Below are 144,179 nucleotides of genomic sequence, written 5' to 3' on the forward strand. Positions count from 1 at the left end.
TTCCTAGTCGGATTTCGTTAACCACTGCACCATGACGGGAACTCCTTTTGCGGTTCTTTAGTTAAAAAAAATACCTTATAGGAGTTCCCATTGTGGCTCAGTGGTTAATGAACCTGACTAGTAACCATGAGGATGCAGGTTCAATTCTGGCCTTGTTTTGTGGTTTAAGGATCTGGCGTTGCCGTGAGCTATGGTGTAGGTTGCAAACTCGGCTCGGATCCCACGTTGCTGTGGCTGTGGTGTACGAAAGCAGCTACAGCTCTGATTCGCTCCCTAGCCTGGGAACCTCCATATGCCACAGGTGCGGCCCTAAAAAGACCAAAAATAAAATAAAATAGAATAAAATAAAATAAAAGCTGCAGAGAATTCACGAGTCAAAAAAAAAAAAAAAATACCTTAGCTGCCAACGCACAGTTATCTAAGACCTTATACTACTTCAGTAACATTCACTGATTAGTCCCCCCAAGGAAGATAGTCATAAGGCAGAGCCCAACCCTGGAGTTGCTCTTTAGCGTCCCGTTGAGCCCCCTTAACCTTTCTGTGTTCTGTTCTTTCAGGGCATTCAGTGATCTCACGGGGCCCCAGGCAGCCAGAAGCAAGGATCTTATAACCTAACTACTGCTCCTAGGGGTTTTTCCGTTTTAAAAGATGCCTACAAGAAAGCCAAGTCTAATGAAACGGAATTACCATTGACAGTATAATCTTGAGCCCTGTAGCAGCTGGCTGCTATAAGTGTTAGAATAAAAACTTCTCAATTCACTCAGCAGAAATGATAACCCACTCCTCTAATGATGCAAGTATTATTACCATTGGTGATTACACCCGTGTAACATAAAATGACTATGTATTTAAGAATGTTTAATATAGGAAAGTGGAAGGTGTAACAGGGGAAGGGGTAATATTTACAGCAATAGATATAATAAGTGCAGTGGTTCTCAAACTTGAGTTGACAAAGAATCACTGGGGGTAACAGTGAAAAACTGGAGATTTTCTAACTCTAACCTCGAAGATTCCCATTCACCAGAAGTTCCAGTTAAACAAGCTCCCCAGGAACTTCTGACGGAGGTGGCTCAAGGATTACAAATTAAGGAACAGATCTACTCTATTCTCCAAGCCCTAAATGAAAAGGTTCTGCCATGTCCTGGAATTTTCACGATTAACTGTTATCAATTAATATCAATTAACTGATTGACATCAATCAACTGATACCTGCTGAATTCATCTGGTGCTATTTAGCTCTATATAATCTTCAATAATTAGGCCTAAGAGGAGGAAATGAAAAATAATTTATAACAAACTCTGACACAAAAACCCCAAAAACCTCCACTTAGATAGCTGCAGGAGTTCAGTGTACGAAAATTCTGATAGCTGATGATCCTTGTCAGTGCGATTACACACAGGTTTTCAGAGCAAGGGTCTAACTGCTCTGAACGCACACGTGCTTAGGAAATCCTAGAGGACCAGGAAGGTAGAACTTAGGTGTTAGGATCCATCAGGCCAACGCCCATGCAGTGTTTATCTCTTCACCAGAGCTACTCTCCTCTGGGAGGCTCCGCCGACCTAAAACTGGGTTAAAGGCCAGGACACGGGCTTTCTCCTATCTACTGACACAGGGACCAACCCTGGGCGTGTTTCTCTCTGCACACAGCCCACACAGGTTCAATTCTTTAAGCACGGCAGAATTAGTGCTTCAGGGCCTTTGCATGTGCAATTAGTAGGGAGGCAGCAAAGAGCTCTCTGCGGGAGGCCCTCTGTCTTTGACACTAACCCTCAATCAGCCCCTCTGCCCCCACTCCAGTCCAAGCACACCTCTCAGATCTTTTGATCATACAATACCTTGCCTCATCTGCTGGTTCTTTCTGTAGATCAAAGAAGCAGAAATGAAGAGTAAGTAGTTAACAGATGACCAGATCTCTCCCCTAATCTCCCTTCAGTAATCTCGCCAACAAACTGTGTGACCAGGCCACGTGAACAAGAGGCTCTCCAAGCCTGCACACCGTGGGGAATGGTGATGACTGACCCCCTCTGTCGATGATTAACTGAGACTGCCTCACTTTTTCCTTTTAAGATCTTTCATGGCCAAGGTGGTTTTGGGGGGACACTGAGTCCACCAGCTCCCCAGGTTGCTGACATTCTAATTAAAAGGCAGTTTCTCATTTCCACCACCATCTGCCTCTCCTGAGTATCAATGTTTGAGCAGCAAGCAGCCAGACCCGATTTGGAACAAGTCATTTTCCAAATGGCTAGCTTCTCTGTCCCTTCTTTAGGTTTCAGTTTAATTTTTTTTATTTTTATTTTTTGTTTTTTGTCTTTTTTTGTTGCCATTTCTTGGGCCGCTCCCATGGCATATGGAGGTTCCCAGGCTAGGGGTCTAATTGGAGCTGTGGCAGCCGGCCTACACCACAGTCACAGCAACTCAGGATCTGAACTGCGTCTGCAACCTACACCACAGCTCATAGCAACACCGGATCGTTAACCCACTGAGCAAGGGCAGGGACCGAACCCGAAACCTCATGGTTCCTAGTCGGATTCGTTTAACCACTGCACCACAATGGGAACTCCCAGGTTTCAGTTTAAATAATAATCCTTCAGAGAGACTTTTCTTATCACCTTAACTTGAGTAGGATTCTCATTCCCAACTACCTGTTGTAGTGTTCCATTACCCGGTTTTCTTTATAAAACCAACCACAATTTGTGACTTTTCCCCCTTTTATTAAGAAGTAATTGACATACACCACTGTATGAGTTTATGGTGTACAGCATGATGGTTTGATTTACATATATTATGAAATGATACAACTGCTTCAGCCAACATCCATTTTTTCATATAGATACGATAAAAAGAAAAAAAAAAAGATCTTGTGATGAAAACCCTTAGGATTTACTCTTGAGCTCCCCGTATGTCACAGGGCAGTGTTAGTGAGAGTCATCATGTTGCACACTTACTTGATCTTTTTTACCGAGATCTTCTGCTCTCCCACGTACCACGAGGCAGGGACTCTGCGTGACTTACCTGTGAGCACTCTGTAGTGACTAGCACAGAACCTCCTCTCATGGACGAGGGCTACGAAAGCCTGGTTCACCACTGTGTTCTTAGACCTAGGACACACCCGGGCATTTAATAAATGTTTACTGAATGAACAAACATTATTTCCTCAAGAAATACTTATTACAGGGAAGTGATCTGAAACTGTAAGGACCCTCTTTCCTTGATCCTCTATGTCCAGAGTCCTATCATTAAAGGCGTAGCTTCCTCAACTGTGATAGAAAAAAATAAAAACCTAAAAAAAATGCTTAGCTTCTGAACTGCTAAGTATCACTTTTGGGCACTGTCCCAGTTAAGGAAAAGGCAAATCCTGAGGCCTGTCTCCCTAACAGTTCAGTTTTGAACTCTGATCCTATATAACACAACGTTAGGACTTAAAAAAAAAAAGGTTAATTTCCCTCTGTAATTATAAAAGAACGCATGCTTTCTGAAAGAATTTGAGAAGTAGAAATGGCAACCCTCCCCCCCAAAAAAAAGCCCCAAACCCTAAACAATAAACCATAAAACCTCATAATCAAACAATCCGGAAAAAACCCACCAAATGTCACACAACCTTATGATATGCAGAACAATGGCATCTTGGTTACAAACCCAGTGCCAGCCCCTCTTGTGCCAGGGTGCTCTTAAGAGCATTTCCAGTTTGTCCTGTGTTTCTAAATAAATAGTTAATATTTGTAGTTTTATTGGGATAACGAAAATCTGGCAAGAGAGTTGGAGTGAAAGACTCCCCCCTCCAAGAGCCCACAATGATCTGCTTGGTCAGAATACATCTTCATAGGATGTTCGCTTTACAAATACTGCCTGCTTCAGTTAAGCTAATAATATTACACAAATAAAACAAAAATAAAAGACCACAACTTCTCAGATATAGATGCAACTTTATTCATACATAAAAAAATTACACCTCAGGAATTCCTTTTTTCTAAAAAGTCTTTCAATCGTAAAGTTCAAAACGAAAAGACTGAAAGGGGCAGTGTATAGCTTTTAAATTTGGTACACACTATAGTCACAGTTAATATTTAAGCTGCAAAAAAATAGACCTCTCCCATAATAGGAAATGCATGACCTTTCATAACTGCACACTAAAAATCACATGATGGCATCAAAAGCCAAAGTAAAAAAATTAACATTCTAAAGTAGAAGATTTGGCATTGATATTACACAGGTACTACTATCTCTAGTTACTTCCTTCCAAGTTAATTCTTCTTCTCAGGTGTATAACTCAACAGAGAAATTTTTCCCTAACAATATCTATCATTGCCATGGAAAAAGTGAAGAGTAGTGATAAGGACTCCTGTAATTAGCCTAAAAACTATCTCCCATGATCATACATTTCTGAGTAATAATGTTAACATTATCCACCCGATACAAGAAACAAAAAGTGCCAAGATGTGTCAGGATCAAATGATTTATATAATCACTGTTAACCTATTCTGGAGCATGTAGATACCATGTAAATACCAACCTTACTTCTAAAAAAGTCATTAATCCAAAGAACTATTAAATTTCAAGTGATAAATGTCAAAAGCTGCTACCTCTGAACAAGTCAGAGAACTCAGTAAAACTGCAGCTTTTCTCTTTCTTTCTTTTTAGAATAGGGATTAATTTATGATGTTTTTCCAATACAAAAAAATTTATCTGATGATACAGCCTTATTATGGGTGTAGCTACTATCGCTCACCTTTTGTTTACCTCCCAATTCTCCCACTTGCTAAAGTCATTTATTTACCAGTAATGTGGTTGTTATCTGAAGCATCAACACCTGAGACAATAATTTAGAGAGCTGAACAGGTACAATGAACCTAAACCTCACCTTCACCAAACAGTAAAGAATGTTAGGGAGTTCCGGTCGTGGCTCAGTGGAAACTAATCTGACTAGCATCCATGAGGACACAGGTGCGATCCCTGGCCTTGCTCAGTGGGTTAAGGATCTGGTGTTGCTGTGAGCTGTGCTGTAGGCCGCTGCTACAGCTCCGACTGGACCCCTAGTCTGGGAACCTCCATATGCCCATGGAGTGGCCCTAAAAAAAAAAAAAAGAAAAAGAGAGACACCCCCCCCCCACCCAAAACTAAAGAATGTTAAAGTGTCTGCTCTATTTGTTATCTTCATTTTTTTTTTTTTCCTCTCTTTTGGCCACACCTATGGCACGCAGAAGACCCCAGGCCAGGAATAGAACCTGCACCACAACAGTGACCTGAGCTGCTGCAAAGACAATGCCAGATCCTTAACCCGCTGTACTACAAGTGAATTCCTCCTCCTCATTTTTAACTTTCAAAAGAGGTCACAGTTCTGCAAAGTTTGGCCAAGAATTATAGGAAAGCAAAGAGTTATTAGTAGAAAATGTCAACGATACCAATTTTCTACCAGATGGAGAGGAGACTTGATTTAATCAGGCCTTTGGAAGCTTCAGAAGAGGGGAGGGGATGTGCAAATAGCTATGTTGTTCTTTTATTGTCCATGTGGTTATATTGAGTTTAGTCTCTGCAAGGGGCAAAAAACTTCTGGCCTCGTGTTTTGCTAAAACTGTCCTCAGGGTAGCATAAAAGAGGGCCAGACCAGAGGTACCAGCAAGGTGGTCACTTAATGTAAAGGATTAGGCAGAAGAGAGGGCTTTTCTCCCTTTTGCTAAGGTCACAGACCTGGCAAGGGTGAGGGAAGAAGTAGTCGAGACGTACTATAGAAGTAGCCCTACCTACCCTTAGGGTGAGGAAAGCAATGCAAAAATAAGTATCCCAAGGTGACATTTTTACCTTAAAAAAATACCAACATTTCTCAAAAATATGTGTTAGGAAATTACATAAGGATCAAGAGCTAGAAAACATTTCTTCCTTCCACCAGGGGAAAAATTATAACAAAATTAATGAAAGTCATAGATGCTCTTGTACAAAGTTTTATGTTCAGAAAATATCATCTGCTAAAAATGACTTCTTTAGTCAAAGGTAGCTCTGTTCAATTCTGCTTAGATTAGACGCCCTTTCAACTTGCTTAGGAGAATAATTCATCTTTTAAATAGTAACAGTCCTTGAGTAGGTTATTGTTATGGAAAATACCATTGTACTTCTAAGATTAGAAGGAGAAAAATTTGTCCCATAATTTGCCTGAACAGTTTACTCAATTTTCATAAAGCCTAAATGCACTAGGATTCAGAATCTTTTTCCATTAAAACCGTATGCTTCATTAAAACCAGAACACACAACTACCAGAATCGGGATTAATCTTAAGAAAATATAGCTTACAAAATTTGAGTTTAGGCTTGAACTATTGAGAATTTTCTTCTCTTTTTTTCCTTTTTACGGCCGCAGCATATGGAAGTTCTGGGACAGGGGTCAAACTGAAGCTGCAGCTGCGGCCTAGGATAGAGCCACAACACGGGACCTGAGCTGCATCTGTGACCTATGCTGCCAGATCCTTAACCCACTGAGTAAGACCAGGGATGGGACACGCATCCTCACAGAGACAACAGCGGGTCCTTAACCCCATGAGCCACGACAGGAACTCCCATCTATCAAGAATTTTTTATTAACATCTTAGAGGCAGTGCTTAAAGCATCAGAAACTTAACTCGATCAGGGTAGTTTTGATGACAGTTTTCACTTTTGTGTTCAGGGATTGAATTTGACTTTTTAACAAAGCTATTTATGACTGATGTAAAAGATCCCTCCCCACTAAATTCACTAAAATTTGTCAAATACAAATGGTCAAAGTCAGATCACCCCAAAGCAGTTTAAAAACGTAGACAGCTTTGGTTGAGAGACAGAATCTCAGACTCCACACCACCAAGGGCATATCTTGTCCCTCAGGCTGCCTCCTCTAGAAATACTTACTAAAGTTGGAAAAATAAAAATAGTTTTTTCTCAGCACATAAAATAATGCAGAGGAAACCCTTTTGGGGTTTTTTTTGGCCACAGCTGCGGCACGTGGAAGTTCCGGGGCCAGGGATCGAAGGTGCGCCACAGCAGCGACCCGAGCCCCTGCAATGACAACACTGAATCCTTAACCTGCTGTGCCACAAAGGAACTCTAGGGGTCCCCCTTTCTGACTTAAAAACAAACAAACAAAAAAATCCAAATCATAAATAAAAAGCCCTGAGTGCCCAAGCAAGACACTGATAACAAAATGGACAAAACCTCCAGACTCTGTATTTTCAAGTAAATGCTGTGTGTTCACTGGTTGCAGTTTAGAGGGAAACCAAACCATTTCAAATTCATGGATTTATTGCGAGGACCAGACACACTCACTCCCGCGAGGTCAGTAATATCTGACGAGGGGGTCCAAGCTGTGGAAGAGACTTGATAGACGGTCTAGACCTTACACGGTATTTGTGAGACAGCACAAAAATTAGGCAGTGTGAGGGGGGGAACCTCAAAACAATTATTTGAATAAAAGTCCACACTTCCTCAGAACACAAGACTTAAAATTGTACCCTGCATAAGACACACTGATTTTATGTTTCCACATGACTTTAAAAGATGCGCAGAGTAAGGGAAGTCTGTATGCTTTTTTAAGACTAAAGGAATCCTCTAATCTTAAGAAACTCGAAACAAAGGGAAAAAAGTGAACAGACTGGAAAAAAAGAGTACTCTTCAACGCTTCTTCATTGCACAGGGAAATCCCCCTGAAGTAAGAATAAGAAAATTCAGTAAGTTGGAGAATTACTTTTCACTGTAATTGTATTTCCCTTAAAGCCACATGTTAATATTGATGTAGGTTTCATACAATTAAAAATCACAAAGATTTTAAGAAGTCACCTTAGCTTTTATAGAATCACCATTATGAACCCTTGTCAGTTTGGGCCATGTAAGAGTGATGCAGCGGTTTTGAACCTTAGCTTAAAGCAATGAACCTTCCAGAAGCAATGAACATCTTTTCATTGAGATCCTGTTTAACATAAAACAGACTGCTGGCAAACCTCCTTCTTTATAAAGCATGCACATTTACCCAAGCTGCAAACCACATTTTCCTTTGCCATGTCTCATAAATGAAAAGATTTTATTTTAGCGCTTTGAACAGTAATGTCCTGTTGAGTTATTATGAGGACAAGGCTACTTTTCCAGTATATGACATTTTTTATTACAAAAGGCTGAATTTTCAAATATCACAGTTCACTTAGAAAAAAAAAGCTCTGCAGGTTTATAATCTATTGTAAAATAATATCAATTGCCACAATTATTTATAGATAAGAGTATTTTGAAAAGTTCAAATTTATCAGTATGGAAATATATCTAACTAAATATACTTACTTATAAAAACATATTGCCTTTGCCATGTGAAAACCTGGTGTTTAGTTCTCGAGACTTCTTTATCAGGGCTTTTTTCTGAGCTTCATCAAATCGATGAACTTTAAGATCCTTATCGCGATCGAATGGTATTCTTTCTTGGGGCTTATTTTTATCTTCAGCAGCCTTATTCTTTAATTTTTTATGATGAATGTCCATAAGAGATTCTGATCTTTTTGATTCCTGGGGAGAGCAAAAGAGTAGAAATAAAAATCTCAGTTTATAAAGATCCTTGACAAAATATAATCATGAAACAAAATAATGACGGCATAATGGTGAACATTCAGGAGCGCTATTTACAAACCCTAAAAGGTTTTTCTAAATCCAAGACAGATGCTTTGAAGAAAATACGCATCAGACAGAAATTCAATTCCACTAACTACATGTTACACAATAAAAGAAGGAGCAAGAGGGAGAGGAAACAAATGTTTAAATAACCATCATAAAAAAGCATTGCGAGATGAGTCAAAATTAGAGTCTGAACCAAGGACAAGGGTGAGAAAGAAGAGCAATTACTTTCTCACTTGGGAGCCCCATTAAAGCTTCACAGGTGCGCTGGTCCATGAAGCCAGAACGGGAGGAATGGAAGAGACGGCACTGTCAGGCTGAAGTGAGAGTAAAGGCAAGGCAGAAAAATAACGGCACGGAGCTGACAAAACCCAAAGCAAATGAAGGAAATGCTGCACTGTCTATATGCCAAGAGAAGTTCTTGTCCTTTCTATTTGCTGTATCTCTCTCATTTTCTTTCTTTTAAGCTACAGTAGTTAATCACATTTTATTTTATTATTATTTTAAAAAGCAAAGAATAGCTGATTCACAATATTTTATTAGTTTCCATCTTCATATCAACTGGTAGGATGAAATCTGAGCAAAGGCAACTGGTTTCATAAATTACATCTATTACAGATATTTCATTTTTTTTTGGGAGGGGGGGCTCTGCACCCATGGCATATGAAAGTTCCTGCACCAGGGATCAAACCCATGCCACAGCAGTGACAACTCCAGATCCTTCACCTGCTGAGCCACGAGGAAACTCCCAGACCTTTCAGTACGGATTAAAGTAAAACAGAATGGATTGGAGAAGCAGAGAGTGAGATGCAAGGGTCCATGCGGCCTTTGAACTGCGGTATGTGGTATCCCTGGGGGCCACACTGAGTGGATTCCATGGGGTATGAAGGCAAATTCTAAGCTTATTACCCAGAACTCTAAATTTCTTCATGTAGCCTCATTTGAAACAGACTCGCTTGATAATGCACCTCGGGAGGACGTCTCCCCTTTCATTACATCCTTTTCCCATTTAACAGAGGAGAGGCCTTTCAGAATCTTATTACAGAATATTACTGCCTTGGAGAACAAGTCTCCACAGTGTCAAATAAAAAACCTGAAATACCAGTATGACTGAAACTTCTAATCAAGGAGCTGCAAACTCAGGAGGCTTTGTATCCTTCCGTGTCATAAACGTATTTCTGTTAAGAGTTCCAATGCCTTTTGGAATGGGCATTTTAGTTCTCGTTGCAATGTCCTGAATTTGGATGTACTTCAGAATGGGGCAGTGAAAGAAAGGGCAATTTTTGCTTAACCACTACATTTCTTCCAGGGCCTGCCCCTTGTCAAACAATATACTTGAGAGTAAAGATGTGAAGAGAGCTCAGTGAAAGCAAAATACTTGGTAAGAAATGCTGAAGGTGGCAGCATCTCATTTCATACAGAAGACAAACTTATGGCACCTGCCCATCTATTTTACAATTCAGAAGTGTCATATAAATGAGCATAGTCACATCTATCTGAACGGAAGAATGAAGTCAGGCTTTCTTAAAGTCAGTCCGACTTGCCTGATTTAACAATGACATCTGACTTTGTCAGCTAGGTTATGTGATACTTACTTCCTATAAACTGAACTCAATCTGGATGCTGTATTAGCAAATATTTATTTAAATTAGCACTATTTCCATTTTCTCAACCCTCTCATTTCATAAATTGGTCATTTCAATTGGTCACTTTACTTTCATTGGTAAAGTCTTGAGGAAACAAATTGGTTTGCAAGTCGAGTGCTTTCCAATTCTTTATTGTTAATGAAATTGGAGGTTATAAAAACCAAATATTGCTAAGAAAAATAGCCTATCTATACTTATAGCATGGAGAAACAGTTAAGAACTTAAGTTCTAAATTCAGAAAAATCTGGAAAGCAATGATACCTGCTATTTTCAACACTGGTAACCTTGGCAAGTAATTTAAGCCTCAATTTCTCAGCTGCAAAATAATAAATCATAATAGTAATAATGTCCAAATATTTGGGTGAGATAGGGGTTTATAAGCTAATGAATACAAAGCATTTAGTATAGTGTTGGGATATATAAGAATCAGTCAATGAATGTTAAGTGTTCAAAGTTATTGAGCATTTACTATATTGTAATCCTCACAACACAACATCTCTAAAATTGTTATTAATCTCATTATACAGATTTGGAAAGTGAGAATGAGAAAATAAGCCCGGCCTGGTGGGCTGGAGAGTGAGGGTACTACAGCCCTTCCTCACTCTGTTCACCCTGCCCCCCAGTATTCAGTGGGGAGGCAATGCTGCCAGCTTGAGTCCCCTGGAAAAAGATGGAAAATGGTCTTCAGCTGAGAAGTTACTAAACGTCCATTAAAGCTCTAACCATTCTGAATGCAAAGAAACAAAACAAAACAAAAACCCAAAGAAGAAAAGGGACCAATGTGAAAAAAAAAATCAAAGGTGAGAGACAGTTGAGAGATCATTAATAATTTTTATCAGTAGATCATTGTGAGGTTGAATAACACAGAAATTCTTAAAAGAACTGAATGACATCACTTTAACAAGTTGTGTTCCCTTCTCATCCACTTCTTTTTTTTTTGTCTTTTTGTCTTTTTAGGGCTGCACCCCTGGCATACGAAGGTTCCCAGGCTAGGGGTCTAATCGGAGCTGTAGCTGCTGGCCTACACCACAGCCACAGCAATGCGGGATCTAAGCCATGTCTTTGACCTACACCACAGCTCATGGCAACACCAGATCCTTAACCCGCTGAGCGAGGCCAGGGATTGAACCCACAACCTCATGGTTACTAGATGGGTTCGTTAACCACCGAGCCACGACAGGAACTCCCTCACCCACTTCTTATGTGAACGTGGTTTCTTAACTCTTAATTATAAAACTCATACCATAAAAGCAAATAAAACAGGAGTTCCTATTGTGGCTCAGCAGTTAATGAACCCACCTAGTATCCATGAGGATGTGGGTTAGATCCTTGGCCTCCCTCAGGGGGTTAAGAATCCAGCGTTGCTGTGAGCTGTGGTGCAGGTCGCAGATGCGTCTCCCATGTTGCTATGGCTGTGGTATAGGTCTCAGCTGCAGCTCCGACTGAACCCCTTAGCCTGGGAACTTCCATATGCAGCAGGCGTGGCCCTGAAAAGAAAAAAAAAAAAAAAAGGGAAAGGAAGAAAGAAAAAAACCCCAGAAGAACACATTTGATGTTGAAACCTGTCTTATTCTAGCATTAAGTAACTAACATTCATCCAAAGGCCAGGAACTAACTGGAAAGAAAGTCTTTCATTAAAAGAGTAAAATAAATTTATATTTTACTTTTAATGTTTAATAATTATTTATCAAGTAAGATATTTGTATTGTTTTGATCAACTGAAATTACAACTTAATACAAAAGGAAAGAAAATGTCACACTTAAAACCTTAGATGCAGGAAATTAAAAAAAATGTTTTTTCAATTTCAATTTATGTGCATAAATTTGTCAAAGTGAAACATGACTTATCAAATATAATCATAAAAGACCTTCAAGCATAAAAGTGAATTCCATTAAGGTAAAATTCTGTGCCAGAGAGAAATGAAATTATGTATTCAAAGAGAAAAATGAATGAAATAAAATTTCCAACAGTTAAGGAAGTACTTGTTCATATATATATTTTTAATGAATAATAATAGATACTGAATTACTATGGCATATAGATTCCATTTGAAACATTTAAGAATAATACAATGTGCTATAAATTATATCTTTCGTAACTACTGAAACTCACAATGAACATTTTTAGATGTCAGGGAAAAAAGTTTCTTTGAGGGAATACTGAGCAAAAATACTTGAAGGCCATGGTCTCCATGCTTTTTTTTGGTTTGTTTTAGGGCCGCACCCATGGCATATGGAGGTTCCCAGGCTAGGGGTCTAATCGGAACTGCAGCTGCCGGCCTACACACCATGGCCACAGCAACGCAGGATCTGAGGCGTGTCTGCAACCTACACCACAGCTCGCAGCAATGCCAGATCCTTAACCCGCTGAGTGAGGCCAGGGATCGAACCTACAACCTCATGGTTCCTAGTCGGATTCGTTAACCACTGAGCCATGATGGGAATTCCTGGTCTCCATCTTTGAGTGGTTCAAAATTAAAACAGATTCTTGAGCCCCACAATAGATTTACTGAATCAAAATGGTCAATCCTGGGTCTCAGGAACCTGTGTGGTTTTTTTTTTTTGGCCACCCCAAGGCATATGGAGCTCCCAGGTTAGGGATCAGATAGGAGCCACAGCCTCAAACTAAACCAGAGCTTTGGCAACATCAGATCCTCAACCCATTGTGCTGGGCCAGGGATTGGGCCCGCATCCCAACACTCCCAAGACGCTATTGATCCCATTGCACCACAGTGGGAACTCCAGGAACCTGGGCTTTAAAAAAACCACCCAGGGATGCAAGTAGAGATTCTCATACTAAGCGAAGTATGTCAGAAAAAGAAAGACAAATACCATATGATATTTAAAAAATGGTATTATAGAATCTATAATATCACTTAGATGTGGAATCTGAAATACAGCACAAATGACCCTATCTACAAAACAGAAAGAGACTCAAAGACATAGAGAACAGACCTGTGGTTGCCAAGGGGTCGAGGGGAGAGACTGGGATGGACTGGAAGTTTGCGGTCAGTAGATGCAAACTGCTACGTTTGGAACGGATAAGCAATGAGATCCTACTGTACAGCACAGGGAACTATAACCAGTCTCTTGCGATAGACCATGACGGAAGGTACTGTAAGAAAGGGAACGTTAAAACAACAACAACAATACCCCACTGTGTTGGGGTTCCCACTGTGGCTCAGCAGGTTAAGGACCTAATGTCTGTGAGGGTGCGGGTTCGACGCCTGGCTTTGCTCAGGGGGTTAAGCATTTGGCGTTAGTGCAAGGTCACAGGTGTGACTTGGATCCATTGTTGCTGTGGCTGTGGTGCAGGCCTCAACTGCAGCTCCAATTTGACCCCTGGCCTGGGAACTTGCACATGCCACAAGTGCAGCTGTAAAAAGGAAAAAAAAAAAAAAAGAAAGAAAGAAAACAAACAGACAGATAACAACAAAAACAAAAATCCCCACCCATGTTGCTGTACAGGTGACCTGAAGAGATAAGGAAGAGCTGGAGGAGACAGAGAGCAAAGTTTGGAGGGGCTGTGTGGAGACGTGAGAAAGAAGAAAGTTGCAGAGGCCCTATTTTGTTTGCCTAGAGCCACTGCTGAGGAAAATGGTCTAGAATAATGGGCAAAACTGTGCAGAAGTAACAAAAAGCAAACACAAATGGAGAAATAAAGATTGTAGGTTTCAACTGATTGATCCTCTATATTAATAAGTAAAATATCAATAAAGACAGGAATACATTAAAACACTGGACTGCTCTGGTCAATTCAAACAATTCAAGCACTCAAATTAGTTATGATAAAAAAAATAAACTGTTATACCAGTTTGTTTTGGGTGTACTGCCTGGTTTAACACAATTTGCACACTGTGACAGGACCAAACTAGTGCCAGGCAGATAAATCAGTAATAAAAACACCTAGAAGCAATCACCACACCAAAAGCCAATTCAAGTAGAAACCAACTTGCTGAATGACCAATTTGCTGATTTACCAAGTTTAATCATTCAACAAAAATGCGTGTTAGATCCATTTATAAAAGCCAGAGCAATTTATTTCTAAAGGGATGATTTTTCAGCAGCTTTTGAAAATTCATGCTAAGATTCTAGTTGTTTGGTAATATTCTAAATAATGATTTATCAAAACTAAGGCTTATAGGTTGGTTTAGTCTTAAGACTATATTAATATTTTGAAAAGCATTATCTCATAAGTAACCAAAATTTCAGCATAAGATTATAATTCTAATATTTTGAGTGCACAGTAAATTGCAGACATCATAACACGTACTGTAATACTTCCGTATGCATTTCAAAAGAGTTCAACATTTGTTTACAAATAAGTAAATTTACATACAATGAAATGTACAAATCTTAGTATTACATTCACCCAGTTTTATCATTCAAACTCCCATCAGTTTCTTTCTTTATTATTATTATTTTTTTTTGCTTTTTAAGGCCACATCTGTGGAATATGGAAGTTCCCAGGCTAGGGGTCAAATTGGAGCTACAGCTACCGGCCTACGCCACAGCACAGCAACTTGGGATCTGAGCCGAGTCTGCAACCTACACCACAGCTCACAGCAATGCTGGATCCTTAACCCACTGAGCAAGGCCAGGGACTGAACCCTCATCCTCACGGATCCTAGTTGGGTTCGTTAACTGCTGAGCCATGAAGGGAACACCAGGTTTTGAAATCTTTGAGTCTGATTTTGTTTTGTGAACAAGTTCTCTGTTACCATTCTTTATTAGATTCCACATATTAGTGATCTCATATGATATTTATCTTTCTCAGTCTGACTTACTTCACTTAGTATGGTAATTTCTAGGTCCGCCCATGTTGCTGAAAATGGCATTATTTCATTCTTTTTTTTTTCATGGCTCAGTAATTTTCAATAGTATATATGTACCACATCTTTATCCATTCCTCTGTTGATGAATATTTAAGTTGCATCCATGTCTTGGCTGTTGTAAATAGTGCTGCAATGAACACTGGGGTGTAAGTGTCTTTTTGAATTATGGTTTTCTCCAGACATATGTCCAGGAGTGAAACTGATGGATCACATGGTAGTTCTGGAATATTTAGGTTTTTTTTTTTTGGTTTTTTTTTTAGGGCCACATTTGAAGCATATGGAAGTTTTGGGGCCAGGGGTCAAATTGGAGCTGCAGCTCCAGGACTATGCCACAGCCACAGCCAAGCTAGATGCGAGCTGCATCTTTGACCTATGCTGCAGCTTGCAGCAATGCTGCATCCTTAACCCACTAAGCGAGGCCATGAACTGAACCCACATCCTCATGAATTCTAGTTGAGTTCCTAACCCGCTGACACACAACAGAAACTCCTACATTTAGTTTTTTTAAGGAGTCTCCGTACTGTTCTCCACAGTGGCTGCACCGATTTACATTTCCACCAAATGGGAATGCCAGTTTGTTTAATGAATACGAGAATATAACAAAATAATATGCCAAACAAATAGTGACTATTTAGCTTATAAATTTAGATTGAACCCTATTTTAAACTTTTATATTTTAATGTTTTTATATATTTTTATATTTTTCTCCCATGTTTATATCATCACATCTCCCATATTTAAATCATGATACCAAGCACTCCAAATCGACTTATAATTTAAAAATGTAGGCGTTCCCGTCGTGGCGCAGTGGTTAACGAATCCGACTAGGAACCATGAGGTTGCGGGTTCGGTCCCTGCCCTTGCTCAGTGGGTTAACGATCCGGCGTTGCCATGAGCTGTGGTGTAGGTTGCAGACGCGGCTCGGATCCCTCGTTGCTGTGGCTCTGGCATAGGCCGGTGGCTACAGCTCCGATTGGACCCCTAGCCTGGGAACCTCCATATGCCGCGGGAGCGGCCCAAGAAATAACTAAAAAGACAAAAAAATAAAATAAAATAAAATAAAAATGTATGAATTGAGGCTCTCTAGGAGTTAGTGGGGCTCTTACTTTCTGATCATGTGCTACCCATCTCTAGGAACTAAATTTCTGATATATGATCTAAGTTAAAAACGAACTGAAAATATTACATGAGATGCACTGAAAAACCCTACACAGGACTATATATATATATATATATATATTCATACACAGACACACAACAGAGTTGAGTATTTTTCAGAACAGATGTATAGAAAAAAGACTGAGAAGGAAGAGGAAGACATATAAAAGAAAGAGAAACCTTTTCTTCATTATCGTTTTTCCTATAGTACAAACTAAAAAATTATGTACCAAATCTATGCATAATGTTTTATATTGCATAGAATAAAAATTTGTGTTTCCTAAAAAAAAAAAAGAAAGAAAGAGAAACAAGAAAAAGATAAAAAATGGGAAGAGCATTAAAAGACAGAAAAATAGAAAAAAGAAAGGTTGTACATTTAATTCTCTGACTTACATTGTAGGAGGATACCTGCTCGGCCAACCTCTTCTCCCTTCCTGACAATGTGTGTTCTTCATCCTTCTTACTGAATGACTTTCTTGCTTCTTGTGTCTCCTGAGGAACAAACACAGATAATGCATTACTGAACCGTATAGTTAAGAGAGAATAAAAAAGAAATACTATTATTTTTACTCAGATTGAGTAATGAGACTAAACTAAGCCAGGCCTGTTGAATTGCTTCCCACTAGAAATGTTAATATACTTGATGAGGGATTTGTTAGTGTCCTAAGATTTTTCCATAAGTAAGAAAAACAAAAACACTCTCTCCAGTCAACTAACTGGATGTTATGAAACTCAGAGATGAGTCTGAGTCTGACAAACAACGATGACATGTAGAAGAGAAATTAAGGGTTAATAATAAATCTTATATTATCTTTTTTTAATTCTAGGAAAAGCACTATTGAGGGAAAAAAGAGAAATAAAAGGGGTATGAAAAATAAAAAATAAAAATAAAACTATCTGTGTTCACAGATGACACACCGTCTTTGTAGAAGACTCCAGAGTCTATTAAGAAACTCTTGGCAGTTGTAAGCAATTATAACAAAGCTACAGGATACCAGGTCAATATGCAAAATATACCAACTGCGAACAACTGGAATTAGAAATTTTTTTTTTTTTTTTTGGCTGTGCCTGTGGCATGCAGAAGTTTCCAGGCTAGGGACTGAACCTACTCCATGGTAGTTATAATACTGGATCCTTAACCCAATGAGCCAACAGCGAACTCATGGAATTTGAAATTTAAAAAGAAATAAAAAAAAGAAATACCAGGAGCTCCTACTGTGGCTTGGTAGATTAAGAACCCGACATAGTGTCTGAGGATGTGGTTTTGAATCCTGGCCTTGCTCAGTGGGTTAAAGATCTGGTGTTGCCATAAGCTGCAGTGTAGGGTGCAGATGCGGCTTGGATACTGTGTTGCTGTGGCCATGGCCACCAGCTGCAGCGCCAATTTGACCCCTAGCCCAAGAACTTCCATATGCTGCAGGTGTGGCCCTAAAAAGAGAAAAGAAAAGAGAGAAAAATGATGTTCTAGATTGACAGAACACTGTAAATCAATTATAATGGAAAAAATAAAAATCATAAAAAAATGATGTTCTGATAAGATGGAGGTGAAAACCTGACCATTTAAGAGTTGGTAAGTAAATCCAATCAAGACTGGAAGGTGAGAAAATAACTGATCTTATTCCATTAATTTACGCCTAACAGTTTCATTTCTCTCTAGGGAGCAACCTTGCTTCACTTAGGCCATGTTGGCTAAGTGAATGTGAGAACACTGAGTAGTATGAGATGAATGTGGGAAATCAAATACAAAAAAGTAAGACGAAGAGTTCCCTGGTGGCCCAGCAGGTTATGGACCCAGTTCTGTCACTGCTTTGGTTTGGATTCAAGCCCTGGCCCATGAATTTCTGCCTGCCACAGGAAAGCCACCAGAAAAAAAAAAGTAAGATAAAGTGGTGGAAAAAGCCTACAAAAAGGAAATTTGGAGACAGAAAATAAAACTCGACTAAGATCTGTTCCAAAAATCAAAAATTAGTCATGAACTTTATACAGGATATCATACAACTTGTACTACAAATCTATGTCTATGGTACATATGCTGTAATAAAATGTAAGGGTTATTAATAATTCCTCTGTGAGTCTGCTTTAAATACAGAACAAAACACTTTAGGCCCTGAAAAGAATGACCAGTCTAAAGAATTTAGTTGTAGGGCCCCAAATCACTTAAGCTCAAATTGTACTGGCTAGCTTCTGTTTATCCTACCTATTTTTCTGTGATATTTTCCTTTGAAAAAGACTCCCTGCATATCTGGCTGTAGGCTAGACGTCTATTCACCTACAATGAAGAACACAAGGACTGAAAAAAGCACAAATAAATGTAGGCATAGGTGTTCCCATCATGGCTCAGCAGAAATGAATCTAAGCAGCGTCCAGGAGGATACGGATTCAATCCCTGGCCTTGCTCAGTGGGTTAAGGATCTGGCATTGCCGTGAGCTGTGGTGTAGGTCGAAGACGTGGCTTGGATTTGGCATTGCTGTGTCTGTGGCGTAGGCTGGCGGCTACAACTCTGATTTGACCCCTAGTCTGGGAACCTACATATGCTGTGGGATTGGTCCTAAAAAGACAAAAAAAAAATGGAGGCACAAACAAAAAGTCCGTGGAAGCAAGGGAAATCAATTGTCTTTTTCTTTTTTCAATTGTCTTTTTGGAGACAATCTTACTGGCTAAATCCTAAAAAAGCCAATGTTATTTTATAAAAGTCGAGTTAAGAAGCAGACAGGCATTCACTAGTCAGTCAAGGCGTGCAGCTCACTTCTATGCCACATCTTTTGTTGCCTCTTCCACCCTCAAGCATGTTGGTTCACTTCAACTTTCTATCACAACTCCTGGATTTCCTTGAATCCTCAAGACAAAAGAGAACTTATGATTGTGCCACGTAGTCAAGGGAGAGTGCTAAAATGTGGAGTTTCCACAAACCATCATTTTAAGAATAACACCAAGTATTTCACAACCAATTCTTCACAAAAATGGAAGTGCCTTAAGGAGCTTTTACCTGTGAACAAACAGAATGCCTGGCAGAGGAGATATTCAATTTTCAGTTATAGAATGACAATGGAAATCCTCATAATTCTAGGTACCGATGAACAAGATAAACAGAGTTAGGGGAATGAGTTAAGTGTGGAACTGTTTAAGTTAGAACTGGTACAGCTATAATCACAAAATGCAAACTGGTCAAGCATTTATGATTTGACTGAAAAGAAGGATACAAACGAACTTTTTTGCAGAACAGAAACAGACTCAGGGACTTTGAAAAACTTACGGTTACCAAAGGGGACATGTTGGGGAAGGGGTGGACTGGGGGTCTGGGATGGAAATGTTCTAAAATTAGATTGTGATGATGGTTGTACAACCTTAAATATAGTAAAATTCATTGGGGAAGAAAAGATTTGAATGGGACATATTAAGGAAACTGAAACCTTCAGATGGAGTGAATTTAAGTAGTGCTGAGGACACTGGCTGGGTTCCTAACTTACAGTGGAATATTTCATAATAAATGGAAGGACCCAAGAAAAGAAAACCTAAAAATGATAATGTATTTTATGTATACTTCTGGGTGTATTATTGGGGTAAACTAGTCAATATATTAATGAAAGTGTTTTTTACCTATCTTGACAGTAACATGAAGCTTAATGCATTTGAGCTACTATTATTTTGAGAGACAGTCTCTATGTATCACTTAGCTTGCTAGGTTCATCTGTGGCTTTGGTTTTTTTGAAGGTATTTTAAAGGATAAACTTTTATGGAAATGGTATGATGTATAAGGACTGGGCGGGGGAGTCAGAAAGGTCTGGAATGGAATTACTGTTACTCACTTACCAGTATTTAATTCCAGAAAAGTTGACCTCATAGAGGACATGCCAATAAACATGTCTCTAGGTTCTCTTGAAATTTAGATAAGACAATTTATTGGGAAATAGTAAGCAAATACACAGAAGCAACTGTTGTCATGTTCTCATAACTCCCCTTCAGGGGAAACCTGTGACCCTTGAAATCATAATTTAAAAAAACAGTACCCCTGGGGCTTCCCTTTATGGCTCAGTGGTAACGAATCTGACTAGTATCCACAGGGACTTGGGTTCGATCCCTGGCCTCGATCAGTGGGTTAAGGATCCAGTGTTGCTGTGAGCTGTGGTGTAGGTTGCAGACTTGCCGGATCTGGCGTTGCTGTGGCTGTGGCTAGCCGCTGTAGCTCCGAATTGACTCCCAGCCTGGGAATTCCATATGCCGAGGGTACAGCCCTGAAAAAAAAAAAAAAAAAACAACAACCAAAAACAGTACCCTTAAATAATCCTGCCTTATATTTTTTTCCAAAATAGAGCCAACTCTATTTGTATGGATAGAAATACAGGGATAAACAAACTCTCTCACCTTAGCTTTCCTTTCTCTGTCGGCTGGAGTATCTGTCCAGACTGATCGATCTCCAGATTTGTCATCTGCTTTTCTCTTGAAAGTTCTGGGCCCAAGACCAAAGTCTTTCATTTCTGGAGGAAGCTCAGTCATCCAAGACTCTCTTGTAATAGGTTTAGATGAGTCCTTTAAGAGAAATAAAAAGTTAAAAAAAAAAAAAGTAGCTTGGAAAGTGTGTATATGTGTATGTGCGCACGTGTGTGTGTGTGTGTGTGTGTGTGTAGAATACTGTATAAGTGACTCTGCTTCTCAATCGAGGCTTGAAAGTTAGTTAACACACTTAAAGAGAAAGAATTTAAGAAACAACTTTTTGTCATACATGTTATAAATACTTTCATCTACTTTACTGTTCCCTTGACTTTGTTGTCTTTTGCCATACAGAATTTAAGTAGGCAAAATTGCCCATCTTTTCCTTTTATTATTTCTGGATTACTTAGATCTTAATTTTTTTTTTTTTGTCTTTTTAGGGCTGCACTTGTGGCATATGGAAGTTCCCAGGCTAGGGGTCGAACGAGAGCTGTAGCCACCAGCCTACGCCAGAGCCACAGCAACATGGGATCAGAGCCATGTCTGTGACCTACACCACAGCTCACGGCAACGCCGGATCCTTAACCCACTGAGTGAGGCCAGGTATCGAACCTGCATCCTCATGGATGCTAGGCGGGTTTGTTAACCGCTGAGCCATGACGGGGAACTCCAGATCTTAAGTTTTTATGTGTGTACTTATGTACCCACACATTTTTTATGTCTGTTTTTAAAATTGAGATTTTTAATCTAGTTGGTCGATTTCTCAAAGTGTCTTGTATATTTAAAACTTACGTTGTCTCCTTTCGTCAGTTTCTCTTTCATTCTCTGAGCCCTTTTTTCAAACTCTGTCGCCACACTCGAGTTCACTGGTCCTTTGGCAGGCAACGGTCCAATAATGTCCTCTTCTTCACTGCTCTCTGTTTCCTTCTGAAACAAGACATTACCTTTAACCCAACCCTGGAGCTACAGGTTATTGAAAATGATTCTAAGTTATTAAAATTTAACTGAAACTGATAACCTAGAAACAGAACAAAACAGCAAACACTGTGTTGCGGCTAATCACTAAGCATGTTTTCTTTTTTTTTTTTTCTGTCTTTTGTCTTTTCAGGGCCGCACCCACGGCATATGGAGGTTCCCAGGCTAGGGGTCTAATCGGGGCTGTTGCTGCTGACCTACGCCACAGCCACAACAATACCAGATCTGAGCCTCACCTGAGATCTACAGCTCATGGCCACGCCGGATCCTCAACCCGCTAAGCGAGGCCAGGGATCGAACCCTCAGCCTCATGGTTCCTAGTCGGATTTGTTTCTGCTGTGCCATGATGGGAACTCCACTAAGCATGTTTTCTATATGCCTTCCTCAAGTGCACTGCACAGAGATGACAGATCCAGGGCATGTCAGCTGCCCCACCTCTTCTATGTCCACGGCAGAGCTTGTGAACTCCCTAAAGCCCTCTTCCAGATGGACACACATGTGGCCTCACGATTCCTCTCAACATAATATTCCAGGGAATTATTAACGATTGGTGAGAGATGACACAAGTTGAAACTATTTTCAATTCTGGTACAGAAAAAGCCCTTCAGAATAAGATACACACCAATAAGACATTCTTGAATGCCATGGGCACGGTGAAAAAACAGAGACATTCTTGGAAGCTGTATCAGCCTTCACGATTTAGTATGGCCTATTGAATCAGAAATGCTAGGCAGTACCTCACAAAATGCTGGATGAATGAGCTAACTTGGTTCCCAAAGTATTTCTCTTGTTACCCCAAAGATGTAATAGTATGGCACTAGTTGAATTCAAGTAGTTCTCGGTAATTCATTTTAATAAAGGAGTTTCACGTTAACACTGTTAGATGCCATATAAATTAGGGTTTAAAACAGTCCTTGTCCTCAAAGAGGACAGATGAACAACAAGATGAACAACAATAAGACGTTTGTCCTCCGGCTCTGACAGGCAGCTTCTTCCCCCTAATTTTTTCAAACTACTAAGATGAGGTGCTCATCTATCGTGTTTATATAACATTTTCCCTGTTAACCACTCAGTGGTAACTTTCTACCTGTGGTTTCTTCTCTGAATCTTTATGAGCAGTTGCTCTTAGTACAAATAACCAGATAATTACATATTGTCTTGTGGCTTATTCTAAGTCACACACACACATACTCTCTCAATAACTACAGACTTTGCCTCATCTGAACCTCATAATAAAACTGTGAAATAGCATTATTATTACTGCTTTTTTCCCTCTTTTTAATTTTTTTTCTTTTCTTTTTTGGCTGCACCTATAGCATGTGGAAGTTCCTGGACCAGGGACTGAATCTGAGCCACATCTGCAACCTTTGCCACAGCTGTGGCAACACGGGATCCTTAACCCACTGCAGCACAGTGGGAACTCCCATATTGCTGTTTTCTTTTTGAGGAAACCTAGGTTTAGAGAAGTATTTTGAAAGGGTAAACAACTTGTCTGACGTTATAAGACTAAAATCTAAGACTCAAATATTCTAAGATCAAGGCCAGTATTTTTTCTACTCATGCTACAGCAGCCCCTCTATTATTTTATTTCAACTGCTAATGGTTTAACTTTAAATGTTTATAACTGATCTCTATAACAGTTAGATCTTTGATAGCAAAGACATTACCTTAAACATATTTATAGCCCCCTACAAACAACTATAATACTTAGTGACATAAAATAAACAGAAAAAAAAGATAAAACCAACTTTGAATACTATCAGAGCCATGATATCAATGTAGTGTTGAAGCGGAGGATGATGCGCTAAGCTAATAATATTTTCACTTCCATCTAAGGAGAGATGGTTTTATAAAAGTAGGTACCTGAAATTTTTAGAAATAAAAATCACTGAGGAGGTTGGGAGACATAAACTAAATGGGTGGATGGAGGAACAAACAAAATCAAGACTAACAGACTAAACTGAACATGAGAACCCGGAATCATAATCCCAAATCCGATCTTGGCAGTAAATCATTTTGCTGTCCTGGGGGACTTATTTCTTTTTTAAAAAGGTAAGTTATTTTAGGAGTTCCCGTCATGGCTCAGTGGTTAACCAATCCGACTAGGAACCATGAGGTTGCAAGTTCAATCCCTGGCCTCGCTCAGTGGGTTAAGGATCCGGCATTGCCGTGAGCTGTGGTATAGGTCGCAGATGCAGCTCGGATCCCGAGTTGCTATGGCCATGGTGTAGGCCAGTAGCTGCAGCTCCAACTAGACCCTTAGCCTGGGAACCTCCATATGCCGTGGGTGCAGCCCCAGAAAAGACAAAAAAAAAAAAAGGTTAGTTATTTTCTCCAGAAATACAATAGAAATTATGTATCCTAATGGTTCATAGTTTGGGCTGCAGTGTTAGACCTAGTTTCAATGCCTCAATTTGCTGTTATAACAGTCCTGTAACCTCAATCATGTTATTTAACCTTTCCAGGCCTCGCTCTTGTCTTTCAGATGGGAGTTATAACAGCTCCAAGCAAAAACTATTTTACTGCTAAGAGAACTCTGTGTTATTTCATTCTCTTTGGAACCATGCTTTTCTCAGCAAACTGTGACCTGACCTCCCCTAATTTGGGGGAGGGGGGAATGCTGATAACTCTAAGCCAATCACTTTGTCTTTTTGGGGGGGTGGAGGGGTACAAACCCACAGCATATCGAAGTTCCCAGGCTATGGGTCAAACCAGAGCTACAGCTGCCAGCCTACACCACGACCACAGCAATGTCAGATCCGAGCCACATCTGTGACCTACACCACAGCTCATGGCAATGCCAGATCTTTAACCCATTGAGCAAGGCCAGAGATTAGACCTGTGTGTTCATGGATATTAGTCAGATTTGTTTCCACTATGCCACAACAGGAACTCCTAAGCCAATCAGAGTGGACTCATTCCTTCTGCTGAACCGATTGGCTTGGGCATAGGCATATGGTTCAATTTTGGCCAACGAGAGGTAGGAGAGGCCCAGAGGAAACCCGAAAAGGTTTTTCCCCCTTTGAAAAGGGTACACAGGATAGGGACCATTCCCTTCTATGTCTGGACACTGCCATCTGAGTGTGAATCTCAGACCTTTGGCAGGCTTCCCGGTATAATGAAGGGGTAGCCTAAGAGGAATCAACATACCATAAAGGACAGAGACGTCATTGAAGACTGGGGCCCTGGGTGATCTCATCAGGAGGCTGAAGTAACCAACTCTGGAACAACCCTCTGTATAGGCCTCTTCTTATGCATGAAACACATTTCCCTTATTTGGAGACTACATATTATAGACCACCCAGAAAATTACATAAGCCCATTTACTAACCAAGAAGCTTAGGACTAAGTTTCATTGTGAGTTGGATTTTTCTATTATTAGCAGCTAGAAGCACTCTCGCTCGTGGCAAACAAGCCACATAAATATCTAGGGGGAGGCCACTCTGGAGAGACTTGGACAGCAGGTATCAAAGCTCAGGGGTAGGAGCCTGGCTGGCATATTTAAGGAGCAAGGAGCCTGGTGTGGTCAGATCAAAATAAGAGAGAAAATCAGGGAACTAATGGAGGCCAGACTGTAGAGGGCCCTGGAAGGATCCTGGCTTTTATGCAGAGAGAGGCAGAGCAAATCAATAGTTGTGAGTGTGAATGACATGATGTGACTTCATTTTACCTGGGCCACTCTAGCCGCTGTTCTGAGAAGAGAGTGTAGACAGAGGAACATGGGCTAAAACACAAAGACTGATAAAACAGATGAAATGTGATGTTGACTTGCATCAGGGAGGCAGCAGAAGTGGCTGGATTCTGGATGATTTTGAAGGTGGGAACAAGACAATTTGCTGACAGACTGACTTCTGCGACTAAGTGTCTGACACGCTGTGTGCCGTATAAACCTCTGTTGAAAGAATGAGTGAATGACTCTGGAATTCATGAGCTTATGAACCATTGCATGTTACTTCCTTCAGTAACCACTTCAGAGGATTTGCTGATTTTTGGTGGAGAGGCACAGAAGTATCTGAATTCATACACAGAAAGGCACTGCTGAAGAGCAGACTGAACACGTGATTTAAAGTCCTAAGTGCTGGGTTTGAGCCTAGACTTTTGATGAGTAGAAATCATGCAATTTGGGGTAATTTACCCAATTTATCAGGCTTTTAGCATCTCTAAGATGCAAGATGCAGACCATAACTGTTTCCTAAAGCCTTGGAGAAGCTGAAAATAATATCCATATAGGGGAAAATGCATTACAAATTACAAAGTATTTGGCAGCAAAATCATTTGATCTTTTTTTTTTTTTTTGCTTGGAGGTTCCCAGGCTAGGGGTCTAATTGGAGCTATAGCTGCCGGCCTACACCACAGCCACAGCAATGCAGGATCTGAGCCACATCTGCAACCTACACCATAGCTTAGAGCAACACCAGATCATTAACCCACTGAGAGAGGCCAGGGATTGAACCTGCAACCTCGTGGTTCCTAGTCGGATTTGTTTCCGCTGTGCCACGACAGGAACTCCTTTTTGATCTTTCTTTTTTAAAAAAACATGTATCCACCAGTGCCCTTGTTATATAAAGGTACCAGAGCTGGGTAAGAGAAAGTCAATTTCAGTATTTCATAATAATTATTTCACCAACCCAACTTTCTTCTGGGTCAAATCGAAATGATTCCTTAAATTTTGCCATCATGTTCTATTTTCTAGCTCTTTAAAGCTGCCCTTCAACAATAAGAAGCATGAATAGGTAACACCCTGTCAATACATAACTACCCTGTTATTTTTCTAACAGTATCTCAGGCCTATGACATCTACTTATGCTATGATCCTAAATTAACCCAAATGTGATGTATCTTTTACTATGTTTGAGTCAAGTGACTGTAGTCCTTACTGTATTTTTTGGCAGTTTTGAGTTTGTTGCATGTCATTCTTAAATAGGAAAATTTTCAAACCTCGGAGTTGAAATACGATGATATTTGTCCTGGATCATCTCTGCTTCTGTCACTTTTCTGTGTTGATTTAATAAAACCAGGTGGTAATGCAGGACCTATCATAGGCCTGAAAAATAAAATTTACTTTCATCATTCTCCCTTACTTTAAAAAGTCAGCTTTCAGAAGAAAAGTTTGCACAAATAATAAAAAGCTGGATAATAACAAATGCTGAAAATACGAGGAGTTCCCTAGTGGCTTAGCAGGTTAAGGATCTGATGTTGTTACTGCAGTGGCTCCGGTTACTGCTATGGTGTGGGGTTCAACCCCTGCCCAGGAGCTTTTGTATGCTGTGGGCGTGGCCAAAAAAAATGAGCATTTTATTTGACATAATATTTTTACTCTATAACCTAGTAATTTTTCACTGAGTAGCATAAGAAAATTTAATTTTTGCATTTTAACTTTCTATTTGTCAATGATTAGTTACTAAACCAGCAATTCTCAATCTTTGTGGAAGTGGTGTATACCCACTTCCTAAAAGAACTATCTTAAATAAAAATATATTTTTTTAAAGTAAAGTCTTCATTATGGACTAAAGCCTGTGAAGACCTTTTTTTGTGTTGTGGCTTGGCTTTCAGTTTTTCTTTTTTTTTTTCTTTTTAGGGCCACACCTGCAGCATATGGAAGTTCCTGGGCTAGGGGTTGAATCAGGGCTGCAGCTGCCAGCCTACACCACAGCCACAGTAACATGGATCCAAGCTGCATCTGTGACCTACCCCACAGCTTGTGGCAACTCCGGATCCTTAACCCACTGATCGAGGCCAGGGATCGGACCTGTATCTTCATGAATACTAGTTGGGTTCTTAACCGGCTCAACCACAATGGGAACTTCTTGGCTTTTAGTTTTGACATTCGCTGTCCACTGAAAATTACCTTAGGGGTATTACAATTATCATCAGAACTACTTGAGTACAAATTGAGTTGAGGGACATACACGGCACACCTACACAACAGATGTTAGCAATCTATGGTTACATTTGCCAAGGCAGTATAAAAATCTACACACGGTCCTCACTAACAATCCAATAATGACGTGGAAGTGTTCAAGAATGAAAACTATTAATTTGAGATCCATAGAAAAAGGAAAAGGTGGTCTGCTAACCACATTTCAACTAGTGCACTTTGCTGTTTCCTTAAAAACAACCCCCCCCCCAACTCTGGTTAGTATAAGTCACTCCATTTTCTACCTGAGCAAAACACCAACCAAGGGCAACCAGCCAACCAGTAAGTGGCGGTGCTGGAGGTTGAACCCTGGTCATTTTCTTTCAAGCTGCCTTCTGTGCTACATTCCTAGGGAACTGACATCCACTGAAAAGGGAGAATTGCCTAAATTCTGGGTCTTCAAAAGAGAGTCTTACTTTACATACAGAAAAAACAAAAGAAAATGATACTTTCCACTCTCTTTTATATGCTTAAGTTTCTCCACTCTTTCTTCCTTTTTTTTCCCAGCAATGTCCCTGTGCCAGTATTACCAACCAAGATGGCACTGAAATCCTAAGCTGAATTTCCAGATGGAACTATGTTCAATTATAGTCTTACAACAGGCTTTCTGGCAGGGCAAAGATAATATTAAGACTCACAAGGTCTGATCCTGGCCATTTAATTTCCTCTCATCTTTGTTCATAAAACTGCTTTGAACCCAAACAGTTTTGCATATGAAAAATACAGAAGTGTAGCACTGTTGAAAAGATCAAACTAGCTATTATTTATAAGTAAGTGCTATATGGGTCTTTTCTGAGTATAATTTTTAGCAAATCTACAAATGAAATTACAGATCAACTCTTTGGCCTCAGGGAATTTGTGAGGATAAAATAACTAACACATAAAATCTTAAAATACAGTAGAGGAACCATGGCATGCTATGGGTGTATGTACGTTTTGCCTCCAACATATGCTACCACCTGTTTATTTCACAATACATTTTTCTTTCTTTTTTTTTTGTCTTTTTGCCTTTTCTAGGGCTGCTCCCGTGACATATGGAGGGTCCCAGGCTAGGGGTCAAATCAGAGATGTAGACGCCAGCCTACACCAGAGCCACAGCAAAGCAGGATCTGAGCTGTGTCTGCGACCTACACCACAGCTCAGGGCAACGCCAGATCCTTAACCCACTGAGCAAAGCCAGGGATCGGACCCACAACCTATGGTTCCTAGTCAGATTCGTTAACCACTGCGCCACGATGGGAACTCCTATTTCACAATACATTTTTCTTATTGACAAAATATAATTCTCAAAAAAGAAAATGCTATGAGCCTAATGATGTATTTTCTTGAGAGGCATGTTATATCCCAGTGGTCGGCAAATTTCCTGTCAAAAGCCAGATAGGAAATTTCAGGCTCTGAGGTCTGAAGGCTTCATTTGGGTCTCTGTTGCAGTCATCTTTGATTGTTTTTGGCCACATCCACAGCATGTGGTGGTCCCAGGGACTAAACTCATGCCACAGCTATAACCAGAGCCTCAGCTGTGACAATGTTGGACCCTTAACCCACTGAGCCACAAGGGAACTCGTCTTTGTTTACTTATTTTTCTTTTTTCTTCTTATTATTAAAGTATAGTTGATTTATAACGTTTCAACAAGTTCTGCTGCACACAAAGTGACCCAATCAGACACATTTCCCTGTGCTGTAGCGTAGGATCCCACTGCCCATCCATTCCAAATATAACCGTTTGCATCCAAAAAACCCCCAAAATGCCCTCCCCTTTCTCCCTTGGGAACCCAAAGTCTGCTCTTCTTGTCTATGATCTGTTTCCGTTTTTTGTTTGTTTGTTATTTTCAGATAGGATCATCTATTCCATATCTTAGATTCCATAGATGAATGGTATCATATGGTATTTGTCTTTTTCCTTCTAGCTTACTTCACCTAATATGAGTCTCTAGAGACATCCATGTTGCTGCAAATGGCATTAGTTTGTCTTTTTTATGGCTGAGTAATATTCCATTGTATGTATGTTTCCTTATTTCTATTATTTTTATTTTTTATTTTTCCTTTTTATGGCTGTACCTGCAGCATATGCAGGTTCCCAGGTCTAGGGGCTGAATCAGAGCTGCAGGTACCAGCCTACACCACAGCCATGGCCATGTCAGATCTGAGCCCCATCTGAGGAATGGCAACACCGGATCCTTAACCCACTGAGGGAGGTCAGGGATTGACCCCTATGAACGCTACATCAGTTTCTCAACTTGCTGAGCCACAATGTGAACTCCTCAAATGTTATAAAATATGTATGTAAAAACAATTTCAGACAACTCTTTAATGAATTAACAACACTAGAGAAGACTGGCCTGAAATTTTACACATTATCACCTTGGAGGAGAATCATCCTGCTTTTTAAATCCAGGAGGAAGGGCTGGTCCAAAAAACCCTTCATCATCGTCATCATCATCATCTTCATGTCTTCTCTGTTTTCTGAAAGCAACAGTAGTGTAATTTTATGCATGTATGCCAACATTTTTCTCATAAATAAACTTTCTTTCTTTTTTTTTTTGTCTTTTTGCCTTTTCTATGGCCCCTCTCACGGCATATGAAAGTTCCTGTCGGCCCGCACCAGAGCCACAACAACGAGGGTTCTGAGCCGAGTCTGCAACCTACACCACAGCTCACGGCAATGCCAGATCCTTAACCCACTGAACAAGGCCAGGGACCGAACCCTCCATCTCATGGTTTCTAGTCAGATTTGTTAACCACTGTTCCATGACAGGAACTCCTAAACTTTCATTTTTAAAAGAACACTAACTTCAACTACTTGTATAAGCACTGAAACAATACCTTAATTTTGCCAAGCAAGAACAAAATCTATCATAGATCTTAAACTCATCTTTTCCTGGGATTTATTTGTGGTCTAAGCGAGATATTGGTTACTTCTTTACAGTAGTAATTCAATTTCCTATAATTACTGTGTTGTCAAAGATTCCACTCCATGAAGTTTCAAATACTCGCTAGATATTTTGAGCAAAAAGTTTATGACACTGGCTTTTAAATGCACTTAAGGAGGATTGTAAGTTGTTATTTCTGTTTCATAATCATTAAGATGCATCAAAAAACCATAATACCCAATTATAAATTATATGGTTTAGTTAGAATATTTAATCATTTCAATAATATCTTAGGAAAAAACCTTCATGTAACACTTTTACTGAAGTTCTCAGTATCTCTGGAGTTATATATTAGTAGAATACATTTCTTTGTGAAAGGTATAGTTCATGAAGAAAAGCTACATGAAGCAATGTCTTTCTGTGCTGTATAAATGCAGATGTGATACCCTCTTGGTAGCTATCTGTTTCAAGTAACAAATATCAGGTTTGAAGCTTGGTTTACTACTTAACGTAGTAAGTGACTGACCTTGCAGTTGCACCAGTGTCATCTTCTTCAGACTCTTGATTTCCTTCTTCGTACAAAGAACTACTGTCCTCATCACTGTCTGATGACTCTGAACTACAGCTTTTATAATTAGGGGGTAGAGCTGGTCCTGCAACTGAAAGAGATGTCTCATAAGGTCTTAACTAGCCACAAGTGTTTCAATGAACCGCCTGACATTTCACATTTTCTTTTCTGGAATTCATAGCATTAGCAGGCTACCATTTAGGGACTTTAATTTCATTTGCTCCTGTTTTGTGTACGGTGGTTTTGTCTCTCCAACTCCAGGAAGGCAGAAATCATATCTTGCACAGTCTTTTATTTTCTTGTCTTTTTAGGGCCACACCCATGACATATGGAGGCTCCCAGGCTAGGGTCCAATGGGAGCTACACCTGCCGGCCGATGCCACACCCGTTCCAGATCCGAGCCATGTCTGTGACCTACATCACAGCTCACGGGAACGCCGGATCCTTAACCCACTGAGCGAGGCCAGAGCTCAAACCTGCATTCTCATAGAGACTATTCAGACTCATTTTCGCTGAGCCATGACGGAAACTCCCCTTACACAGTCTTAACTAGGAGATTCACAAAAACTTAAATACCCAAACTTTTAAATAGAGCAATAGCATGTAATTTCCCTGACATCTTGCAATTTTTGCATTGGTTACAATTTTGGTTGATGCAACCACCAAGTGTTTTCATAATTTTTTTCTTCTCTTTACAGAGAGCATGCAGTGGACAATATTTACACCAAGGAGCTAACCAAACAAACAAATGCGCCATTCCAGAAGTTCCCCTTTCGGCTCAGCAGTAATTAACCCAACTAGTATCCATGAGGTTGCAGGTTCAATCCCTGGCCTTGCTCAGTGTTGGTGTTGCTGTGAGCTGTGGTGTAGGTTGCAGACGCAGCTCGTATCTGGCGTTGCTGTGGGCTGTGGTGCAGGCTGGCAGCAGTAGCTCTGATTCAACCTCTAGCCTGGGAACTTCCATATGCTGCAGGTGTGGCCCTGAGAAGAAAAAACAAAAACAAAAAACTGCCACTCCATAGTCTAATACACTAAAAATCAAAATCATCAATTCTGGTTTCTAAGAATCACCACTTTAAAAAATATCTTTACTGACATCATACTTGCCAGGTTTCTGTTTGAGATGGTTCTCCAAGCAGAAACAAAAGTAAAGGCTAAGTTTTGCTGTTTACTAGGACCTAGAGAGCAAGAAGGGAAGGAAGCAGTTTCCATAAATATCCCTTTCTTCAAAATTCTAGGGGGTCATAGATTAACATGAAAGAGACTTGGGGATTACATTTCACTTTCATGACTGGCTCTTCCTATCTTTCTCTTGCTTCCAAATATTAAAGAGAGAAGGGTTCCCCTCCCCCTTTTGCCCCTTTCTTTATGTGGGTGTTATTTGCCAACTTGACACTATCAGCTAATTTTGGGTTGGTTCAGATCAAGAAGAGATTTTATTATTCCTTCGTATAGTCCAAATGATTAAAAGGCTAAGTGGGCTAAATATGTGCTGTCCTTGGTATTGACAGATAAAATTTGTCTTGAATTTTTAAAGAAACAAGTGAGATATAAGTTTAATGATGGGAATAAACAGATGAAGTTAAAACTCATCTGAGAAGAACATATGGTCTTATTTTTTTGAAAATGATCACAGAGGAGTTCCCGTTGTGGCACAGCAGAAATGAATCTGCCTAGTAACCATCAGGTTGCAGGTTCGATCCCTGGCCTCACTCAGTGGGTTAAGGATCCAGCGTTGCCATGAGCTGTGGTGTAGGTTGCAGACGTGGCCCAGATCTGGCATTGCTGTGGCTGCGGCTGGTGGTTGTATCTCCGATTGGACCCTTAGCCTAGGAACCTCCATATGCCATGGGTGCAGCCCTAAAAAGAAAAAAAAAAAAAATCACGGTAAAAATAATGTAAACAGTAACATTTAGAATATAGAATTATTTATTTTTCATTTGGGTTGTGTCAAAAGAAATGAGCCTAAGTAAATATAAGCAACACTGCAGACTTTTTTTTTTAACATTATTTTTTCTTTTGAGGGCCGCACCGCGGCATATGGAAGTTCCCAGACTAGGGGTCTAATCGGAGCTGCAGCCGCCAGCCTACACTACAGACACAGCAACGCCAGATCCGAGCCACGTCGGCGACCTACACCACAGCTCATAGCAATGCCGGATCCTTTAACCCACTGAGTGAGGCCAGGGACCTAATCCGCAACCTCATGGTTCCTAGTCGGATTCATTTCCACTGCGCCGCAAGGGGGATTCCCCCAGACTTTCTAATAAAGTTGAGGATATGCCTGGCTTCACTTTTTCATAGGTATCATTCTTCAGAACCATATAAAATGTCTCAAAAAATTATTTTGGGCATTCTCCCACTGTAATAGTAATTTTACAAATAGGTTATAACTTCCATGAGAATAGAGATTATGCCTTATATATTCCATCATATTTCCTGTATAACATCTGTCACACAGAATCATGCATACAAAGAGATGTACTCAGTATAGAGAACATCAAATCTCATTAAAGACCAGCAATTGATTATAAGAGAAAACGCTAACTCTGAGCCCAGTTCAACAAAATGTTACTTCCCTAAAAGTAATTCCAGTATCCTCCTTAGCAGAGGTATAGTATAAAAAAGTTGTACTCTATTATATTATGTTTTGAAATTCAACAATAAAAATTTGTAGAAATTTTTCTCTCTTGCATATGTACTTTCATAATGAACTTGGTTGGGCCTGTTGACTGACAGAGTCTAAAATATTTACTCTCTGGTCCAGGAAAAGCTTGCTGATCTTGTTAAATGGAAATATAAATAGAAAGGAGCATCCCACTGTCTTCTGATGGGAGTAGGCAGGGATGTTGGAGAAAGTTTCCTAGAAAAAGTGAAGGTTGGGCTGGGGCTGAAAGATGAGACTGAGTCAGCTGGGCACAGGCGGTGTGTGGAGGAGGAAGAGTGGTTCAGGCGGAGGGAAAAACATCTCCAAAGAACTGAAAGCCCAAGGGCGCAGCACATCTAGAAATGTGTTCAGAAGTGGCTGGAACCAAGAGAGGACAGAAGGCGGGATCTCCAGGGGGAAATGTTACTGCGAGGTCGAGCAGGGTCAGGACTGAAAAGGGTGCCTTGTATTTAGCCAAAAGGTGCTGGGGGACAACTGGTCTTTGTTTATTTCTACAGCGAAATTGGTGAGAGCAGGCTCAGAGGCTTGGCAAGAACAGAAGCCAGAATGCAGTTTAAGGAAAAAATGGGGAGGATCCAGGGCTGATCTGAGAGAAAAGAGGAGAGCTGCGGGGGGATGGCAGCAGTCTTCCTGAAGATGAGAACAATTTGGATGTTCTGGTTAAATGCTAAGGACAAGGAGCCCCGGGGGCAAGTAAGGGAAGGGCTTCTGAGTGAAAATGGAAGGATTAGCCATGGAAGGAGGTTCTTCCCTTATAGTCAAAGAGCTGGGCGGAGATTCAGGAAGGTTTTCTGGCACAGGGCTAGAGAAGTGAGCAAGTTCTCTTAAGGTGGCAAGTAGACAGAGAGTCTACGGAAGAAAGAAAAGGTTTTAATAAGCCATGGTTGATCATGGGGGTGGAGAGCTGTGTGGGGAAGTGTCCAAGGATGGCTGGGCAGAGCTGGGAGGAGACTGTAGTTTTAGCAGCGTTAGCCTGTGGAGGTGTGAGCTTGCTTCCGGCAGCAGCTAGAAGCTTGGATGTGGGCTCAGCAGGGGTGGATGTCCGGGTAGATCCAGGGATGGACTTTTGCTGGATGGGTTCAACCAAAAACCCAATGTGAGGAGACAGCTGGAAACACTGGCAAGAGAAACAATGAATGGATGGACCATGGAGCCTATGTTGAGCAGGGACAGAAGTAATGAAAGAAAGGAGGCCAAAACAGACAGAGGTAGAGACCTCATGGCTTGAGGAAGCTCAAAACAAAAAGAAAAATTTTTAAAAAATGAGAGTAACTGAGGAAGAAAGATGGATGAATAAGGGATTCTGGCTGAGGAGGAGGAGATGAATTCAAGTTTTTAGAGACAGAGAGGGGTCCAGTGTGAGACAGCAAATGTGGCCGAGATGAATGGCGTGAAGGTCGCTGCACATAAGAAGGGAGTCAGAGTCAAAAGAGTCACTGCTCCACTCAGCTTCCACAGAGCAACATCTGCAGCCCAGCGTTTTTATTATGATCTCAGGGGACATTTCCCAGGAGTCTACTTTCCAGAGTATTTGAATAAAGTCATTGGCCCATCTTGGACTTGTGTGCTGACAGATCTCAGACTTGTCACCGCAGACTCTCCTCTGAACTCGGGTCATGTGTGTTAGTGATCTCTTTCCTGGGTAGTGGAGTCTGAGGATCACAGGGCAGTTATCAGATGAGATTCAAGAAACCCGACCTGAGGAAATTCAGACACAGGTCACAATGCAGACAAACCTGAGGACATTATGCTAAGCGAAATAAGCCAGTCACAAAAAAGACAAATACTTTACGATCCCACAGAAGTGACGAGATCTATAACACACATATCTGGAAAATGACTTCTATATAGACTACATAAAGAATTTTACCAACCAGAAAGAAAAGACAGGCAACTCAATGGAAAAAGGAGCAAAAGACTTGGATATGACACACATCCAAATGGCCAAAAACATATGAAAAGATAGTCAACTGCCTTCATCACCAGGGAAATGCACGTTAAAACTACTACTGGATACGGCTACAAACCACCGAATCAAAAAGACAGAAAAAAAACCCTTACGTATTTCTGAGTGAGAGCATGGAAAAACAGGAATTCTCATACATGCTGGTGGAAGTGTGAACTGGTGGTACTACGGGAAATGTTTGGCATGTGTCTACGAAAGCTGATTATGTGCATATCCAATGACCCAACGATTCTAAAAGAAATGCAACATGTGCTCACCAAAAGTCATGTCCTGGAATACACAGCAACACTTTAACTGCCAAAAAAGGGTAAAGTACTCAGACGTTCCTCAGCAGCAAAATGGACAAATAAACTGCAGGACATTCATACAACAGACTACCAGATGGTACTAGTAAACAGTCTATAATAACACCAACAATAATTCATCAACATGATGACTCTCCAAGTGCTGAAATAGGAAGCCAGTTACAAAAGAGTTCATACTTTATTTTTCCATCTACATAAAGCACAAAAGTCTGCAAAACTCATCTATGATGGTTTAAGTCAGGACAGTGGTTATCCTTTGGTTGAAAGAGGAATGGGGAGACAGGTAGAATGGAAGATGCACCAGGGGAACTTCTATGACGTGACATAGTGAATTTCAAGGATAATGGTACTAATAAACTTCTCAAAAGTCCAGATAGAAGAATAATGAGGAGTTCCCGTCATGGCGCAGTGGTTAACGAATCCGACTAGGAACCATGAGGTTGCGGGTTCGGTCCCTGCCCTTGCTCGGTGGGTTAACGATCCAGCGTTGCCGTGAGCTGTGGTGTAGGTCGCAGACGTGGCTCGGATCCTGCGTTGCTGTGGCTCTGGCCTGGGCCAGTGGCTACAGCTCCGATTGGACCCCTAGCCTGGGAACCTCCATATGCCTCGGGCAAGAAATGGCAAAAAGAAAAAAAAAAAAAAAAGAAGAAGAAGAAGAATGAGATTGAAAAATGGTATTTCAAGATTTTTTGGCAACTCTTTTAGGATCAGCCATCTAGGAAGTTCTGAAGGGAATGGTTTCTGGTTTGGGGAATTATATGCTAACAATGACATGGTGGAGTTCCCTAGTGGCCTAGCAGTTAAGGAGTCAGCATTGTCACTGCTGTAGTGTGGGTTTGATCTCATGCTCAGGAACTTCCACATTCCATGAGTGCGGCCAAAAAAAAAAAAAAAGGGCATGCTATGTGCTTGATGAAGAACCGAGGTCACCTGGCAAATATCTACCAAGGTCCATTTGTGTGCCAAGCAGGTTGGAGAGTCAAGGTAGCGGGGAATAGAGACACAATGTTAACTGCTGACAGTAAGGGTGAGAATGACCACACAAAAGAAACAAATGGGAAGGAGTAGACAGAAAAGAGTACCTGAAGTAAAGGCTGGTAGAATGATAGAAGGAAATCATAACAGAAGTAGCTATCTGGCACATGGTGGTTGCTTACCTGCAAATCCTGCCTTAGTTTAAAAATCAGGGAATACGGAGTTCCCGTCGTGGCGCAGTGGTTAATGAATCTGACTAGGAACCATGAGGTTGCGGATTTGATTCCTGGCCTCACTCAGTGGGTTAAGGATCCGGCATTGCCAGGAGCTGTGGTGTAGGTCGCAGACGCGGCTCGGATCTGGCATTGCTGTGGCTCTGGCCTAGGCCGGTGGCAACAGCTAGCCTGGGAACCTTCATATGCCTTGGGAGCTGCCCTAGAAAAGGCAAAAAGACCAAAAAAATAAATAAATAATAAAATAAAATCAGGGAATACAGTGAACCAAAACCAACATAAGTGTAGGAACCTGACTAAAACATTGGGTTAACCTCACTTTCCTTCAACCTTAGTTGAATGGAACCTTCCTTGCTAAAATAAAGGCTTGACTTTTTAATGGCTATAGCAGAAATGAGACCTGGAAAGAAACCTCTAGGTGGAAACATGGTTTCTAGGTAGTCAAAGAATGCAAATAGATTCAGGAATGGGAAGGTTATTCTTTCAGCTTTACTTTTTTCCAACTTTAGCTAGTCCCAGCCTACCAATTAGAACATGAAAGGACAGATACTCATCATGGAGGAGTCAGAAGCATTTATTTGACAAATATGGGGGTGCCTATTAGTCCTTAAGGCTAGAAAACCGAGTACAACGGTGGAGACAGATATGTCGGCAAGTTATGAAAAAACAGTATGTTAAATATGTGATGTAATTAAGCAGGAATAAACCCCCTGGGTAAAGAGGGGGTGACAATGCGAGAAGAGTTTGGAAACACTTCACTGAGGTGATACTGAAGTTAGACCTTGAAGGATGGGGTAGGAGTTTGTCAGGTATGTCAAGAAGTGCAGGGCAAGGCTCCAGGGAGCCAAGAGAATTGAAGAACTGCGCAGAAACTCGCGTTGGTTTGAGCGCTGGCCTCTGTGTGTTAGATGCAATGACAGGATGAAAGGCTAGGAAAGCAGGTCCGGGTTTAGAGAGCAAAGCATCTTCTGCAAGAGCCAAAGGCATTAGTTGTACGTCAGGAGGCAAGATGAGAGGTCAGAAGCATGGGCTTCATTCTAATCCGGGCTCCACTACTTACTAGTTGTGAGGTCTGGGCAACAGCCTGGGCCTTAGTGTCCTCAATTGCATCGTGTAATAATAATCTTTACCTTATACAGTAACCAAGAGGACTAAATGACTTAATATGTATCGACCCTTCAGTACAGTGTCCAGCCCTTTAAGCGCTAAATTAGGACACATCATCACCATGATGATAACCGGACCAAAGCTCGTTTCTGCGGCCCCACGGCCGCCTCGCCACCGCCACAGCCTGGGAAGGAAAGTTAGCTCGGGTCGGGCCTCGCCCACTCGCCACTTCTCCCTCAGGCTCCCAGGCCTCGGACTTGTACTCCCAGAGCCGGGGTCGGGCCTGGCGGGCAGGGGACACGCCGCCGCTTACCCGGGCTGAGGTCCCGCTCCTCGTCCTCCGCTGAACCGCTGGCCTTGAAGCCGGGCGGTAGCGCCGGCCCAATCAGATCTCTCGCCATCCGCGGTGGCGGCCCCGGTCCCTCACACTAAGAGTGTCTATGTCAAGTCAATCTCACACCCGGAGCCTGCGATTCGCCGTAAAGGAGAGAAGCTTTTTCCGGCGCCGACCAATGACGCTTCAGCCTGTGATTGGCTGAGCCTTATCTAACGGAAGTGGTGCCTAAGGCTTTACTCCACGCTGGGTTCCCTACCTGGCGGGTGGCATGGCTGAACCGGCAAGTGGTTTTGTGACTCCCACCGGGTGGTTTCCAGCTCCAGAGCTGACTCCCACGTTGGGGCCTCTGAGCGACCAAGCCTCGGCCTCGGAAAACTGGATGTACTGGGCGATGCTGCCGCCTCCCCCACCCCCTTCCTCGCTTCCCGCAGCAGAATCCAAGCCTTCCTCGGAGGCGCAGCCCCCGGCGGAGGCCCAGGCTCTTCCTGAGGCGCCTACCCCTTTCGACGCTCAGATTCTTCCTGGGGCGCAGCCCCCCTTCCACGCCCAGTCCGCCCTTGAGTCTCAGCCTCAATTCGATGGCCAGCCCTACTGGAATTACCAGGCTTCGACTTCATGGTACTGGACGCAGTCTCCTGGTATTTTTCCTCAGTATCAGAACTCCCACAACACTCCAGGTACGTTTCTCCTCTCCGTACCCCTTACCTTTATCCTCCCTGTCTTCTCTCTCCTATCTGACCCTCGTTCCTCTCTCCCCTTTTGGTACTGCCTTGCACTCTTGGAGTCTGGTCATTAATGTCTCACGATTTGTTCCACAGTTGTCTTTTCCCCGCCTGTTCCTTCAGTTTAGCAACTATTTATCGAGTTCCAACTATGAACCAGGAAGCGGTACTATAGCAGTGAACAAAACATACCAAAATCCTTTAAGGAGTTTAACATCTGTTGTAGGAAGACAGACAATAAACAAAACAAACAGTGTGTTAGAAGGTGGTGAGTGCTATGGAGAGAGAAAACAAAAAAGAGCGACAGGCAATGCAGTTTTAAATGTCAGTGTCAGTCGGTGTCAGGGAAGTGAGGGATTGGAGGAATGCATATGTCTGGCGGATAGGGGTACAGGCAGAGGGACCCGCAAATGCAAAGACCTTCAGGCAGGAGCCTATCAGTCAGAATGGTAGCCAGTGTGGCTAGAGAGGACTGAGCCTGGGGTAGAGCTGTGTGGGGGAAGAGAGCCTTGTAGATCATGGTACTTTGACTTTTACTGTTGTGATATACTGAGTGTAGGGGAATGGTGTGATTTGAGTTATGTTTTAAAAGGATTTATATGGCTACCTGTTGGAATCGACTGAAAAGAAGTTGAGTTAGAGTTACTGCAGTTAACCAGGTGAGAGACACTGGGGACTTGGACCACGGCAGAGCTCGAGAGATGATGAGAAGTAGTGTGTGTGTGTGTGTGTGTGTGTGTGTGTGTGTGTGTGTATTTTTTTTTTTTTTCTTTGACTATGCTGGTGGCATATGGAAGTTCTAGGCCGGGGATTATACCCCTGCTACAGTAGTGATAATGCCTGATCCTTAACCTGCTGAGCCACCAGGGAATCCCTAGCTGTATTTTGAAGGTAGCAAGGGCCAACTTGATTTGCCGAAGCAATGGATGTGGGATGTGACTGATGTAAAGAGGAGACAAGAATAACTTAAAGGTTTTTGCCAAACAGGTGGAAGGATGTGGATGGAGTAGATTTGAAAAGGAAACAGGGCTTGACTTTGGAATATGATTTGTGTCAAGAAGAGATACTGAACTGACTGTTAGCTATTTGTACTTTCAGGGGAGGGTCAAGTCTAGAGCTGTAAATTGGGGTGACATCAACATGTAGATCATACTTAAAGCCATGAGATTGTTCACATAGATCCATTCACTTCACATTAAATTGAATCCAAATCAGTGTTTACTGTGTGCCAAATGCTGGAGATATGAATGTGCCTAAGACTCCCAAGTGAAGTGAGATGGGTTAATAAATGTAAATCACAACTCAGTGTGGCTGGTGATAGAAGCAAATAAAAGGAGATTTCAGAGTATGGAGGAAGTTGGGGAAAACTTTTGGAAGATGTGTAATGGGAGATGTTTAATATTCAGGAGGGAAGAGTAGGGTGAGCAAGTAAAGTGGAGTCTCATCGAGGGACTCTGAAGCCGTTTGCTCCCAGGATTTTTTTTGTCTTTTCAGGGCTGCACCTGCAGCATATGGAGGTTCCCAGGCTAAGAATCGAATGTAGCTGCAGCTGCTGGTCTACACCACAGCCACAACAATGCAGGATCCGAGCTGCATCTGCACCCTATCCCACAGCTCACAGCAACACCGGTTCCTTAACACACTGAGCAAGGCCAGGGATGGAACCTGTGTCCTCATGGATGCTAGTTAGATTTGTTAACCACAGAGCCGCGACAGGAACGCCTTACTTCCGGAATTTTGAGCAAGGTTGTGATGATTTGAGGATTATTTTTGTGGTGTCAATGTGTAGAGCCCGTTGGAAGGGAAGGTTAAGACCAGAAGGACAGTGTGGGAAGCTGTCACAGTGATCTGAGTGAAAGGTCAAGGTTTCAAAGTTGGATCATGGCAATAAAAAAGGAACAAAAACTGCGAGGAAATGTATTTCACAAGATTCCATTTTCCTGGTGTAAAATTGATGCTGAAAGATCTATATTAGGGATTTTATGGTTTAAATTTATAATGTTTGAAATAGCTAAAAGGGATTTTACCAGGTTAGACTTGTCTATTCCTTTACTTAGACTCCTAAAGCGTCTGTGGATGTGTAATCCTACCAATATGTTTTAATTTGAAAAATATTGGGAGTTCCTGTCATGGCGCAGTGGTTAACGAACCCAGCTAACCATGAGGTTTCGGGTTCAATCCCTGGCCTTGCTCAGTGGGTTAAGGATCTGGCGTTGTCATGAGCTTTGGCGTAGGCTGGCGGCTATAGCTCCAGTGCGACCCCTAGCCTGGGAACCTCCATGTGCCGCTGGTGCGGCCCTCAAAAAGAAGAAAAGATGAAAAGACAAACAAACAAAAAATAAATAAAAATATTTATTTGATAAACTACTCTTAATCTTTGTTGATTTATTTAAAGTTCTTTGTGAAGGGGTAGTTTACCACTTTTTACTCAAGTATCTACGACATCCTATAGCAGACTTTTAAATAATTGTGTAGTTGCAAACATTTATGAATCTCTCTTTGTTTTTCAGTTAAACCTTCTTATTTTCCACGAAAACACGATGCAAAAGTCAATGACTCCAACTTCTCTCCCAGGAGAAAACAGAAAAAAAGGGTATTTTTAAGATGTTTCTGAATGTGACACTTAAGTCCCTATTTGGTTTTCATATCTTGTGTTTCTTACATAACTCTCTCAGTGTTTTGCATCTGCTATTGACAACAGAACCTTGCTGTAAAAGCATCTTTAAGGATCTTATCGATAAGTAAAGCAAAACCTTTTCTCAGAAATAAATGGAGAAATCGTAGAAAAAGAAAACATTGAATTCATTTCAATGTAGTATCAGGAGTAAATATAATTGGGAATTGTGATTGTAGATAAATGTAAAAGTTATTAAAGTTTATGTTAAAAATATATAAATCATACATAGTATTTTGTATATATACTACTATTGGATTAAGTTTTGTTTTGTTTTGTTTTAAATGAGAAATAACTCTTGGTTATGTTCGTCAACCAAGTCTTAAAATAGGCTTCCTTTATTCTGATGTATCTTACAATCTGGTCAACTTTAAAAGTGTATAAATAATGTCATTAGTTTATAATAAGTTGAGTAAGGTCTACAATGTGAAATTAGTGCCCTTCACTTTGGCATGAAAACTACGTAGCTCATATCGTGAAAGTGTAATATATTTATTAACATAATCTCAACATTAAACAATTGGAGACCATTTCCTATATGGTTTCTTGTGATATATTTTTGTAATATATTACAAAAATATTTTGTTTTATATTTCAATATAAAAAGAGCAAATTAGGAATAAAAAATAATTAATATTTACCTAAATGATTCTTTTCCCCTTCTGTACTTATTTTTTTTTTAGTGTTTTTTTTTTTTGTCTTTTTGCCATATCTAGGGCCGCTCCCTCGGCATATGGAGGTTCCCAGGCCAGGGGTTGAATCGGAGCTGTAGCCACCGGCCTACGCCAGAGCCACAGCAACGCGGGATCCGAGCCGCGTCTGCAACCTACACCACAGCTCACGGCAACGCCGGATCGTTAACCCACTGAGCAAGGGCAGGGACTGAACCCGCAACCTCATGGTTCCTAGTCGGATTCGTTAACCACTGTGCCACGACGGGAACTCCCCCTTCTGTACTTATTTTAAAAATATGTGATATACTTGTTCTTTCTCAAAGAAGAAATGCTGTTTTCTGAATATTCTTTTTTAAATCATTTTGACATATACCTACTAAGTCTTAATTAGATTACCAATTTGAAATCTACTCACTGTTGATATTATTTGCTCCACTCAGATTTTAAAATTTTTATCATGCCTGGATTTTCCTAATGTATTTGTTAAAAATAAAAGAAACAATCATCCCATCATTATAAGTATATTCAGGAGCTTTTCCCACTTGTAAGGGTTATGTGAAAAATCACTATGTACTACTAGTAGGATAGTTAATTGTTGATTAAAGATTTCTCACCAAAAAACTAATGCCTCTTCGTTTTTGTTTGCAGAAAAGGAAGGAACCAGTTTTTCACTATTTTTGTGATACCTGTGATCGTGGTTTTAAAAATCAAGAAAAGTATGATAAACATATGTCTGAACATACAAAAGTAGGTTTTCCTGGTTGTCCTGAAATTTATTTAGCAAAATGGGTATACTTGGTAGAAATTCTAGGCTTTTTTTCCTTTAAAGTTTATAGTTTTCATAGAATTGTTTACTGACTTGACAAATTGGTATGGTGACCTTGGGATTTGCAATTTTAGGGTTGGGGGGCCCACTGCTTCAGGAAGAGGTAAGATGGCACCAAAGGAGAAAGGAGGTCTGGCAGCTCTTTGTATGTTGTGCCTCCTCTGCTTTGTAAGAGGGCTGGGCTTCCTCTGCAGTTGCTTTATACACCTTATGGGTTCTTTCACTTTTAAGGCTGCCCTTGACCATTTAACCACACTGTGTAATTTTGCCATGGCTTTGCACTCCCTAAGGATGGGTCTTAACAAGTACTTATACTTTTTTTTCTTAAACCAGAATATTTGAGAAGTAAAAAAGTTAAAAAGCGAATTTTTAGTTTGGAAGGGTCCTCTTTCAGTTTATGAGTGTCCCTCAACTTTAGGAATTAAGAACTTTTTTATGATATTGCTGATGCCATGTGTTCATTAAGTGGAGGAGCAAATGATATGTATTACTGTACTGTAGACTTTGAGAATATCGTTCCTTTTTAAATGCAACTCTGTTTTGAAGTGAGTTTTGTTTTGCTGTTGACATAAGTATGCAATGATAACACCACATAGATAGTTTACTATGTAATATGACAAGAATATGTTTGTACCTGTAGTAGTATGGTAAATTTAATGTGGAGATATTGAATAGTCTTTTTAAAATTCTTACAGTGCCCTGAAGTAGATTGCTCTTTTAGTGCACATGAGAAGATTGTTCAGTTCCACTGGAGAAATGTAAGTTCTTATGTGGTTTTGATTTTTGGTTTTTGATACATGCTGTTCTTATTGCATGGATCTGTTATCTCCATGGTCGAAAATAAGTGATATTCACAGAGTACTTTGTATTTTGTAAGGCATTTCTAGATATGTTATTCACTTTTAACCTCAGAAACTACTGTGTAAAGTAGATAAATCTTGGCCCTGTTTAGCAGATTTATAAAATGATTTGCCTAGGGCTTCACAACTGATTCTTGCACTTGGGCTTCTTGACTCCAGATTTGGTGCTTGTTTTACTACACCATGCTGCTTCAAATTGTTTTGTGTATTCCCTGTTTCTGTAGCTAACTCCCTCAACTTTGGTTGGTAGGTCATTCATTTGGGTATTTAATATCAATTGAGAAATGAGTGACTTATTTTCTTTGTGACCAGAATTATGTTACTTCTTTTTTTCTTATCAATAGACTGACCTAAATACATGTGAAATTATTCTTTTTCCTTTTAAAGGAAAAGTCATAGTAAGGGTAGATAAAACCTGCTTGCTTTGTTTTAAAATTGTCTGCAGGAGTTCCCTGGTAGCACAGTAGGTTAAGGATTTGGCATTGTTACTGCTGTAGCTTGGGTTACTGCTGTGGCTCGGGTTTGATCCCTGGCCTGGGAACTTCCACATGCTGTGGGCATAGCCAAAACAATTGTCTCTGCTAGTAAATTTAATGCCAAGTGTCTGTTATCCCCCATAATACTTGAGATTTAGTCAAAATTGTACAATATGCTTCTTGATATTCAGCAGGCATTTTCCCCTTAGATGCATGCTCCTGGTGTGAAGAAAATCAAATTAGACACTCCAGAGGAGATTGCACGATGGAGGGAAGAAAGAAGGAAGTGAGTAAGGAGTTCAGAACTAGTGCAACAACTTTCTTTTTCTCTGGCAAGGCTGAGTACTTCAAAATAATGACCGTTCTCACCCTAATGAATAATTTGAAAAAAGAAATTTGGTCTTTTATAACATTGCAAATATTCACTTGAAAACGAGCAGTCTCATCAATTTTGTTGTTCTTCAGAATTGGTATATAATGACTTTTTTTTGTATTTTTTTTAGGGCTGCACTTGTGGCATATGGAAGTTCCCAGGCTAGGGGTAGAATCAGAGCTGTAGCCACCAGCCTGCACCACAGCCACAGCAATATCGGATCTGAGCCGCAGCTGCAACCTATACCACAGCTCACGGCAATGCCGGATCCTTAACCAACTAAGCAGGGCCAGGTATTGAACCTGTGTCTTCATGGTACTAGTTGGGTTCATTTCCACTGAGCCACAACGGGAACTCCCTGGTATATATAGTGACTTTGGGAATACTGTGGACTTGATGTATGATAAACACACAATTTTTACTATTTCAATTTTGACTCCATTGCCTTATAATGTTGGTACTAGGGAATAGGACTGTAAACTGTAGACCTAATAGAAACTCTCTGTAAATAACTGCTGTGATGGAGCTACTACGTGCCACCTCTGTGAGATGTTGAATGCTGAGCTGGGTGCTGTCTTAAAGAACATATATATATATATATATATATATATATATATTTTACATATATATTTATAAGTGTTATAATTATGTAATACTTTGCTATGCTTACTGTTTTGATTACTTTAAAAAAGTTGTTGAATGATTGCAATATGCTATGTTGAGGGAGTACGTTAGTGACAAGATACACGCGTGCCTGTCCTTAACCGTAAAAAGACCAGAAATGTTTTCTTGTAGTTAAAGGTGAAGAAATAATGAGCCTAACCATGTGACCTGTAGCCTTATACTTACTATGGGAGAAAGCTTAGTAGGTAACTAGCTAAAATCTATCAATGAAAAATCCCACAAGAACACTAATTTATTGCCTTCTCAGAAGGGACCGGGATACTCACCCGGAAGCAGAAGACCAAGTCACACTATTAGGATGGTCAGCTGCACTTTTAAGTCAGTAGCTCTTTTTCTGGAATTAAAAAATGAGGCAAGCCTGAGATAAAAAGAGTTATTCTCAAAGGTCAAGAAAGATGCTTAATACTTTTGACCAGCAGATTAAACTTGTACTTCATTCAGCGTAGTTACAGTTTTCCATTTAAATCCACTCCTTGTTTGTATATGCAGTGCTCTGCCAAATAGTATAGTGTTACGTGAAATAGTTTTTGCCCTTTAAAGCATTAGAGGTAATTCTGAGGAAAACCAGCATAAACATAAAGATTTAAAACCAACTGAGAACAAATAGAATTCTGTACATGTGTATATAAATATCAGTTATTAGTACTCTGTGCAGAGTTAGATGAGGGTGAAGGACAATCAGAGGAATTTAATTCTTAAGCACGTAAACCTGGGTCCAGCCAGTCAGCATGGACTAGGGATTTAACAGAATTTCAAGAGCTTCTCTGACTAACAACTGTAAGAATCTAAGCCACCAGGAGTAGGGTATACTGGAATGCCTTTTCCTCTTTATCTCCTGGCAGAATCTTATTATCTTGTAAGACCTGTCTTAAATGTCACCTTAGTCTTCATTTCCTCTGTCTCAGTGCCAGAGTGCCAGTCTGTGACAAGATAAGGAACTTGTACCGTAATGCAAATCTGTGCCTTACTTCCTTCATTGAGAAAGTCTTGATAAGAAGATGTCAGCTGAACGAAGTATTTTGGGAACATGGTTGACTTATACCCGGGCATAAGTATATGTGGTGGCTGCTAACCTATGGACCAGCCTACCTTAAAACGTTTTTGGCTACTTCCTTTGAGAATGTATAGCTTATTAATACAAACACAATAACATTTGTTGCCTTGTATTATAGGGGGCCCAAGTCTTAGACCTCTTTGATTCTGCTGCACTTTGCACAATGCCTGGGATTTAGTATGTGGAGAATAAACATTTGTTGACTGAATTACCATTAAATGGTGCAGTATGGGAAAAACCAGTCTTGGCGTTACAGATAGATAAGGTGGATAAGGAGCCTTAGCCAATTGCATGGTCAGACTTAGAAGTCAAAAGAGTTGGGGAGTTCCTGTCGTGGCGCAGTGGTTAACGAATCCGACTAGGAACCATGAGGTTGCGGGTTCGGTCCCTGCCCTTGCTCAGTGGGTTAAAGATCCGGCGTTGCCGTGAGCTGTGGTGTAGGTTGCAGACGCGGATCGGATCTCGCGTTGCTGTGGCTCTGGTGTAAGCTGTGGCTACGGCTCTGATTAGACCCCTAGCCTGGGAATCTCCATGTGCCGCGGAAGCGGCCCAAGAAATAAGGAAAAAAAAAAAAAGAGTTGGGATGATGACATGATTTGACGTAGGTGAAGAATTCAAAGCACTGCATATAAAGCTCCTTGCCTCCTCTATGTGGCTGCTTTACAGGTATAGTTTTTTTTCCTTATGACTTCCCCTCACTCTGGCTTTTTTGTTTTCTCTTTGTTGTGCTTATTTGTTTTTTTATCTGTTGGTTGTGTCTTTTTCTTATTATTTTGCACGGAGGAATAATCAAATAAGAGTTAGCTTGACTTCTTGCTGCTTATGTTTTTGAAGAGCTGATCGTGATGGTATTAAAGATTATATCCTGCTAGATGGGATGGAAGTGGCCTGACTGACTGCTAAGGCTTCCCTGACTTTGGGTCAGTTGGAAGTTGTTGCGGCTCAGTGGTGCTGGTCCCTGTTGTGTGTGTTTAATTCTCTTGAGAATGACAGTGGTTACTAGTCAGCAATGATTATAAAGGAAGTTAACTAAGTGTTGACTCTCCCAAGTTTTGAGTTCACTTAAGGCAGTAGCAAAGGTCTGAAATGAATTCCTGATTTGCCAGTTGGGTTCTTTTATCTCTAGGGGTTGGTCTAAATTAAATCATTATATAAAGCTCTGGGAAAATTGGAGCCACTATTAAATTAATGGTAGCCAACTTCCATGATTCTTTTCTGTGTCTGTAGCTGTTTTATTCTCCTGCAGTCTTCCACTCTAGCCTCCTTTCTCTGCATATAAGAGGAAGGGTCTCATCTAATCTGGAGGAGTGGGGTGTTCTTGGCAAAGGATGATTGAGCTGAACTTAGACCTAATTAGGAAGAAATAAGGGCAGACAGCCATTGTGCTCAGACAGATTGGCGTGAGTGTAGGAACTTGAGTAGAGGTAAGGGGTGATAGAAGCCTTTGAAAGATGTCAGCTGTGAGGCAGAGAGAGCTAGGTGGATATAGAACTTTTTGGGAGATAAAATTAGGCACTGTTGGGTGATTGGATAATCGTTAGGCTGAGGAGAAAAGAGGTTTTGAGGCTACGTCTAAGCTCTTGGTATGAGCTCCCCTGTGAAAGGCAGCCCTGGAAGGGACTGGGTTTGGAGGTGTTGATTTGGGCCATCGTTGGGTCCGAGAGATTCTGAGACATCTAATCGAAGATGTCATGTAGCAGTGAGACTCAGACCAGACTGGCTGGAGATAGATACTAAAATCATGAAGCCATGAATATAGTAGACATTCCCCATGGAGAGAGGGTAGAGTGGGAAGAGAAGAAAGCCTAACAAGGAGCAAACCAACAGGCCCACTGAGCAAGAGCCGGAGAAGTAGAAAGTCGCTAAGAATGTGACCTGTCGTGGGAGCCAGCAGAGGGAAGGGCTTCAAGAAGGAAGATGTGGTTATCAGTGCAAGTTGCCGTTGAGAGGTCAGATAAAACAAGAACAAAAAGTGACTGATTTTACCTGTATGACCCCTTGATGCAGATCCCAGATGACTGCTCCTTTGCCCTTCTCCTTTGAGTGTCCTGCCATCTGTCTCCATAGCTCTCTGCAGCTTTGACACCCTCCTCCATGGTTCTTAACAAGATGGATTGTGGTTGTGTTTGCCACCCCAGCCTTGGCATATCAGATGGTCCAACAAAAGTGTGTATGCTTTGAATTCTGCAGAATTTCTGAGACTCGACAGCTTATAATAAAGAGTTTATACAGGAGTTCCCACTGTCGCTCAGTGGGTTAAGTACCTGACTAGGATCCATGAGAATGTGGGTTCAGTCCCTTGCCTTGCTCAGTGGGTTCAGGATCTGACATTGCAGCGAGCTACATGTTGCTGTGGCTGTGCCTTAGGCTGGCACCTGCAGCTCTGATTCAACTCCTAGCCTAGGAACTTCCATATGCCACAAGTGTGGCCTTAAAAAAAAAAGTTCATCCAGCACCTTTTTATTTTCCAATTTCTAGTGTCCTTTACCTCCACGCGGTTTTATCCATTTATTTTCACAGCTGGACTAGTGGCGGCCTCTCACCCCTTGGCCCCTTTATCTTCTTTTTCTCTCATCCCGCTTCTGTCTTTGCTTCCCTGACAAGTTTAAATCAGTCCCACCACTCTCAGCATCTCGGCTCGCTCATTTCTTCACCCTTCATTGCACCTACCTGGTAAGACCTCAGCTCTGGCTCAGTTGCTGGGTGGTGATCAAGAAAATCACGCAGTTGAAGTGTGTGCCCTGCACGTGAATACTCAGCAGTGTTCACACACTTAAGGAATTGACTTGACCAGTGAGGTTAGGCAGTTCTTTCTCTTTGTGTTTGTTCTTTGTGTGTGTGTTTGTGTGTGCGCGCGTGCAAAATTAGATGTCACAGTGCATTCATTTCTTGTTACATAGGTGACTGTGTAAAATAAGCTTTAAAAATAAATTTGGGGAGTTCCTGTCGTGGCGCAGTGGTTAACGAATCTGACTAGGAACCATGAGGTTGCGGGTTCGGTCCCTGCCCTTGCTCAGTGGGTTGACGATCCGGCGTTGCCGTGAGCTGTGGTGTAGGTTGCAGACGCGGCTCGGATCCCGCGTTGCTATGGCTCTGGCGTAGGCCGGTGGCTGCAGCTCCGATTCAACCCTAGCCTGGGAACCTCCATATGCCGCGGGAGCGGCCCAAGAAATAGCAACAACAACAACAAAAAGACAAAAAAATAAAAAATAAATAAAATAAAAATAAAAAATAAATTTGGAAGTTCCCCGCAGCAATGCTGTAAGGTTAAGGATCCAGCATTGCCGCAGCCGTGGTGCAGGTTGAAAGTGCGTTGCAGGTTCAGTCCATGGCCCAGGAACTTCTACATGCCAAGGGTACAGTCAAAAAGAAAAAAAAAAAATTGTTTTAAATACAGAAAAATAAATTTGTTAAACCTATTTTATTTTAGCCAGCTAAAATGCCAGTGAAAAGAGAGTGCCTTAGAACTGGCAGTCAGGGTACTGTCATGTGGGCTTAACATATCTTTTCTGATTATTCCCACATTACTTACTCATAGGAGCTCTTTGTCCTAGCCAGAATTTTTTTTTTTTTTTTAATATTCCAGCAGGTTTTCTGAACTTTGAGCCTCAGTTTTGATCTTGTTACTGCTTCTAGAAAATCTTAACTTCTCTATCCTTGAAGTTCTGCTCACTGCTTTAGTCCAGGTGACATCTTGCCAGACTAAAGTTTTGGGAACATTTTCCCGTATCTGCCTAGAGGAATATCTTGTCCTTCTTTGAGTATGGTATCCCCTCTGCCTCTTTAGCATAGATGCCCCTTAATATGGTCCTATTGATGAGCATTTTTGCTCATGTGTCTTTTTTATAAAATAATTTACAAGCTTTAGAAATGCGCGAACCAGAGTTCCCATTGTGGTGCAGCAGAAACGAATCCAACAAGGAACCGTGAAGTTGCAGGTTCGATCCCTGGCCTCGCTCAGTGGGTTAAGGATCTGGTGTTGCCGTGAGCTGTGGTATAGGTCGCAGATGCAGCTCAGATCTGGCATTGCTATGGCTCTGGCGTAGGCCGGCATCTGTAGCTCCAATTAGACCCCCCAGCCTGGGAACCTCCATATGCCATGAGTGCAGCCCTCAAAAAGTCAAAAGACAAAAAAGAAAAAAAGAAATACGTGAACCATGGGTTATGTGACTGTTTATGTCCCATGATGCCATAAAAATAGGGGATGCTTACAAATGCAGATATGTAAATAGAGCTAGAAATATTTTTATTATAAATGTACTTCTGTTTTGTTACACACAAGTAAGTGGGTAAAGAAATCTTGCTGAGATTCATATTTGTATTTGTTTTAAATTATACCTTTGTCATTTTTCAAGAAATTGGGCAGAAATGTGCTAATCTGATGAGTGACCATAATTGGAATTTGGTTAATATAACTAATATACTCAAACTGCTGTGGTTTTGAACAATAAATTCTTACCACATAGGACACATCATCACCAAAACAAACCAAACTGATCTGTATTTGAATGCATTACTTTCTACAATAGGTATCTTCATATGAAGGTGAACTATGCCACCTTGTGGTTTTGTGCAACAAGTGCTTTTAAAGGAAAAAAAGTTCAACTGGCAAGAGAAAACTTGAGGAATATTAACATTTGAAGATACCAAGTAGCTTAGTAGCATGTGTTTCTATAAAGTCCGGGGTAGAAGACTAGTTTTGGTTTTCTGATGTTATGGAGAAATCTCAGCCACCTTTAAATTTATGTTGATGTATCTTTGAATAACTTCCTGACAAGAGTTTAGCTTGAAATTCCAGGTAAGCATTCAGTATTTGAAAAGGCAAAGATTATATTATTTGTGGCCAGGGTCACTGAAAACAGACAGGAGTAGACTCTTGCCTTTGAGACCTTCACTGTAATGGGAGATGTAGAGAAAATAGCTGTGAGGTGGCCATGAGACCACAGGCAGCTGAAGTGTTAATTTTCGCAGTGTCTGGTCAGGGGATAAGGGGTATCTTTGGAAGCAGAGCAGTCAGTTCATTTTGTAAGACTTCTTGTAAGAGGGCTAGTACCAGCCCTACCCACCCCACCCACAATTTATTTTAAGGGTTAAATTATACATACAGTAAAATGTATTTTTTAATGAGTAGTTCTGATAAATATACATAATTGTGTTTAATTTAAAAATTTAAGACTTTCCACTGATAACCTGCAAAAACAAAAACCAAAGCCAGAAAAGCCACTCCCCCTCAAAAAATCAAAAACCCAGCCGAAAAACTCAAAAGTGATTCTTTTTTTTTTAATGGCTGTGCCCGTGGCGTGTGGAAGTTCCCTGGCCAGGGACTGAATCCAAGCTGCAACTGCAGGCCTATACCACAGCCACATCAATACCAGGTCCAAGCCACATCTGCGACCTAACCCACTGAGCAAGGCCAGGGATCAAAACTGCATCCTCATGGACACTATGTCCAACTCTTAACCCACTGAGCCACATCGGGAACTCCCAAAAGTGACTCCCTCCCCCCAAAGTGATTCTTAATTCCTGTCTTATTAGGTATAAATGCTGTATGATTTGGCCTGAGGGAAAGTGGGTGGGAGAGGTTTGTTTCCAAAACCTCAGTTTTAGAGATATTGAAACATACTTCACAGCAGATAGGGAGTCCACTAGGTGGAGTAGTTTTGTGAACTTACTTCAGTAGTTACTGTGGCTCTGAGGAAACCCTGTATAAGTGTGTCCCTGTTTCTTTCAGAATTCCAACAGAGGGGTATACTCCTAAAGAATGCTACATGTTTTTGAGGTTCAAAAAGACTTTGAAATAAAAACGCAGTGCTATAGCCTGTGTTGAAACAGTTGTGGTTCGGTGAGAGTAAAGAAGGTTTGGGTTTTTCTAGAGAATAGACTTAGGGGAAAAGCCAATGAATGGGTGGTGATTTGAGGATAAGGAAAGAGGAAGACGTAGCCAGGAAGGAAATGTGCTAAGATAGTGGTTGGTTCCGTGTGGCCTGGTTATTGACTCTGGGACTTAAGGCTTGTCCCTGGAGGCTTAAAGCCTAGGCAAGGGGACGGCAAAGAGGATATGAGAAATGAAAGAGAAGAGAGAAAGAAAAATAGCATATGGTTTCAGGGCCAATCTCTTTTGGGGTGCTGGAGAAAGATGGAAGTAGAGAGAAAAGCAATTTTAGGAGGTAAAAATAGAGAAACCAACTGTGAAAGTACCACTTTATAGCTTCCTAACCTCCGTTCTCTATCAGGAGATAGTGAGCTAAGTTTTACTGGTGTGTAGTTGTGCAGTATAAGACAATTGGTGATTTTTTTTCAACAGTTTGCTTTGGATTTATCTACTTTAGAAACCTGACCTGGGCCCTTTATCAAAGATCCAGACTTTTCCTTATTCTTGAAGGGGCTTCCTGGTTATTGTTGTATGTGTGTCTAAGTTGGGTTTCCCTTTGGGGGGGAGTAATTTGCTTTCTAGCAGCCTTGTGTACTCTGGTTTTTGTCTCTAGGTTCTGTATAAATAAGAATGGTATGTATGCCTTTTGGAAGATTTTATTAATTTAAGCACTGAAAAATAGAATCTTTTTTTTTTTCTTTTTATGGCCTTACCCACAGCATATGGAAGTTTCTGGGCTAGGAGTCAAATCAGAGCTGCAGCCTCCCGCCTACACCACAGCCACAGCAATGTGGGATCCTAGCTGCATCTGCGACCAGTGCTGCAGCTTAGAGCAATGCTGGATCCTTAACCCATTGAGTGAGGCCAGGGATTGAACCTGCCTCCTTATGGATAGATACAATGTCAGGTTCTTAATCCATTGAGTCACAATGGGAACTCTGTAAAATAGAATCTTATAACTTTGGCAGGGATATAAAGATCCCTTAGCTTTAGGAAAGTGATACCTATAATCAGCCAGAAGGAAAAAGTGAGCTGCTTTGGAGACTTCCATCAAAGGAGTTCTCACAATATCCTGATGTCTCGTTTAAGGAATTCTTTCTCACATCTCACCTAAAATCCACTTGCTATGACAGACGTTTCTATTCCTTACCATTGAGAAGCAGTTACAGAGCGTGTGCTTGTTTATAGATGAGACAGTGAAGGACCAAGTGTTTCATGTTTAGCATATGGCCCAACATATTAAGGGCTGGCCTGCAATACTCAGAAGAAAAAATGTTCAAGAAACACAAGTAGTAAGAATAAGTGAATTTCAGAGAGGTGAAGGGTGTTGAGTAGCTGTGAGTTACACGTCTAGACACTGTGGGGCCTGTGAAAGTCATCACCTTTTTTCTCATCATTTCCACTTCTGTCTTCAGATTGCCAACAGCTGGCTGCCATCTTCTCCATCAGATCGTTTATTGTCACTTCTCTTCCTCTTTTAAAGGTTGCAAATAGTTCCAGATCCTTTCATCTTTCCTCAGAGGTTTTATTTTTCATCCTGTTAATCATCTTTGAGTCTCTTCTGAACCCCTTCCAAGTTTTATTTTCCCTCAACATTCTTTTTCAGTTTAGCAGTACAAAACTGGACGTGGTGCCCTGAGAGTTTCTGATCACTTTTGAGTATCATGAGGGGATGATTTCACACTCATACCTGTGCCAGACTCCATCTCATATAACCTAGATTATGTTTCCTTTCCAAAAGCGTAGTCATGTGGTGCTGACTGGCTGTCAGATTTTTATCTCCTGTGACCTTGATCTTTTCGTCTTATGTTTATTTATAGCTTGTACATTAATCATCTTTTATTTATGGAGTTTATTTTTCTTGGCTGGATAAATGGCTTTGCACTGTTCTCATTGAAATTCATTGCCTTTTTTTCTGATTACTTCACCTCTTACTCAATGTCATTTCCATTCTTATCTTCCAGTATGTCCATGGGCTTCATGTTGTCTGTGCTATCCAAATCAGTGAGGCAGATGTTAAAAAAAAGACGAGGGTGGAAACAGTGTCCTCGAAACAATGGCAGGACATGATTTGTTGATGTTTCTCAAACTTTCCTCTGGTGAGCAGCCAGGCTGAGTGGTAGAGAGCTGTGTTCCCCCCGCCCCCATGCCTTTTATGCTTGTAGGATCTGATGCTCTCACCACCGAAGTTTGGTGTCTCCATCTCCACACACCTGTGCGAAGGAACAAAGAAAGCTTTGTCAGAGCAATTCATCTTGCACATTGCTGTCAGATTTAATCTTACCCACTGCCTCGTTCATATCTCTCCCTGTTGATAACTTTCAGTGGCTCCCCATTGCCGCCGAATTATATATAAGCTTTCTGGTTTGGCATTCAAGGCACATTTTGGCCCCAGCCTCCCTTGCTGATCTGATTGCCTATAACTATATGTCTCTTACAAAACGAACCATTTGCCATTCCTTGGATATCTCACGCTTTCTGAGGCCTTGGTTTGTCTACATGCTGTTTGCTTTGCCTGGAACACCCTGAAACTTTTCCATCTTATTTCTGTCTGTTAAGACCATTTAAGGCCAGCGCTTTTCATGTTCCTTTGTGGCTATATCCATCTAGATAGGATCTTTCCTTCCCACCCTCCCATCTTTCTACTCCTTGGGTTGCTTATTATATTTTGCCCTTTATTACAGCTGTTCTTCAGAAATAACTGTCCTTCTTTTTATGCTTCTTGCTAGACTGTACCGTTTTTGAGGACTGTTTCTTCCTTAGTAACTCTGGATGTACCTACTAGTATGTATTTGCATAAGTAAATGTATAAAAATACATTTTCTTATAATATTTATGGGTATGTGCCAAATAAATGAACTACACCACTTGATATGACATTTGATTTGAATTCTGCTGTAAGCTCCTTACCTGGTAACAGACTGGTAGCAAAGTTAGTGGACTGGCAGCTGCTCTATGCTTTGAGTAGCATCATTGTAGCCTGCTTTTTCACCCTTAAAAAGGGATGAATTAAAAGTTCATAGAAAGAATTAAAAGTTTTTATCAATTTATTGTATTAGTCATCAGGTAAACAAAAATGGTTAAAGCAGTAACTGCTTGATTGCATAATTACAGCTGGCCTCTAAAAGCCCTTTTAAAATGCACTTCTTTTTGTTGTTTAGAAACTACCCAACTCTGGCTAATATCGAAAGGAAGAAAAAGTTAAAACTTGAAAAGGAAAAGAGTGGAGCAGTGTTGACAACAACACAGTATGGGTAAGTTCCTTAAAATTGCTTGCGGCCTTCATGCTTGCTTTATTTTATTTATTTATTTATTTATTTTCATCTTTTGAGGGCTGTGCCTGCGGCATATGGAGGTTCCCAGGCTAGGGGTCTAATCGGAGCTGCAGCAGTCAGCCTACACCACAGCCACAGCAACACTGGATCCTTAACCCACTGAGCAAGGCCAGGGATCGAACCTGCAACCTCATGGTTCCTAATCAGATTCATTTCCACTACGCCACGACAGGAACTCTCTTCATACTTATTTTAAATGAATATATGTACTCAAAAATAGTAATAAAGAGCATATACCAAAATCATAAAACCTCTATACTTCCAATTCTAGAATATTTGCTTTTCTAAGTTTCTTACTTAAATTTTTTGAAAATTGTATTTTAAATTTTAAAATAAGCAATTCCCTGTATTCATGGGTTTTCAAAAAGATTTAGAGTAACAAATCTTTTCTGTCTTTATCTCCTAGCTAAATAGTTCTTCTCCCCAGAGGCAACCCATTTTACTCTTCTAGAGATATTTCATTTGTATACAGCATATAAATAATAGTGTATTTTTTCACCAATCTTTTATTAATAAAAAGTTATCATTGTTGCTCTGTATATCCTTTTTTTTTTTTAAGGCAAGAAGTAGATTTATTAAGATAGGACGCTTGTGAGAGGTGCAAGTGGGCAGGCATGGATGCTCTGCCTGTATATACATTTTACACATGTGCAGTTATTTCTGAGGATGGAGTCCTAGGATTGGATTTGCTGAGTCAAAGACATATGTGTATTTGTAATACCAATAGCTAATTGCTAAATACCTATTATAGGAGCTATCCTAGTTTACTCTCCCACCAGAATATATGAGACACCCCATTTTCCCTCATCCCTCACCTTCAAAGAAATTTTTCCATTGTATTTTTTTTTGTTTTTTTGTTTTTGTTCTGTTTTGTTTTGTTTTTTTTGCCATTTCTTGGGCCGCTCCTGTGGTATATGGAGGTTCCCGGGCTAGGGGTCGAATCGGAGCTGTAGCTGCCAGCCTACGCCAGAGCCACAGCAACGTGGGATCCAAGCCGCGTCTGCGACCTACACCACAGCTCATGGCAACGCCGGAACCTTGACCCACTGAGCAAGGGCAGGGATCGAACCTGCAACCTCATGGTTCCTAGTCGGATTCGTTAACCACTGCGCCACGACGGGAACTCCTCCATTGTATTTTGTATTGAAGTGTACAACTCGATGAATTTATACACACTCACATAACTACATACCCAGGTAATCTAGCTAATCTCACTTCCACGTAGATTAATCACATCTTCACATCTCAACACTTTCTCTCTTAGGCCTCCCTAGTTCAGTGCCTCCCCGTAAAGATAAACTCTTTTCTTAGTTCCATCATCATAGATTTATTTTAACATTCTTAGAACCTTGTATAAGTGTCTTCTTTGGTTTATAATTTCTGTGGCTCAAAATTATAAGATTCATCCATATTGTTGCTATATAGAACTCAGTTGTGAAAATATATTCATGTTACTATTGGACATTTGGGTTGTTCCCAGTTTGGGCTATTACGAATAAAACTGCTGTGAACATTCTTTTAAGTGCCTTTTGTGGACATAGGTACTTGTTTACACACACACCAGGTCATACTATATGTTTAGGTACAATAGATACAGCCAAACGGTTTTCTAAAATGGTTGTACTAATTTATACTCCTTTTGACTCCATCTAATTGCTTTGTGTCCTGGTCAGTGCATGCTATTTTATACCTTTCCTCATGTTATATACCATATTGGTCATGACTAATGATATTGAACATCTTTTTTTTTTTTGGCCATGCCCATAGCATGAGGAAGTTCCCAGGCCAGGGATTGAACCTGAGCCATAGCCGTGACAACTCCTTAACCACTAGGACACCAGGGAACTCCAGTGTTGGACATCTTTTTATATGCTTGTCATTTTGATATTCACTTATGAAGTGCCAGTTCAAGTCTTTGACCAGTTTTTAATTGGGTTTCTTTTCTTGATTTGTAGCACTTATTTACATAGATACAAATCCTTTTTTGCATAAAGTATAGGTAGTACAGATATAGTCTTGCAATTTGTGACTTACATTTTTACTCTTTTTTTCCCATACAATAGTGTTAATTGCTCAGATATCTGGGGTCAGTTGGGGGTTATATGCTGATCTTGACAAGGCTTAGTCACATTTGAGGGTTGGTTAGCTGGTGGTTGGTGTGCCTCTATAGTTAACCTTTCTGGTATTCTTCATCGCTCTTTCCATCTGGTACCATTTTCCTTTTGCCTAAAAGACTTCCTTTAACGTTTCTTGTAGTGAGGGTCTGTCTGAGATGACTTCTTTCAGCTTTGTGTCTGAAAAGGTCTAGATATTTTACCTTCCTTTTGAAAGACAATTCTGCTAGATACTCAATTCTAGGTTCACAGTTCTAAAAAAATTTATAGTACTTTAAAGATACTGCCCCATTGTCTTCTCATTTGCATTGTTTCCACTGAGAAATCTGCTGTCATTGTTACCTCATTCCTCTATACAAAATGCCTTTTATGTCTGGTTGCTTTTAAGATTTTATCATTGGCTTAGAGCAATTTGATTATTATGTGCTTTAGTATTTTTTACCTTTTATTATTGTCCATTGAGAACCTTTTTTAAATTGTCTTTTTTTTTTCCTGACACTTAGTTTACATCAGTATATGTTTACATAACTATTTGTTTTCCTCCTAAGAGTATTTACTGCAGTGGTTGTGAAGGCACTTAATTTGAGCTAGCTATGAAATTATGCTTGGTCTGTATATAATCTTGACATTTATCCTCCTATAACTTGAAGAGAATAGTACCTGTCTACTTTATTTCAAGGATTTGTCATGAAGATCTAACAAGAAGCAAGGTAACATATTTGTAAACACTTCAGTAACTTTAAGTCTCCTTAAAACTAAGTAAACAAGAGTTAACACTCTTTGTAAAGTCTAAGGAACACTTTAATAAATAATAGGAATGAAGGAATGCTGCCAACTAAATTCACCTGTTATTCCTTGTACAACATCACCCAATTTCAGAGGGATTAAAACATAGGAGGAAATATGAGTCTTGGAATTGATAAAGTATGATATCTTGTGGTGTGATATCCTTTTAAAATTCTTCCATAAAGTTTTTTGTCTTTGGAAGCCATTGAATTTCTTTTATTCTGGTCTCTTTAATGTACTAGGCTGTAAATGATTGATTTGATAGCCAAGTTTCTTTTGCATTGAGTAGTCTTTTTCAGATTTTTCTTGAAACGTCAGTACTTTCTATATTAAGAATTGCATTTTTCTTATTACTCTAGCAAGATGAAGGGTATGGCCAGACATTCACAGATGGCAAAGATCAGAAGTCCTGGCAAACATCACAGATGGAAAAATGGCCATCCTGACCAGAGAGCAGCCATTGGGTCAGGCAATCACTTGTGTGATTCAAAGCCCGAAGGTCCACCTGAGGCAAATTCAGACCCTCTCGGTGTTTTGGTAAACAGTGATTCTGGTAAGCTAAACAGGAAAACAGTATGTATTAAGTGTATAGACAGTGATGCTGAAGTTTGTTCTTCACATCCTTGTTTGTGGAAGGTTTAATGGCAAATATGTAAAAAGATAGAATGATGCTTTTGTTTTTTAATCAGAATGTCTTCTCAAAAACCTTATTTTAAGAATTTTGTTTTCAGAGTTCCAGTTGTGGCTCAGCAGGTTAAGAACCCAATTAGTATCCATGAAGATGCAGGTTCGATCCCTGGCCTTGCTCAGTGGGTTAAGAATCCAGCATTGCTGTGAGCTGTGGTGTAGATCACAAATGCAGCTTGGATCCTGCATTGCTTTGGCTGTGTGTAGGCTGGTCGCTGCGGCTCCAGTTCAGCCTCTAGCCTGGGAACTTCCCTATGCCCCAGGTGGAGGCCTAAAAAGTAAACATTTTTTTAAGAAAAGAATTTTTTTTTTTCTGGAGTTCCCACTGTGGTGCAATGGGTTAATGATTCAGTGTTGCTGCAGTGGCTCGGGTTGCTGCTGAGGCCTGGGTTTAGTTTCTGGCCTGGTAAAATGGGTTAAGGATCTGGCATTGCCGCAGCTGTGGCTCGGATTCTATCCCTAGTCCAGGAACTTCCATATGCTGCAGGTGTGGCAAAAAAAAAAAATTTTCTGAATCTTGAATGAATGCATTGAGGCAGGCAGAATATGGGAGAATGATTATATTTATTGGATAATTTCCATAATATCATATAATCCTGGAAATTTTCTTAAGATTGCTTTGAGTATATTGATGCTGTGGATTCAAATTTACACAATTATGTGAATTTTCCCCACATGTGGAAAGCAGAAACGCCAGTGTAAGCCACTATTTATACTGCTCAGCATGAACATGGTCCTTTGGGTAAATAATATTAATCCAATATATTTAAATAATACTGTTCTTCCTTAGAGCATAGAATGTATTTATGTGTGCTTATAGTTTTTTTTTAAATTCCCTCTAGAACTTCGGAGATAAGTTTATTATTGCTTATAAGTTGAAAAATTAAGGGACCGCAATGTTGCTATTATCCAGCCTCCAAGGCTTCATCTCTCTTGTGAAAAGTGAAAATGTTTATGTAAATATTTTACCACCTTTCCCTCTCTTAACAATGTGAGGCTTTATCCAATTGCTTGTGCTTCCTCTTCTGCAGAGTGGTGTTATTAGTGAGTGGACTTAGGTTTAGTTATAGGTTTGCTAGTAGTCTCTGCTCAGCTTGGGAGATAGTGGCTTCTGTGCTAATCACATGGCAAGTTACTGAACTTACGGGCAGAAAGAGATGGGGGATAACTACTTCACTGACTGTATCTGGATGGGGAAAGATCTTGGCAAAAGGGAATGTTGGGTTAAGAATGATAAGATACAATGTTGTAGGAATAATAATAATAAATTATTTTAACACCAGCTAAGACTTTACATCTGTGTGGTTGCTACTTCCATTTTAGAAATGAGGAACTTGGAGTAATTTACTTTCGTCATGCTGCTAGTTAGTGGCAGAGCCATAATTTGAACTTAGGAATCTTACTCCAGGTACACTGTGCTACCTGTAAATGTGAAATCTGAATTTGGCCAAAACAGTATTGGCCAAGTCTAAAATAGCTGAGATGTGGGAGAGAGTTTTACAAAGGCATCTTCTTATCCTTGCTGATAGTCAGGAAAAGGCAGAAAACATTTGGGGCCAGGGCTGAATTTACTCTTGGGCTTAATTTTTTTTTCCTTCAAAAAATGTTGGAGAAAGTCCACATTCTTGAGACTAACCATCTGTGACCTTGATGATGAAATACAGCCTGTACCTACATATAAACTTTCATGTCATTAAAATACTTGAAACACAAATATGAAGACTACTGTTATATCATTAAGTTACTGTTTTGAAAATTATGTAATTCTTCACTTTATTCAGTTTTCTAAATGAACGTTTGAAGGACTTTGTAAATTTTTTTTTTCTTTTGCGGCTGCATCCATGTCTTGTGGAAGTTCCCAGGCTAGGGGTCAAATCGGAGCTATAGCTGAGGCCTGTGCCACAGCCACAGCAATGTGGAATCTGAGCCGTATCTGCAACCTACACCACAGCTCTTGGCAACACCAGATCCCTAACCCACTGAGCAAGGCCAGGGATCAAACCTGTGTCCTCATAAATACTAGTCAGATTCGTTTCTGCTGCACCACAGTGGGACCTTCAGGACTTTGTAATGTTGAATAGTCTGTTTTTATATCATCAGCTTTGGCTGGGTAATTCTGTGTTCTCGTTTTTAAAGGAGTGTTTTGGTATGTGTCAGTATAGTAAAACGCCAACAAAAAGATGATTATATCTTACTTCTATTTAAGCCTGTATCTAGGTCTCCAAGAGACATTTCAGACCTGAGAAACAGTAGTTAAATACATTTCATACTCATGGTAGAAAACATTCAGTCTTTTCTAGGAGCAGTCAAAAGGAGAGATATCAAGTAATTTTGTTTTGCTTAATATTGAAACCCTTACCTGTTCTGAAGGTCAAAGATGAAAATATAAGTCTTGAACATAAAAATCTTAAAAGTGGGATTCCTGGTGGCACACCAGGTTAAGGATCCAGTGTTGTCACGGCTGTGGCTCGGATCATCTCTGTGGCCTAGGTTCAATCTCTGGCCTAGAAACTTCTGCATGCAGCCAAAAAAAAATGAAGAGCTCCCCATTTAAAAAATTTTGACCTTAAAATTTAGTACCTTATCCAGATATCAGCATTCACATTTAGACAAGGCAGTAGTTCTTAAGGATCTCTGTAGACCTTGTATCAGGCTTAGAAAAATCGTTTTCAAAGTGTCATTACATGTGATGGCTCCGCAAAACATAACTGAGGGGGAATGAAATAGGAAAAGAGGGGTGTACTTTGTGTGATCTAGCTCTCACACCTGGGAAGGCAGTAAGTTTCATCAGCTTTGTGACACCCCTAGTAATGAGTACACCAACCACCCAGATTGTGGTTTTAACATATGTCTAAAAATCTTTGATATTCCTTACTCGAAGAGGTGGAGCTTAATTCACCTCCCCTTAAATGTGGGCTGGATTTAGTGACTCGTTTCTAGAAATAGAATAACGAAAGAGAAAAATAGTAATTTTATGGTGGAAAAAAACACAAGGCAGGCTCAAAGTTAATGTGACTAGTAATAAGTCAGGTTGATATGGACCCCTGATATGATATGATAAGAAGGGCACTTTCTAAAATCCACAGCCTCAGTCTGATCATCAGAAAGCATCAGACAAACTCAAGATGAGGGGTAGTCTATAACAACTGACTGATAGTCTTTAAAAGAGTCAGGTTTGTGAAAAGCAAGGAAATACTGAGAAATTGTCACAGATTTGGAGAAGACACATTAAGGAATCATGGTGCCTGAACATGATGTGGTATAGTGGATTGGATCCTGGAACAGAAAAAGAACATTAGTGGAGAAACTGGTGAGATTACAGTACAGCCTGTAGTTTAGGTAACAGTATTATACCTGTGATAGTTTGTTAGATGTGGTAAATGTGTCATGGTTATGTAAGATGTTAATACTATGGGGAGCTGGGTGAAGGGTATATGGAAATTCTTGGTACTGTCTTTGCAACACTTGCGTAAATCTAAAATTATTTCAAAACATAAAGATTAGGGGAAAAAAGGGAGGCAGGAAAAGGATATGTAAGGCCGATATGTAAGGCCAATTAAAGCCTTGTCCTCCATTTCTTGAATTGTGTGGAAAAACTTTCCTCTAGATTTTATTTTGCTATGTTTTCTTCTATTTTCTGATTACAAAAGTAATACAGAAAAATGCCAGGAAGAAACCAAAAAGCATAAAATACAATCTACTTTCTTAACTTTTAGAGATAGTCACCATTCACATTTTGTTGTATATACTTCCAATATTTTCTTACACACAGTGTAAATGATTGTTAAAAATAAAAATGGGACCATGTTATTAAAAGATGAACGAATGTGCTTTGAACCCAGACAAAACCATCTTTCTGTTGTGGTGCCACACATTCTTTCTCTCTATCATTTTGTACCAGTTAACCTTTTTGAACTTGGCCTTAATTCATTCCTGCTGCAGTTTATTCTTCAAATATTTGTTGAGCACTTATGTACTGTTCTAGGCTCTGAGGATACAGTACAGAACAAAGCCAAACCCTTTCTCCCCTGTACGTCATGTTCTGTTTGAGGGAGCTACAGTAAATAAACATGAGTTGATATCCATCACGAAGATGAGTAGAGCTAAGGAAGAGAATAGAGAATGGCCACTGCAGAAAGGGGTGTGCTATTTTATGTAACCAGTAGAGGCATCTCTGATAAGGTGACATTAAGAAATTGGAGTGAAATTAGGAGCTGACACCTGAGGGGAGAGCTTTTGAAGCAGAGAAAGCAGTAAATCAAATGTGAACACCCCATGGTGGGAGCATGCTCTGTGTATTCAGGGAACAGCAAGACTGGAGTGGAGTAAGCTGGGAAGAAGGTAGTGAAGGATCAGCTCAAGTAGGGCCTTGCAGGCAGGAGAGGACTTGGGACTTCACTCTGAGGTTGAGCAGAGAGGTGATGTGTTAAGGTAGAGAATGGGTTATCTTTGAGGAGGCCACTAGAGCTGTCCAGGTAAGAAATGTTGACTTGGACCAGAGTTATAGTGAAGTCATGAGAAGGAGTACGATTCTGGATTTACTTTCAAAATGGGAGTTGACAGTGTTGGTTGGTAGATTGGATATGGTTTTATCAAAGAGCCAAGAATAAAGGGTGATTGCTGGGTGTTGGCCTAACTGTTGAGAAGAGTTGACATTTATTGAGATGGAGACTCCTGGAGGGCATATTTGGAGTAGAAATCAAGTGCCTGTTTTTTGGACATGTTAACCTTGAAATGCCTGTTTGATATCTAAGTGGAAATGCTGAACAGGCAGTTAGATTTTTCTGGAAGTGTAGGGGAAAATTGAAGGCTGGAGGTATACATTTGTGATTCACCAGCATCTAGGTAGACCATTAAGAGTTGAGATAAAATGAGATCCTAAGAGGCGGAGGAGGCATAAAGAGAAAAGATTGCTGAGGATTGGACCTGGGGATGCTTAAGAATTTTGGAAGTTGGTCAGTGAGAATTTAGTAGGGAGACTAGGGAAGGAGAGCCAAGTGAAAGGGTTCTGGAAGCCAAGTGAAGGAAGTATTTTTTAAAGTAAAACATGACTACAGTTGGCCCTTGAAGAATTTGGGGGCAGTTAGAGGCACCAACCTTCCACGTGGTCGACAATTTAAATATAACCTATAGTCTGTCTTCCATGCAACGCGGTTCCTCTGTATCCACAGTTCCACCCGCGATTCAACCGACTACAGATTGTGTAGTAGCACAGCTATTATTGAAAAATATATACAAGTAAGTGGACCCACGCACTTCAAACCTGTTCAAGGGTCAGCTATACCGTCAAATGTCATTAAGTTAAAAAAGATGAGCACCGGAGTTCTCATCATGGCGCAGCGGAAACAAATCTGATTAGGAACCAAGAGGTTTCGGGTTCGATCCCTGGCCTCGCTCAGTGGGTTAAGGATCTGGCGTTGCTGTGAGCTGTGGTGTAGGTTGCAGATGCAGCTCAGAGCTGGCATTGCTGTGGCTGTGGTGTAGGTTATAGATGCAGCTCAGAGCTGGCATTGCTGTGGCTGTGGCGTAGGCCAGAAGCTACAGCTCCGATTAGGCCCTTAGCCTGGGAACCTCCATCTTCCTTCCATGGGTGCAGCCCGAAAAAGACAAAAGACAAAAAAAAAAAAAAAGATGAGCACTGAGAAATGATCTCTAGGTTTGGCAACGGAGGAATCAGGCAAACTTGGAAGAAAAAGTTGATGTGATGGGCCTGAAGGGCAGATTGGAGTAGATTCTGGAAGTCTGTCAGATAGCCATAGGACCTTTCAGGGCAGATGGTTTTCCTGGTGAATCGTATAACGTAGTTGTTTGGGGTTTTGCTGTGAAAGGGAACAGAGAAGTGGGTATAGCTGGAACACATGTATTAGCATTATTCTTGATCATAGAGCCATTTTGGTAGGATGGCTTCATTTTAAGAGAACTTTGTATATCTGTAGGAGATGTTCAAAGTTAAGAATTGGGATTTGGAGTCAGATAGCCAGGATTTAAATTTGACCCAACCTGTGTATAGTTTTGTTATCTGAAGGATAGTCCAGTTCAGAATCTTTGAATTTTGGTTTCATCACCTGAAAGTGATTCCTCATAAGAATTAGATAAGTTCATGCTTTTAAAGAGCATTATATAGTCAACTCTACTATACTTTTTGGTACCTCTCTTTGGGTCTTTACAAGGAAATACTACAGTTTGGCATGTCATCAAACAGTGAGATGAACAGTCTCCATTCTAATTTTATTATAGATTCTGTTTCATCCATTAGTAATTTGTATATATAAAACAGCATATTTTCTGTTCTCTTTATTAATTCAAGAGAAACATTAATAAGTTAGCTTAAAATTGACAAGGCACAGTTTTTGGAGGGGGTGGTGGTGCTAGGTAGTGTGGATTGGTGGGAGAAGATTTAAATTCATCCCCTAGAAGGTAGTAGTTCCATATTCACATGAAAGAATACTCCATTTCCTACTGCCATGTTTTGGTTTCCCTTCCACTGACTTGGTGAACCATTACATACTGTCTTGAAACATTTCACATCCGTTGTGGGTTGTGGGTTGAGTGTTTCGTTACACAGACAGCTTACTTAGGTCTTCATTCTTTAGTCAGGCATTACTTTTATTGGTTGTTTAGAATAGATGTAACACATTGTTAGAGCTGCCAAAAATAGATGTAATAGATGGTGTCCTGGGGCTACAACTAGGTTTGCTGGACTCTGATCAAATACTTTACCTTTGGCAGGCTCTTAGTATTCGCTAAATTCTCATGCTTGGCTTAGAAGTTCTAAGTAATAAAAATTGGGGGCAGATTCATTTTAGCATAACTCTTTGTACCTTTATAGAATGGTTGAAATATTATTTGTGTCTTCTAAACCAGTCTTAAAAACAACAAAAAGGGTGGATATTTTATGTTTTATTTATTCTAAATCTAATTTTCAGAGTCTGTGATCCTAATCTATTAAAGTTAAATAAATTTCTGGCCTTCCTACTACCTTAATAACTTCTGTTTGTCCCCCTGCAGATAGCTTCTCTGACTATCAAGATTTAAACTAAGGGGAAATTTTTCATATCTCCTGGATATCATTTTTGGGAAGATTGAGGAAATGATCAGAAATTACTTTCTTCTCACTAACATATGAGGGAAAGGGGGGCTGTCAGCTTTCTTTAGGTACTTTTGGTACAGATTTACTCTTCGTTCTTTCTATTTCAGAGTCTGATAAAGAGGAGAAACCACAAAGTACTGTCATACCCAAGGAAGTGACACCAGCCCTGTGCTCCCTCATGAGCAGCTATGGCAGCCTCTCGGGGTCAGAGAGTGAGCCAGAAGGTAAGTCATGGCGTGGTTGTTACAGTTAGGTTTGTTTTGTTTCCTTGCTTTTTGCCTCTGATGTATACTATGTATTAATACTATCCTTTCATGTGTAGGTAGGTATCTGAGGATAAGATGTGCCCTGCACAGTCTTTGACTGTCAGATTCCTTTTTCATTTGATTCTGAAGTAAACATGGGATATGGGATGAAGGGAAGTGGGAGAAATAGAGAAATGTGTTACTACTTTAGGAGAAAAGGGGAAAAAATAAAATGAAAGAATAAGAAGGGAAAGAGATAATATCCACTAATGAAATTAAAGAAAATTCTAAAAAATACAGCAAAGAAGGTTAATTCATTGTCACTACTCTCAAGAACCCTTGTCTTAACTTGTTTTGCACCTTTGATAGATGGAAAGAGGTCCTCTATGATAAAGAAGATGATAAAATTCCTTACATGTATATGCAACATTGCTCTTTATGAAGCATATTTACATAAATTACCTCTTTTGGAGAACACAGTAATCCTATACTTGTGTTGCATTAGCTTGTATTTTAAAGGTTAAAGCCATGGAATCTTTTTGAGAGTCTTTCTGAGAAGTTAACATTCTTGAGGTTACTGTCTTATCTGTAAAGATGATGATAAATCACCTCAGTTTCTGGCATCTCTTTTAGGGCCACCTCAAACAGCTGCAAGTAGGCTTGGCATTGTGGCAATTCTTTTTTTTTTTTTTTAGTGGCCACACCTGCAGCATATGGAAATTCACAGGCCCGAGATTGAATCCGAGTTGCAGCTGCAACCTACACCACAGCAACACCAGATCTTTTAACCCACTGGGCCAGGCTGGGCTCGAAGCCACACCTCTGCCGTGACTCAAGCCACTGCAGTTGGATTCTTAACCCACTGCACCATGGCAGGAACCCCAGTGTGGCGATTCTTAACCCAAGGTTTATATCAGTAATCCAGCATTTGTTTAGTGCATAAACCTGGGTCCTGCTGCACCTGTGTACCTGTCTGGGCATGATCATTTTATCTAGGCTTTGCCAACTGTGACAGACAGAGTTCATGAATATGTATATCAGCTAGGTAATCACAGTCCTGAAGCTAAGGACACAGGGTCTTAAAAGTGAATATGTAGGATGAAGGGAAGTCTTGACTGTAATTGGATGAAGGTGGCAGCACTTTTAATGTTGATTACATTGCAGGTAATCGGTGTTTGTGTAGTTTGAATATGTTGAAGAAGGAAGAGTTGGGCTTTAATGTGAAAGTTAGGTTTAGATCTCTCCGTAACAGGAATTTTTTTTCTTTTTTTATTGGGCTGAGGTTTACTGTGGTAGCTGGTTAAAAGCTACTTGAATTTTGAAATATAAACTACTTTGGCTTTATTAGAGTATTTCTTAACAGATGGTCACCTCTTCTTTTTTTTTTTTAAGTTTAAGAAAAACAGTATCTATTTCTTTACTCTAGTTTCCAATACACTGATATGAAGATGAAATTATTCTTTAAACACATATTATATTTCCTGCTTATCAGCTGTGTTTATGACAAAAGATAGCAAAGAAAGCTCTTACTGGATTACTGAACCCCATAAAAACAAGTTGTACTAACGCTTTCTTCTCTTTCTCCTAAGATAAAACATTCATTGCTTTTATACTCATGTCTTTGTTTTGAGGCTGCCACTATTTTTAAATTAGAAGGAAGAAAGGAAACTGGAAGGGATCTTTGAGGTCCCAGTGCTCCATTTAAGGAAGACCCTTAAGCTCTGAGAGGCTAAGTTTGCAAAGCTAGTATGTGACAGTGCTGATGTAAAGCTTAAGCTTAGAGACGTAGAGACGTAAACGTCTAAAGAAGCCAGCTATATCGCCTTCCATTCCAGTCTTTCTCCATGTGGCATGTGCAGGCTTTTCATTTTTAATAGATAACAAAAGATGTTATCTCCTGAAAGACATATTTGATTTTGAATGAACTCACTTTGACTGATTGTCTAAACTGCCCTGCCTTAAGGACTTTTTGTCCTTGCTTTACATTCCTAAGCCTTAAGAATTATTTTATGTAGTTTGAATTCAGTTTTATTAAGCTGTCCAGGTCTCTAGCAGATTTCTAGCTTTCTGTGTTAATTCTGGACTGAAGGATAGGATATTGACACAGAGGGACTTTGGAATCAATAAACCAAGGACATAAAGTGAGCATTTTCTGAACAGTGAGATACCATCTAAAAGGTTTATCTGTCCTGGGTCTTGCATGTTTTTGCCATATGAGAACCACAGTTTTGCACTCCCCCAAATTGTTTCTTCAAACGGGTGTGGCCATGAGTGGGAGACCTCCCATTGAAAACTGATTCAAAAGGCCACCAAGCAAAAAGTGATTTAGGTTTGAAAAAGGTCAGTGGCTATATTTTAAATTTGTTAGGATTGATAAATATTACATTAAAATATGATACTATGCTGGAAAATGTTGTGAGCCTCAAGAAAAATATAAATGGTCCCAGTTCCTCATTCCTTAGGAAGCCATCTGTACCTGGCATTTTCTTTTGGGCAAGATTTTAAATTATGAATTACTTCATTAATAGGTATAGGACTATTCAGATTTTCTGTTTTTCCTTGAACCAAATTTGGTAATTTGTGTTTTTCAAAAGAATTTGTTTCATCTAAATTGTCAAATTTATTGGCATAATGTTGTTCATGGTTTTCTTGTGATTTCTGCAGGAACTATAGTGGTGTTCCCTCTTTGATTCCTTATAATAATTAATTGAGAGTGTTCCCCCCCCCCCTTTTTCTTGATCAGATTATCTTGCTGGATGTTTATTGATTTTATTAATCTTTTCAAGGAACCACCTTCAGGCTTTGTTGATTTTTTTTTTTTTTGGTATTGTCTCTTTCTAATTAATAGATTTTCACTCTTTCAATCTTTTTTTTCTCCTTACACTCTACCTCAATACAGTGTAAACACATAATTGATTTTCTTTCTTTTTTTGGCTGCACCTGTTGCATGTGGAAGTTCCCAGGCCAGGTATTGAACCCAGGCCACTGCAGAGACAGCGCCAGATCCTTAACCTTCTGCACCACAAGAGGATTCCTCAAGATCTGTTTCTAATTGCTATTTCCACCACATCTGCAGTTACTTAATCCATTGAAGTCTTAAATATGAGGGTTGGAATCAGCTTCTTCCAAATTCCTGTTAATGTTCCTCTTTTGACCTCTTCCCATGAATCATGAATGTTTTTGCTGGTACCTCAGTGGTGAATCTTTTCCAGGAAGTTTTCAATTGACTGTTCCCAGATCCATGAGAGGAATCACTATGTGTGGAAGCTATAGTCTTTGAGAATGTACGTCTTAAATAATAAGACTTGAAATTCGAAATTACTCCTTGATCCATGGGCTGCAGAATGAATGTTGTGTTAGCAGGCATGAAAATAATGTGACTCTCACTGTGCATCTCCACCAGAGCTCTTGGGTGACCAGGTGTGCTGTCAGTGAGCAGTCATATTTTGAAAGCAACCTTTTTTTTTTTTTTTTTTGAGCAGTAGATCTCAGCAGGAGGCTTAAAATATTCAGTAAACTATGTTATAAACAGATGAGCTGTCATCCAGGTTTTGTTGTTCCATTTATGGAGCACAAGCAGAGTAGTTTAGCATAATCCTTGAGGGCCATAGCATTTGAGGGGTGGTAAATGAGCGCTGACTTCATCTTCAAGGCACCAACCCAGTCACATTAGCCCCCAAGAGAGTCAGCCTGTCCTTTAAAGCTTAAAGCCAGACATTGGCTGCTTTCTGCCTGTGAAAGTTCTAGGTTGCATCTTCTTCCAGTAGAGACTGTTTATCTACATAGTAACTCTGCTGTTGAGTGTAGCCACCTTCATTAATTATCTTAGCCAGATCTTCTGGATAACTTGCTGTAACATCTGCATTAGCACTTTCTACTTCACCTTGTACTTTTATGTTAAAGAGATGTCTTCTTTCCTTAAACCTTACAAACCAACCAGCCTCTGCTAGTTTCAGACCTTCCTTCTGCAGCTTCCTCACTTCTCTCAGCCTTCCTAGAACTGAAAAGAGTTAGGGCTTTGCTCTGGATTAGACTTTGACTTAAGAGAATGTTGTAGCTGGTTTGATTTTCTATCCAGACCACTGAAATTTTCTCTGTATTGGTAGTAAGGCTGTTTTGCTTTCTTTTCACTTGTGTTCACTGGAGTAGCACTTTTAATTCCTTCCAAAATTTTTCCTTTGCATTCACCTCTTGGCTAACTGGTGCAAGAGGCCCAGCCTCCGGACTTTCCCAGCTTTTGAGTAACCGTCCTAACTAAGCTTAATCATTTCTAGCTTTCAATTTAAAGTGAAAGACTTCTTTTTTTTTTTTTTTGTCTTTTTGCCTTGTCTAGGGCCGCTCCCATGGCATATGCAGGTTCCCAGGCTAGGGGTCGAATCGGAGCTGTAGCCGCCAGCCGATGCCAGAGACACAGCAACGCAGGACCTGAGCCGTGTCTGCGACCTACACCACAGCTCACAGAACACCAGATCCTTAACCCACTGAGCGAGGCCAGGGATCGAACCCGAAACCTCATGGTTCCTAGTTGGATTCGTTAACCACTATGCCACGATGGGAACTCCTAAAGTGAAAGACATATGACCCTTCCTTTCACTTGAACACTCAAGGGCCCCTGTGGTATGGTTATTAATTGGCCTAATTTCAATATTGTGTCTCAGAGAGTGGAGGAGGAGAGGGGTGGGCAAGGCAGGTAGGTGGAGCAGGCAGAACATATGCAGCATTTATCAGTTAAGTTTGTTGTCTTAGATGGCGTGATTTGTGGCAACCCCAAACAATTACAGTAGTAACATCAAGATGACTGATCACAGATCACCATAACAAATATAATAATAATGAAAGTTTGAAATATTGAAAGAATCATCAAAATGTGGCACAGAGACACAAAGTGAGCCTTGCTCAGTGTTGCCACAAACCTTCAATTTGTAAAAAATTCTGAATCTGTGAAGCACATTAAATCAAAGCACAGTAAAATGAGGTACTCCTATAATTTAAGAATTTTACAGCTACGTACTTGTATTTTCCTCTTCCTTTCCTCTGTGCTTTCGTTATCTTAGATTTTAGTTCTAAACCCCACATGCATTGTTACTGTTATTTTTGCTTTAAATGGTCAATTATCTTTAAACTTTTTTTCAAATGAGAAAAAAGGTCTTTTGTAATTATCCACATATTGACTTTTCTGGCACTCTTCCTTCCTTTGTGTGGATCCAAGTTTCCATCTGGTATTTTTTCTTTCATAGGCACTCTTTGTAGCTCTTTGCGGTAGTTTCCTCAATTCTTGGCAGTTATAACTCCCAATTTGAAAAATTTTGTAATACATTGTACATGTTCCTTTTAATTAATACGTAGCCAGTATTAGGGCTGGGGGGAGGGGACTCCTATGGTTTGGGGGGTTATTTGGGGAAGTGTTGCCTGGTTTTTTTATTTGTTTTTTTATTTTTGTGTTTATTTTTTTTCATTACATGTAGAAGCTCCCATCAAGACTGAAGCAGACGTTCTGGCAGAAGACCAGGTTCTTCATAGCAATACTCCCGAGAAACCAAGTCAAGATGTTAAAGCAACTGTTAGAAATTTCTCAGAAGCCAAGTATGAGCGCCAAAAGAAAAAATTTAAAAAGACAGATCCTAAGAAGAAAAAAAATCATCACAACTATCAAACGTTATTTGAACCAAGAACACACCATCCATATCTCCTGGAGATGGTGAGTGACTTTTCTTATGTTCTGATCTTGTGGTCTTCTCATGTCATGAAGATGGAGCCTCTGGGCTCGTGTGTGCACCTGTGTGTGTGTTTTAACGTTATCAGAGACATATGCTCCTTGGAGAGTCATCTATGTGTCTTATTTCTGAAGTGGCATTTAGAATACAGCTGATATTCAGTTAATCTGAAATAATTACAGTTTTCAAAACTGCTTAAAATAAAAGACTCTAGGTTTAAGTGGTTGGTAAAGAAATAATGTATTGAAGTGTACTGATTTTTAAAGTTTTCATTGAAAGCACAGCCTAATACAGTGCAGGCTGAAGGGAGAAAAGGAGCTTTGTGTGTTTATTTTGTGCATTATTGGCTTTATTCTTTCTCAGTATAATGTGCTCAAAAATTTATGATTTTTCTTCAGATTGTAAGGAAGAAGCAATGCCTCTTTTGATTCTAAGTAAGGGATATGAAGGTGTTCAAAGATCCAAGACTTTTCTGTCTATGAGTGATAGAAATTTTTAGTGGAATTGTAAAACTATCTGTTGACATTCTGTGCAGAGTCTCTTTTGCCTGCTCAGATAAGTGTTTCTACGGTAGCTGAAGTGTTTTGTGACTTCTAAGACTACATTCTTTGTTGCATGTAGATAGAGCGGCTTCTTAATAAAATTGATCCAGGAGTTCCCGTCATGGCGCAGTGGTTAACGAATCCGACTAGGAACCATGAGGTTGCAAGTTCGGTCCCTCCCCTTGCTCAGTGGGTTAATGATCCGGCGTTGCCGTGAGCTGTGGTGTAGGTTGCAGACACGGCTCGGACCCTGCATTGCTGTGGCTCTGGCGTAGGCCGGTGGCTGCAGCTCTGATTCGACCCCTAGCCTGGGACCTGGGAACCTCCATATGCCGCAGGAGTGGCCCAAGAAATAGCAAAAAGACAAAAAAAAAAAAAAAAACAACCAATAAATAAATAAATAAATAAATAAAATTGATCCAAAATGTACTATTTTGTAAATTTCAGTGCTTATATAAAGCAGATTGCTTTATAGGTTAAGTCACCTTTGCACTGAAAGTTCCTGTGTGGATGTTTCTGAACTACATTAATGACATCAGAAAATAAAATGAGTAGTTTCGTTATGAATCATGTATGATGCCTTGGTTATTTAGTCTGGATACCAGGGATTTTCAGCTTTCTTTCAATTACATAAGCACAAAAATAGAAAGTTTGGAAAGCCCAGGAATGTGGCTTTTCTTACTGCTATTTTCATTATTACTATATTTACTATATCTCCCTACCAATTTATATACTCTTTATGGAGTTGGGTTTGGGAGGATCCTGTCGGATGTGATTTTTAGATTAAAGAATTAGAGACTTTTAAACCTATTTTCCCTGTCCCTTGCTTGATACTCCTAGAGAGGACCTCAGAGGGAACTTCTGAGCTTAAAGCTAGATAGTTTTGGTTAAAAGGAAACATTCTTGCATTGTTTTTTAGTAAAATAATTAGTAAATATATAAACATCTTTATTATTGTGTTCTTTATATAAAGAAGGCGGCACACATAGTATTTTAGATGTTTCTTAGATGTATTTTATTTACCAGCTAATCTTTTTATTTGTCGTTTTTTAGCTTTTAGCTCCGGACATTCGACATGAAAGAAATGTAATTTTGCAGTGTGTTCGGTATATCATCAAAAAAGACTTTTTTGGACTTAATACTACTTCTGCGAAAACTAAAGATGAGTAGGTATCTGACGTTTTAGCAGATAACTGAAGCATGTAAAATAGTAACCTCCTCAACTCTGTGGAGGAGAACTTTTTTTTTTAAACTGGATTAGTAATGAAATTGTAAGCCTCATGGTAATTATTATGTCAGATTTTCAAGTCTTTGCTTTGACTCTATACAAATAAATATATAACTGATTTTTAAGACTGTGTTGTTGGGATCATATATAATATTTGCTGGCAGAATTCCACTTTTTATTTGTATTTATTGCTCCCGTGTAAGGAAGTTTGCTCTTGGGCCTGTTAAGAATTGAAAATAGTGGTGTTCCCGTTGTGGCACAGTGGAAATGAATCCGACTAGGAATCACTAGGTTGTGGGTTCGATCCCTGGCCTCGCTCAGTGGATTAAGGATACAGCTTTGCCATGAGCTGTGGTGTAGGTGGCAGACGCAGCTCCTATCTGGCATTCCTGTGGCTCTGACATAGGCCGGTGCCTACAGCTCTGATTTGACCCCTAGCCTGGGAACCTCCATATTCCGTGGGTACGGCCCTAAAAAGACACACACACAAAAAAAGAATTGAAGATAGTGATTTAGTAATAAAGGAAAAAAAAAAAAAACTGAGCAAAAGTATAGGTTGGAGAGAGAAATATAGCCATTTGGTTCTTTTAATATGAGAGGGGAAGAGTCACTCTTTAACTGTAGCAAGGGGGATATTTAAAAAATAAACCAGATCAAATTAATACAACGAAAAGTTCTTGAAATTTAAATTTTCACGGTTTATTTCAAAGGACATGTTGAAATTCACCTATTGACACTTAAGTTGCTCAAATATTGATTGCTTGAAATATTATAGATATGGCCTCTGTGTATGTTTCAGTTCAGTTGAAGTGCTTCTTTGGGGTATGGTTCAGAATGGGACCTTTTAAAAATTTTTTCCTGTGAAAAAGTATGTATAGTACTTGATGAAGTTCAGTTAATTTCTTACAGCATAAACAGTAGTTTGTGAAATAATGTTAATGTCAGTTTAAGTAATTAAAATTCATCTCATAAAGATAGTAATTGCACTTTAAAAAATGTTTTAAATAAATAACAGCTATGGAGCTGTTTTAATCTCCGATAATACCAGCAATTCTGGTTTTAGATTCTAGCCATTTTTGCTGGCTAGCATTAGAGCTCTGCTCTTTTGACATACAGCCAAGGGGTGAGGTTTTTTTTAAATTAGTGTCTTGTTGTAGTTGGAAAATTAATTTTATCTGACATCGTGATGACTGAAATCCATGAATCTCGCCTTTAAGAAGAAAAGCAAGAAAGGTGATGGCAGCTCTCTGCCCTCTTGCTCCTCCACATCTCTAAGATCCCATCCAGAATCCTAGAATACCTGGCATATAACACCGTGTGACATCACAGAGATTAAAATTCAGATTGAGGTCAGTGTTCCTCAGCCGTATAACCACCATACAGACCTTTTTATTCTGTTTTACTCTATTTCTCCAATGAGCCCCATTATTTTAGAAAGTTATCTGCCTAGTTCATTAATTCAATTCATATAATACTTTAATGGATTAAAGATAGAAAAATGAATAAGGCCTTGCATTATTCAAAGATGTGACTTCTAACCAAATTCATCTCCTCAGGATGGATGAAGTAACCAATGTTATAAACTGAGTCAATATTCACAATTTTACTACTCTGCAGCTTTATCACAGGTTACATGCAAATTCCATAGGCTTTAAATACATAAATGAATTCACAGGCTGCTGGACCACTTTCAGAGAACCACCATGTTTCCAGGGATGTTGACAGTCACTGCTCAAAGGTATATGTGCAAGGTTTTATTTTCAGTCTTTCTTGTTTTCTAATAAATGTATCAAAGAGTGAAAATGCTCCTCTGAGCACTGCCTTGGCTGTGTCTGACAGTCTTAAGCTGTGATGACTGTCTTTTATTTCTAATGGGTAATTTCAGATGCTTTTATATTTAACCCAGGGATTATTTAAGTGTGTTTACAATGTCAAAGCACATAGAGCATAACCTGTATGGTTTCTGCTTTGTGGAATGCATGGTGAATGTTCGTAAATATTCTGAGTGTGGGAGGGGAGAGGGGTGCTTTTTTCTTTTTTGGTTTTACCTTGTTAATTGTTCAGATGTTCTACATTCTTATCTTACTGTTCACGTAATGAATTGATGTCTGAGATGTGAGAGCGTTATGTGACTCTTGGTGAGTTGTGCCTTTTTTTTTTTTTTTGTCTTTTTAGGGCCACACCCACAGCATATGGAGGTTCCCAGGCTAGGGGTCAAATCAGAGCTGCAGCCATTGGCATACACCACAGCCACAGCAATGCCAGATCCAAGCTGCATCTGTGAACTACACTACAGCTCACTACACCACAGCTCACGGCAACACTGGATCCTTAACCCACTGAGCAAGGCCAGGGGTCGAACCTGCATCCTCATAGATGCTAGTTAGATTTGTTTCCACTAAGCCATGATGGGAACTCCAAGTTGTGCCATTTATAACTGAAGTATTCTTTTTTGTCAATACTTTCTGCATTGACTTCTGTTTTTCCCAGTCAATGAAGTCAAAACAGCTTTGGGGGAGTGCAACCCAAGAGTCTCTGGGGAATTTAATCCATTCATATAATTGAAATTGTTGAACTATTTCCTGCCATCTTATTTTATATTTTCTGTATATTGTGCTTTCTTGTTTTTATTTCATCATTTTATTGGCTTGATTGATAATTGATTTTTTTCTACTTGTTTTTTCTTCTAGTACTTGGGAAATAAATAAACCCTTGATGTTCCTTTAGGGGCTGGCCTTTTCTTCTATATTTAATCAGTAGCCATATCTTCCACCTCCCAATTAAGTCAGTTACCTTAGCATTCTTACATCCCCACCCCCATCTCTGCTGGTGTAATCATGTGAGTTTGAGATTCGTTTTAGATTAATCTCTATTATCTTGGTTTGCGTGTGTTTTGACATCATGCAACATTATTTAAACATATGTATGTTTTACTGTTTTCCTTCTCACTGCTTTTTCTTTCATCCTAGGGTTTTTTTGTTTTGTTTTGTTTACTGCAACATAGCATCAAGTAATTAAATGCTGAATCCTTATTTCAATTTCAAAAAATTAGTTTAAGGTGTTAGGTCCAAAATCAAATCCCAGAGTTCCCATTGTGGCGCAGTGGAAAAGAATCCGACTAGGAACCATGAGGTTGTGGGTTCGATCCCTAGCCTCGCTCAGTGGGTTAAGGATCTGGCATTGCCATGAGCTCTGGTGTAGGCCACAGACGTGGCTCGGATCTGGCGTGGCTGTGGCTGTGGTGCAGGCCAGCAGCTGTACCTCTGATTAGACCCCTAGTTTGGGAACCTCCATATGCCACAGGTGCGGCCCTAAAAAAGACAAAAGACGAAACAAAAAATCAAATCCCTTCAGAATTTTCAAATTATAACATGGTTTTCAAGTTATAACATCCATTATTGCTGACACCAGTCTGATTCTGTTTATTGGTAAAAATTTATTCTTCCCCCTCGTGAAAAACGTTTAAAGTTTCCTTTTTATGCTTGGAGTCCTAAAATTTCACTAGTAATGCGCCTCGGTATGTGGGATAAAATATGTGTCATTCATTCTGTTTACCACATGATCTTCTCACTCTGAAGAATTGTACCGATGAAACAGGCCAGGGCAGTTTTTCTTCTGATGGTTTTCTCACCTCCACTGCTCACACTTTGAATTAGCATTTGAAAGTTGCCTTATTTACATCCTTTGCCTAGTGACTCTTCACCTGATACACAAGACTGAAGAGGACTGAGTGGTCCTCGAAGAGCAGAAGCAGACTTGCTCCAGAGCAGTCTCCTATTAGCACACCTGGAGGCAGCTTAGGAGTGGCTTAGGGAACAAATTATTATTTCTTCCTCAAAATTCAAAGAGGAGAAAATCAGTAAATGTGAATAAGTGGAGTAATGAAGACAGACACTCAGACTACCGAGAAAAGATGCCAAATTGAAGTTCTGTTCTTTATGGCCCTTGCCATGGACTGTGCCCTGCAATGCAGGGTGTCCTGTGAGACACCACTTGTGGCTCACGTTTGGAACACTTTCTGGGGCTTCTCATAAGGAGAGCAACAAGTGTCTTCTATTGATCTTCTGAACCCAGCCAACATAAATAAGTCTGAGTACACCCTGGAGAAACTAGGATGTCTTCATTTGAGGACCTTTCATCCATTGTGGGAAGGTTTCCACATTACAGTTTCCAGCAGCGTCATCTGGTCATTGTAGCAGGGAATGTCACCATTTCCTGGGTCAAATATTTGCAGTTGTGTCATTTGTTTTTCTGATTATTTTTGCATTTCACTTAATTTATAAAACTATAGGCTTTATTTGGCTTCTACTTGTTTTCCAAGAATGTCCTTTTTGATTATTCAACCCAGGATACTATGTTGTATTTAGTTGCTATGTCTCTTAGTTATCTTATTTTTAGTTGTTGTTTAAATTAATTAATTAACTGATTAATTTATTTTGGCCACTCTGTGGCATATGGAAGTTCCTGGGCCAGGGATCCAACCTGAGCTGCAGGATGACAATGCTGGATCCTTAACCCCCTGCACTACCAGGGAAGTCTGATTGGGGCCTTTTTTATGCTACAGTGACCATTCATTTTTTTTTTGTCCTTTCAAACTGGACTGTGGCCTTCTTGTATCTCGAGGAACGTAAATCATGTTATCATCTTGCATGAGAGTTTCTAACACATGTAAAATTATCTGCGGTCAACCAGTCCAGATTACTTGCAGATAAACTTCATAAATTCCAGGAAATGGAAGAATTCTAAGGTGGGAAAATTCTTGAAAATTCTGTTGCTTGAAAATGAATCTAGGATGACATTGACGCTTTCAGCTCTGGAAATATTTTTTCTTTTTTTTTTTTTGTCTTTTTGCCATTTCTAGGGCTGCTTCTGCGGCATATGGAGTTTCCCAGGCTAGGGGTCTAATCGGAGCTGTAGCCACCGGCCCAAGACAGAGAGCCACAGCAACTCGGGATCCAAGCCACGACTGTGACCTACACCACAGCTCCCGGCAACGCTGGATCCTTAACCCACTGAGCAAGGCCAGGGATCGAACCCAAAACCTCATGGTTCCTAGTCGGATTCGTTAACCGCTGAGCCATGACAGGAAATCCTGGAAATATTTTCTGGTTTTTGTTTTTAGACATAATATTGTCTCAGTTCTTCCCATATTTACTTCCCATGTTTATTTAAAACAATGCAGAATCACTATGATAGAACATCTGTTTCCTTGCAGAAGCAGGAAAAAGAAAAAGCTCTGGATTAGGTACATATTTGTGTTACAAGGCTGCATGCTTTTCTTTTGAATATTTTGAAACTTGGAGGCATTTTCAAGAACAGATTTTTAGATCACAACTACAATAACAAGGTTTGAATTTGGTAAGCACTTATTAGATCTCATATGGTTCTTGGTGGATATGATGATATGAGACTGAGACAAGAAGACATTCATCAAAAAAAAATAATAATAACAGCAAAATAAATCTTTGAAGGGCACTGTTTTAAAATGGAAGAGCCAAGAAGATAGAAGATATCAGTCAAATTATGCATGGAATTTAGCTCATAGAGCTCGTGGTACCTAATTGCCTTTAATTACCAAGCAAGGAAAAATGGCATTTGAAAACTAATTGCTTCCTATGTCAGATACTGTATTACTTTTTTTTTTTTTTCCTTTTTAGGGCCGCACCTGTGCCATATGGAAGTTCCCAAGCTAGGGTCAAATTGGAGCTGCAGCTGCCAGCCTATATACCACAGCCACAGTGATGAGGGATCCTTAACCCACTGAGCAAGGCCAGAGATTGAACCCACGTTCTCATGGATACTAGTCAGGTTCTTAACCCGCTGAGCCACAATGGAACTGCAAGAGTGTATTACTGTGATACAGACCAGTGGCTCCCACACTAGGCTGATCATTGGAGTATTGGTTCCTACCTTGAGATTCTGACTTTTGTAGATTTGGGGATGTAGCCCAGAAATGTTAACATGTTCCTCAGGTGATCGGGATGGTCTGACAGGTTTGGGAACATGGAGACAGACCACTGTGTATTTTTACAAACCCCTACGGGATGTCTTACTTATTCAAATACAGATTGCTGGGTCTCCCTCCCAAGTTTCTGACTCATAGGTCTTTGGTGGGGCCTGAGGATTTGCAATTCTTTTAAGTTCCCAGGAGCCGCTGCTGCTGCTGCTGGCCCAGGACCCACACTTTGTGTACTAACGACTGAGACCATCCCCAAGACTCCCTAGTCCCTGACTGGTCACACTCAAGGAACAACAAACTGATTTCCGTGGCATGATTTGCAGTTTCTGGGGCTTAAGCTTTGTGTGTGTGTGTGTGTGTGTGTGTGTGTGTGTGTGTGTGTTCTACTTTGTTATTTTTATCCTTTGCATTACCTGATGAACCTCTATCCCTATGGAAAGTTTTGAGTGGAAAGATGATTGCTGGCGAGGGTGCCTTGATAGTGAAATGGAAATAGCCAAGGCGTGTGGATCTGGGCTAAAGTTCCCATTCTTTGACCCTTGTTTTACTGTGGTCTTTGGCAGGGCTCCTAATCTCTGCTCTCCAGCCATGGAGCATCAGTCACGATCCCCCTGCCAGGAGGCCTTGACTTCTCTCCAGGCCCGGGATGCTCCTCCCTTTCCCCTCACATCTCATTGCTTGCTTCACCTTGGACCTCTGCTCTGTCTACACTTCCTCAGAAAAGCCTTCCCTGACCTCAAGTAGGTCAGGTCCTCCTTTTTTACACGCTCACACTATGTACCTGTCTTTCTCAGCATTGCCGAAGTTGCAGTTTTATATTTACTTGGGTGATAATTTGATCTTTCTCTCTTTACTAGACTATAAACTCTGGGACTTAACACTGTAAAAAAAAAAGAAAAGAAAGAAAGAAAGAAAGAAAGAAAAAGAAAAAATGTATCAGTTTGTGTTTCCTATTATGTTCCAGCTGCAAACACGGGGTACCTGGCACATAGGAGTTGAATGAATGGCCATGAATGGGGTCATGTTATACGAACGGAGAGGCTGCTTTCCTGCCTGTGAGTTTCTAGAAGACACCCTGTTATTCGTATAATAAATTCCCTATTTTGCACAAATGTACTCGGTTTCTGTTATTTGTCAGAGTCCTAACAGTACAGCTATTATTTATTGAGTGGTTCCTATATATGTGAGGCATCAGCTGTGATCTCACATTTGACATTGATCTAGGAGGTCAAGAATCTTAGTCTACTGATATCTAGGGCATTCCTTTCTCCTAAGAATCTAAAAACCAAAGTGCACTGCAAAGGTAGCTATAGATAGAAGACAGATTTCCTTAGTTCCATATTAAGGAAAAATAGCAGAAAGCAATTTTATGCTCAAACTAGATCTCTAAGGTGGTCTTTGGGATTGGGGAAGGGTGGTACCCAGGGAGAGTAAGATAACTTCCAGCTACAGCAGTTCCCTCTTTTCCACTGTTTACCTCCCATGGTTTCAGTTACCTGTGGTCAACTGCATTCCAAAAATATTAAATGGAAAATTCCAAAAATAAATAATTCATAGGTTTTAAATCGTGCCCTGCTCTGGGTAGTGTGAAGAAATCTCACACTGTCCCACTTTGTCCTGCCTGGGACCAGAATCACATCATCACAAGAGTAAGGGTGTGTACAGTACAATAAGATACTTTGAGAAAGACCAAGTTCACATAAGTTTTATTACTATATATAATTACTATATATATGTATTTATTACTATCTACCTATATATAGATAGATAGATTTTTTTTTTTGTCTTTTCTACAGCTGCACCCCGGCATATGGAGGTTCCCAGGCTAGGAGTCTAATTGGAGTTGTTGCTGCCAGCCTACACCTGAGCCACAGCAACGTGGGATCCAAGCCGTATCTGTGCCCTATAATACTGCTCACTGCCAAGGCAAGATCCTTAACCTACTGAGCGAGGCCAGGGATCGAACCCACAACGTTGTGGTTCCTAGTCGGATTCATTAACCACTGAGCCATGATGGGAACTCCTATTACAGTATACTGATATAACTGTTGTTTTATTATTGTTTAGTTCTTACTGGCCTAATTTACAGATTAAACTTCATCATATGTATATGTTTATAGGAAAAAACATGGCATTTATAGGGTTTCATATTATCCATGGTTTCAGGCGTCCACTGGGAATCTTGAAACATATACCCTGGGGATAAGGGGAGGACTATTTTACTTGCAAACTGGACAGTCCTCTCTATATAGTTAAATCATAATGGGTAACATCTGGACAGTGCATTCACTTTATAGGGACTGGATGATTTAGTTACTGGCCAGAACAAGGCTTGACTAACAATATCTATCTACCCACATTACTTCTATGTTAATGAGAAAAGGGAGTGATACCCCGTAATTTAGGAAAATCTAGATTTAGAGAGACATAATGGCACTAAATAAGAAAGGGGGACCCTGGCCCCAATTACTCACCCATTCTTGGTCCTGCTCATGGATCACTGGTGTGGAAATGTAAGGAATTTAATTATCCAACTAATTGTCCTTGCTCTAAGTCTCTGTTTATATGCAAACTTCAGATAAAGGTTGGGAGACAGTTCTCTTAGGGTCTCTTCTGTTTCTTTTTTTTTTCTGGACTGTCTTTTCAAGGATCTTCATACAGCAGCCAGCCTTGACAAGAGATGTTGTCTCTCAGCATGGGCAGACATGCTTACTGCACATTATAAAAGATTCAGGTTCCCTAAACTTAGGGTTCTTTCCTATAACTCAAAGCACTGCATGTACAGGTGTCACCTGGCCCTATTTTCAGTGTCATATGGGAATTGGGGCTTGGGGAACTAATGGAAATACTGACCCTTGGCTGTACTATTTCCATGTGTCCTATCCAGGAATTTTGGGTCTTCCAGCATCTGTGAAACTGGGGCAGGCTAACTTGTGGTCATGCTGGCTCAAATGTCTCTTTCCTCATGGGGCACTATGTGTGAGGGACCGATGTGCTTTTATTTGCTAACAGAGTCAATTTTGATTCTTTCAAACTGAGGACCAGTCCCTGTGCTTGGAGCATGAATTAATAAAGATAAATACAGACCTCCTGGAGGACAGCAGCCAGCACCCATGTTCTTAAAGAATTGTGATATGAAATCAGACTGAGTGATTCCCTTTATTGGACTTGTATCGGTCGAGTCCAATCAGAAGACAGAAATCTCAGCAGGCATTTTAACAAGGAACTTAATATAAAGGATGGCTAGCCAGGCATTAGGGAGGAAAAAAGACAAACAGGAAACACCGAGGTGTCACAGAGGCAAGATTTATAGAAAACAGTGATCACCCCTACCGCTGGGTTAACACAAGTAAGAGGCTGTGAATTTTGGAAGCTTGGAAGCTTGGAGCAAGGCCCTGACTCAGCTCTCTGGGCTGGAGGAAAGCCTGCTCTGTTGGTCCTGGTTCCTCAGAAGCTTGAAAGGGAGACTGAGGAGCTGGCGTTCAGACCTCTAGTGAGGGGATGCTGGCCAGTTAATGCTGGTGTTGCTGAGCAGGCTGGCTCTGGAAGTGTTAGAAGCAACTGCTGCTACTGGAACCAACAGTTGCAGCTAGGATGAAGAAGTGGGGTGTGATCCTGTCACACTTGGGGAACTGTAAGCAGCTTCCCAGTCTCCCTCTATTGGCAGAGCCAAGCAGGGAGTCAGCTGGTGAAGGGAGCATGGCTCAGAGTGATGCCCCAGCCACGAAGAGCAGAGAACTAACCAGCACAGGATGTTAAAAAGCCTGTTGGACTAGAGGTTAGAAGGTGGGAGAAGGGAACGATTCATTTCCTGAGGGCAGTCAGGCTATTGCCTGAGTTGTCTCCAGCATTAACTTGAACTTAATATCTTTCTTTAGGTCAGGGAAGGGAGTAAGCCAAGCATAGGTGACTTGGAAGTCCTGTATTATTACTTAGTAATGTGGGGCAATAACCTGGCCTATTCTATGGGGGACGTTGGGTGGAGGTAGGAAGGAACACAGTCATATGATCCAGGGAGACAGCCCATTGGCATTTTATTAGACTGCATACAATTTTATGGGCTGGTCATAGAGCTTGTGTAAATTCCCACGATGGCCCCACACCCTGATAATGACTGATATCCTCTAAGAGCTAGAACACCACAGATGTTTGATTACATCTCACCCATAATTTGTGGTCCACATGACTTCACTGTATATGAGCTGATTTATAAACCATGAAGCATGATGCAGATGAGAAGTGGTATTTATCATCTGTATCCTTTCTGGTCCCTGAGTTCCAGGGAAGTGATGGATTTCTGTACCCAGGGGAGGATTTCAGAGGAGATAATCTCAGAGCAAAGGCTCAAAACTTATAGAATGAACAGAGTATTTTTATACTTTTAAGATTTTCTGTTTACAAATAAAAGCCCTCCTGATCATTCTTTTTGATGTCAGAACTTGAACCCAGGTAAACTGGACAAATATCTCTACTGAGCACTCTAGTCCATGAATCACTGCTATTTTAAAATAGCAGTGACTGACTTTGACCATGTAAGTATTTGAAAGTTTTATGATAGACTTCTTCAGATTTCACTTATTTGAATTGAATGGAACTTATTTATAGTCTAGTAGCAGGAACTGGACAAAAACTCATGCCATATGAGGTTTTTATGGTGGGTAATTGTAAGTTCTGAGGTGTTCTAGGCATCGATCTGGGTCTTGGTAAGGAGCATTGTCATTTGAAATGCTGTTGCATCAGCTTTTATCGTGCTTAACCAGTGTATTCTGTTGTTCGGATTATGAATGTGGAAAGCCTATTTCATTCTAATTATTGCCGTGTGGCTTTTAGTTTAATAGCTATCAAAAGTGAGAATTTAATTAATTAGTATCTGGATAAATATGTATATATAAGAAATTCACTACTCCTCAAGCAGCAGGGAAACTTTTTTTTCCAAACACGGAGGATGCACACATTTCTGAAATGCCTTTACTACATTTCTAAATTTAAGAAAAAAGAAGACTTGGTAGAAAAAGATCCCCCCTGAGGTTAAGCGGGTTACATGAAACTCTTCTGACTTGTTGACTGGAATTGCTCTCTGCCTTCCTAAGGCACAGCACGGGTCACCAATCATCAGGACATTTTACTAAGCATCTCTCTGTTGTGGCATTATCCAGGGCCCTGGACAGTCTTGGGAGACATAGTCACTGCAATTTATGTTAATATCATACAATAAGTACATGTGCCCATAAATAAGCAAATGACGTGCAAACACTGCAGAGAGAGAAGGGGAACTGGTGCGTTCTGGGGGCTTGTCAGCAGAGTCTGCGCTGGGGTAGGGGGTGATTGCAAAGTGGACAGGAGTGCAGAGGAGAGTCTTGCTCAAACAAGGTAAGAGGGGAGGGCCATTTCAGAAAGGAAAGAGCCTGCATTGCTGGGCCAGGTGTGGGGGCCCAGTCTGGCCAGAGGAAGAAGGAGTGAGGAGAAGCTGCATTGTGTGCCTGAGTCTGAAGAGGAGCTTTGCAACTGTGGGAGATGGCCAACCGTCTTCGGAATGAGAGACTGAGTATGTAAAGGGACAGTAGCCAGGCCACCGATAGACAGGGCATTTTGACCCATAGCCTGCAGCAGCTGCCTAGGAAACCAACCCATGGTCGACACTAAACCACCGGGGAAGCCAGCCAGGCTTCTCGGGAGTCAGGCTGCTATCTCTAGTAACAATCCAGCAGACTGAAATAGTTTCTAAAGCAATCAGCCCCAAATGGCCAGGACTTGATTAATAACTGTCAGCTGACCTATTTTGTCTCCACTTCCAACAAAGACCCAATCAAAGAAAGCCAAATATTCACCCCCCACCAATCACATCGGACGCCCTGCCTCTAGCCAGCCTGATTCCAGCTTCCAGGGCCAAAAGCCTCCAATCAGGGCAGACCTCCTGCAGCCTTCCCTTCATTTCACTGTCAGACTTTCCTACTTCCCTGAGTCTCTGAAAAACACTCATGACAGTGGCTGCCTCGCTTGCTATAGCAGGCTCTGAACAAATAGCTTTTGCTTTTCTCACTTGCTTGGTCTTCATGTATTTCCACAGGAGAACTGGTGCTGCACGTACTGTTTCATCTGCCGCACAGCTTTCCCGTTTGGATTTCTGTTTCTACTTTAACAAGCACTTTGGCCTTCGCTCAGCATTTTGCACCAAGAAATATCAGGAAAAGATAGATTCACAGCCATGCCGTTGGGTGTCTGCTTTTTGAGGGTCACCAGGAAATGCTGAGTGTTTCCTTTTAGGCCGAGTGGAAAGAACATGGGCTTCAAAGGAACAGGCAGTGGGGGAGAGTGCTGTCCTGATGTCGTCTGAATAGCTTTTTAATTTCAGGGAGACATTGTTAAGGGGCTAGTCAGTTCCTCTTGGATCAGTAATGAGTGGCTGACTTACCTGTACTCAGTACTATACCCTAGTTCTCTTTATAAAGTCTTATTAACCTGAGAGTGGCTTCAAAGAAAGATATTGTTCAACAGTATCTAATAGTTGAGAACTATCTATCGGCTGTTTGGAAGTAAATGTTCAAATGGATGTCCCTTCCAAAATCACGTTTTCCTAAAGGTTTGGGACAATACTTAGTTCAGGGGCTTTCTAAGTTACTGAGGCTCAGACATATACACCTAATGGTAATAAAAGGGAAATCAAAATATACTATCAGGGGAATTCCAACTTTTTTTTTTTTTTGGCCGTGCCCATGGGCATGCAGAAGTTCTGGGGCCAGGGATGGAACCTGAACCACAGTAGTGACCCAAGCCACAGTGGTGACAACACTGGATCCTTAATCTGCTAGGCTGCCAAGGAACCCCCCAATTTGTCATTTTTCTTTAAAAAAAACTTTTTTATTAGAGTTGATTTACAGTGTTTTGCCAATTTCTGCTGTACAGTAAACCCAATTTGTTTGTTTGTGGTTTTTCTTTTCTTTTCTTTTTTTTTTTTTTTTTTGCTTTTTAGGGCAGCACCCACGGCATATGGAGGTTGCCAGGTTAGGGGTTGAATTGGAGCTACAGCTGCTGGCCTATGCTATAGCCACAGCAACGTCAGATCCAAGCCACGTCTGCATCCTACACCACAGGTCACGGCAACGCCAGACCCTTCGTTTCCACTGCTCCACGACGGGAACTCCAAACCCAATTTGTTTTTATTTATTTTTATTTATTTTTTTTGTTTGTTTTTTTGCCTTTTCTAGGGCCACTCCCGTGGCATATGGAGATTCCCAGGCTAGGGGTCGAATCGGAGCTGTAGCTGCTAGCCTACTCCAGGGCCACAGCAACGCAGGATCTGAGCCGTGTCTGCGACCTACACCACAGCTCACGGCAACACCGGATCCTTAACCCACTGAGTGAGACCAGGGATCGAACCCACAACCTCATGGTTCCTAGTCAGATTCATTAACCACTGAGCCACAACGGGAACTCCCCCAATTTGTTTTTAAATTGCTTTTTTACAACTCTAATATGTGCATTGCTAAAAGTCATGGTCCCAGCCTCCAGATATCTGTCTGAGTCAAAGCTGTCTTTGTCAACAGTGAGTTAACTGGCAACACGTGTTCTGTGAATAAGTAGTCAGTACGTATTACTCTCTGACTGATGAGAAATCCATTGTACCTTGCTTATGCCCTCTCACCACAGAGGTATTAGATACGCTGTGGTTGTGGAGCCAGCTATGATTAGGGCCTGGACAAATGAAGTGGGAAGTGAAGATTTGACGTGGAATCCTGAACTACCACGTCCGAGTTCCTTGAGTTGCATGAGGAGCCTTCTAACTGAGAATGCCCTAGCCTAACTCTTCGGCATTCTCTTCCTCTAGGAATCTCCCTTCCAGGCGCTGGTCTGTGCAGTACCTCCAGGCGCTGGTCTTACATGTGCCTGCTTCCAGAGTTCTGCTCCTGTTATACACTCCCAGCTGGACTCTCCCACCCCCTACATTTCCCTTTTATTTTTTTATTTTTTGCTTTTCAGGGACGCACTTGTGGCACGTGGAGCTTCCCAGACTAGGGGTCAAATCAGAGCTACAGCTGCCAGCCCACACCACAGCCACAGCAACTCGGGATCCGAGCCTCATCTGCGACCTACACCACAGCTCATGGCAACACCAGGTCCTTAACCCACTGAGCGAGACCAGAGATCGAACCCACAACCTCATGGTTACTAGTTGGGTTTGTTAACCACTGAGCCATGAAGGGAACTCCAAGGTTCCCCATTTTAAAGAGCCCAGCTCAGACCCTACCTCCTTCTTGACATTTCTGTGATTACCCTCATCAGACATGATCCCCTTTCTCTTAATGCCTGCAGTGGCTGTTGTTCACATCTTGAGGGCGCCCATCAGCGCCGTCATCAGATATTTACTGAATGCCCAGCAAATTCCAAGTTTTGTTCAAGGCAAAGGGATATAGCAGCGAACACAACAGTGAACAAAGCAGCAGAAATGTTTGCCCTCTGGTGGGAAAGGCAGACAATGAGCAAGGTAAACACGTAAAGTACAGAGTATATCAAGTGCCAGGGAGTGCTAAAGAGGAAACGTAAAGTGGGAAAAAGCACATTCCTGAAACTTCAGCTGGGTGGACAGGGAAGCTCCCGCTAAGATAATTTCTAAGAGACTTGAAGAAGGTGAGGGCGCAAGCTCATGCTCCCTCCACCTGCAAAGCTCTTCTTCCCTCTCTGTACAGTGCAAAGGCCCTAAAATGGGAGTCCAGCACCTTGGGGGTGGGGTGGGGACATAATTAATGGGAGGGGGTGGTGACCATGTAGGGTCTTATAGATCATAGCTGGGATTTGGGCTCCAATCAGTGTGAGACAGAAGCCATTGAAGGTTTTGAGGAGTTAAATGACACATCTGTTGTTTTGTTTTGTTTTTTATTTGCTTTTTAGGGTTGTACCTGTGGTATATGGAGGTTCCCAGGCTAGGGGTTGAACTGGAACTGCAGCTGAGGCCTACACCACAGCCACAGCAACATGGGATCCGAGCCGAGTCTTCGACCTACACCACAGCTCACAGCAACAATGGATCCTTAACCCACTGAGTGGAGCCAGGAATCGAACCTGCAACCTCACGGTTCCTAGTCAGATTCGTTAACTACTACACCACAACTACCCTGATTTGTTTTAAAAGAATCTCTCTAGCTGTAGTGTTGAGAAATGGCTGGGCTGGGGGGGGCTTGCTGGCAGAAGCAGGAATAGAGACTCTTTTAGTCATTTTAGTCATCCTGGTGAGAGATGATGGTGACTAGGGCCAGAGGACTGGGGAGAAGGGAGCACAGTCTTTGTACAGTTTCATAATAGAGTCATTTGGGCTTCCACGGGGATTGGGTGTAGAATGAGAGAGAATGGAATCAAGGGTGATTCCAGGATTTTTGGTAGGCACAACTGGAGAAGGTTTTGGCCATTAATGGAAATGAGGAAGACTGCAGAAGCTGCTGGTTTTGTGGGGTTGGGAGTAGTGGTCTCTTGAGTTAGTTTTTGTTTGTTTGTTTGTTTTTAATGGCCACACCCATGGAATATGTAGGTTCCCAGGCTATGGGTTAAATCGGAGTTGTAGCTGCCGGCATACATCAACAGCAATGCCAGATCTGAGCCACGTCTGTGACCTACACCACAGCTCAGGGCAACGCTGGAACAGTTCAGGGCAACGCCGGATCCTTAACCCACCGAGCGAGGTCAGGAATTGAACCCACATCCTCATGGGTCCTAGTCAGGTTCCTTAACCGCTGAGCCACAAAAGGTACTCCCTTAAGAGTTAGTTTTAAACATGTTGGGTTTGAGATGCTCAGTAGTCATCTATGTGCAGATGTCAGGTAGGCTGTAGCTTCAGAAGGGCAGAATGTCTTATGTCTCATGAATCTTTGTACCTGGTTTGTTGAGTGAATCAGTGAACAACAGTTTGAAGAGAGGTTAGAGGAGGAAGTTATGAGCTTTCTAAGCCTAGCCCGTGAGAGAGGGAAAACATTATTTTTGGATAATAATGAAGAAATTGGTATATCTGAAAATGGCAAGCTGGTGAGGAAGGAGGGACTGGGGTGTCATCCCTATTAGCATCTGTAAAGTCTCAGACTGTGAAATGTGTATTTTCACTGGTTGAAGAAGATCTCATAACATCTTCACTCTCCTCTGAAGATGCCACCAGGCCTCAAAATGTTTGTTGTCATTGTTGCTGAAGGCATTATCATTATCAATGACAGCCCCCTATTTTATGTTGAATGTATAACATAGAGGCAGTTTGATATTAAGAGTTCAGATACTGGGGACAAAATGCCTAGATATGAATCCTACTTCTACTGTTTATAAATTGTAAGACTTTTAGCAAGTTGCCAAAACTTCCTGTGTTTCAATTTTCTTTTTCTTTTTTCTTTTTTGCCATTTCTTGGGCCGCTCCCGAGGCATATGGAGGTTCCCAGGCTAGGGGTCTACTGTGTTAGACCCTCAAGGGAATTTTTTTTCTTTTTAGGGCCACACCTGCGGCACATGGAGGTTCCCAGGATAGGGGTGGAATCGGAGCTACAGATGCCAGCCTATGCCAGAGCCACAGCAACGCAGGATCCGAGCCACGTCTGCAACCTACAGCACAGCTCACGGTAACGCCGGATCGTTAACCCACTGAGCAAGGGCAGGGACCGAACCCGCAACCTCATGGTTCCTAGTCGGATTCATTAACCACCGCGCCATGACAGGAACTCCCTGTGTTTTAATTTTCTAATCTTCAAAATGGGAATAATATTAGTACCTATCTCACTGGGTCATTGTGAGAATTAAATTGTGAATCTATTTGAGTATTCAGAATTGTATGGCACATAGTGACTCCTACACATGCGATGACTTATTTTTATATGCACTGTCTTATATACTGGGTTCCATGACAAACACTGAACTTGATATAATCCCTGCCCATGGGTCCACTGATGACAACTGATATAGATTATCTCACAGGGAAAGAAGAAAGTAAGTTTAGAAAACTCATTCAACTCAAAACTGCTGGTGGGAAGTCCAGAAATGAATCAGAAATAGTTTTAGCTAGAGTTCCCGTTGTGGCTCAGTGGTAAGAAAACCAGCTAGTATTCACGAGGATGTGGGTTTGATCCCTTGCCTCGCTCAGTGGGTTAAGGATACCCCATCGCTGTGAGCTGTAGTGTAGGTCACAGACACGGCTCAGATCCTGCCACTGCTGCTGCATTTGCAGCAGCTCTGATTTAACCCCTAGCCACACGTGTGGCCCTAAAAGACAAAACAAAAAACAAAAACAAAAAAAAGAAAGAAAAAAAATAGTTTTAACCTTCCATACAAGGTCCAACTTGATTTGCACCTAGCACTTAAGTGGCAAAGCAAACTAACTGAGGGTCTTAGAGGGCTAGAATTTCAAGATTTGGGCAACTGCCATGTGGAATAGGAAACCACGAAGCTGGGTAAGTTTTCTAGATACCAGGCCATTGAAGTACCTGCACTCATAAAACTCCAGAGTGTGGTCCTCCAGAAAAATGAGAAAAGTTTGTCCCTGCCCCAGAGCTGAGCAGACAGACAGTACGAATGTGGTCTGCCAAAGCTCTCCTGACTTGTGCCATCAGAGCAGATGAAAGGAACGTGGGGGGGGGGGCAGAGCGTGAGGTGGGAAAGGATGCTAAAATTGTGGCCCACTGAGACTCTTAATTGCTTTGCCACTTAGGTGCTGGATGGAAACCAAAACTATTCCCCCCTGGAGTGACTGACTGATTGATTACTAAATGAATGAGTGAATGAATGAACGAATTGAGGAAGGAACCACTCAAACATTTACTGAATGTGGCTGATTTTTCAGGAAAGATGCCACACTGTGGAGATATGGCTGAGGAAGATGCTGGCTGAGGATGAGTTTCTTCTTGCCAAGCAATGTGCTAGAAGCTGGGGAGCCAAAAGAATGAGACCCAGACTCTGCTCTCAGGAGCTTACAGTGTACTGTGGAGAGGGGAGCAGAGCAGTTCACCCAGCCCAATAAACCAATGGGGTGGCCCACAGAATAAGCACCTAACCCAGTTTCGGGAGTTCAAGGGTACTTGTCCTGAGTCATAGGACAAGTAAGAGTTGCTAGATTTGGGGTAGAGGTGAAGGGCAGAGTTATATAACCTAAAAAAGCCCCAAGGGAGCTCTGTTATCCCAGTGGCCTCCTGAGCTCGGATCCAATTTTAGAAATTGAACCTAATGTTAGGCCATGAAGATTAACTCACCCCAACTGGTGAGCAGGGACAGATGCTGTTACCCAAAAGAGCTCTGAGGTTAACTTAATGCCATAGGCTGGGTCTGTGCTGGCCAGAGCTCTCCTTGGGAGAGTGGAATTTAATTGGCACTTATTTTCGATGCCCTTATAAAGGGTGACTCCTGGGCCTACTGAAATGGAAACCATCCATGCTCCTAAATGACTGACAGGCAGGGGACCTGAATTGCACCCACAGCTTTGGCTAATGTAGATGCCCGGCGAGTATAATGTATTGGGGGCTTTTTTCCAGAATCAAATGTATCAAAGGGTGGATGAAATGGGAGAGCTGCCCAGTGAGAGTCAGCCTTAGATGCATGGGAACAGGAATAGCGGTTCCTTGTGTCAACAAGGAGGCTTTTTTGGTGTGTGCAGAACTAAAGAAATGCAGCTCACTTACTGGTCTGGCTAAACTTCAAAAATGTGTGTTTTTTCCCCTCCTCCCAGGAACATTTTGTTCACGCTGCTGGTTAAAAGGGGGCAGCTTTCACACAGAAGTACAGCAGGAAGTATTTAAGTGAGATAAAAGGAAGGACTACTTGGCAGAATGAGTGAGTGCAGGACTGGGTTCCCAGGGGGATTATGGAATCTGATTTTTATTCATGGACTCTCCTGTTAAATAACTTAAATAATAAGGGCAGCAAGGCATAAGCCTATGTGGATCATTGTTAGAGGCCTGTGCTTTAGGATTTGGCAGAAATGAATCCAATAGACTTGAGGAAGCTTTATGGGGCTGAACAGGCCTCAGAGTTAGTGTCAGATGTGGAAAGAAGAATGAGGAGGTACAGATAGAGGTGGAACAAAGGGATCGGGGCAGGAAAGCATGAAGGGCAAGTGCGACAGAGAAAGAAGGGTGACGGGAATGTGGTCCCTAAAGAGGGGACACGGGAGGATAATGTTAGCAGGGTATGAGAAGGCTGGATTATGGAAAGCCAGGAAGGCTTGGCCAGGGAGTTTTGATTTTACTTAACAGGCAACTACAAGTTTTTTTGAAGGTTTTTGAGTAGAAATGTGTTTCAGGGATCATGGTCTTTTAGAGGTTGAAGGGAACCTACAGTCATGTAGTTTGGTGTTTCTCAAACTTAGTGGCATCAGAATCAGTGGGGGTAGGGGTGGCGGCTCGTGTTTGATAAAATTCAGACTCCTAGGCCCTGTTCCTAGAAGTGCTCATTCAGTAGCTCTGGGTGGGGCTGGGAATCTGCAGTTTAACAAAGGCACTGGTGGTGCTGGTGTTAAGACCCTCACTGGAGAGAGTTCCCATCGTGGCTCAGCAGTAACGAATCCGACTAGTATCCGTGAGGACCCGGGTTCAATCCCTGGTCTCGCTCAGCAGATTAAGGATCAGGTGTTGCTGTGAGCTGTGGTGTAGGTCACAGACGCAGCTTGGATCCAGCGTTGCTGTGGCTGTGGTGTAGGCAGGCAGGCAGCTGCAGCTCTGATTCCACCCCTAGCCTTGGGGAGCAGGGAACAGGGGGTGGACCCACACTAGAGGCCACTGATGGCCTCCTGGGAGACCCTGTCCAAGGGGTCCAAGCAGGGAAGCCCCTGATGAACACATAGAGAACCACTGAGAAAGAGAGTCAGCCTTAAAACATGTTCAGGCCCAGAAAGCCAGAAACTGACTTCTGACAGTACCAGTCCAGTCGGAAGTTCCCATCCCCCTTTCTCTTGCCCTCCCTTACTCCAACCTTGGACGGCCTTGGAACTCTGAAGGGAGGAAGACCAAGATCGAAATGAGAAATGGATCACACCCCTCTATTGGGACAGCAAGGTAAATATTTAACCTGTGTGGCTAAACAGCATACTATTTTTTTTTTAGAGTCACACCCATGCCATATGGAAATACCCAGACTAGAGCTCAAATCAGAGCCACAGCTACCAGCCTAGGCCACAGCCACATCAATGCCAGATCTGAGCCAGAGTCTGCAACCTACACCACCGCTCACTGCAATGTGGGATCCTTAACCCACGGAGTGAGGCCAGGGATCAAACCTGCATCCTCTGAGTCACAATGAGAACTCCCAGAACACTTTTTTTTTTTTTAAACTGCAAAAAAGCCGTGCCTTGGAGTATCTGCCTATTTCTGGGGTGTAAATACTCTCTCAGCACCGCCATCTCAGGCTACCAATGTGATGTCACCCACTATAGAGTTAGAAAGAGAAGCCTGCAGTTAGACAATGTGATCTGGTGGGAGCCGGATTCAGCTCACCTCTGTTCCAAGATACCCAAGATGGAGCAGTGGGGGAGAACCATCTGGAATGAAGATGGAACTGGTGAAAAGTACATTGTCCTGGACTGTGCTTTATTATTTAAGGTGACCATAGGGTTTTCTGTTCCTGCTCAAGTTCTCATCCATGCCAAGGAAAAAGAGGAACACATTTCGGTTTGGGAGACGAAAGAAAAGTTGCATTTTGGTTATATCCTAAGGATGGTGCCTGTCCAATGTATGGGTTACACCGGGAACTTTTGTCTTTAAAACTGGTAAGATACATTTAAAAAAGAATTACCGGGAGTTCCCGTCGTGGCGCAGTGGTTGACGAGTCCGACTGGGAGCCATGAGGTTGCGGGTTCGGTCCCTGGCCTTGCTCAGTGGGTTGACGATCCGGCGTTGCCGTGAGCTGTGGTGTGGGTTGCGGACGCGGCTCGGATCCTGCGTTGCTGTGGCTCTGGCGTGGGCCGGTGGCTGCAGCTCAGATTGGACCCCTGGCCTGGGAACCTCCATGTGCCGCGGGAGCGGCCCAAGAAATAGCAACAACAACAACAACAAAAAAGAATTACCAAGTGGAAATACAGAGCTGAAAAGTATAGGTGAAATCTCGGCCCCCAGACCGAGAACCGCAGTCGTAGGATGTCCTCCAGAGAAAGGCAGCTGGCTCACTGATTAAAAAACAAACAAGTGAAACTGTTCAAAAATGCAAAGATAGTACAGGAAGTACCCGCCCAAACTCGAGTAAGACCTACCTCATACTATGAAGACTAAATGAGCAAACGAATGTGAACGTGTCTCATACACATAGTAGGTTTGCAGCCAGCAAGTTGTGGTCTTCCTCCAGAGCTTCGCGAAGTTTCAATGGTGTTGGCCTCTCCCTTAGGGGAGCTTGATTTGTGTGACTACATGTCGAAGTCGTTTCTATTTCAGGGCTTTTTCCACCCCTGCTCTCCTGTTGCCGAATGTCACAATGGAGGCCTTAAGAGAACCTCAGTCAGGGGCAGATAGAGAACTTTCGAAGACCCTTGGGCAGGTGGGGCCAGAGAGGGGAGTAAAGGAGAACCAGAACCAGCTTTTAACCAGGCTCCAAAGTGTCCAGCTCAAGTGAAAACAACTTCTGTGTGGTTTAAGCCACCACGAGGACACCGGGACCAGAGCTCTCCCACGCGGGCTGGCCCAACAACTGGTTCTTTGCGCTTCCTAATCCCCGCGGCCGCCTCTGAGGCAGAAGCTGCGCAGGGAGGGATGCTGCTTCCAGCCGCGGCCGGGCTGGGGAACCGCGGGGAACCTTCTATCCGTTCTGGCAGGGAGGGACATGCTCCAGTTCTTAAATCTACCTTCACAAACCACCTTCGTCTACTTTCAGGGACACAAAGCCCGCCTTTTGCCGTTGAGTCAACAGAACCTGGAAAGTTCCAGGCTTCCAGGCAGCCCTCGCTCCGGTTTCTTGAGGGCAAAGAGACACTCTTTGGGGACGGGATGGGGCCGGCATAGCGCGGCGAAGAGAGACAGACGCCGGGGCGCTGAGGACACCCAGGCTTTGAGGCCCAGTGGTCGGGGGCGCACAGCCGGCGCGTGGCCGGGCGCGCGGGTCTGCCCGAGGGCACAGAGACGAGCCTGCTGTCCTCGGAGCCGCGGCCGGGAGGCTGGTCGGCGGCTGCCAGAGACCGGGCGCCCAGCCCACTGCGGTCTCTGAGGTGGCTCTTTTCACGGCTCCACACGGCACTTGTTTCTTTCTTTCTTTCTTTTTTTTTTGTCTTTTTGCTATTTTTGTTTCTTACTAATGAGTCTACATTCCAAACCCCCGTCCTTCGGTGCTCTGCCGGATTTCTTGTGAGGAATTGTGAATAATGACTCATCAACCTACAGTCTACATCGGTGTATACGCGGTGTCTAGAATGAGGAGCCTGGAAGAGACCTGAAAAGACGCCAACGTGAGGAGAAAAAGAGATTCGACTCTCCACCTCAAGGCTCCACAGGACAACGCGGACCCGAGGAGTTCCCGCATGCGCAGAAGCGGGTCTGACACAGTGGGCTGGGCGGGGCAAGAGGCAGTCAGGCGGAAGACTCAATCTGTCTAGATTGGCGGACGTATTTGTCGTCTCCCACATGGTCTAGCGGTTAGGATTCCTGGTTTTCACCCAGGCGGCCCGGGTTCGACTCCCGGTGTGGGAACGCCAGTGCCTTTTGCAAAGTAACCAACAGCAACCCAATTCAAGTTCCTCTTAACTAGGGAAAGATTAGTCTTTTCGGTAAACGGTATAACCTTATTTTAGGGCAGCCAGGAGAGACTGAGGCTGAAGAGACTGAGGCTGTTCCCTGGAACCGGCATGGGCACACAGCCCACACAAACCCAGTCCGGTCCTGGAGCCGGAGGGGAGGAAGTTAACTTGGACTTGGACCGTGCCAGGTTAGCTTTTGAAATGTGCTTACATCTCAGGAGCTGTGAGCCAGCCATCCTGTGCTAAGATAAATGTTTCAGCTGATTTTTCTGCGTAATTTCTCTTTGTACTATGAATAGGAGCCAAACGACCAAAAAGTGCTCTTCTTTGAAAGAAAAAAGAAAAGACACATTGTAGGACATTGCAGGGCTTTTAAACTGCCGAAAGCCATCCGTTCCTTCGAGAACGACAGCAAGGTTTTTCTGAAAAGACGTATTATTGAGGGCAAAGGAGGTCAGTGTACAATCTATTGGGTTTGCGATTAGAAGAGCCCACTAAACCAGTTATTGGGGGGGGGCAGGGGGCAGGGAGGAAGAAAAGAAAATTAGATTATTACAAATATTGAAGAGCGAGGCAATGGCAAAAAAACCACTTTCTTCTCACGCCCTAACATATTTATTTGACACATTCTGTTTTAAAAACGTCAAGAATTCATGATATGCTCAATAAGATCTCTAGAATTAGAAATCTGAGTACTGATGTGTGACCAGTTTCCAACTGTTTCCCAAATAAGTGCATCTTTTGCTGGCATAGTTTATCTCTCTTACCTCTCCAAACATTTGCCATTAGGGAAAACCTCCAGGCATTTAGAAGCCGCACTCTTTCCCATTGGTGTTGAACTGTTTGAAACTCCCCCAGTTTGTTCCCAGACTGCCATTAACACTGAGGAATGACTGTGAAAAAGACTTGGCATCCAAAGGACTTTGAAATTTCCTCTCTTTTTAAAGTCCTTCAGGATTTTAAGGGACAGAAAAATGTCATTCTTCATGAGAAAAATGCTAAGCTAAATAGATGCTTATTCAAAACTCCTAATACAGAGCTTGGAGCAGAAACCGATCATCAGCAGGTACTCTGCATTTATTGAATTGAGTGGGACAGGATTGATAGGAAAATTAAAAGCCTAATCACAATAATACTATTTATTGAGCACATGCTATGAACTAGGCGAAATGTTTTACATACCTTTTTAAATTCGATCTTTATTTTGTTATTAGATAATATTTTTATGCCTCTATCAGCCAGGAGCCCAGTAGGAAACTGATGACATTCTTAGCAGAGTTTAATAAAAGGACTATTTATGATTTAACCACAAAAAATTATGCAGTCCTCAGCGCTCCTGGGACTAAAATGAAGAAAGAGGAGTTCCCTGGTGGCCTACCTGTTAAAGACCTGATGTTGTCATTGCTCTGGCACTGGTTCTATCCCTGGCCCAGGAACTTCTGCACATGGATGGGCAAGGCCAAAACAACAACAACAAAAAACCCCAAACTAAAATAAAATGAGCAAGGAGAGGAAGGGTAGTTGATGGACAAGGCTGCCACTTAGGAGCTATGTTTTTTGTTTGTTGTTTTAAAACTTGCTTTCATATGGCAAGTGAGTTCCATTCACATGAAGGTTGTTAAATAAACTCATCCTATGAACTGTTCGTTTCCATAAAATAGATTTGTGGCCTCACAAAATTTGGCAAAAGTTTCCTTTGGATGCAAATGATACTTAAGAGCCCCAGAGCATGGTAGATACTTCTACAGACATGTACTTAATAAAAGGAAGAGCTTAACTTTGTGGGGAGGTGGTTGCTTGTGTTATATTTGTCATTTTTACTGCCTCGTTTTTTACAAAACGTTTTTCCATAATTTTCATTAATCATCTTTATAATCAGTCTAGAGTCATACACTGAACTGCAAATGCCCTTTGCAGTCATTTAATGGAACCCCTCATTTTACTCATGAAGCATTGATTCTGGATTTTATGCCTCTGATTCCCTAGTATCGGCCTTTAGATTGTATCCCCTCCCTACCCTTTTTATTATTTTTTTTTGTCCTTTTTTAGAGCCTATGGGGCGTATGGAAATTCCCAGGCTAGGGGTCAAAGCAGAGCTGCAGCTGCCTGCCTACACCATAGGTGCAGGAGCGACAGATCTGTTCCAAGAGCACATCTGTAATCAACGCTGCAGCTTTCCACCACCCTGGATCCTTAATCTCCTGAGCAGGACCAGGGATTGAACCCACATCCTCATGGATACTAGTCTGGTTCTTCACCCACTGAGCCACAATGGGAACTCCCCCACATTGAATCTTTCATGGTATCCTGGCCTGATACCACTCCCTCTTAAACTACTGGGTGCAGAGAAGATGAATTTTAAAAACTCTATGGTATCTCGCTTTTGGTCAGTGGTTAAGGCATAGCTGCATTAACATAGTTGTAACAATTTTTGTTTGAAATTTTGAGTTATTAAAATTTTTTTATTCACCATATTATCATTTCTAGAAAGTGATGATTGTTATTTGGAATATTTGAACTAGGCATATGTTCTCAGTATGCTTCCATTTTTGCATACGGTCATGAACTCTGAGAGGGTCTGCATAGAGATTGTTTTATGCGCGCCCATGTGGGTATATAGAGTCACATAGATTTGTATGTATGTTCCCTCAGAGATATGCTGCATACAAAAAAATTCCTAAATATGGAGTTCCCATTGTGGCTCAGTGGAAACGAATCTGACTAGTATCCATGAGGACGCATGTTCGATCCCTGGCCCCGCTCAACGGGTTAAGGATCCAGCGTTGCCATGAGCTGTGGTGCAGGGTGCAGAAGTGGCCTGGATCTGACGTTGCTGTGGCTGTGGTGTAGGCCGCCAGCTACAGCTCTGATTTGACCCCCAGCCTGGGAACCTCCATGTGCCTCTGGTGCAGCCCTAGAGAGACTAATAATAATAATAATAATAGGGAGTTTCTGCTGTGGCACAGTGGTTAACGAATCCGACTAGGAACCATGAGGTTGTGGGTTCAATCCCTGGCCTTGCTCAGTGGGTTAAGGCTCTGGCGTTGCTGTGAGCTGTGGTGTAGGTCGCAGATTCGGCTCGGATCCCAAGTTGCTGTGGCTCTGGCGTAGGGGGGTGGCTCCAATTCGACCCCTAGCCTGGGAACCTCCATATGCCGTGGGAAGCAGCCCTAGAAAAGGCAAAAAGTGGACAAATAATAATAATAATAATTTCCTAAATAATCACAACATTAACACTTCATATTAATTCAGGAGAGGGAAAGCAAATATGAACTTTAACTCCCCCACATTGTAAAGCTGAACAACTTGGAAAAACACTGACTCTGTGGAAAATCACTGGAACAAATAATCAAAAAATCAATTTGCAAACACCTAGAAGACCACAGGGTACTGGGTAGTCACCCCACATAGCTTTGTGGGAAACAAGCCTATCCGATGAATCTAATTTCCTTTTGTCACAGAGTGACAGGCATGGTGGATGCGGGGGAACATTCAAGATAATCTATCCTGATTTAAGAAACCTTGGGATTTTGTACTTTGCTGGGTACTCATGAAGAAAATATAAGTGAGACTATTGCTGTCTGGCAAAACACATCCAAACCGAAGTTCAAGGCTCAGCTTCACCCGAATAGGCAACTTACTCTCATTCTACACAGAAATGACCTTGTTCTGCTTCCCAAGTCTCTTCTGCCTGGATTCCATTTTTTTTTTTTTTAAGTATTATTCGGATGCTCTCTATGAAGTGCTTCATCTCTCAGACCCTCAGTTTCCTTGACTCTAAAAGGAGGGTAATAATTGGCTCTACCTCATAAGGTTGTGAAGATTAGATAAGGAAATACGAATAAAGTACATTTTCCCTGCTGGAGTAGATGGTTTTGTTCCCTGGACTTTTTTTTTTTTTTTTTTTTGTCTTTTGGCCATTTCTAGGGCCGCTCCCGAGGCATATGGAGGTTCCCAGACTAAGGGTCGAATCCAAGCTGAAGCCACCGGCCTACGCCAGAGCCCTTAACCCCACCCACTTAGCAAGGCCAGGGTTCAAACCCAAAACCTCACGGTTCCTAGTCGGATTCCTTAACCACTGAGCCACAACGGGAACTCCTCCCTGGATTCTGCTGCATTCACCAAACCAGTGTGGTGTGTGGTTTCAACCAGTGTGGTGTATGGTTTCTCTGACCCCCACCTCAACTGTCTTTTCTAACTCCCATCCTGCTGCCTGTCACAGCACTTGCTGCTCCTCTACACCTTTAACTTTGGCCTGCCACGTGCTCCCAACCCACCTATTTTTTTTTTTTTTTTGTCTTTTTGTGTTTTTGCCTTTTCTAGGGCCGCTTCTGCAGCATATGGAGGTTCCCAGGCTACGGGTCGAATTGCAGCTGTAGCCACCGGCCTACACCAGAGCCACAGCAGCATGGGATCCGAGTTGTGTCTGCAGCCTACACCACAGCTCACGGCAACGCTGGATCCTTAAGTAAGGCCAGGGATTGAACCCTCAACCTTATGGTTCGTAGTCGGATTCGTTAACCACTGAGCCACGACGGGAACTCCCCCAACCCACCTTTGCAACCTAATTTCTGCTGGTTCCCTCCAGGTAACCCCAGATTCCAGTTAATTTCTCACTGAGTCCTGTGTGGCCTTTGCTCAGTTTTCCCTCTACTGAAATGCTCTTGTGCCCTTTTTCTAAATATCTGCCTGTTAGCTGTCCTTGAAGGCTTAAGTCAAATGTCCTGGCCTTCACAGAGCACCCCTTACCTCTCTTCTCTCTCTCTCTCTCTCTTTTTTTGCTTTTTAGAGCCACACCTGCAGCATATAGAAGTTCCAGGGCTAGGGGGTCGAATCAGAGCTGCAGCTGCTGTCCTACACCACAGTCACAGCAGCTTGGGATCCGAGCCGTGTCTGCAACCTACATTACAGCTCATGGCAATGCCTGGGTCCTTAACCTATGGATCGAGGCCAGGGATTGAACCTGCATCCTTATGGATACTAGTCGGATTCATTTCCACTGCACCACCATGGGAACTTCCCCCCATACCTCTCTTGCAGGGAGAGACTCCGAATAGGAATCTCTTTTGATTTTCCTTAGCCTCTTGGGCACCTCTCTTCTGATACAGTTTCCTCTCTAACTTCAGGTCTTAGCTGAGATGTCATTTCCTCCAGAAGTCTCTCCTGCCTCAATGACAGTGGGGGGAATGCTTGACTCTGCACGTCTCCCTCTCGTCACATTTACCACACTTGCCCCGGCCCCTCCAGAGCACATGCTCCAAGGCCAGCACCCTGCACACAGTAAAGACTTAATAAACATGTGCTGAGGGAATGTGCGAGCTGGACAAGGACTGTTTTGTCTCAAGGAACTTCTTAGGTTCCAGGTTACAGAAAGCCACTGGAACTAGTTCAGGCCCAGGAGAGAATGACTGGCTTATATAACAAAACTGTGGATAGTGAAGTGGTGTGGCTGGCCTCGGGGACAGCCAGAACCCGTGATCCCTCTCTCTGTCTCTTTATGTGTCAAATTTATTCTCACCTATTATGGATCGAAAATGGACCACCAGCTCCATCCTCACTCCCAACCAAGAAGGAAGGTCTTTCTTTTCTTGGGTTTCTGTTGGAAAGTGCTGGGGAGGAACGTGCCCATCTCTGGGCCCTGGGCCCTCCCCATGGTAGATGCATGTGGGGTATTATGCTTGGCAACTCTTCTTGGAACCACATGGTGGAGAGGAAGGCGGACCAGGGATTAAAATTAAACCAGAGGAATTAAATAGCGTTGATGGTTGCACAACTTTGTGGATGTACAAAAGCCTCCGAATGTAAAAGTCTGGAGGATTTTATGGTATTTGAGTTATAGCTCAATTTTCTTTAAAAAAAGAAGAAAATTAAGCCAGATACAATCTTGCTGGCAAAATAAGCATTTTTGTATTCATTTTATTTGAGCTACTTATTTATTCAGCAAACATTTATAGGCACCTATTATTCCTAGAACCCATCTAGATTTTCATTTTAGTTGGGGAAACTTACACACACACAAAAGTATATGAATAAGGTCAGAAGTATAGGTTTCTTTTCTTTTCTTTTCTTTTCTTTTTTTTTTTTTTTGGTCTTTTTAGGGCCTCACCCACAGCAAATGGAGGTTCCCAGGCTAGGGGTCAAATCTGAGCTACCGCTGCTGGCCTATACCATAGCCACAGAAACGTGGGATCTGAGCCACATCTGTGACGTACACCACAGCTCACGGCAATGCCAGATCCGTAACCCACTGAGCGAGGCCAGGGATTAAACCCGTGTGCTCATGGATACTGGTTGGGTTGGTTAATCATGGAGCCACGACAGGAACTCTTTCATTTCATTTTAAATGTGATGGGAAATCTCTGGAAGTTTAAGCATAGAATGGGTTCCATCCCCAGGATGAAACTCCCTGGATTTGAGGGGCTTTGGGTTTTTTGTTTCTTTTTCTTTTTGGATATGCCCACAGCATGTAGATGTCCCTGGGCCAGGGATCGAACCCAGGCTACAGCAGTGACAACCCAGATCCTTAAACCACTGAGCCACAAGGAAATTCCTGAGGGGCTTGAGAGTCTTCCGGCCAGGTTGTCGGTTTGAGTCAGCACCAACCACACTTTTACAGGAAGAGGAGAATGTTTTAACGAGTCTTTGAGATGGCTTCCACAACCTCATTTTCGGAATTTGACAACTTTGTCATAAAATACAGTTTCCTTGTAAACTAACTTACATCACATCATACTTTGCATTCAACCTCTTTGCCTGGCATAAGCCAGACTGCAAAGCTTGGAGGCACGGTCCCTAAGACTTCCCTCACTTTGGACACTGTCTGCAGGTTCAGGGGTGGTGGCAGGGGGCCGGGGGGGGGGGTTGTCAAAACCACTCTCAGGCTTGATGCTGTGCTGGAAGTAGCCACAGAACTCACTGAAAGCTGGAGCTCTCCCAGGTAGGGTTTGTTATAGGAAAAGGATACAGACCGAAATCAGCCAAAGGAAGAGACACACGGTAGAGTCAGGGACGGTTCCAAGTGCCAGCTTTCTGTTGTCCTCTCTCCCCGTGGAGTTAGGATTCATGAACCCCCCCACCTCGCCCCGCCATATGGATTGTGTGAGAGTATGCATGGAATATTGCCAACCAGGGACGCTCACCTGAGTTTTTATCAGGGCGTCATTATGTAGGCATGATTGATTGATTGGGGGGATCACCCTTGTGGTTGAACCCATTCTCTAGGCTGCCTGATAATATGTGACCCAGCGGCCCTGTCCGAAGTCACATGGTTAGTCTTTGTGGCTTGGCCAGCTCCCACCTAAAATTATCAGCTATGGCCAGCCCTTGCCCTAAACAAAGATACTCCTATCAGGTATGACATAGATTACTTCCCAGAAGCCAAGGGTAAAGGCCAGACCTCTCTTTGGGTGAGGCCAAATGCTTTTCTTTTCTTTCTTTTTTTTAAATTTTTTTTTTTAAATTCAAGGAATGTTATTGTATTTACAGTTGGGCAACCATCATCACAACCTAATTTTAGAACATTTCCATCTCCAACCCCTAGTACACCCCCACCCCAACCTGTCTCATATAGTAACCACACGTTTTTGAAAGTCTGCGAGTCTGTTTTTGTTCTGCAAAAAAGTTCATTGTATCCTTTTTTTAGGTTCCAAATATAAGTGATGGCATTTGATGTTTGTGTCTCCCTGATTAACTTCACCTCGAAGAATAATTTCTGGGTCCATCCATGTTGCTTCAAAGGCCATTATTTCATTCCTTTTTATGGCTGAGTAATATTCCATTGCGTATATGTGCCACATCTTCTTTATCCACCTCTCTGTCAATGGATATTTAGGTTGCTTCCATGTCAAGTCCAATTTTTCTTTTTCTTTTTTTTTGTCTTTTAGGGCTGCACCCACAGCATATGGAGGTTCCCAGGCTAAGGGTCAAATTGGAGCTACAGCAACCTCAGATCTAAGCCGCATCTTCAATCTACACCACAGCTCACGGCAATGTCGGATCCTTAACCCACTGAGTGAAGTCAGGAATCAAACCTGTGTCCTCGTGGATGCTAGTCAGATTCGTTTCCCCTGAGCCATGACGGGAACTCCTCAAGGCCAAATTCTTCACTATGAATTTTTATTTTTCTGGTTTTCTTCTCAGGGGAAATGGAGGAGACAGGATCGGTTATGGCCACAGACTATTTGCCAAAACATAGGTCAGTGCCCAGGCCAGCAGCTCATGATGGCTCTGACTTCTCTCCCATCATTTTTGCCCCAGACTTCCTAAGGGAGCTTCCAAAAATTGGGGTGAGGTGGGGTTGCAGATTTGCTCTGAAGCGCACACTCTGGCTGGCCCCTTGCATCGCACTCCGATGTTAAAATGAAAACTGTGGCCCTTTGGGGGAGTGTCTGATGCTGGGCACTTTTATTTCATCAGAACCACCATGAGTTTGAGGGTCTCACCTGCATGAGGAGTTCCACTGTCAGCTCAAGAGCAAAATTGCTAAGTTGCGTGCAGAAAACAGAGGCCTCTCAGGAGTTTGTCTGCATCTTGCAGCGTCTGACAATGGCCTTGGGGAGTTTACCCTATTATTATCAGGGAACCCCATCCCCCACCTTCAGTGGGTTTTGGCCATGTTGGCCCCACACCTGCAACTGTCTGATTGCCTTGCCTTCGACCCTGACTCTCTCATTGTGTATAAATTTAGCAAGTCTATTTGCCAAAGGCAGGGAGCCCTCCCCACTTATTTCCTGCCCCCACCCCGGGTGCCTCAGTTCAGGGCTGTTTTTCCATCCTAAGCTCTGTTGTACGAGACGGATTGGGTGGAGGGGAGGGGAAGTGGAAGGCAGGCGATTTTGCAGCATCAAATGTGTTTGTGGAGTCTGAGGTGGGAACAGCAAACCTGCCAGTTATCAGAAGCTGGAGTAATTTTCCATCACCCGAGCTCGTTAATGTCCCGATTGGGGTTAATGGATTCAAGGGGAGGGGGGAGAGCGGGTGCACTGAGGGGAGTGAGGGAGAAATAATCAGAATTTGGCAACAGCTCAGTGGTGGGGTGTGGAGGGAAGGGATGATGTGCTGACAAGCCCAAGATGATAAGCATCCCCAGAGAGACAGAGAAGTGGGGCAGAGAGAATGAGTTTTGTCTCCTTTGACAAATCGGAGGCACTGCCGGGACGCCTAAATGGAGCAGCCTAAGAGCGCAGGCAGTCCAGGCTGGAGCACCTGTGAAAGCAGACACTTCCGGGGGCAGTTGTCATTTTCAGGCAGATAGGTGGCTTTGTGGCCAAAATTTCTGCCTCTGTACACCGATGCCAAAGAGAAACTTGGAGATAGAGTTGGACGAAATAGAAACAGTAGCTTTCTTTGTTGGGCAAAGAGGGGAACACAGCAGGCTAGTAAGGATCTAGAGCTGTGCCCCCTGCCCCTCAGAGGGGTAGTGAGGTGTCTTGCAGTGTTTGAGGAGCAGGGTGTGATCGGCTCATAGACCTTTTCCTGATTGGTAGGTGGTGAGATCATGGGAAGTCAGCGTCATTAACCTTCTGGTTCCAATTGGTCTGGGGTCTACGTGCTTGTAAGCAGCATACAGTTCATTTTGCTACCCAGTGGGGGCTTCAGAACCTGCAAAAGAGGTCCAAGGATATGACTCAGAATATTATCTAGTCTTTGAGGAAGAACTAACTAAAGGTCCTTGACTTTGTTGAATGGCGAAACGATTCTGTCTTGCTTGACTGTTGTCCTTTCTCTCTGCATTTTCTCCCTTCTCTGATTAAATTGGTCCTTTGACTAAAGTTTTTCTATAGATAATGGAGTTCCCGTCGTGGCTCAGTGGTTAACGAATCCGACTAGGAACCATGAGGTTGAGGGTTCGATCCCTGGCCTTACTCAGTGGGTTAAGGATCCGGTGTTGCTGTGAGCTGTGGTGTAGGTTGCAGATGCGGCTCGGATCCCGCATTGCTGTGGCTCTGGTGTAGGCCGGCGGCTACAGCTCTGATTCGACCCCTAGCCTGGGAACCTCCATATGCTGCGGGAGCGGCCCTAGAAAAGGCAAAAAGAGAAAACAAACAAACAAAATAAATAAATAAAGTTTTCCTATAGATAAAAAGGCAGGTGGAGAACATGAGTGGGGTCCACTCTAGGAAGGCCTCACAGGGTCCTCCTGCTTGGTTACAGCTTCAGAGTTTTCTAATTGAACAGGGCCTGGCTGTTGCAAGCAGTGGGGTGGTGGAGGGAGAGTCTGGGCTTGGAAGATGGGAGAGATTCTGTGACATATCTGGCCTGCAGTGACAGACACAAACTTTAGTATGTAAATCTCAGGAGCACCAAATGAGCGTTGCACAGTTCCGAGGGCTTCCTATCCCACGGCAGTCATCAGAGATTTGCTATTTATTCTGATCATTTTCTGGCAGATGGCACTAAAGTGCCTTGAGGAAGGTGTGACTTCAAGCAAAGGTACTATATAAGCTTGCAGAGGCTCTGGGGTGCTTGTTAGGCTATTTTTTAAAAAATAAGTCTTGGTTAATAAAGCCTGCGCAATTTCTAGTCCCTTCTGATCTTGTTACATTATGTGAAGTGTCAGTCTGAAGACCCTGAGCTACTAATTATCTTATAAACAGGGCACTTTAATGGTGGCGCCTTGTTTCTTGCATATGCTTCGTGTGTGATTGTGAGACATGCTGAAAAGCTGAGTTGGTACAAATTTCACGGAAGACGGTTTCGCATGTAACATGTATCAAGAGCCATAAACATGTTTCTTCCTTGAATCTGGTGATTATACTTTTAGAAATCTACACAAGGGGAAGAATCAGAGAAGAGCAAAGACACAGCCAGATGAACAAGGATGCTTTTTCCTTACAGCATCATCTATCATTAAAAAAAAAAAAATACTTAAAAAAAAATACTTGAAGTGATGAAGAAAATCCTATAATAGGAGAATGAATGAACAAATGGTACATCCATGTGGTGGAATACTGTACAGCTGATTATTTACATCCGAGATTATCTAATGACACAGAAAAAAGCAGAATCCCAAACTCGGAGGATAGTTTGAGTCCAACTTTGTATAGAGGGAAATACACGTATACCTAAAACTGGAAGAAAATATACCCAAAAGCCAGAAAGTTAACAGTGGCTATTTCTGGGTGGTAGCATCACATTTATTTATTTTTCCTTGTCCTTATTTTTTTCTTTTTCTTTTCTTTTTTTCTTTTTAGGCCTGCAGGTGTGGCATATGGAAGTTCCCAGGCTAGGGTTCAAATTGGAGCTATAGACACCGGCCTACACGACAGCCACAGCAACACAGGATCTGAGTTGCATCACGACCTACATCACAGCTCACAGCAACGCTGGATCCTTAACACATTGAGCGAGGCCAGGGATTGAACCCATGGCCTCCTGTATAGTAGTTGGGTTCATTACTGCTGAGCCACGATGAGAACTCCCTGTACTTATTTCAATTTTCCAAATTATTTTTGAAATGAGCGTATAATTGCTCTCACAGTCAAGAACTTTTCCCCCATAGTAAATCCATATGGCTCGGGACTCCGCATTGAGTGCCACGAGATGGCACGTAGCATGCTCTCATCTACCCCCAGCACAAGGTCAGAGCCATCCAACCTTTTGTGGGCCGCTATTTTGCATTCTCGTCCTCTGGATGTGGGTTCTTGGCTGACCCCTGAAGTGGGCAGGGCTGGCACTGAAGGGACAAGTCTCCAGAACCACTAGTTTTCCCCTCATGCCCTTATCCAGGGTGATGTGGCTGGTCCACCTTCTCAACAGAAAACAAAACCCGACGCCCTGGGTCTTGCATAGGAAATGCCATTTTAGCTAGTAAGTGACTTTTCTTTTCTTTCTTTCCTTCTTTCTTTTTTCTTTCTTCCTTCCTTCCTCTCATCCTCCCTCCCTCCCTTTCTTTTTTTCTTTCTGTCTTTTTTAGGGCCTCACCCATGGCATATGGAGGTTCCCAGGCTAGGGGTCCAATAGGAGCTGCAGCTGCCAGCCTACACCAGAGCTACAGCAATGCCAGATTCAAGCTGTGTCTGCGACCTACACCACAGCTCACGGCAATGCCAGATCCTTAACCCACTGAGTAAGGCCAAGGATTGAGACCACATCCTCATGGACACTAATCAGATTTGTTTCCGATGCACAATGAGGGGAATTCCCTTCCTTTCTTGCTTGCTTGGCTGCACCCACCATATGCAGAAGCTCCTGGGCCAGGGATTTGAACATTCACCACAGCAGTGACAATGCTGGATCCTTTAACCACAAGGCCACCAAGGAACTCCAGTGACATTCTTTTAGCAAACCAAGGTTTTCTATGTTGTTTTGTTTTGGTTGCGTGGTATAGTTTTAGATGACTAGGTGTGGATGCGTGTCCTGGCACTGCTGTTGAATTCCAGTGTAGACACCCAAAGTTTCCTCCCCACCAACAGCTTGCTTGTTCCACCGGGGCTGAGTTAGGTCAAACAAGTTCAACAATTCCTGGAAATGTTCTGACGGATCAAGTGTGCCGCCGATGTAAGATTCTTTTTTTAAGCTGCTGTCATGGATTCATTCTCCAGCTTCTGCTTGCGCCACAAGCCCCTGGGCAATAAAATGATCTCAGGGACCAGAGGCAGGGTCCATGGGGCAAGGTGACGTTACTGGTTTGGTTCGCCCTGGATGCTGGGGCCAGACCCAACTTTTTCTGGTGAGATTCCCAACTGGCCAAAAAATTTTTTTAAAGCCAGCAGTTCTGGTCAAAGAACCTTGGCTGCGTCCATGAGCTTCTCTGAGCACAAAAGCTGGTTCCATGTGGTAAGCGGTTGCCCAGCACACGGCCCTTTCAAAATCTTTTCCACATTGCCTCGTAACCAGGGCTCAGGCTCCTTTCCTGGCAAGGACGCTGTGGACAATGATCTGTGCACAGAGAGCTGGCTCCATTCCCTGGCAATTCCATGCTGCTCTCGCTGGCTCGGTGGCAGTAAAAATGGAGCCGCCTAAACATCTCCTGAGTATGGCATCTAAAACAAAGAGCACCTGGGGCTTTGGTGACAAGAAGCAGAGTCCCACTTTCTAGCAGAGAGCTTTTACATTTAGAAGAAATCTGGCACCAAAGGTTCGCTCACAGTGATTTTGCTTCAATTTGGGGCCTGTGGAGACATTAGCGGGTCCCTGAATATTTCAAATTTTTGGTCAAAGCTTGGCCGACCATGGAAGCTTTTATCATCTGTAAGTCATATGCAAACAGCTATGAGTTTTATAGAGACATAAAGCTGGGGTTGCGTGTGAATCAAATAGCTCTGGGGGCAGAGCTTCGACTTGACCTAGACCTGGAATCCATTTTTCTGCCAACGCATGACCTTGGAGGAAAATTATATATTTTCTTCAAATCCCAGTTCTTCATCTCAAAACCAATAGAACATCCAATACCCACATGATAAGGTCAATGGAAGCACAACTGAATAAACTAATACAAAGGTATCCCGTCAGCACTCTGAGGCCCTTCCCTCAGCCTCTCTCCTCCTCTCCATCCCCCTGCCCCTCTTTTTTCATTTTTGGCCACAAGGCTGTATATGGATCAGATCAGAGTTGCTGACCTAAGGTGGAGCTTCGGCAACGTTGGAGCCTTAGCCCACTGTGCCAGGCAGGGATCGAACTTGCAACCCAGCACTCCCAAGAGGCCACGGATCCCCAGATCGTCGTTGTGCCACAGTGGGAACTCCCTTCATCGCCCTTTCCTGTCTCTAGAGCTGTGACTTTAAAACTGTTTTAAGGGCTGGAAGGTTTAAAAACATTCAAATAAATATGTACGCAGAACCAGAAAACAGATGCTCGCCCCCAAAACCACAAGCTGCTACAAAGGAAGGACCTGGTTTCTCCCGTCTTTCTCTCCTTGGAAGAAGTCTCCTGTAATGTAGGTGCTGTGAGGTTGGCCTTTCTCCTTTACCAGGAGACCCTAGGGAAAGGACAGGCTCACGATGAGATTGCTGGCCTCTGGGACCCTCGCCACCTTCCACCGCCCCTCCCCCTCCCAGCTCCAGTCCCCTGATTTCCAGGGAGGGCTCTTCTGTATTTTGGGTTGACAATAATGCATTTGGGGCTGGAGTTCTTTTCATTTGGGTGTTTTCTCTGATGAATTAACTTTCTGGAAGGAAGGCAGCGCTAGCCGCTTGGGGGCTTTTACTGAAGCCAGAGTGACTTGATTGGTTTGGCCACGTGATGAGAGGGAGGTGAGCCCGTTTTGGGCCCGATTATCAGAAAGCCAGGAGGTGCTTGGTGTGCTCAACTTTTGACTTGGATTTGTGTGGTCAGCAGGTTTGTATTGGCACCTGGAAAAGAGGATGGAATTGGGCCCCTACCTCGCCACCCCACAGCCGTGGGCTTCCACCTGATGTGCCCCCAGCCACCCCGCGTGACTCGCCCAGTCCCGGCCTCCTTCTCCCATTGGCTCCCAATTTCCTTTCCTGCGGGACCATCCTGAGCCTTGAGAGAAGCATCCCGTTCCTCCCTCCCAGGATGGGAGAAGGGCTTCTCTGCCTCTCTGTGGCTCTGACTCTAGGTTGCTGGGTCTGGGGGGTGAGGACAGCCTGAAGTCCGACCCTGAGCCGGGAGTGGGAAGGTACAGTGGTGCTTTCAAGATCCTAGTCAGCAGTAAACTGAGCTATTATGCTCTGGGTCTGATGTGTTCTCTATTCTGCTGGGCGGCCTGTGGTTGCCATGGATATGGCTTTGTCTTTGGAGGCCTATAACCAAGGAGGATTTAAGTAAATCCTCATGGGTCAATATTCCCACAAAAAAAGAAAGAAAGGAAGAAAGAAAAGATAAAAGAAAAAGAAAAGAAGGAAAAAAAGAAAAAAAAAGAAAAATAAGGGAAAACTTTCTTAAACAACTCCAAAATACAGTACAGAAATTGTCACCAAAACAGCAAAACCCTCAGGCTTGTCAGAATTGATAGAGGTGCACATTTTTAAATAAAGCACCCAGAATTAAAAAGATGAGGTTCATTTAATGGCTCTGATGGGGGTGAAAATGATGGTATTTCCCAGTTGAGTGTTTTAGGCAATATAAAATTACTTTTTTTTTTTTTTCTTGCTAGTGCTTATTTTTCAGAATGCTTCTTGATTTGCCATTTCTAAGATGTGTCCTATTCCAGCCTATAAATGAGCCCGTGTTTCAAGCAAACAGTAGTTATTTCCATCTAAAACGGGGGATTCGGTGACATTTGGTAATGACTACAGAAGATGGGTTGATTGAATTAAGAGGGCTTGCGGGGCGGGAGAAAGAAAAGGAAAGAAAGACTGGGTCCTGTGCAGAGATCCAGCATCTTTGTTTGAAAACACATGCACTCTCTCCCGGGATTCCTCATAAGTCACTGGGGAGAAAGCTACTGTTGCCTGTTGAAGCAGAGGTCAGGGAGCTGGGGAGCAGCCCCAGCCCTGCCATGCTTTGGTTCTTTGCTCAAGAGCCCCATCCTTTTTAATGGGCTCCCTTTGTGCATGTGTCTTTGGGTTTCCAAGCACCACACTGCTTCAGCCAGGGAAGCAAGCTTTGGACCCTGGGCAGAAGACCCCCGGCCACGGCGCCCTCAGCTGGGAAAGGGCTGCTTCCATGGCAGCGTCCTTGTCTGCATCACCCAGTGGCCCCTCCCTTCACCGTAACAACCCAGGGTGTTGTCACCTCCCACTTGCTTCCCTGTTTATTGTCACTGGCACTAAGACACTTCCAATAAAGAAGTTGTGTCTGAGCTGCAATTACCCAGCAACCTCTTTCACTGAAGTGGGGCAAAAAGGGATATTAATTTCCTCTCTGTGTGCTTGAGTTTTCATGCATTTCTACTTAAGCCCTGGATTAACTCAGTCACCTTGCTTGCCTGCAACTGCTAGTTTTCCCAGTCCTCGCCTGTGATGTCACCTGGCAACTGCTAGAACATCCTGAGTGGAGGACTAAGACACTCATGCTCTGATTCCGGGTGCATAGATGCAAAGCCCTTTCTGATGCTTAGGGGCAGAGAGGGCAGTGACGCTGCTGGATGGTTGCCACCAAGGTCAGTGGCGGCTTTCCTGGATGAGGAAGGAAAGCTCCTGCTCGAGCTGCCTCTGGAGGGTCCTGGGAGAAATGGCCTGCTTCCAGGCTAGCTTGCCCCCATCCTGCCACCAACTCCCTGGGAGTGTGCTGAGATGGTGTGCTGTGGTGGTGGGTTAGCGAACAGAAACCCAGCTTCTCAGTTTGATGAGACCAGTGTGGGGTGGGTCTGGAAGTGCTAAGCAAACTCTGGGGTGTGAGGAGGCGTTTCTAGATAAACAGATGCAAGGTTCTCGGGACCACTGTGTTAGACCCTCAAGGGAGTTTTTTTTCTTTTTAGGGCCACACCTGCGGCACATGGAGGTTCCCAGGATAGGGGTGGAATCGGAGCTACAGATGCCAGCCTATACCACAGCCACAGCAATGCAGGGTCTGAGCCGCATCTGCAACCTACACCACAGCTCACAGCAACACCTGATCCTTAACCCACTGAGCAAGGCCAAGGATCGAACCCACAACCTCATGGTTCCTAGTTGGGTTCGTTAATGGCTGAGCCATGAAGGGAACTCCACCCTCATGGGAGTCTTCACGGCAATGGCTTCCATAAAGTTGCAGGAAGGGGGACCCCTTCCAGGATCCGAGAATGGGCTCTTGTCTAACATTCAGAAATGAATTGTCTGAGGAGATACACGTGTTGACAAAGCAAGAGACTTTATTGGGAAGGGGCCCCTGGGGCCAGGGAGAGCAGCTGGGTGAGGGAACCCAGGAGAACTGCTCTGCCACGTGGCTTGCAGTCTCTGGTTTTATGGGAATAGGGTGAGTTTCTGGGTTGTCTCTGGCTAATCACCTTGCTCGGCCCGTACTAGGTCTGGCCCAGGGTCCTTCTTGGTGGCTTGTGCCTCTCTCAGCCAAGACAGATTCCAGCGCCAAGGATCCTGGGACGTTGGTTGTTTCTTCCCTCCCACGGGCCCCTCCCAAATCTTCCCAGTTAATCTTCAGGGCAGCACTGATGATCCTTATCAGGGCATCCAGTTGTGAGACAGCTTAATGCAAGTGGCTTTTATCTGCCTGACCAAGGTGGGCAGTTTTTGTCAATGGTCCGCTAACAGTTCCTCTAGGGCCACCACCCCATGGGAGAGATTTTATGTTAAAGCTGGGGTACCCCAACCCTGACTTGCGACCAGGCTGAGACAGACCATTCTGATCTGGATGAAAAGGCGTTTTCTGATTTTCCAAGTTGTTCAACGGGATACAGGGATGTCTGTGATCTGGATTGGAGGATGACTCTGAAAGGACCCAGGAAGGTTAGGACGCTTGAAATGCCCTGCTATCTGCACCGGGAAGAAACATCACAAGGAAGAAAAGGAAGAGGCAGCTAAAAGAGCCTACGGGGCAGTGAGGGACGGCTGTTAGGAACTCTGATTTTCAATGAACACAAACAAAAGATGGAAGGAGGGGCCCGTAATGAAGGGTGTCACAAAAGAATAGCGGGAATCTGTATATTAGTGTCAGGAGAAGCTGAAGTCCAGAATATGCTAAGACTTGTGACAGAGCAGCTGACAGGAGAATAATGCGCCAGGGTTTGCAAAGCATTTTCATGTAAATGATCACGTGGATCCTCACAATGATTCTCGGGGGTGGGGCGGGAGGAGTCATTATCCTCAGAGTGTAGGAGGACCTTTCTGAGGCAAAGCTGGGAGCTGAGCCCAGATCATTTCAGGCCAAACGCTGGGTCTTTCCACCAGCCCACATCACGTTCTGTTACACTGTTCAAGAGTGTATTCAGAGAAAGATGGGGCAGGGCCACGCTTCGGGAGATTGGGTGCCGCAAGCAGGTGACAAAGAGCAGAACCAGTTGGTCCTAGGTGTCTTCAAGTGCATCCCAAAGCGAAACAATCTTAAAAGGTTACAAAGCATTTCTCAAGATGGATGAGACGCTCAAGGAGAGTGGAGTTTCTCCAAGCCTTAGGCCTGGACATTGGCGGTGGCTGTTTCCCAAAGGAAGCTGAATTTCTCCTGCATGGCACTTGCTCCAGAAATTACTTGCTCAGTATCTGTGTTCTCCACTAGACTTAGCTTCTTGAAGGAAGGGACCATGGCCATCCTGTCCATCATGGCATGACCACTGACCACCCAGGCAATAAATGAGTAACCGACCACAGACCCATGAGCAGTAATTTCTGGGAGGTTATGGGAGCTATGCTGCAGAGAAAGGAGGGTCTAGAGTCTACTTTCCAATTAGCTGACATTAGTCTCAAGGAATTTATATTCATTTCCAAGATAAAGTTTTGGCCCCAAAGCAATAAAGTGAGTCACATGAGCCCATCTCCTTCATCCTGGAGGCCTGATCAGAACCTTTGTTTTGGGTCAGTTAAGGCTGAGGTGGAGCCTTCACATCTGGGGAAGGGGCTGGGGGCAAAAAGGTGGGGGTTTCAAGGCGAGAATCTTCTTTTTTAGGTTCTAGGTCCTCTTTTAGGATGAGTGGTTCCATTAAATAGGTAGTCTTAGAAGAGGAAGCTTTGCTTTCTGCCTGGGCTAGAAGGTACCTATTTTGGAGAAGGTGAATGAGAATACATTTCATACCGAAGTTTAGCAAAGCTTTCAATTGTCAGTACCTATCGTCACTGTCACTGTAATTAACACACATCTGAGTGTAAACACAGGTAACACCCTGTCTAAAGGCCGTTGAGATCTTGAGGGACTGGGTGCAGTTGAAATAGATTTTCAGAGATGTCTTAAGCTCTTCTCTCCTTGGGAAGGACCTTGGTTGAAGGCGAGCCTCCCATTTCCTCTTTTTCTGACTTCCAGGTCCACCTTTCTAACTCTGCGTGTGGACTGCTGAGAGCTAGAAGGAAGGGGCCTGAGCTGACCCCGGCTTATGCCCTTCTCCTCATTCACATGACTGTAGACAACAAGGGTCTTCCATGTGCCCCCTCGACACATCCCTCCAGGCACTGGCATCTGCTAGTCCCTCTCCCAGAACCCTTCCCCCGGTCATTATCCCCACCTCGGTTTGGCAAGATGGAGCTGGTACTGCTGACTCTCTTGGTGGGGAAGGTAGGAAAGGGTGGAGCCATCAGGTCATCTTTTGGAGCAAGGCCCCAGTCAAATGAGATAGAAAGTGTTCTCTTTCGTGGAAACGTCTGAACCTAAGCAATTGAGGCCGGCGGGGCAGTGATGAAGTCATTGACCCAGTTGCCTTCTACTTTGATGTTCTGTCATCTTTCGAACAGTGCCCTCATCTGCACGGTAGACACTATGTCAGCCATAGTGAAGCCAGAAAAGAGAAAGAAGCAGAAGGCACTCACCTTTCAAGTTCACCAATAGGAAGCTGCACACACACCCTCTACATATCCCATTGGACAGGACTTTGCCTCATGGTCATACTTCAGTGCAAAGGAGCCTGGGAAATGTGGTCTTTAACAGGGTGGCCATGTCCCAACTAAATATTTGACAGACATGAGGAAAAGGAGTATCGGGAGACAGTTAACAGCTCTACCTTAGGTGCCTGGAGAAAATATGGCAAAATGCCTTGTCAGAGCAATGTCGGCTCTCCTTTGCAATGGCCTCAGGGGAGGAAAATCAAATGGGAACTGAGCCGCTCTCTGCCAGCTCTTTGCCGAGCAAGGAATTGCATGGATTCGGATAAACAAATCAGTGGAAATTTATTCCTAGAAAGAGTATTAAGCCCAGTGATAATAAACAAGGCATGTTAGGGCCGTATAGCAGAATCAGAGCAATTGTGAAAGCTTCATGAGAAGGTAGCGGCTACCGGGTAATTTATCTCATCAGTCAGAATACTTCCTCCTTCTTTCAACATCGACCACTTAGAATTCACTATAAAGCTGGTCCACTGTGGAGTCTAGATCTAGAATTACTGGAATGTAAGCTCTGGACATGTTAAATTGGTGGCAGGCACTTATTCACCCAGTGCACAATTACTAGACACTTACCAAAAGCATTATGCTGAGTTGCCGACGTGGCGCAGTGGTAACGACCCCAACCAGTATCCATGAGGATGCAGGTTTGAAACCTGGCCTTGCTCAGTGGGTTAAGGACCTGGCATTGCCGTGAGCTCTGGTGTAGGTCACAGATGTGGCTCGAATCTGGCGTTGCTGTGGCTGTGGTGAAGGCCCGCAGCTGTAGCCCCAATTCGACCCCTAGCTTGGGAACTTCCATATGCCTCGGGTGCAGCCTCCCCCTGCCCAAAAAAAAGCATTATGCTGTACTCTGGGAGTAGGCCAACCCTGCTATGGAGTAGGAGAGAGATCAATAATAAACTCAATATTATGTATATTAATAATAATGAAATAATAAATGATATTCTTTTAATATATAGTTTATTATATATTTAATATATATTTATGTTTATAAATATATATTTAATATATTAGTAGTAGTAACAATAAAGTAATAAACTCAAGAGTTCAATAATAAAACATCTACTTATGCATTCATTCATTCAACAAATATTCATCGAGCATTGCTTATGAGTCAGACTCATTGTGAATGGGCTGGGTCAGATAGATGCAAAGCTAGTCAAGGTTTCTGCCCTCAAAGTGCACATCCTTGTTCGAGAAAAAAAAGACAGGATGGACAGAAGCAAGCCTGTGAACAGACCGGATAGTACACAGTGACAAATACCATGAAGGAATCATTTGAGTGATGACAGAGAACCTGAGCAGTGAAGGAGCCTCAGTGAGGGCCTTTCTGAGATGAGACATTTGAGCTAAAACTTAAAGAATAAGAAGCCAGTCATATAAGGAGCCAGGCGAAGAGCAGGGGAACAAGAGCTTGGGGTATTATTAGTGGGACAGCCAGGAGATCATTTGTGGCTGGGGTGTACTGAGTGGTTTCAGAGCATTTCTGGAAGGCCGAGAGATTGAGCTGCTCCTTGAGGGACAGGTGAGGTTTGAGTCTGAGTGAGGGGGAAATATTTGCAAAGTCGGGTGAGCTGTGCAGGACTTGAGCCGTCTAAGGGCAGGCCCAGGGTGGTAGATGAGAAGGGCTCATGTTGGCAGGAGGGAGAGAAAGCTGAAAAGAGAACCTGGGGAAAGTTCTAGAAGGTCTTAAGGGCCAAGGAGCTTGAATTCTCAAAGATAACGTGCAGCCATTTGAGCAGGTGCAAAACACCCTCAGAATATGGTTTTAGAAAGATTGTCGCCCCATTCCTATAAAACCTGAGGCTGCAAGTCATGTGGCAGAGCTGCTCTTCTGGTTTCCCCTTACCCTGCTGCTCTCTCTGCCAGGCGCCCCTTCCCAACAAAGTCTTTAGCTTTGTCAATTCCTGTGTCTCCTCAGACAGTTCATTTCTGAGTGTTAGACCAGAGCCCATTCTCAGACCCCGGAAAGCATCCCCCTTCCTGTGACACATATCTAAGATAAGGAACAGTGAGGATGGCCAGACCCGCCAGAAGCCAGGAGGCAAGGATGGAGCCTTCCCAAAGCTATGGAGGCAGTACGGTGATTTTGGACTTTTAGCCAGAACTGCAAAAGAATACATTTCTGTGGTTTAAGATCAGCTGGTTGGTGGCAAATTGTGGTAATCAGAGCCCTAGGAAACTAATACAAATGGTAATTTTATAACTGCATTTAGTGTTTTATGAACACTTGGGCTTGCTAGTTCCTGCCTGAAACTCCCTGATCTTCAGAACTGGCATCAACTTGCTGCCGAAGGTTGGCCTTTGGCTGTGTTTTGCCACCACTGGATTGGCCTCAAACATGACTACTTAAAGTTCGGTTCCCACCGCACCAAAAAGAAACAAAAAACACAGTCAAGAATTCTGTGCGCCAAACAGGTTTCCTATGGGAAGCCCGCACATGGCGGTGTTTCCTTCAGAACAGATTCTGACACAGGCCTCCTGGGTGGTGGTTGTGGCTCCCAGTCTCCTAAATAAAGATTAGCGACCTCACCAGAGAACCTGTCACAACCCTAAATTAAAAGGGGGAAGGGGGAAGTTCCTGTTGTGGCGTAGTGGAAATGAATCCGACTAGGAACCATGAGGTTGCGGGTTTGATCCCTGGCTTCAGTTAGGGGGTTAAGGATCTGGTGTTGCCGTGAGCTATGTGTAGGTCGCAGATTCGGCTTGGATCCCGAGTTGCTGTGGCTGTGGTGTAGGCCGGCGGCTACAGCTCCGATTAAACCCCTAGCCTGGGAACCTCCATATGCTGCGGGTGTGGCCCTAAAAAAAGAGACAAAAGACAAAAACAAAAAAAAAAGGGGGGGTCAGATCCCAGAGGAAATCAGAGGGAGGTGAGTCAATGGATAATGGGTGTGGGAACAGGAGGGAGAATGAAAGAGTGAGGGTGGGGGAGCCGTGGGGTCGGGGTGTGGGGGGGAAGGCAGGACAGCTGAATCCTTTCAAGAGGAGGGGGAAACGATCTTAATTCACCATAGGCCCAAACAAAAAAGGAAGATAACACAACATTGTTAATGACAGTGTTTCTGTCACTCACCCTGATGGTAGCAATTATGTCTATTATGCAGATTTGGTGGTTCAGGTGCTGTCCTGCCAGCCCACTCCCCGGGGGGATTCATGGGGGAGGTTGAGCATCACTAAAAGAGAGCCTGTGGGTCTGGAAGCTCTCATGGCGAATCGGACAAATACACAAAGTTTCTCATAAAATCAGCTCTTCAAATGAACTAAACCAGGGAGACATTTTCTCCTCCTCTAAGCCATGTCCTGTGTCCTGTGTCCTGGGTTAATTTTTCTGCTATTAGAGGAGGCTAGACATTTGCCAGGCGTGATCTTTAGCCAAAAGAAGAAAGTGAGAGGAGGGAGGGAGGAAGGAAGGAAGGAAGGAAGCAAGAGAGGAAAGAAAAGGAAAGGAAAAGAAAAACGTTTGCAGGAAGAAGTGAATGTACTGCTTGTCCAGATAACAGCTCAGAAATTCATCTAAATTCTAGGTGAGGCCTGAAGGGCTGGTGTGTGGAGGCGCCGGCTGTTAACAAATGATTTCCAGGACAGCCAAGGAGCAAACATCGTTGTTGGTGGCATCGGAAACTTCTGCCCATTGAAAAGTGTTGATTCAGCACCTACTGTGTGTCAAGCAGAGGTAGAGGGGCTTTGGCTGTAAAAATGATTTTTTAAAAAATTTTTATTTGTAAAAATTTAGGGCTGCAGGTGCTGCACATGGACGTTCCCAGGCTAGGGGTTAAACTGGAGCTGCAGCTGCTGGCCTCCGCCACAGCCACAGTAATGAGGGATCTGAGCCGAGTCTGCGACCTATGCCACAGCTCATGGCAAAACTGGATCCTTAACCCCTGAGTGAGGCTGGGGATGGAACTTGCATCCTCATAGATACTAGCGGGGTTCATTTCCCGCCACAACGGAACCCCTAGAAATGTTTTTTTTTAAGGGGGGGTCTAATCTTTAGTAGAAAGACTGACAATGAAGTTCATTCATTCATTCAGCAAATATTACTGAGTCTCTTCCATGTGCCAGAGATTGTTCCAGCATTTAGGGGCCAAGGGTAAACCGCGCTGATGGAGGTCCTGCCTTCTTGGTGAAATAGAGGAGGCATATGTCCAGTGGATGGAGGAGGGGTTCAGCCTAGAGGGGCTGAGGAAGTGTTCTCAGCACAGCTATCGGTAAAAGCTTAGAAGGTGCTGAAGACAGATGGCTGACAGTTCTTTTCACTGTGACTTTACAGGTTTGCAAAGTTTATGTATGGCCATCACCATTGCACTTCCTAATAACTCAAAAGTGATCTGGCCCAGGAAACACAGCCTCTCAAAAGGACATTCCATTTATTTGTTTATTTATTTTAAAAATTGTACTAAAGTATATGGAGTTCCCATTGTGGCTCAGTGGTTAATGAATCCTACTAGGAACCATGAGGTTGTAGGTTTGATCCCTGGCCTTGCTCAGTGGGTTAAGACCCCTAGCCTGGGAACGTCCATATGCTGCGGGAACGGCCCTAGAAAAGGCAAAAAGACAAAATAAATAAATAAATAAATATAAAAATAAAAATTGTACTCAAGTATAGTTGATATACAATGTTACATTAGTTTCCGTGGTGCAGCAAGGTGACTCAGTTTTATGTATATAATATACATAATATTCTTTTTCATATTCTTTTCCATTGTGGTTTATCACAGGATATTGACTATAGCTCCCTGTGCTAGACAGTAGGACTTTGTTGTTTATCCATTCTCTCTATAGTTGTTTGCATCTCCTAACCCCAAACTCCAAATCCGTCCATCCCCAACCCCCCACCCCCTTGGCAGCCACAAGTCTATTCTCTACATGAATCTGTTATTGTTTCATAGATACATTGATTTGCATTGTATTTTAGATTCCACATATAAGCGATATCATATAATATTTATCTTTTTTTGTCTGACTGACTTCACTTAGTATGATAATCTCTCGGTTCATCCATGTTGCTGCAAATGGCATTATTTCATTCTTTTTTATGGCTGAGTAATATTCCACCATATGTATGTACCACATGTTCTTTATCCATTTATCTGTTGATGGACATTTAGGTTGTTCCCATGTCTTGGCTGTTGCAGATAGTGCTGCTATGAACATAGGGGTGCATGTATCTTTTGGAATTATAGTTTTATCTGGGTATATACCCAGGAATGGGATTGCTGGATCACACAGCAACTCTATTTTTAGTTTAACAAAAGATTTTTTTTTTTGAGCTGCACCCATGGCATGTGGAAGTTCCTGGGCCTGGGATCAAATTTGGGTCACAGCAGCAACCTGAGCCACAGCAGTGACACCTCCAGATCCTCGGGAGTCACGAGGGAACTCCAAGAACGTTTTAGAATGATTTTTGTTGTTGTTATCTGTCTTCTCAGCCTACATACTTCTGCTATGAAAACTTGTCCACCCTCCAAGTGTCAACTTCTTCCTTCTCTCTGAGAACCCTGATGCAGGACCCCGAGCCCCAAGCCCTCTGTCTACCTCTGGCTGGATGTGACCACTTCCCAACCTCAGTGACCCATGACTCCCAGACCCTTTCCCAGCCTGGAGCCCTCTGACATCCCTGGCCCCCCTCCCCGCATGCTAAACCCTTCTCTGAACTGTGTCCTCATATCCAGTGCTGTCCACAGGGCCAGGGGAGAAGCCTGCCCTGACCCACTTGGCCTCTGGATCTTCCCAGGACTTGAGGAGCCAGGGGAGGCCCTGGGTGGCTCCCCACCAAGCTCGGGGTCATCTTCCCACAGATATGACCACCAGTATGACACCTGGCATCTGCCACATGGCACATGGTGTGGGCAGAGAGAGGAGTGGGCTCCTTTCCGCCAGCCTACACCACAGCCACAGTAACATCAGATCCGAGCTGCAGCTGTGACCTATGATGCAGCCTGCAGCAAAGCCAGATCTTTAACCCACTGAGCGAGGCCAGGGATCAAACCCGCATCCTCATGGACACTATGTTGGTTTTTTTTTTGTCTTTTGTCTTTTGTCTTTTTGTTGTTGTTGTTGTTGCTATTTCTTGGGCCGTTCCAGTGGCATATGGAGGTTCCCAGGCTAGGGGTTGAATCGGAGCTGTAGCCACCGGCCTACACCAGAGCCACAGCAACGCGGGATCCGAGCCGCGTCTGCGACTTACACCACAGCTCACGGCAACGCCGGATCGTTAACCCACTGAGCAAGGGCAGGGACCGAACCCGCAACCTCATGGTTCCTAGTCGGATTTGTTAACCACTGCGCCACGATGGGAACTCCTATGTTGGGTTCTTAACCCACTGAGCCACAACAGGAGCTCCCCTGGATGTTTTCTTCTCAAGTTCTGAGACCACCTTCACTATGAAGCTCAGGTGGGTGCCCCCAGCTCAGTGGGTTTCTAATCCTCAGCTTTGAGGATCCATTGGAGGCTCCCTCCCAGGACCCAACAAAAAATCCAGTTTGACAGCAGCTGAGTTAGGGATGAGAGAGCTAGGGGGAGGGAGGAAGTGGCCGCCCACTCTACAGACTCCCTCCTGGCCTCAAAGGTCCCTGGCTCCTGGCAGGCATTCAGGCCACCCTATCATCTCTGCAGGGTCCCCCTTCCTGCTGTGGGGCTCCCCATTTAGACCATGGTGTCGCTGTTTCCTGGACACCCAGCAGCCTGGGAGATGGAAGGCGGGAGGCTTGGGCTGTGGGTGCTCCGGTGGTGAGAGGCCCTGTGTTTGCCCACTTCTCCTGCTAAATGAATCGTGTTCACTAATCCTTGGAGGCAGCTCCTTCTGCGCTGTGGCTGCACGCAGACCCAGGCTGGGGCGGGGGAGGAACTCTAAGCAGAATGCTCAGTTTACACCTGTCCTCGGCTGGGCCTCACTCAGTGCCCCACCTCCTCCCTTGCCATCACCAGCAACGCAGACACCCAAGGGCCATCGATAATTCACTAGGTGTCCTCCTTCAGCCTGGCCATGCATTTTTAATGACCTTTTCTATCAAGACTCAGGTGACACAGGCCCGCCACCTGAGGTCTCTGTCCTCATGGAGCACAGCGGAAGTCAGCTGCCAGCTGTTATTCCACAGGGTGGGGCTCTCTCTGGCCGCCTCCCTGAGCAGCAGCACTTGCTACTTATTTGAAACCTATTCTAAATATGTCAAACTTTTTTTTTCTTTTTTTTCTTTTTTCTTTTTCTTTTTGTCTTTTTTCTTTTTTTGTCTTTTTAGGGCCGCTCCCACGGCATATGGAGGTTCCCAGGCTAGGGGTCAAATTGGAGCTGCAGCCGCTGGCCTACACCACAGCCACAGCAACGCCAGATCCTTAACCCACTGAGCGAGGCTAGGGATCAAACCCTCAACCTCATGGTTCTTAGTTGGATTTGTTTCCGCTGCACCACGGAACTCCGAAATATGTCAGACTTTTAAAATGGCTGTGGAATTAATTTTAGATTTAGTGCCTTTATCAAATTGCTAGAAGAGTCTCTCCTAGATGAATAACTCTAGCCCTCCAACTGGAGATTCAGAGATGTTGAATCATTTCCCCAAGTTCACACAGCAAGTTTATAGCAGGGCCAAAGTAAACACACAGGTCTTCCGAGTCCCAAGCACATGCCCCTTCGTCATACTATGAAGTCAAGGATAAATTTAAACTCAGAATTAAGTCATGAAACCAGTCTCTAAAGTGACCAAATATCCAGGGTTCCCTGGGGGCGGCTTAGCAGGTTAAGGATCTGGTGTTGTCACTGCTGTGGTGCAGGGTTTTTTTTTTGTTTTTTTTTCTTTTTAGGGTTGCACCTGCATCATATGGAGGTTCCCAGATTAGGGGTTAAATTGGACCTACAGCTTCTGGCCTATACCACAGCCACAGCAAGGCCAGAGCTGAGCTGAGTCTGCAACCTACACCATAGCTCACAGCAACACTGCATCCTTAACCCACTGAGCGAGGCCAGGGATCAAACCTGCATCCTCATGGATACTCGTCAGATTCATTAACCACTGAGCCACAATGGGAACCCCCGTGCTGCAGGTTTGATCCCTGGCCCAGGGAACTTCCACATGCTGTGAGCGTGCTCCCCACACCCCACCAAAGAAAGAGAGAGAGAGAGCAACTATCCAAAAGAATAGTGACTTATGAGGGTAAGTAATAGCTACTGTTATTTGGTTCCTTTTTTATGATACCCTTGCAGAAATGCAGCAATTAAGCTCTCAAATCGGAAATGGAGAATGCAGGGAGAAGAGCAAGAGCATGTATAAAATAAGATCACAAAGAAAAGAGAAACTGGACTTGAAATGGTAAGTCCTGGGAACTTGAACACAGAAAGCCATCAGAGGGGACATGCAGGGAGGCTGCAGAGTGTATGGGAAATGATGGAGACCATGCCAAGGTTATAGCGGTCTAAGTAATACTCATGCAGTGGTTGAAATGAAGGGTGTGCCTCAGAGCTCCCGTCGTGGCTAACCAATCTGACTACGGACCATGAGGTTGTGGATTATTCCCCTGGCCTCGCTCAGTGGGTAAGGATCTGACGTTGCCATGAGCTGTATGGCTCGGATCTGGTGTTGCTGTGGCTCTGGCGTAGGCTGGTGGCTACAGCTCCGATTCGACCCCTAGCCTGGGAACTTCCATATGCTGCGGGTGCAGCCCTCAAAAGACAAAAAAAAAAAAAAATATATATATATATAATAAAAGGGTGTGTCTCTATCTCCCTAAATAACCCCAAATTACCAAAAGGGCGGACAGCTCTTTGCTTTTTTTAATTTCATAAATTTTCATTGATAAGCAATATGCATGGAGAAAATTGCACAAATCTCAAGCCCTCAGGAAGGAAAGCAGATTGGGACCATTCAGTGTAGGGTAGACAGAGTACATCAGTTTATGGAAACGTAAGCATGTGGGAACATTTCCACAAGCCTAAGGAGTCACTCGAAAGCATCCTCCTTGGGGCTGAAACACTGAGTCTGCAAGAGAAGGGTTAGTAGGGAAGAATAACATGTTCTCTTTTAGGAAGGATTCATGTCTCTTGTGCCAGAACTGACTCATTCTGGTGGGGTTGGGGAGCACTTGTGCCCCTGGAGTGAAGATGGGAAAACGGGATGCTAATTTTACTGCTTGATTTTATTTCTGTTTGAGGCCATTTTGCTGTTGCCAAGTTTTCTATTTGCTCACAGGGGTGTTAAAATAGCAGCAGTCGATGATATATTTAAGGCTTTAGAACCCTTTCAGTGTGTTGTACCAACCTAATTTCCCCCAGAGAAACATGACACTTCTGGAGGCACACAGAGTTTGGTGGCACCGTAACCACAGCAGCTTCTATTTATGGGGAATTTAGGGTGTGCCAGGCCATGGGCGAAACATGACCTTGAATGATCTCATTTGCTATCACAATTTCCCCTTTGCTGGATGAAGAAACTGAGGCTGGGGGTAGTTTAGGAATCTTGTAGAAGGTCACAAAGCCAGTAGGTGGCAGACCTGGGACTGGCACTCTGGGCTGCAAACTTCTAAGGCTTCCTCTTTACTGCTTCCCCAGAAGGAGAGGGGCTAGTGACTTTTGCTGGGTTCTAAAACCAGATGTGGATCATGAATCCAGAGCATAGAACATTTTCAGAAGACCACGGAGGCCTGTGGAATCTCACTCATTTCCCAGACGGTATGCGCTTGCTTCACTTTTGACTCTCTAGGACAGTCTGGCTCTTTGACGTGGTGCTGGCCGCAACGGAGCCACAGAGCTCTAGAGGTCCCCACGTGGGGTGGCAGACAGTGGCTGCAATCTCATCCTTCTAACTCTCCCGGTGGCGGGCGTTTCAGAGGCTTTTGGTCTTACCTGTGTCTTGCTCCAGTGCCGTGGCACCTGGGCTCCAGTTGACTTCAGAAGCATCCAACAGTGTTTTGCCTAAGTGCATGCTGGTCACCTCTCACTTCCCCGCTCAGGGCGCCGCTGCTGATGCCTCCATGCGACCTACCTGGTGCCCACACAGGTGTGAGCTGGAAGCGGGGTGTCAGCCCCAGTGGGGCTCACCTTCAACCAATGGGAGGCAAGAGCTGAGGAATGAACACCACCCCCTACCCGCCCACACTATCCTGAGCAGACTTTAGGTGCTGTCTGCGTGATTTCTCTCTGAGGACAGGGACCAACCCTACAGCTTTTTTTCGTAATACCTGGGGTTTAATGAGTATTGAAGAAATCCATTTGAATGGATGCCACGTATAAGCCACTAGGTACTTACAGCTCAGTGGCGGGTATCCTTGAGTTGATTCCCTTTCGTTCTCTGCCTCCCTTCTTGCTTCTCCCTCGCTCCTGCTCCCTACAATTGTCAGGGGATTACATTTCCTGACAGAGTTTTGAAGCATCTGAGCCCTCCGCCTCTACTTCCTGGGGACGCCTAGCTAAGTCACGTGACGAGGTCTGCGTAATCTCATAGTCACGCGCCGTCTCTGGGCGTGCACATGCGCTTTGTGAGTCTGAATGAAGGACGAGGCACACTGAGATGGGCTGGAAAGCTGCGGGTCTGTGACCTGAGTCTGGGAGATAAGTTGTGGAGTGTTACCTACATCTTATTTCAAACAGCTTTCCATTTCCTTCTCCCCACATTAACCTCCCCCAGAAGTGGCCTCCGGGCTTGACTAAATCGAAGCCTACCAAAGATGAGCCCCGCCCCCTTGGCCCGTCTCAGGGCGCCTTGTGCCACTCTAGAGAAGAAAGGTATGTGACATTTGTCTTCATGCTTGTCTGATGGAAACCTGATTCTTTTTTATTTTTATTTATTTTTATTTTTTCCGCTGTACAGTATGGGGACCAAGTTACACTTACATGTATACATTTTTTCCCTCCGATCTAAGTATCTAGACATAGTTCTCAATGCTACACAGCAGGATCTCATTGTAAATCCATTCCAAGAGCAATAGTTTGTATCTGATAACCCCACACTCCCACCCCACCCCCGCCCAGGGCAGCCACAAGTCTATTCTCCAAGCCCATGGAAACCTGATTCTTGTTCCCCAGGTGAATCGGGAGGGGCTTCCCTCTCTTTGCCCTGGGAGCAGAGACACACAGCATACAAATAAGACAGAGAAAGCTTCAGTGGTTTCTGCAGTTCTCCTGAGACCCAGCGGAAAGAGGGATGAGAACTTGCAGTCCAAGAGCAGATTTAGGGTCACAGGTTCTTACCATCGAAGGCCATGGGGGTGATGATCCGCCTGAAGAGAAGGGGTCTGATATTACTCTAGCAGCCAGTGGGTTCCAGGGACACTGAGTCCTTTGCCATCCTGCCAGGGTAGGAACTACTTTTCCAGCAGTGTGTGTCCTGTTGCTGCTGCCGCCCCAGCGAGACTGCCCTGAGACCCGCCCTAAAAATGGGGACGTTCAAGGGTAGCCCTAATTTTGATCGAGAGGTGAGAAATTCAGTACAAGTAACCTCTAAATCAGGACAGCTGAAAGCCACTCCCGTGCTTGCACACATAGCAATTGTGAAAGAGATGGAAGTGAATGGAACTGGTATGAGCTGATGCACAAGCCTGGGGTACAGGGTCCATGAACCCAGGGCCTTATTTATTTATTTATAATGGTTTGTAACTTTATATAACTTTCGCGTGTACAATATTATATTTCAACTTCTGCATATGCTACAGCATGCTCACCCTGAAAGTTTTATTTTTTAGTTTCCACCCGTTATCATACAATTGTATCATGGGTACAATTTCCTTTACCCATTCACCCCGACCCCTTCCTTTATGTGTTTGTTTTTGTTTGATTTGTTCATTTATGTCAGTTTTTGCTTGTTTGTTTTGTTTTAGAGTCCACCTATCACTGAAACTATACAGTATTTGTCTTTCTCTGTCTGACTTATCATAGTATCATACCCTTGAGGTCCACCCACGTTGTTGCAAATGGCAAGATTGAATCTTTTTTAGGGCTGAGTAGTATTCCATTATGTATGTATATACCTCATCTTCTTTCCATGAGTCTTTCAATAGATCTATAGGTTGTTTCCATGTCTTGGCTATTGTAAATAATGCTGTGATGAATATAGGGTGTGTGTATCTTTTTAAATTAGCATTTTGTCTTTGGATAAATAACCAGAAGTGGAATAGCTGGATTATGTGACAGTTCTACTTTTAATTTCTTGTGGAATCTCCAGACTGTTTTCCATAGCAGCTGTACCAAATTTACAATAGCGCTAACATTGTATGAGGGTTCCCTTTTCTCTACATCCTCTCCAACACTTATTTCTTGTTTTTTTTTTTTTTTTTTTTTTTTTGGTAATAGCCGTTCTAATTGACATGAGGGGATATCTCGTTGTGGTTTTGATTTGCGTTTCCCTAATGATTAGTAATGTGGAAGCTCTTTTTGTGTGTTTGTTGGCCATCTCTATATCTTTTTTTTTTTTTTTGTCTTTTTGCTATTTCTTTGGGCTGCTCCCACGGCATATGGAGGTTCCCAGGCTCCCAGGCTAGGGGTCTAATCGGAGCTGTAGCTGCCGGCCTACGCCAGAGCCACAGCAACTCGGGATCCGAGCCGCGTCTGCAACCTACACCACAGCTCACGGCAACGCTGGATCGGCAACCCACTGAGCAAGGGCAGGGACCGAACCCAAAACCTCATGGTTCCTAGTTGGATTTGTTAACCACTGCGCCACGACGGGAACTCCAATCTCTATATCTTCTTTGGAGAAAGGTCTATTCAGCATCTCTGCCCATTTAAGAAATTGTGTTGTTTGGTTTTTGTTGTTGTTGGGTTGTATGAGTCAATATATTTTGGATATAAATCCCTTATCAGGAACATGATTTACAAATATTTTCTCCCAGTTGGTAAGTTGTCTTTTTGGTTTGTTGATGGTCTCCTTTGCTGTGCCAAAGCTTTTCAGTTTGATGTAGTTTATTTTTTTGTGTCTGGTGTGAGATGCACATTCTTTGGCATGGGTACAATTTTCTCAACACCATTTATTGAAGAGACTATCCTTTCTCCATTGTTTTTTCTTTGCTCCTTTGTCATAAACCAACTGTCCATATATGTGTGGGTTTACTTCTAGACTCTCAATTCTGTTACATTGATTGATATCTATTTTTCTGTCAATACCATGCTGTTTTGATTACAGTAGTTTTGTAACATAATTTGGACCAGAGAATGTAATACCTCCAGCTTTGTTCTTTTCCCTCAGGATTGTTTTGGCTATTTGGGTTCTTTTGTGGTTCCATATAAATTTTAGGATTTTTTTGTTCTGTTTCTGTGAAAAATGTCATTGGGGTTTTGATAAGGATTGTATTGAATCTCTAGATTGCTTTTGGTGATATGGACATTTAACAGTGTTAAGTCTTCCAATACATGAGCACAGAATATCTTTCCATTTCTTTGTGTCTTCAATTTATTTCAACAATGTTTTACAGTTTTCAGTGTATAGGTCTTTCACCTCCTTGGTTAAATTCATTCCTAGGTATTTATTTTTTTGCATCTGTAATTGGGATTGTTTTCTTATTTTCTCACTCTTCTAGCTCATTGTTAGTGTATGGACCTGCAACAGATTTTTGTATATCGATTTTGTACCCTACAACTTTTCCGTATTTGTTAATTATTTCTAATAATTTTTTGGTGGAGTCTTTAGGGTTTTCTGTGTATAAAATCATGTCATCAGCAAATAGTGACAGTTTTATTTCTTCCTTTCCAATTTGGTGCTCCCCCCTTTTATATTTCTTGCCTAATTGCTCTGGTTAGGAAATCTCAGGGCCTTACGTAAAAAGGCCAAAGGGGAGTTCCCTGATGGCCTATCGGTTAAGGATTTGGCATTGTCACTGCTGTGGCTTAGGTTTGTTCTTTGGCCTGGGAAAGCCCACGTGCCACTAGGCGAGGCCAAAAATAGATAATAAAAAATACGGAATTTCTGTCGTAGCTCAGCGGGTAAAAGCCCAACACAGTGTCTTTGAGGATGCAGGTTTTATCCTCGGCCTTGCTCAGTGGGTTAAGGATTTGGCATTGCTGCAAGTGGCAGCGTAGGTTACAGATGTGGCGCAGATGTGGTGTGGCTGTGGTGTAGACCGGTAGCTACAGCTCCGATTCGACCCCTAACTGGGGAACTTCCATGTGCTGCAGGTGCACCCATTAAAAAAAAAAAAAAAAAAAAAAAAGACACCATTTGATATGGTAAAATAGGGTGTCTTGGCTTCCGTAAAAAAAAGAAAAAAAAAAGGCCAAAGGGGTTCAGTCCTGCTTTGGCGGTCTGAGCAGGAAAGGAGCCTAATCAGACCACTCCCACCATTGCCCATCGCTGCCACGCAGTGTCACTGTTGGAGACAATGCTTGCATCGTTCCTCCCTCGGCTCAGATGGTTCCCCAGCTTGTCCTGATCCTGCCCAGGCATCGTGGTTATTTGAAAGATGACAGCCCCACTCCTCGTACTCCGCTGAGGTGTGCCACGTGGGCTGCCTGCCTTTTTCTGTGCTCACCCATGGTTCCCAAGCAAGGCGGCTGTGCCAGAGCGGTTGGGTCCTGGGTGCTTTAGCTCCAGACACCTGCTGTACCAATACCAGCCTGACTGCCGCCTTTCCGCCCTCGGGCTGAGCCCATGTCCTCACCCAGACCGCCTCGGTTTTCCTGCTGAGCGTCGTTTCGAGGCGTGCAGTCATACTTGCCATTTCACATGCTGTTTGGAAAGATGAAATGTGGCCTATTGTGTCCCTCGAGAAGTGCTGACCATACCCTCTGGTGTTCGCTGTTCAGAACTGCGTGTCCGGCTGGCCACAGACTCTTCCACGATCCCCTTCTCTCTGGGCAGTAGATGCTTTCTGGCTCTATCATTTATGTGTAACTTTTTTATTGTTTTTTGGGGCCACACCTACAGCATATGGCGGTCCCAGGCTAGGGGTCGAATGGGAGCTCCAGCTGCCAGCCTACACCCCAGCTCACAGCAATGCCAGATCCAAGCCATGACTGTGACCTACAACCCAGCTCGTGGCAAGGCCAGATCCTTAACCCACTGAGCAAGGCCAGGGATCAAACCCGCATCCTCTTGGATGCTAGTCGGATTCGTTACTGCTGAGCCACAACAGGAACTCCGATGTGTAACATATAACTAAGAAGTCTTCCCAGATCTGATTCTTGCGGGGGGATGATAATCCTCTTTGGGGTGACCTGGAGCCCTACTCTCCAGGCATAGGAGGGCTGCCATAATTTATAAATATCCCATCAGCAGGCAATTTCTGCCTTAAAAGGTATCATATTGCATTAAGAAGAAGCATATTCAGTAGAAAAGTAGATAGAAAACTCCTACTGAAGTTACACCAAGTTGGAAAACAAAGTCCCTGTTTCTATCACCTGTATCAAATATTAAAACCACTGCGATGAAAGTCAGTGGAGTGACTGTTCACAACATTTCTTGGTTGCTTGTGTTTGCAAAGAGCCCCTCGCTAGCCTAGTTATGAGGACAAGGAGCAAGGTCATAGTCCTGGGATTCTTGAGCATGTGCAGCGAAGAAGAAATTGCTGTTTCCGAGTCGCAGGGAAAGTCTGAGGTCTCATTTCTTCTTCTCTAGTTTGTCTTACTGAGCTTTTTGACCTCGAGGCATTTCTTCCTTAGCACTAGCAAGGTGGCAGGGTAAGTTTAGTTTGAAGTTGGGGACATTCTTGCGGACTGAGGCTTTTTAGGCGTTATTTTCAGGGCTGTGCTGAAGACCCACAAAACTGAAGATATTTGAGGATGGCAGTTCTGATCCTCCTTAGGGATGTTAGAGACTCCTGGTTAGCATATATTTATTCCCGAGGCCACAAACTATCCAGCTGTAAATGGAAAAGCAACTCTCTTGTCTTATTTTCAAGGCTGGATGTGATAAGACTGTCCTGACCTCGCAGTAGAAAGGGCATTGACCCTTCTCATAGCCCCCCTCGGCTCCCCTGCATCCAAGAAATCCCCCTAAGGAAGTGGGAGGAAAAGCGAGGACCAGTCTTGAATTGATTATGTGTCACAGGGATATTTCAAGGCTGGCTTGTCTAGCAAAATACCTCCACCCAGCTGGGCTCCACATGTAGAAAAGAAGGGCCCTTTTATAAAATACCCAATGCAAGATGTTGACCTCTTGAAATCCTTTGGCCAGACTCTTTCAAAGAGTGGATATTGTCAAAGGTCACCTAAAAATAAGAAATGGTAAATAGAAGTTAATCAGCAAGGCCTGGAAGTATGTCCTCTGGCCAAGCCAAGGTGACAGACCAGGGCAGGATTGTGGGAGGTGAAAGGTCCCACCCCCACCTCTGACTCACCCCGCTGTTCATGTCTGTGGGGTCTGTGGTTCAAGGGCGCCTTCCACTCACCCATTCTGTTCAAGCTCTGACATTCTGAGCCTTAGCCCAGGCTCTTGTCAGTGGCTCTCCCCTTAATCATGAACCACATGCCATTGGTTTGGGGTTTTTTTGCTGAAGTCAAGTTGCCCACAGGCTGCCCTCAGGGCTTATTTCTAGGGCTGTTTTACCAGCCTCTCCTCCTGCACCCTGTGCAACCTCAAAGCAGGCATCCGGCTCTGAGTTAACAGTGTGCTTTGCAACTTCCTTGAAATTCAAGGCAACAATCATTTGCCAAACACCTATTAAGTGTCAGAGGTTGGAGTCCAGGAATATAGGTATTGCTGAGATTGAGAAGCCAAGATACAGTTCAGCCTCAGCGCCGGGTTGGAAACAGGCAAAACGAAACAAGCCACAATGACAAAAGCCACAGGCCAGCCACCAAAAATGTAGTTTCAAGCAAAATATGGGCATGTGATTCATGAACATTCCCAAGTGGGATCCTGGCTCTTATCTGAAGCCACCCGTCTTCCTGCTTCTCTGCTTTCTTCTCATGCCACAGTTGTCCCGTGCTTTTCTCAAAGTCCCTGAAAACCTCTTCCCCGAGCACCCTGTCCCTGCTCTCAGCTCTGTCACAAAAACCCAAAGGGCCAGATGGGCAGAGGTGAAGCTCAGGCTCGAGTCGAGGACTCAGGTCTCTCTTCAGTGGAGATGGGACAGGCTTGAGCTGAAACACGATGTTCTTTTTTTTTTTTTTTGTCTTTTTCCGGCCATACCCGCGGCATATGGAAGTTCCCAGGCTAGGAGTCGAATGAGAGCCACAGCCGACACCACAGCCACAGGAATTTTGGCCCCGAGCCGCATCTGCGACCTACACTGTTGCTCATGGCAACAGCAGATCCTTAACCCAGGGAATGAGGCCAGGGATGGAACCCGCATCGTCGTGGTTACGAGGCTTGTAAACAGCTGAGCCACAACGGGGAACTCCAGAAACTCGATGATCTGAGCTCTGGTCCTGCCCCACAAAACACAAAAGCCATCTAGTTCTTGTCCCAAAGGGACGTGAATTGCTAAGGGATTCTGGAGCAATCAAAGAGGGCCTGGCGGGGGGGGTGGGGGGAACTCTAGCGAAGGCGGAAAGGATGAACTCAAGCTCTGTGAATTTGGGGCAAGTTACTTAATTTTTCCGATACCTCCCATGTTGAAGGGTTACGTGAATAAATTGTTAGGTTTTGAAGGGTTACGTGAATAATTACTGGAAGGCTAACATGAATAAAAGTGAAGTGCTAGGGAGAGGGCTTGCCAGGGCGCTCAGCGAGGCTCTGCAGACATCCAATCAGCACATCGATATGCTGAATAAGCACTTTCTTGGGGGGGGGGGTCATCACAAGGCAGCTGTGTTTTCTCCCACTGGCCCCGGGCATCTGGATGAACCGTCTCAAGACTTCTGTGGTCATTCCGAGGAATAGCAAAGTTGTGGAGTCATTTTGCACTCAGACATCGGAGGGGGCACTCTCAGATGCTGGCTAACACTTCCCCCTCCCATCTCTGTTTGGGGGTGGGGGTGGGGGGTTGGCAGGGCAGGGGTGAGGTCGTCTTTCTCTCCCTTTCCAGCTCATCTCCCACACCTACCAGCTTGGTCCTGACCTCGCTGGGATGGGGGTGCGGGGGGAGGGGGAGGAGAGCGGGACAGTGTGGATGCATCTGGCAGTTATTGCCCAGAATGGGTTCTGTGCCCTCTGGGGCTGGCAGCTGACTTGTTCTTTCCTGGTGCTTCTGTGGCTTCTTCAGAAAGCCTCCTCCCACATCATTCATCACTTGGGAGTTTTGCTTGCAGTTGCTGGGATTTGGGCAGAAGAAGCTCCAGGCTGCCCTTCCCAGACCACCCCTAGCAGCTCCCAACCCCTGCAACTATCTCTTGCCCAAGTTGGAGCCAATCCCCAGGAAGCTTTCAGACACCTGTGCTGCAGCCAGTTCTGGGAGGGCAGCCCATTCCCCACACAGGCACCTCTCTCCCGATGTCTGTCCCTCTCCAGCTTCCTTCATCCTGAGAGATGATGCGTGGCTCATCCGGGTCAAACCCCAGCCTCCTCCATCCCTATTCTCAAAGTGTAAGGGGTTCACATCCTGGAACCCAGGTAAAGGTGGACCCGATCTCTGTTCATCCTCTAAGGAGTGTGGGACTCACAGACAAGCGGATTCTTCCAAGTCCCTTCAGAAGCTCTCCCTCATACAGCGCTCTCGTGCTGTGTGTGTGTAGTCTGAATCTCCTGGCAGTCCTTGGCCACTCACCTTTGGTCCAGGATGGTTCATTGGTTCATCTCACAATGCAGTTTGGCGTCTTTATCTGATGCCTCTGTGTTTCAGCTGAGACTTTCATTTTAACATCCTCCGCAGAGATTAGTGATTAGCGGCCATGACAATCATTGGAGTGGAGGTTATGAGTGGGTGTCTGCTAGTTGGTGGTTGGGGAGGGTGGCCGGTGAGACTGCAAAGATAGGCAGGGACTTCTGTGTCCAGGTGGCTTATGACTGTGGCTCTTGTCTGCTCAGGTCCTGCCTTGAAGGGAGAAATGGTGTAGAGGCTGAGGCCCCCATCTCCTTAGGACAATAGGAAACCTGTGTTTACTGCTACACAATACAAAGTGCCTTTAATATGCATGTTTTCATTTTGGGTTTTTTTTTTTTTTGCATGCATGTGGCATGTGGAAGTTCCTGGACCAGGAATCGAACCCATGCCACAGCAGTGACCCAAGCCGCAGCAGTGACAATGCTGGATCTTGAACGCGCTGTGCTGCAAGGGAACACTGCATGTACTCATTTAAAACCCACGACAACTCAATGAGATCCTTGTCAAATTCTTCCTATTTTTACAGAGAAAGGACACAGGTGCAGCAAGCTAAGTAGTTTCCCAAGGTCACACACCAGGAGGTGATAGGTTCAAGTTTAGTAATTGGCCTTCTGTTGTGCTTTTATCATGACACCACGATACCTGGAGCCAGGGAAGGGGGTGGAGGGAGGGGCCCTGTTCTGAAAGCTGGCGCTGGCCAGGGTGTTATTCCCCCTGGGAGGAAGTAGCTGTGGGAGCCACCTGTGCCTGGCCCAGCTGGCTGTGCTCACGGCTGCTGTGGACATTCTGTCCTCCACACCCACCTGCCAAACAGGACTGGCTGAGCTGGGCAAACACGGGCTGCGACTTCACTCTCCCTGCTTCACACCTGACACCTGAAAGATCCAACAAGTCCTGCCCAGGCGCTCGGCCTCTCCACCCTGTGGTCAGATCTCCTGAGTCACCCAGACCCTGGTTAAGAATCTCTTCATCCAGCAAAGGGCCCTGGATGAGCGCCCTCTATCTTCCAAAGAGGGAAGAGCAGGTTCTCTGCAAAGTGACCCACTCCATCCAAGACCCAGCGTCTGGTTATCAGTGTCCCAGGAAATTCACCCAAGAATTATCATACCCTTTCATCTCGTCTGTAAGTTTCATTTCATTTTTTTTGTTTTCTTTTTCTGGCTGCACCTGTGGCATATGGAAGTTCCTAGACTAGGGGTAGAATTAGAACTGCAGCTGCTGGCCTACATCACAGCCACAGCAACGCTGCATCTGAGCCACATCTGCGACCTATGCCGCAGTTTGTGCCAATGCCAGATACTTAACCCATTGAACGAGGCCAGGGATCTAACCCGTGTCCTCAAGGACACCATGTTGGGCTCTTAACCCGCTGAGCCACTGTGGGAACTCAGTTTTATTTTAATTCATTAGAAGATAGAATTATGTGCCAAAGGAACAGGTGATAGAAGGAATTTAGACTTTTTTCCTACCTAGAAGGAGGCTTATGTGACATTTTGTCTTAATTAATCTTTATTTTTACGATAATAAAAGCAATATATATTGATTGTAGAAAAATCGGAAAATATAAAAAAGTGAATGAAAACAAATGAAAAGATCACGCATGAGCCCTGCACAAGAAAATTTTTGTGTATTTCTCCTTAACATCCTACTCACCTATATGAAGCCTGTCCACAGACGTGCATGTCACAAGATTAGAATTATATGGTATAGACTGTAATATAAGTGGCTTTTTTTTTCACTTAAGAGTATTTCATGGGCATATCCCCACAGCATTAAGCTCAGCGATTTTATTTTATTTTATTTTTAAGTCTGCATCTGTGGCATATGAAAGTTTCCAGGCTAGGGATCAAATTGGAGCTGCAGCTGCCACCCTGCACCACAGCCACAGCAACTCAGGATCTGAGCTGCATCTGCCACCTACGCTGCAGCTTGTGACAATGCTGGATTCTTAACCTCCTGAGAGAAGGCAGGGATCAGTCCCACAACTGCGCAGACACTATGTCCAGTTCTTAACATGCTGAGCCACAGTGGGAACTCTAAGCTCAGTGGACTTTTAGCCAGTCCTGTGTGGCAGATCCACATTGCATGAGAAAGACAACAGATGGAACTAAATAGCGAGGGGATAAATTGTGAGCATCTCCCAGGGGCCTCCCCTTGGCCAGACACCAGTCCTTTCTTAGCAAACCCAGCCTGAAGAAGCTGACCCCACCCTGCCGTTAAAGCTCAGAAACCTTTCATTTCTTCCTTAAAAATAAGATTGAACTGGGAGTTCCTGATGCAGCTCAGCGGTAATGAGCCTGACTAGCATCCATGAGGATGCAGGTTTGATCCCTGGCCTTGCTCAGTGGGTTAAGGATCTGGGGTTGCCATGAGCTGTGGTGCAGTTTGCAGATGCAGCTTGGATCCCATGTTGCTGTAGCTGTGGCATAGGCTGGCAGCTGCAGCTCTCATTTGACCCCTAGCCTGCGAATTTCCATGTGCCGCAGTGCAGCCCTAAAAACAAAAAAAGCAAAAGAAAGATTGAACCAAGTGTCCCCAGATTCTGCCACAGCCTATGGCTCAGGGTGCGTGACCCACCATGAATAGTTCTTTCAAAGGAAGCCCGTGGCGCATCCTTACATTTTCCCCTTCCATCTGCAAGTTCTGGCTCTTAGCATGTCAGGCTCCTCCTTTATTGTGTCTTTGAAGGAGAGGCCATAGTGCCAAACTCCATCCCAGAGCTCCCATCATTGAAACGTGCACAGTTTGTTGAAAGCCCTTTGGCCCATTGAGTGATGGGATTTGAATTGGATTTTTCATAATAGACAAAACCCTGTTACCTCACAACCTCTCAAAGGAAAGCTCCCTTGCTTTTAAATTCAAGCACGCAGGACATTCAGCCCAATGAATTCCGAAATCTAATGATTCGTCACTGGGTTGTGTTGGGGGGTTTTAGACGACTTCTGAGTGTCGACAAGAGACCTAACCATTTCCAGCCCTCTCTCAGGAACTGTTCTCGCAGCTGGAATGAAAAGCACCCCTACTCCACCGGCCCTGTGTCTGTGGCCTATTGTGAGAACCACATGTATTGTGGACCATGTGCAGGGAAGTTTCTCTTTTCAGCTCAAGACTTTGCTAGAAACTGCTTTAACCACTTTTCAGATGGGGGCTCTGGCGTAATCCTTTGCATACCTCCCCAGTTTACACGTATTTCTATTGTGTGTGCTTCTGAACAAAGTTCAGCTGTGCTTCCATAGCCTGTGAATCTTGTTATCCCACCTAGTGAAGCAGTGGGTTTGGGGGCTTTGGGTGGACAGCCATTCGAACAAGATAATTGGTCAGTTTTGATTTTTTTTTTTTTTTTTTTTAGGCTCGCATGTGCAGCATATGGAAGTTCCCAGGTTAGAGGCTGAATTAGAGCTGCAGCTGCTGGCCCACCCCACAGCCACACAGGATGCAGGCTTTGTCTGTGACCTACACCACAGCTTGAGGCAATGCTGGTCCCTTAACCCACTTAGTGGGACCAGGGGTCGAACGTGCATCCTCATAGATGCTAGTTAGGTTTGTTACCATTGAGCCACAACAGGAGCTCCTGATTTTTTTTAAAAAATTGAAGTCTAGTTGCTTTACAAGGCTGTGTTTATGTCTGGTGTACAGCAAGGTGATTCAGTTAAGAATATGTATATACACATAATCTTTTTCATATTCTTTCCCATTAAGGTTTATTACTGGATATTGAATATAGTTCTCTGGGCTATCCAGTAGGACTCTGCTGTTTATCTATGATTGTTCAAATATAGTTTTAATTTTGTCCCCAGCTGGACTATAGCTTGGAGGGAATGAGGAAGGGAGGGGGTGTGGAAGGAAGGAAAAATCTTCAAGTTAATAAATCAAGAATTATACCTGGAGGGAGTTCCCATCATGGCTCAGTGGTAATGAATCCGACTAGCGTCCATGAGGACTCGGGTTTGATCCCTGGCCTGGTTCAGTGGGTTAAGGATCCCACCGTTGCTGTGGCTGTTGTGTAGGCTGGTAGCTACAGCTCCGATCTGACCCCTAGCCTGGGAACTTCCATATGCCGACAATGCAGCCCTGGGGGAAAAAAAAAAAAGAAAGAAAGAAAGAAAGAAAGAAAGAAAAGGAAAAAAGGGAAAAAAAAGAAAATTCTTCTGAGAGGTTGATTTATTTACACACTGGGAAAGAGCTATTCTCTTCCACTAGGATTTCTAAACCAGAAGCTTGTGGTCTAGAACAACCCATAGACATTCTCCCCTTGTTATTAAATGAAACAGGAAGGCATAAAAATTTTTAAAAATTCAGAGCAAAGCCAGACCTGGAAATGAAGATCACACATGTCAGAGTCCTGAAAACATTGTTTTCGTACCTGGATCCAGCCTTGCCTGAGGTCCATATTCATTCATAAATATCCCAGATACATAAGGCAATACATGATTTTGCTAAAGTAGTTTGAGTTGGTTTTCTGCCATTGTTATCCTAAAGAGTTCTGAATAATCCAGCCACTTAACCTTGCCCTGCAGAAAGCCAGTCTCATGCTATTCTTCTTCTGGCAATGAAGGTTACTTCTGAATCGCATCTGTTGTTCCATGAGCATAATTCTCTTACATGTGAGGATTCATTTCGACATGTAACATTTAAAAATAAAATGTCTATTGTCTTAGGAATTCTGGGAACCACTCCTAAATATAAAATCAATTGGAAATCGCACGGCTATAAAGACAAATAATCAAGGGAGGAAACTTGACAGGAAATTCCAATTCGGGTGGAACATTTTGGACTTAAAAGTGAGGTTCCCTTTATAATCACTGCCTCAGATATTCTTGTATTTAAAACTTTTTCAAAGCAAAAATTTTAATGGCCTCCAATAATAACACCACCAAAAAGACAGAAAACAAAAGCAGAAAGGTCTGGAGTTCCCGTCGTGGCTCAGTGGTTAAAGAATCCGACTAGGAACCATGAGGTTGAGGGTTCGATCCCTGGCCTTGCTCATTGGGTTAAGGATCTGGAGTTGCCGTGAGCTGTGCTGTAGGTTGCAGATTCAGCTCGGATCCTGTGTTGCTGTGGCTGTGGTGTAGGCCGGCGGCTACAGCTCTGATTTGACCCCTAGCCTGGGAACCTCCATATGCTGCAGAAGCGGCCCTAGAGAAGGCAAAAAGACAAAAAAAAAAAAAAGAGGCAGAAAGGTCTAAGTGAACCTCTGCCCCCATCATCTCGGAATCATTCTAAGTCCAGGCCAAGCGGCTCCCTGGACTGTGTGCCTCCCTCTGAGCAGATCTTCCTTCTCCTTCCCATTCAGACGTCAGGCACTGTTGGATAAACAGAGTCGTGGAGAGGGGCTGGCCTAGAGCAGTGACAAATGGGATGTGTGGTAGGAGGATGTCCAGAGGCATGCTCACGTCTGTCCCAGGACCTAAATAGGACAAACGGCAGAGAATACGCTGAGTGCAAGGCCAACGCCTTCCTCCGAGCCATACGGGGGACATGTTGGGTGAGATCCAAGGGATGTGAGGAAGAAAAAAATCACAGTAATTCTATTTTGTTGCCAAGAGAGAGAGATTTCTGTTTCCATTGGGACCATGAAAGCTTGCGGTGGGTGTCATAAACCCCTCTGTTCCTAACCTCAGGACTCCTCAGGAATCTTCAGAATTGCATCCCAAGAGCCCCCCAGGGCTCATGTTCCTTGATAAAGGTCCATCTCAGCTTTGTTGCCCTCACCTTGCCTGATCAGGAGTTTTCCACGAAGCAATGAGATGGACTCCATGTTTTGATGAGAATATTTGCTTAACATCAGGCTTATATTCTCTCTCTCTTTTTTTTTTTTTTTTCTAATTCTAGCTCTAATTTGAATTCCCTTTTAAATTTTTTATTAAAATATATGGGAGCCCCCATTGCAGCTCAATGGTAACAAAGCTGACTAGTTTCCATAAGGTTTGATCCCTGGCCTTGCTCAGTGGCTTAAGGAGCCGGTGTTTCTGTGACCTGTGGTGTAGGTGGCAGATGTAGCTCAGATCCTGTGTGTTGCTGTGGCTGTGGTGTAGGCCAGCCGCTGTAGCTCCGATTTACCTCTTGGCCTGGGAACTTCCATATGCTGTGGGTGTGGCCCTAAAAAGAAAAAAAAAAGTTATTAAAGCAGAGTTGATTTACAGTGTTCCTTCAATTTCTACTGTACAGCAGAGTGAATAGAATCTGAGCCTCCAGATTTGCGCGTGTTCTGTCATTGCTACACAGGATGCTGTCTGTTAGGAACATCAAGCCGATAATGAGTCAAGAAAGATAAAAGTTTAAGGATGAGGAAATGGGAAAGGGAAGAGTTGGGTATCTCTAGACAGAGAGGGCTTATGCAAGCCCTCACAGACCTATGAATAAAGCACATGGGGCCTCTGTCCTCCCCACGCCGCCCTCCAGCGTGTCACTGGTAAATCCCAAATGGCTCTGGGACAGCTGCCCCGTGTGGGGACACATGGGAGGAACACTTAATCCCCATTAAGGAGGGGCTGCAGGGTGAGGGCCAGCCTTAGCACCTCCCGTGGAGGGTTTTCCGTGCCACAGCCTCTTCCTTTACATGCTTGCAAGGAAGAAAGCAGACGTAGAGGACGAAAGAGGGAGAGGCATGTTGGGCAAACGTAGGAGAGGGAGGGTGTTGAAGCGTTGAGCTGAGGGCTTGGCTCCGAGGGGCATGTTCAGAACACTGTGAAAGCTCTTTAAATAGAGCTCTCGCAGGTGGACGCAGGGACGGAGAAAAGCCGCCCTGTGCTCCAGGGAACTAAGTAAATAAGCCTAGACGTCAAACGTCCAGAGCTGGAGAGGGGCTGGGCCGGACCAAGGGCTCCGCAGCAAGTCCCAGAACGTCTGGGGTTTTAATTGCCCTGGGCTATTAGAGGGCATCTGTGGAGTTGCTCACATTTCAGGAAATGTTTTCTGCATGGGGACCTTTCAGAAGAACACATGCAAGTCCAGCCTCAGCTCTGAACCTGTGCAGCATCTGAGTGGTGATGAGAGCTTCTGAATGGCTTTGGCTTTCTGAAGGGGTCCTGAGGCCCTTCCATGAATTGGCTTCTGAGCCCGTGTTTTATATCTTTTCCTTGCAAATGTAAACCCAGGGATTATCATGCTATGACTGAAGTACTGATCTTATAAAAACCAACCCATGACCCCCAGTAAAAAAGCCACACCAACTGGCATCCCTCACCACCTCGCTGTGTTCTTTCCACTCGGAGCACAAGTGTACATAAAGCAAGAACGCAAATACAGGCAAGGGCGGTGTTTGGTTTTTGATGAGACATTAAACCTCAGACAGTCATTAAACTTCTCGAACTTCGTGGCTCCTGTCCAGGTTGGAAAGCAGGTCAAGCAAGTCAAGCCAAGGGGAGGGTGTGTGATCTTTTGTTCTCAGCAGGCTTGGAAGATGGTGTCAGGGTTAACGTTTGACTTTGGGTCTTAACTATTTTATGTCTTGGTTCCCTCACCTACGAACAACACATACATCTCGCAATGAAAGAAGATCTTACTTTGCCATTAGTGGGAAGGGTATAAACTAGTTCCTTTGGAGGGCAGAGCAAAATGGCACAGAGTTGAGGCTCAAGAGCAGCGTGGTCCAGTAGAAGTATGATGGGAGCCCTGAATGCAGGCATGTGGACTATCAACTTTTCTGGGAGCCACATTAACCAAAGGTAAAAAAAAAAAAAAAGAAAAATTAGGTGATGCAAACTATTGCATTTAGAATGGATAAGCAACGAGGTCCTCCTGTATAGCACAGGGAACTATATCTAATCTCTTGGGTTAGACCATGATGGAAAATACTATAAGAAAAAGAATAAATATATAATAGACACATATATATGACTGGGTCACTATGCTGTACAGCAGAAATTGACAGAAAATTGTAAATCATCTATACTTTAATTAAAAAAAAAAACCAAATAGGTAAAAAGCATTTTAACACCTTTTGAAAAATTCAATGTGTCCAAAATATTATTTCAACATATCATCAATATCTTAAAAATCATTAATGGGATTTCCCATCGTGGCTCAGCGGAACAAATCTGACTACCATTGATGAGGATGCAGGTTCCATTCCTGGCCTTGCTCAGTGGGTTAAAGATCTGGCATTGCCCTGAGCTGTGGTGTAGGTCCAAGATGCGGCTCAGATCCAGTGTTGCTGCTGTGGCTGTAGTGTAGGCTGTCAGCTACAGCTCCAGTTCGACATCTAGTCTGGGACCCTCCATATGTTGTGGGTGCGGCCCTAAGAAAACAGACAAAAAAATTATTAATGAAATATTTTATATAAGTTTCTTCACACTAAGTTACCAAAATATAGTGCGTATTTTACACATTGAATCACACATCTCAATTCAACCGAGCCATATTTCAAGTAGGCTTCTGTGTTGGGCAGGGCAGACCTAACGTCCAAATTGATTTGACCTAGAAGCCGCCTGATGTTGCGCAAGTGACTTAAGCATCATGGCCCTCAGTTTCTACATCTGTAAAATGGGAATGATAATAGGATCTCCCTTAGTGGGTTTGTCATGAAGATAACAGAGTGTATCTGGAAATATACTTTAAGCCCTCAGTGCAGTGACTGGCATATATTTCATCAATCCATGTAAACTCTCAGTATTAGTTTTGGCAAAAGTACACTGGGTAAAAGTGTTGGTTTTTCTCCAAAGTACGTTGAATCCAAATCAGGTGAAATTGAGTTGAATTTCGAGTTTAGATCTTTTTTGAGGAGACAGAGGTGGAGGACAGCAATTATTTAGCAGCCCAAATCAGGTAAACATATTTGAAACATATCATTCTTTGATTTCATTAAACCAGTAATTTTTAAAATATAAAATGGCCTTTCCCTTATGCTGATGGCAAGGGAAAGCAAGAGTAGTTTTAAATAGTTACCTGCCGATTGTTACCTCACCTCGTCAGAATGACCTAAGGCAATTGAATAGTACATTTACGCCATTTATAAAAGTGCATGCATTTAGATCTTGAGAGGCAGAATTTAGATATTGGAGCTTTTAAAATAATA

At 43.0% G+C, this 144,179-nt stretch overlaps 2 protein-coding genes and 1 non-coding gene across 6 annotated transcripts; 2 read left to right on the forward strand and 1 right to left on the reverse strand.

Annotated features, from left to right (window-relative positions):
* Positions 1–2,844: 2,844 nt before the first annotated feature.
* GPALPP1 (GPALPP motifs containing 1) lies at positions 2,845–38,768 on the reverse strand. 3 transcript variants are annotated; one of them, XM_047755738.1, is made up of 9 exons: positions 38,576–38,767; positions 30,967–31,099; positions 29,932–30,033; positions 26,592–26,697; positions 21,471–21,605; positions 20,613–20,777; positions 16,643–16,741; positions 8,287–8,505; positions 2,845–3,099 (listed from the first exon to the last, which is right to left on the reverse strand). In XM_047755738.1, the coding sequence occupies exons 1-8, from the start codon at positions 38,661–38,663 to the stop codon at positions 8,287–8,289; spliced, it is 1,047 nt and encodes a 348-aa protein (XP_047611694.1). In that variant the 5' UTR covers positions 38,664–38,767; the 3' UTR covers positions 2,845–3,099. The 3 variants fall into 3 exon arrangements, with proteins under 3 accessions (XP_047611694.1, XP_047611695.1, XP_047611693.1); XM_047755739.1 differs by lacking the exon at positions 2,845–3,099 and adding an exon at positions 7,243–7,661 and having other exon boundaries at positions 21,471–21,602; positions 38,576–38,768; XM_047755737.1 differs by lacking the exon at positions 2,845–3,099 and adding an exon at positions 7,243–7,661.
* A 30-nt stretch (positions 38,769–38,798) lies between these two features.
* Positions 38,799–81,608, forward strand: NUFIP1 (nuclear FMR1 interacting protein 1). 2 transcript variants are annotated; one of them, XM_047755736.1, is made up of 12 exons: positions 38,799–39,276; positions 41,832–41,914; positions 43,318–43,416; positions 44,191–44,253; positions 45,041–45,117; positions 55,976–56,068; positions 59,409–59,602; positions 66,934–67,050; positions 72,537–72,769; positions 74,381–74,493; positions 76,231–76,293; positions 81,479–81,608. In XM_047755736.1, exons 1-12 carry the CDS (start codon positions 38,868–38,870, stop codon positions 81,504–81,506), a joined length of 1,572 nt encoding a protein of 523 aa, XP_047611692.1. In that variant the 5' UTR covers positions 38,799–38,867; the 3' UTR covers positions 81,507–81,608. The 2 variants fall into 2 exon arrangements, with proteins under 2 accessions (XP_047611692.1, XP_047611691.1); XM_047755735.1 differs by lacking the exon at positions 81,479–81,608 and having other exon boundaries at positions 76,231–76,682.
* Positions 81,609–97,058: 15,450 nt separating this feature from the next.
* TRNAE-UUC (transfer RNA glutamic acid (anticodon UUC)) lies at positions 97,059–97,130 on the forward strand. Its single transcript has one exon. It is a non-coding gene; the product is annotated as a tRNA-Glu (tRNA).
* Positions 97,131–144,179: the final 47,049 nt, after the last annotated feature.

Source organism: Phacochoerus africanus, chromosome 13 (genome assembly GCF_016906955.1).
Source record: "Phacochoerus africanus isolate WHEZ1 chromosome 13, ROS_Pafr_v1, whole genome shotgun sequence".
NCBI lineage: Eukaryota > Metazoa > Chordata > Mammalia > Artiodactyla > Suidae > Phacochoerus > Phacochoerus africanus.

Excerpts from the sequence above, each read along its gene's own strand:
- GPALPP1 (XM_047755738.1), bottom strand. The coding sequence starts at position 38,663 with ATGGCGAGAGATCTGATTGGGCCGGCGCTACCGCCCGGCTTCAAGGCC. Across the intron at positions 21,606-26,591 it reads CATCGTATTTCAACTCCGAG|AAGGAAACAGAGAGCAGTGA; the intron begins GTTTGAAAATTT and ends GTCTTGTTTCAG. Across the intron at positions 8,506-16,642 it reads AGCAGGTATCCTCCTACAAT|GAATCAAAAAGATCAGAATC; the intron begins GTAAGTCAGAGA and ends TGCTCTCCCCAG.
- NUFIP1 (XM_047755735.1), top strand. The coding sequence starts at position 38,868 with ATGGCTGAACCGGCAAGTGGTTTTGTGACTCCCACCGGGTGGTTTCCA. Across the intron at positions 41,915-43,317 it reads GGAGAAAACAGAAAAAAAGG|AAAAGGAAGGAACCAGTTTT; the intron begins GTATTTTTAAGA and ends TTTTGTTTGCAG. Across the intron at positions 67,051-72,536 it reads GTCAGAGAGTGAGCCAGAAG|AAGCTCCCATCAAGACTGAA; the intron begins GTAAGTCATGGC and ends CATTACATGTAG.